The sequence below is a fragment of the Spermophilus citellus genome (genome assembly GCF_964194105.1).
Source record: "Spermophilus citellus genome assembly, chromosome: 3".
In the NCBI taxonomy this organism is placed as follows: domain Eukaryota; kingdom Metazoa; phylum Chordata; class Mammalia; order Rodentia; family Sciuridae; genus Spermophilus; species Spermophilus citellus.
The window spans coordinates 224,751,137-224,866,436 of record NC_138184.1 but is presented as its reverse complement, the minus strand read 5'-3'; the positions used below and the strand labels follow the sequence as shown (position 1 = coordinate 224,866,436).

The following is a 115,300-nucleotide window of genomic DNA, read 5'->3' as shown; positions in this document are numbered from 1 at the left end:
TATATTGGGCATCCCAGGAGAAAATGGTGCCTTCTGAAATTTTTACTGAAACGTTTACTGAACACCTACTATGCTCCAGGTACTCTTAGGCAGAGGGTGCAGCTTCACAGTTATAGACACCTGAGTTTAAATTCCAAATCGCCACTTGCTAGCTGTGACTTTGAGCAATTTAACTTCTCCGAGCCTCACGTTTTCCTCCCATATATATATATTTTTATTTACTTTATATTTTTTTTTCTTTTTCCCCCCCTCCCATATAAATGAAGAAAATAATGCCTACCTTGGTCTGTTTTAATGCTGTGAAATTAAATGAGATTTCTGCCTGGCATATAGTGGGCACTCAGGGAAGACAGTTACCCCTCACCCAAGAAGTCCTTGTAATTATCAGCAATATAGTGTCTACCTGGTCTCCCTAAAGGACGAGTGCTTATCTTAAGAACAGAGATCTCCAAGTCTTATCACCCCCTGAGAGACAGACCTACTGGTGCCTGAGTTCCATTGCACTTAGTAAAATAAAGAACATTATGGGCCCTTGGGAGACACGTGTTTACAGTTCTATATTCAGAAGGGCCATTATCAAGTACATACTTTCTCTGTTAGGCACACTTCCAGGATAGAGAAAGGAGTATTTCATGGAGTTAGTATTATCCTCAGGGAGATTAGGACTTATAAAGGTTATGCTCCCAGAACTCAGCGATTTCCCTTCTTTCCTGGCCTCAAGCTGCCTCCCTCTGTTGTAAATATAATGTCAATATTATTAGGGGAACCAGGCTAATTCATTTCTGCCAGCAAGCCACACCTCAGAGCACACATTCTGACCCACAGAGCATCAACTATCTCCCCTCTTTCCTAGAGATAGGGAATGGAGGACTAGGTCAGTCCCAAGCATGCAAGTATCTTTTTAGGATAAAATTGTTAAGATTACTTCCCTTCCTTTTAAATAAGTTATAGCTACAACTCTTTTTATACAAAAGATGGTGCATTTATACACTTTCTCCTTTGCAGAGGTTGGATTTTCACCTGGCCATCCACATCTTCACCACTTGTGACCAGAGTGGCTGCTCAGAGCTAGAGATACAGTTCACTGTTGTATATGAACAAAGCTACACAACTTCAACAGAATTAAGTGCACAGGCTTCAGTTGATGGCATTATTTTATAACCACTGAGCCTAGAAACAACACACCATAAAAACCCATAATGGATACAAGCAGAAGGGTAGACATTTGGGGTGTTTAAGGAGTACTTCCCTAAAGGAAAAAACAAAGGGCACAAGGAGGGAGCTACTAAAGCCACACAGGTCATGGACCCTACTATTGGTACTGCAGTGACAAAGGGCTAATGAGGCTGAGACATCCGATGGTGGAAACCCATCCTGCCCTTGGAGATGTCCTTGAGTTATCCTTGAGGAAAATGTCAAGTATCATGGTTACAATAGATTTCTTGGAAGGCCCCAGGCCTGGCCCCTTGACCTGTCAGGTTGGCCTTGATGCCCTCCTTCTCTCCACCTGGAAATTCTATAGCTACTGCAATGGATAGGGCATTTGAAGTAGTAGATGCTCAACTAATGGATGCCAGAGAGGCCAAAAGAGAGGGGATTCGTAAAACTGGAACATTTATTTATCTACCATTTTCTAAAGATTTCTGGTGCTGTGTTCTTTCAACAACTCCCGAGATTTATTTGAGGGAAACCTCTGGACTTACTCTTGGCTAAGGGAAGAAGATAACCAGATCTGTGCTTTTGACTTAGTTTCACCCACCTCTCATTTAACAAGCAGATCAAGAACTACCAAGGTGGCCCATGGGAAAGGGAGATGAGGACAACCTCAGAGCCTCGGGCTCCCTTCCCACTGGCATGTCTGTGTTCACAGGTTCCCATCTTCACTTTCACTTCACACTGTGCCTATGGGCTTGAGTGTAGTTCAGTGGTAGAGCACTTGCCTGGACATGTAAGGCACCCTAAGTAGTGCATAAAAATAAATATAATAAAGGTATGTGTCCAACTGCAACTAAAAAACAAGATCTAAAAAAATAAAAGACAGGGCTGGGGTTGTGGCTCAGAGGCAGGGCACTCACCTAGCATGTGTGAGGCACTGGGTTCCATCCTCAGCACCATATGGAAATAACATAAAGATATTACGTTCACCTATAACTAGAAAATAAATATTAAAAAATAAAAATGAATAAATAAAGACAGTGTGCCTAGTTAGACCCACCTCCGTGGGAGGTCAATGCTTTAGGCTACAATGTCATTGACCTCCTCACCTCTAGAGGCAGAGCATTCTGAGGGGATGGGTGTTCAGAGTAAAGTGACAGAGCTCCAAGACCACTGTACTGAAAGGAGGGTTGATGTGGGGCCACAGCCAAATGTTTTGAGTAACTTTACAAAAGTTTTAAGGGCAATTTGCTCTTGCCAAAGAGTTTTCAGCATCCTTTTTACAGACCCACCTTTTGCCAACATTTTAACTCAACACCCATCTCTCTTCCAAAAATGTTTGCTTTAAGCCTATGCAAAGTTTGGGAATATACTTTTTCCCTTCTTGAGTTTATTCTTAGGCTGCTTCACTTAAGCATTTCATCTCCTTTCCAAGTTTGACCCTATAGACAAGTGACCTTCATTGGCTTCTCTTAGTTTTGTTTCGGTAGTGGGCATTGAACCCAGGGGCACCAGCTTATCACCAAGCTACATCTCCAGCCCTTTTAATTTTGAGACAAGTTCCCACGCAGTTGCTGAGGTGGACCTTGAGTTTTTGATTGTCCTGGCCCAGCCTCCAGAGTCACTGGGATTACATGCTTCTCTTTGGTTCTTAATGACTTTGTGATACTACAGAAGTAATGTTCAATCATTGAAACTGTTCTATCTCAGTGAGCACCCAAGGCTTAGGAATCCTTTATGCAGAAGATATGCTATATGTAATCGCAGTGTGTCCTTTCAAAGGCAGCCCTCCAACTTTTAAGTGCTTGTTTAATTACTAAAATGGTCAAGATTCATCCAAAATAGAGTCTAGTGCTCATGACAAAATGTACCAGTGTTTCCAAATGCAAAAGTAAGGTATGATTGTTAATTCAAGTTGGTAATAATGTCACCAAAGTCCCTTGTTTTTCTGCAAACTCCTCTTACAAGAAGGTGCAGGCCTCAGGAGGTCAGGAAAGTCCGCAGCACGGGTGCTGGCATCCCTCTCATCTGTGCACATCCTGCCCAGTCCTGCCAGCGTGTGGTCTTTGGACATGGCACACAGAAGGTGCAGCAGAAATGAATACTGCTTTCCCCACTGCCTCTAGCTTGCCTAACTACGGAGAGAAGTCAGAACTTTTAAAAATACTATTTCCATATCCTATTTCCATAAGTCCTGCCTCCACTGTCGAGTTACAGCTTCCCACTGTGGATTCCAAGACCTTTATTCGTCTCTGATCCATAGCTCACTGCTCTAGTAAGGCTCACTGACCAATGCCTGGCTTTCTCTTCCTAGGATCTTTGCCATCCCACAGGCACATTAGAATCACTTAGGGGAACTCGGAAACACACAGGCTCCATCACAGACAATGGAGCCAGGCCAGGGTCGGCCCTGACACAAATGTCTTCTTCTGAACCCTGAGTCATTCTCAGGTGCAGTCAGGAACTGACTAGTGCAACAGCACTAGTCCTTGTCTTGGCCCAAAAGATCATCAGGGGAAATGAAAATCCCAGATTATTACTTAATATCTAATAACATAAATATGATTGGTTTAATTATTCTTATTCATACTTTTTATCTTGTTGTTTACTCACTAAGGTTGGTTAGCAGTTATTGTCTTTATAACACCATTTTAAAAAATTATAAACTCAAGGCCAAGAACCGATTTACCTATGTAGTATCATTTGCATCCATAATTTCAAATTGTTTAACCCTTTTTTTTATAATTAGGATTGTACTCTTTATTCTGTAATAAATGCAAGTGTTTATTCTTCTGTGTTAAAAACAATCACTAATAGAATCTGGAGTAAAAACAGAAAAGAGAACCCAGAAGTAAAAATCTTAAGTTCTGTAATCTTAGATTCAGAAGGGACCATATTTTACCATCTTCTTCAATCTTCACATTAGAATTGGGAAAACAAAGATCTTCATAAATTAGTTTGCCCCACATCAAGTACAGAATGTTATGCTGGGACAAAAATCTAGTTTTTAACCACTCTTGTGGTCTTCCCACAATAAAATTACTGAGTATCCCGATGCCCAACACCATGAGGGAAACAAAATGAGACATAGTCTGTGTTTGGGGTAGTTTTGTTTTGCTTTATAGTACTGGAGATGGAACCAGGCCTCACACATGCTAAGCAAGTGTTCTAGCACTGAGCTATACCTTAGCCCTTGGGTAGCTTAATTTTTAGGCCAGTCTCAAGATTTTAAAGCAAATAATGGCTTTACTAATAAAGACAAAGCCACATACTTCAGCAAGGTTTTATCGGACATTTTATTTGAAATGAAACCTGGCTATCTTGGGGAGATTTGCTGCACGATGCTTTTATGGCTTCTCTGGTTTGGCTGCATCATTCTGCTTTGATGGGTAGTTAGTCTTAGAGGTGATATTTTTGGAAGAGGCGATTTATTTGACCAAGCTGACAAGAGTCATTTGTGTGATTGTGGCCAGTTATTCATTTAAAAAGAAACTGGAGCAGGGCCAGAAAGGGATGAGTAACACCGTCCCTTGACTCCTAATGACATTTATTTTACAAGACAAGCAGCACCTTCCAGTTCCTTTATGCAAGTGACAATATGCTCTGGCCTAAGAATAGATTCTCTAGTACTAGAAATGCCATACAGTCACTGCCCATTCCCAAGTGAATCCACCAGCCCACAGATCTTGGTGCAGGAGCTGTAGGGTTTCCACTACTGACTCCAGCCATCTGAACCAGGATAAGCTCGTAACCACAAGGGTTGGCTAGAAACTTCTGGGTCCTCACATAAGACTCCTTATTAAAGAATCTAGGAAATATCAAAGAGAATCAGCCTCATGAGGTCATGGCACACAGAAACTTATTGGAGCTGGGAGATACAGGAAAAAATAGGCCAGCCTAAATAGAAGCAAAAGATGATCTTAGGCAAAAGGCTGAGCTCCCAGCCACCCTGTGCCCCGCAGGGCAGCTCAGTTTTTGACACTTGCACCTCCAATTCAACCTGGCTCTGTGACCTCCTTGTGTCACAGGCTTTGTGCTAAATACTTCACATGGGTTTCCATGCATACCCTAACACCTCTGAGAATAGGTCTCAAATCCCTACTTTACTGATAGTGAAACTAAGGTTCAAGATGGTTAAATAACAGACCTATTACTTAGCAGGACCTGAATCTAGATCTGACCAGAGTTCCTGCCTTTGGCACTGCTCTAACCCACACTGTGCACCCTTACATCAAGGCCCTATGCTCTCCTGATCCCATCCCATCATCACACCAACCTGACCTAACTCAAGTATCTTTTGCCTGTAGGACCCTGAAACTTACCAAAACACACAACAGCCTCTCACAGACATGTGAGAAATAAATTCTCCTTTGCTACAGATAGGGAACCAGAATTAATGCAACAGGGCCAGAAGTGTCCCTCAAAACCACAGGAAAAAAAACCTATCTGCTAACATCAGAGGTCTTGTCTATAACAACCTTTTGAGAAGACTAGCTACTTACAACCCTCAGACAGCTGCTGAAGGGGCATTTTGATGTTGTAGAAGCCAAGACCTGGGGGGTGGGGAGGTCCTACCCTTGCCTCAGAGGAAATATGAGCAGAAATTTAGGACTTCCATCCTAAATTTGAAAGAAAAAAAGGGATTCAGACCCTTTATCAACAAGATTTTGGGGGGACTGTGCATGTTAATGCCTAGTAAGCCACAGGGTTTGGCTGAGAGAAGCCCAGCAGGGATCCCCACCAGTGGTGGAATTGTGGTGGGGGAATTGTGTAGAACATGGATCTAGCCAGAGTCCACCTAAGGTGTCTTCAGTACCAGGTGTCCAGCAGAAGAGGCTCAGAGTCACCTTTCACTTTCTAGACAATCAACCAACTTCCATTTATTCTCACATTTGAGGCTGCACTAGGGGCACATCCAATGGTAACCATGGAAACGTAGTAAGCAGAGTGATTGGTTAGTCAACATCTGGATCCACTCCAGAGGAGAGGGTGCTTGTGTGCCAGTCAGAAGGACAGGCGAGGAGCACAGTTCTGGGGTTTCCTCTTCCCTATTGTGTCCCCAGGCCTCAGGTGCTTCTCTCAGCATGGTTTCTCTCAGGAGCACTTGATGGAACATGAATTTCTCCTCCACATGCTGAAAACTTCATTGAACTCTATCTCATCTTTCCCACTGATCCATTTCTGAATCATTAGCAGAAAAACCCTTTAGAGGGGGCCTGGAGTTCTACCTGATGGGGCCTGATGAAGGGAAAGAACAGAACCCACAATAGTTGAACTCCCTGCCTTGTGTCAAGGCTGAGGATTAGGTTTCCACATGCTTGTCTTTCTGGGATGGCCTGCACATTCCCTTTCATAAAGCTTTATGACTCTTGCTCCAGTGGCATTTGGATTATGTTCACTTTTTGCCAAAATTAGGTCCCTGTTGGCTACAGTTCTTAGCAGAAAGGGCTGTGGTATCTATCTGCCGCATTTTAATGCACAGGTCTCTCTTGTTATTAGTTGTATTCTCAGTGAATCTTTTCAGTCAAATGAATTTTAGATGTTATCTGGTCCCATATCACATCTAATGTAGGAATCCCTCCTCCAGCATACTCTGGCAGATGCTTGAATCCATTCCAAAGAGAGCTCACCTCCTAAAGATGGTGCCTTGACTCTTTTCCCTTTTAACTGGGGGAATCAAGGTGCAAACCAGAACTGAATCTCACACTCAAGTTCTTAGTGCCTCAACGAAGGTAGAACCCTGATTTGGGGATTCCCAGAACTCCTCCAAGTTTTCCTGGTGTGGGCCAGAGACTGTGGTTAGAAAGCTCTTGATCCCAACATACCAGGGTTCTGCCCATCATTCGTCTTGTTCTATTTCCTTGGATTTTTTTCATTGTCTATAGACTGAAAGTTAAGACAGCAGCCCAGGTCTCACACACATTTCTTATGTCTCCCATAGTCCCTGGTATTGTGAATGTCACAAAACAGTGTTTTATAAATGTGACTATCCTGAAGAGCAGCCTTTTCAGACAGAGACTTCCCAGGAGCACAGCCAGCTAGACTAACATCCTCTCCTAGCAGGGCTATACAGAACGAGGCAGAGTAAAAGTGGATTCAGTGATAAGGTAAAAACATGTCCCTTCCTTATCACTTATCAAGAAAGTGTCCTGTCAAAATATTCCCAGACCTTGTTCCAGGCATCAGAGAAGAATCAGAGGAAACAAGAGGGTATGGGAATAAACAACTTTTCTGCCCAAGACATAGGGCTTTTGCATTCTCTCTTCTACCTCAGGTTCTAAGCATGAGCAAAACAATAAATCAAATCAATTTCAGTCAAGTTTCTGCAAGAACCTTTGCTTTGATTTTTGCTGTCATATTTAGCTTCACCTGGACAGAGGCCAAAGACAGAAACAGGATTTTGGCAGGAGAAGGAATGTATCACAGGATTTTTTTTTTTTTTTTTTATTTCTAGAGGCTAAGTTTCCCACTTTTACCAGTCTCAATTTGCAGTTGAAATTTGAGAGCTATAAAGAAAAAAGGGCTTTTAACTAGTTGCAAAGACACTGAGGAGCAGAACTAAGTTCAGATCTGCCCAGGTAACAGTGACCCCAAGGAAAAAACCATGGTAGCTGAGTTACCTAAAAGCGTAACAGGCAAGACAGGTCATCCTTGTCTGCATGTGGTGTTCAGCTCTAAGTGACCTAGGAGGTGCTAATAGAGTAGGGCAGGTGGGGGGGGGGGGGCAGACAGCCTCCCTGCTGAATGGGAGAATGAGAATGCCACATAACAACACTGTGACTGGCTAGAGGAAACAAAAGCCCAGAGCTCAGCAGCACTTTCTGAAACTCCTTAATGTTTCAGGAAAGTGCTGTGATCTTTGCTGCTGATCATCATCAAGACGAGCAGATACCAGGAATGGAAAAGCCAGCTTACTGGCTTGGAAAAGATAAGGGAGAATGTGACATAAAACACTCTAAAATTGTGTTTCAGGCACAGGTTTTAAGCAGTTCAAGCAGTTCTATGATTGTTACACCAGCTACTTCTTGGGATCTCTAGCTTTTAAAGCTGGGCTGAGAACTCTGCTTCCAATTTTCTAACCAGGACCTTGGCAAAGATTTCTGACAGTTTAAATACCAATACAACAGCTTGAATGCTTCGAACCAAGCCAGCAAAAGTTAAGAACTGTTCTCCTAAATAAGCTATTTAAGTCGGGTTTTTGTTCGCAGGTATTGACAGAATGTATTAAAAGACAAGGTGGGAAAGCTAGGAAGGCAGTCTCAGTCCTCCTGTTTCAGGGACAGGCGGCTGCGCAGCTGTGTGAACAGAGCCCGGCTGGTGTCCAGGAGGCAGCAATATAAACAGTGGCTAAAGCCCATTCTTCCAAAGTTACCTCACCTAGAGGAATTAATGAAAGGCCTGGCACATTCTCATGCCTGATGACCTGCTTCATGCTTGGGGGCTCTTTCCATGCACTTATCTCTACCTAGACGCAGTCCGTTCTCATTTTGCTTTCCTGGAACAGGATAACCTGAGGTTGACTCTTGCTTCCCAACCTCTCTGTAATATTTTTGACTTCTGTTTTTGTGGTACCTTTGAAAAGAAGGGGCTGTGAGGCTCCTTTCCAGGTCTTTCTGTATTTTAAAATGTGGTACTGTACTTTTGTTAAGTTCCAAAACATAAGCATGTCTCCAGTGGAGTATAGAGGACACCAAATCTCTTATGCGTCAGATAATAATTACTGCGAGTGGTGGAGGGCTTGGAAGCTTCATATAGACTTTCTGTCCTGTCGTGAGCGTAGCTAAACCAGACTTACAACCCACCCCCTCCACTCCCTTCCCCATACCACTGATTGGTCTCTAGACTTTCCGTGCTAACACCCAGGCCAGAGGTTTCGAGGCCAGCTAGGAGTGGACCCGGTGGGTCGGGGGGCCGTGTGGCAGGGTCGCTTTCGCCCACACAGCCTCCATTGTGGCCTGAACGCAGGTGGTCCTTGAGTGTCTGCTTGTAGCGAAAGCTCCTGCCACAGAGGGCACAGGGGTAGGGCCTCTCGCCGGTGTGGATGCGCTGGTGCTTCATGAGGTGATGCTTGCGGATGAAGCTCTTGCCGCAGTGCGCACACTGGAAGGGCCGCTCACCCGTGTGCAGCCGCCGGTGGTTGAGCAGATGCTCCTTGCGCATGAAGCTCTTGCTGCAGTCAGTGCAGGGGTATGGCCGCTCGCCCGTGTGGATCATCTGGTGGCGGATCAGGGCCGAGTGGCCATTGAAGTCGATGCCACACTGAGGGCAGGAGAATGGGCGCTCCTGTGCATGCCCACGCTGATGCAGCAGGAGGCTGATCTTCAGGCTGAAGCTCCTGCCACACTGCGTGCAGCGGAAGGGCCTCTCACTGGCGTGAGCCCGCCTATGACTCGTGAGTCGCGCCTGGTCAGCAAAGCGCTTGGGGCAATCCGGACAGGGGAAAGGGCGCTCAGTGCTGTTATGGACCCGAAGGTGGTAGGTGAGTCTTGAGGGGTGAGTGAAAGTCCGGGCGCAATGTGGGCAGGTTGGGGGTGGCTCACTGGCATGGTCCTGGGAGGTGCTGCCAAGGTCGGTCTGCGGGGCAAAGTGCTTGGGGCACTGGGCACAGGGTAAGGGATGCTCGCTAGTGTGGCCACATTGGTGAGTCAGCAACATGTCCTGGTTTAGACTCTTGCCACAGTGGTGGCACGAGAACAGCTGCTCCCCAACTGGAGGTGGGAGAGGGTAGCTACCCAATTGAGTAAAAGTCACTTGTCCCTCTGAGGCTTCAGGCAAGTCAGTGGCTGCACGTCCAAAAGGTGTCATGGGAGTGGACTGCTGGTGTTTGAAAGCCACATCTGAAAAAGCATCCTTTGCTGCTGGTGGTGCTGGAGCAGAGAACGCAACAGGAACTTCAGGGCACAAGGAGGCTCTAGCAAGGCCCTCGGCTTTGATGACGAGCTCTTCATCTGAAAGAAAGGACTCAAGAGTTACGCCCCTCAGGAGCTGTCTCACCTGCAACCCTCACAAGTTCCTACCCAGCTCCAACAGGTTTGCTCTCAGCTCTGAGCTGCTAAGATAAACAACACAGCAGAGGGCTGCTGTGATATTAATCAAGGTGTAGCAGTCCCTGTGGCAAATCAGAATTAAGGCTATACTCTTTGATGCTCCCTGTTGAAAAAGGAATACTCTTGGCATCAGTCTTCTCCACATTACTGTATGTTTCACCTCTGCTCAAGAACTTTATTGCCTGTTGGGACAAAGCCTAAAATCACCTATTTATCTATTCTTATTCTTCTCTGTTCCACTTTCCTTGAAAATAGGGTAAGCATTTTACTTCTGCATCTGTTCTCCCTTCTGTAGAGTACCTCCCTCCTTTCCCCATCTTACCAAATTATATCCAGCCATCTCAAACCAATCACCCTTCTAGGCCCACTTCTGGCTTCATGTCCTTCTTTATACCTTATTTAATTATCAGAAATATTCTTATTTCTGTTATGCTTATATAGCCCTTGCCACAAAACAACATATGTGTTCCCAGGGTCAGTTTCTTGAAGGACAGAAACTGTCTTATTTTTCATTTGTACTTTACTGAATCTAAAGGAATACAGGGCTTGGAAGATATTTTTAAAAGAGTGCATTTAGTTATATAAACAGTTGGATCACTTCTGACCTTGAGATTCTCTTTAATAATTCCAGTGGCAAAATACAGATGGTGCTAAATATCTTAGAAGGAAGCCATTTCTATTTCTTCTCCCATCATCGCTTTTCCTTTCATTGAATGAGGTGATTAACATTCCCACTTGCATCTCTTCAACAACATTCCTGTCTCTATCACCTGTCTCCCCACCCCACTCCCTATTTTTGTTTTATACTTTTTACATGATCTTCAAATGTTTTTCTGTCTTTTCCCATCTTCATGGTCCATCTGAATGCACTTGTTTTTCTTCCTTTGATAATTCCAATTTGTTTTTTATTGTAGTGTTTGGGATTAAGCCCAAGGACATGTGCATGCTAAGAACATATTTTACCACTGAGCTCCACCCCCAGCTCTAACCATTCCAATTTGTCTTTCACTTGAGTGTGTTTTCTCACTTGGAATTCATCGTAGTGCCTTTTATGGCTTAATTCGACCAGGTCTTTTTTTCTCCCACTACTTTGCCTTTAAAACCCCATTCCTGCTGCGACTTCTCTGGTCACTCCTAGCATAAACTGGATTTGGACAAAGCATCTGTCTAGGCTGTTACTCACCTGCATGGGTGCCTTTGTAGATATCACTCTCCTTGGACTCCTGTGGGGCCCCAACCTGAGGCTCTTCCTCTTGTTTAATCCAAGACAGAATATCTGATGTTGAAAGACCAGGCTCTATTTGTGAGGGAAAAGAGAATGAACTTCAGGGACTTGAATCAGAAGACAAAATTAATCACATTGGTTTGTAGAACACTGCATTTTGCCCAAATTTTATTTCTAACTAACTGTAACAAGATAGGCAGCTTATAAGAAAATGCATAAAACTCTAGAGAATCATTTCAAAATGAAATCAAATTGATGTATTTTTATATGATATTCTCGGCTTGATTTTCTTGTTTCAGTGAGCCTATTAAAAAACAAATTACAATCTTTATTTTGGAGACGATATTCTGAAATAATCTAGAAAAAACAGTACTTTTAATTTCAGTAGCATTCTTTAATATTTATTTTTAGTTGGATTCATTATCTTTTTATTTATTTTTATGTGGTGCTGAGGATCGAACCCAGGGCCTCACAAGTACTCTACCACTGAACCACAACCCTAGCCCAGTAGCATTCTTATTTATCTATCTATCTATTTATTTATTTTACTTGTAGATGGACACAATACCTTTATTTTATTTATTTATTTTTATGTGATGCTGAGGATCAAACCCAGTACCTCACACATAGTAGGCAAGCACTCTACCACTGAACTACAGCCCCAGCCCCGGTAACACTCTTATACTCAACATATTTTCACTTTTCTCTCACAGTTTGTGAAACAGCAGAGCAGGCAATATTTTCTCCTTTTAAGTAGAAGGGCCTATAGATTAACTAAATTCCCAATAAGGAAGTATTTACAGTGAAGTGCCATATTATCAAAGATTTGCACACAAAAAGAAAATAAGAATGAGGCTGACCAAAATGGCTTTTTAAACGTTAATTAAAAGAGAAATATACTTCCAGAATTACAAAATCAAATCGGTTTAAACACAGAATTTGACTCCTCAAAAATATACTTTCAAAAACATATATATATATACTTTCAGATTTCCAATTCTGGACTTTTCCTCAGAGATCATATTATCTTTGCTTATTAAATGATACAGACCATTGGGTCCTGAGCCCTGGTCCTTCAGGTCTTGGGATTCTTTTAGAATGAAAACAGCATTGCCTCTGAAGGCCTCATTTGGTCAGTGCAGATGCTTGCTATTCCAACCTGGATCTGGGTGGCCTTTTTTTGGCCTAAAAGGACAAGCTGGCAAGACCCAGAGAGTAAACTCAAGCTCTCTACAGTTATTTCTCAAAAAAGCCTTGTAGGCAGGGTATGGTTTTATTTCTAGCAAATGAACAGCACTCATTCTTCTGCCCAGGGCTTTTAAGTCAGTTGGAGATGGCTGGAATCTAATATGTGCCGAGATCAAAAAGAAGCAGTGGGTATAGCCAGGGCCAAACACTGTCCGTTATGTGGAGAGCCGGGAGTGCAGGTTTGCACACAGGCGGCAGGCTGCCTTCCCACTTACTACGTGGGCTGCAGGCATGGCTGTATGTCTCACACAGTGCAGCTTTATCTTTGTTCCCACCCAGATCTTATACAAACACATAGACCTAAAGAAAAAGGGGCAGTGGGTGTGAGGAAGAGGAGCTCCTAAGAAACACTTCAGCCATCAAAAACATGGCTTCATTAAGGCTTACCTGTTTCTCTTTCACAATTTTCTCTCGCAAATAATGAGTTAGTGCTCTAGAAACCTCCAAATGCCATTCAAGCAGATTTGACTTTATATTATTGTTGATCATTACAAATTAATAGAATGTTATATATTTGATTAGCATCAATCTACTGTAGTCATTATTCTTTTTAAGACTTAAATTTTCTCTTCTTTGGCCAATGGAATAGGCCTGATGTGCTTCTCACATGACCGCAGATGCTTGATTTCCCTCATTTCTGGCATGACAAACTATATAGCAGGCTCAGCTGGTAAGTACATTTCTTTTTCTTTTAAATATTTTTGTTCTTTTATTTTTTAGTCATAGATGCACACAATATCTTTATTTTGTTTATTTTTATGTGGTGCTGAGGATTGAACCCAGTGCCTCACAAGCGCTCTGCCACTGAGCCACAACCCAGCCCTGGGGTTTTTGTTCTTTTTTTACTTACATACAACAGTAGAATCTATTTTGACATATTGTACATTGAGTATAACTTCCCATTTTTGTGGTTGTACATGATGTGGTGTTACACTGATCATGTATTCATATATGAACGTAGGAAAGTTATGTCTGATTCATTCTACTGTCTTTCCTATTCCCATCCTCCCTCCCTTCCCTTCATTCCCCTTTGTCTAATCTAATGAACTTCTATCCCCGCTGCTCCCCATTGTGTATTAGCATCTGCACATCAGAGAGAACATTTGGCCTTTGATTTTGGGGATTGGCTTACTTAGCACAAGAATCTCCAGTTCCATCTATTTACCAGCAAATGCCACAATTTCATAGTCCTTTATGGCTAATAATATTCCATTGTGTATATATACCACATTTTCTTTATCCATTCGTCTATTGATACCTAGCTTGGTTCCATTGTGAATTGAGCTGCTATAAACATTGATGTGTCTGTATCACTATAGTATGCCGATTTTAAGTCCTTTGGGTATAAGCCAAGGAGTGGAATAACTAGGTAAAATGGTGGTTCCATTCAGAGTTTTCTGAGAAATCTCCAGACTGCTTTCCAGAGTGGTTGCACCATTTTGCAGTTCCAACAGCAATTTATAAGTGTTCCTTTTCCTCCATATCCTCACCAAGATTTATTGTTACTTATATTCTTGATAACTGCCATTCTGACTGGAGTGAGATGGAATCTCAGGGTATTAGAGAATTTGCATTCTCTAATTGCTAGTTATAGTGAACATTTTTTCATATATTTTTTAACTATTCATATTTCTTCATCTGTGAAGTGCATGTTCAGTTCCTTTGCCCATTTATTGATTGGGTTTTTGGGTTTTTTTTTTTTTTTTTTGTGTGTGTGTGTGTGTGTGTGTGTGTGTTGAGTTCTTTATATATCCTGGAGATTAATGTTCTGAGGTGCAGGTGGCAAAGATTTTCTCCTATTCTATAGGCATTCTCTTCACATTCTTGATTATTTCCTTTGCTGTGAAGAAACATTTTAGTTTGATACCATCGCATTTATTGATTCTTGATTTTACTTCTTGTGCTTTAGGACTCTTGTTGAAGAAGTCAGTTCTTAAGCTGACGTGATGAAGATTTAGGCCTATTTTTTTTTCTAGTGAGTTTTGTGCAGGGTGAAAGCAGGGGTCTAATTTCATTTTGTTACATACAGATTTATAGTTTCCCCAGCCTCATTTGTTGAAGAGGCTATCTTTTTTCCAACCTATGTTTATGGTACCTTTGTCTAGTATGAGATAACTATATTTATGTGGGTTTGTCTCTGTATCTTCTATTCTGTACCATTGGTTTTCATTTCTGTTTTGGTTCTAATTTGGTTTCATTTCTGTTTTGGTTCTGTTTTGGTTCTAATGCCATTTTTGTTACTACAGCTCTGTAATATAATTTAAGATCTGGTATTGTGAAGCCTCCTGCTTCACTTTTCTTGCTGAGGATAGCTTTGACTATTCTGGGCCTCTTATTTTTCCACTTGAATTTCATGACTGTTTTTTATATTTCTATGAAGAATATTATCAGAATCTTAATAGGAGTTGCATCAAATCTATATAGCACTTTTGGTAGTATGGCCATTTTGACAATATTAATTCTGCCTATCTAAGAACATGGCAGATCTTACCACTTCTTCAATTTCTTTCGTTAGTGTGCTGTAGTTTTCATTGTAGAGGTCTTTCACCTCTTTTGTTAGATTTATTTCCAATTTTTTTGAGGCTGTTATGAATGGGATAATTTTCCTACTTTGTCTTTCAGCCAATTCATCACTGATGTATAGGAATGCAATTGATTTATGTGTGTTGTTTGAGTTCTTTTCTTATTGTATCCCTTTAATTTCTTTCTTCTAATTTATGTGGGTTTCCAGGACTAGGTTGAATAGAAATAGTGAAAGAGGGCAGCCTGGGCTAGGGATATAGCTTAGTTGGTAGAGTGTTTGCCTTGCATGCATAAGGCTCTGGGTTCAATCCCCAGCACCACTGAAAGAGTAAAAGAGTGCATTCTTGTTTTGTTCCAGTTTTTAGAGGGAATGCTTTCAAGTTTTCTCCATTTAAAATGATGCTGGCCTTGGGTTTAACATATATAGCTTATAAAATGTTGAGGTACATTTCGACTATCCCTAGTTTTCCTAGTATTCTGAACATGAATGGATGATGAATTTTGTCAAATGCTTTTTCTGTATCTATTGAGATAATCATATGATTCTTGTCTTTAAGTCTATTGATGTGATGAATTTTGTCTATTGATTTCCTTATGTTAAACCAACCTTGCATCCCTGTAGTAAAAAAATACATTTCTTGTCCCAGGCTCAAAAATCAATGATCACTCTGAGAAATGGGACTTAAGATAAGGCTGCTAATTACAAATCAAGTGTTTTAGTCAGGTTTTTGATGCTGTAACTAAAAGTTCTGACCAGAACAATTTTAGGGGAGGAAAAATTTATTTAGGGGCTCACAGTTTCAGAGATCTCAATCCATAGACAGCAGACTCCATTCCTCAGGGCTCACAGTGAGGCTGAACATCATGGTAGAAGAGTGTGGTAGAAGGAAACAGCTCACATGATTATTATGAAGCAGAGAGACCTCCACATGCCAAATACAAATATGTACCCCAAAGGTACACCCTACCCACCTTCAGCCATTATACAATTAATCCCATCAGGTGATTGATTCACTAATTGGGTTAAGGCTTTCATAACCCAATCATTTCTTACCTGAACCTTCTTTTTTGGGGGGAGGTGGGGGGTTCCAGGGATTGAACTCAGGAACACTCAGCCATTGAGCCATATCCCAGCCCTATTTTGTATTTTATTTAAAGACAGGGTCACTGACTTGCTTAGTGCCTCGCTTTTTGCTGAGGCTGGTTTTGAACTCGTGATCTTCCTGCCTCAGTCTCCCAAGCTGCTGGGATTACAGGTGTGCACCACCACACCTGGCTTCCCTGAACCTTCTTGTATTGTCTTACACGTGAGCTTTGGGGGATATCTTACATCCAAACCATAATATCAGGTATCATTGTTTCTAGATCTTTTCAATGGACAAAGTTATAAAAGACATACTTCTTAGAGAAAGAAAAGTGTTATGAGTCCATATTAATATTTTTGATTCATATGTAAGATTACTGGGTTTAAATTAAATCCTTTTGTTTTATACTAGTATTTTTCCTCTCTTACCCTGAAAAAGCTTAATTTCTAATGACATTAACGTGGTCTTTGCTTCATCTAAATATATTCCAAAATGATACCAATATACTAATAAAATATGAATGCAAAGTTGTTGTTTTGTGGTTCTTTTAGTCTTTGGGATGTGTCTTTCCATGGACATACAGTTAAAACATTAAATTTTAAAGTCACTTGAAATAAATCTGTGTGTTCATGTCACCTAACATACCATTAGGTTTGGATATCTTATTATGTATTTGATTTTCAAAATTTTAAAAAATATTTACAGCATTCTAAAATCAAAGCTATAAAATAAGGTATATTTAGAGAAGTCTAGGTTCTATCTCTATGGTTCCATCTCTATACAGAAAAAGTCATTCTGGTTTGTTTTTGTTTTAATGTTCCATCGTTTCTTTGTGAATATATAAGCAAAAATGTATACATTCATACCTTCCCTCTCTGACCCAGTATGGCATGCCACATAAAATACACAAACTACACCTTGGATTTTTCACTTCATAATATATTTTGGAGATCTCTCTATAGTAGTAAGACCTTTCTCACTCCTTTTTATAGTCGTACTATGTAGCTGCACCATTGTTTATTCAAGAATCCCTGATTGATAAGCATTTGGATTCTTTCCAGTCTTTTCCCTATAATATTAGTTAGAAGCCAACCATAAAAGCTATGAACAGCTAAACAACAAGCCCGTTCTCTAGAAATTTAAGTGGCTGGCACTGCTAGAATCTCCTTGCTAAATGTCTTCCCTGGTCTTGGGACATACCAAGAAACTAAATTTCTTTTCTTTCTTTCTTTCTTTCTTTTTAATATTTATTTTTTATTTTAAGGGAACACAATATCTTCATTTTATTCTTATGTGATGCTGAGGATTGAACCCACTGCCTCACATATGCTAGGCAAGCACTCTACCACTGAGCTATAACCCTAGCCCCTAAATTTCTTTTTCCCTTTTTTTTTTCCCTCCCTTTTTTGAGATGGGGTCTATGTTGTCCAGGCTGGTCTCAAACTCCTGAGCTCAAGTGATCTCCCCACCTCAGCTTCCCAAGTAGCTGGGACTAGAGGCCCACATTACCACGTGCAGCTCCCTTCTTTCTGAATGACGCCAAACGTCTAAAAGTTCCTCTGGCCATTTAACTAGCTGGATCAAAACATGTATTTTATCAGATTACTGTTTCTCAGCACTCTTATCACAGAACACACAGAACACTGCAGTGTCAACCACAATCTAGGAAGAGCAGTGCGAGTATATAAGGAGGGCCTTGAGAAAGTGAAAGAGAATTGGAGAGCCTGGAGCCAGGATGGCCTGGTGCAGACACCTGCTCTGAGACAGCACAACAGACACTGGTCAGGTCAGCACAGTGGCACTACAAGCATATTCCTCACAGGCCCAATGCTGAATACACAAAAAGAAAGCCATGTCATTGGACCATGCAAGTAGCAGGCCACGGGGAAAGCAAGAGAGTAGAGAAAAACTGGATACCAATCAAGTGAGAAAAACTAGATAAATGCTGAGATTTTATGTTTGAGAGTGGTTAAAAATAAAAAGGCTAATCACAGTAAATACAAATTTAATGTCTATATTGATTGAATGCTATTTTAAGTGTGAATCTGATTGAGTTAATTTGTTTTTGCGTGTTTTAAACTTATATATACCATGCTTTCTGAAAGGGGGCTAGAAACTCGAGGTTCTGGGATTGTGCAAAGGACTAGAAAAGTAGCTAAGATAAAACGTGTTGAGATCTGGCTTCTAAGAAAGTTATCAAAATACTTGAGATGGGCAACAACTATTGGTTAAAAGTACAGACACTTAAAAAAAAAAAAACTTCATAAAACAGGTGTATGTCTATAACCTAGCCAGGTGAATGTGCTAAATATTTGTGCAATAAGTTAAAATCCCTATATTTTGATGATTCTTGTTCACAAATAAATTAAGCTAATGTAGTCCTGAAGCAAAAATACAGGATTATTATAAATTAGGATATGACTTAATCATTGATTTTCTTTAAGAAAAATGACTTTAGGGGCTGGGGTTGTGGATCAGTGGTAGAGTGCTTGCCTTGAATGTGTGAGGCACTGGGTTTGATTCTCAGCACCACATATAAATTAAAAATAAAGGTTCATCAACAACTAAAATGAATAAAAATTAAAAAATAAAATGATTTTACTGAATTAAAGTAACCAAAGATAAAGATAGGATAACAGCAATGAACTTTGATGGTCAAAAACATCTCCCTGGGACTGTAAGTTTTAGAACTGAGTTAATTTTGGGTCATTCTAGAATCTTGGCCTGAGTCCAAGGCTTCTAATTTCTTTACCCCTTTTTGGTACTGGGGTTTGAACCCAGGGCACTTTACCACTGAGCCACATTCCCAGTCCTTTTTATTTTTTATATCGAGACAGGGTTTCACTAAGTTGCTTAAGGCCTCACTAAGTTGCTGATGTTGGCTTTGAACTTGACATCCTCCTGCCTCCAAAAAGATATTTTTTAAATCCTGTCACAAAAGTAACCTAACGTTAGTACCCTCCACTTAATATTTGTGTGGAACAGTCTTTTAATGACTATGACTAGACAGTGGTTAAATACTATTCTTCAGTGAAAGGAGAAGATTCAAAATAGGCCTCAGACTTAGAAGGGCTTGCTTGCAGGGCCCATCCCTGACTAGCAAACCATTCTCTACACTGATATAAAACTTTCCCTAAATGCTAAAAGTAACTCATTCTGCCTAAACTATTTGTCAAGCAGCGTGGCTTATACTGGCTGCCTACTTTTCTTCTGGGAGTCTGGAATTTGGGTATGGGAAGAGGGTATCTGTGTGACAGCCTCTAACTGAAGACCCTGGTACTGAGTATCTGGTGAGATGCTCTGGTTGACAACACTCTGTATGTGTTGCTGTAATTCATCGTGGGGTAAAGTAAGTGTGTTCTTCAAAGTCCCTGGGAGAGGCTTAGGGAGGCTTGTCTCTCCTTTCCTCGGTACCTTTTCCCTTTGTTGCTTTGTGTCCTTTTGCCATAACAAATCTTAGCTATGAGTACTACTAAATGTCCAGTTCTGTGAGGTGGTATTTTTTTTTTTAATGTAACATATTGATTGGCCCAAGTCACATGAGTCCTATTCTCGAGTTTGGATAAATATCTATAGTTTGAGAATCATGAATGGAAGCTAAAACTATAAAGAATAAAATCAGAGTGTTAAATAAATCAAACACATTGTTCATTTTCAATAAAAAATGTATTAAGGTATGCAGGTTGACTACCCAGAAACGGAGTCTTAAAAACCAAGGCTTTTAAAATAAATTCACAACAGCTAAATGAAACTTTGATACATCATTATCAAACCAAATTACTTGTATCTTTTTCACCCATCCCCCCAAAATAAAATGATACACTTAATCTAGCTGAGAACCATCAGGCACTTAACAATATGGACTAAAGAGATACATCGGATAATGAATCTTTCTATAATCAAATCACCCATCTGGTGATGTTATTTTAGACATATTCTTTATCATGATACAGATTAATCAGATTAAACCTATTTCAATACCTATATGCAATCATCCACACATTCTTAAAAAATATGTATAGCAGATATATGTATTGCTCAAAACCCAGAGAAGATACACTTAAGATTTGAACATTTTGTAAAATTTACCTCAAAAGGAAAAAAAAATATTGAATCCTAGGTTAATAATATTGATGCTGAACTATTTAGAAGGAAATGTACTGATGTCTGTACTGATTTTACATATGTCAAAAACAGAACAGGTTGATGGATGAATGGCCAGATAGAGGGGTACAGAGATAGATATATGTGAATTAAGAAGGCTGAGAAACTGTTAGTGGTAGAATCCTGTGCTGGATAGCTAGGTGTTTACTATAAAATTGCTTCAATTTTTCTGTTTGAAAATTTTCAAAATAAAAAGATATTTTAAAAAATGCCAGTGTAGGGGATAGTGATCAAAGTTCATCTGATAAAGGTATCTGGAGGGTAAACTTTCTGTGAGTAACTTCTACTCAGCAAAGAAAAAAGATGTATGAGGATTTTCTGACAGCCAAGGTAGGACATGAGATGGTACAATAGGACCACAGCTTTCTCTGCTAGCTCTCCAGGCAGGTGAAATCAGGGGTCCACTGGTTAAGGGTACTCTGGAGGGACTGTATGGACTGCTAGGCCTCTGTACCTCTCAGGCACACCTTCCCAGAGCCTCTGCACGCCACACCAGCATGATTCCTTGTCATGTAAGCATGTTTATTTTAGTAAATAACTAGAATTTAGTACTTTCATCAAGGACCCTTAGATGTGTGGTAATGATCAGTGATGGCAATATACAAGGTGATCTCCAAGCTCTTCTATATTTACCAAGATAGAAATACCCATTCAAAGTCTAGCTGATTTACCAATGAATGGCTCAGGAAGCCCTGAAATCCTGCTTACTTAGTTCTGACCAGGAAAGGGAGATGAAGAGTGGATAATCTCTACTCCCATTTACCTTCACTGGGGTCTGCAGGAATTTCACTTGCCTCTGGTGCTGTCTGGTTCTCTGTATTATGTTCTCCTTCTGGTTGAATCTGAGATAAGACATCAGGTTGGTTCATGGCATAATCTACGAGAGGAAAAAGGGAGAGCGGGTATGACAGAGCTAAATGAAGTATGACAACCAACAGCCATTAAGGCTGAGTACAATCTTTAAGGTCCCCAGGAATTTCTTTTAGATTGAATATGGCTTCTCTACATCAATTCACTTCCAACAATAGATGATAACTACTCAAGAAAGCAGGTACGAGCAGATGTACTATGAGGAAAAGCAAACGTGCCAGGTGAGCTCTGCCCACTGCTCCTTTCATGGGGATGAGAATGACAGCAGGCCTCAAGGGAGAGTGGTTAAGCTCCTTTAAATGTGAAGGACACCCAGGGAAACCCCCAGTTCACAAGACTCACAGCCCTGAATGTCATTCTTCCCTAGGATTTGGCAAAAGGAGGGATTATGATTTCCTACTTAGCAAGTGTGAATTGGCCTTTTTAGCTTGGAAACTAAGCTAAAACTCTGCAGTAAAGACACAATGAAAATGAGGACAGTAAAGGAAAAGAGTCTGTCTCCGCCCTCTCTGGGGCTGCTGTCACCTCATTCAGAAGATGCCAACTCAGCCTCACCCATGGAGATAAGAGATTCGTAGTTTCCCTTCATGATATTCTTGTAAAGCTCCTTTTGCCATTCTTCCAACTTTTCCCACTCTGGAGTGGAGAAGTAGATGGAGACATCATCAAATGCCACAGGCACCTAAAATTACAATCACATGGGTTAGTCCCACCCATTGCAATTCAGTCATTCAGTAACTGCCCCCATTAGTTCCTTTTATTATTATTATTATTTTACATTCTCAAAGGATTGGCAATGAGTATTCTAAATAGCTCAGAAGTTGTTAATGCTCCACTTGTTATTAGTACAATCCTAAAATCTCAACACATAACATGCAGCTGGCACATTTCTTGAGGCATATTTAAGTGTTTGGCAAGCAGTAAGAAAGCATCTCAATGCCACACAGTAAACTTCAAGTTTTTCTGGACTAGGGTTGTGGGCTCATTGGTACAGCACTCACCTAGCATGTGTGAGGCACTGGGTCCAATCCTCAGAACCACATACAAAATAAATAAATAAAATAAAGGTATTGTGTCCAACTACAATTAAAAAAATTTTTTTAAAATATTTTTTACTTGTTGTTGTACCTTTATTGTTTATTTATTTATATGTGGTGCTGAGGATCGAACTCAATGCCTCACACATGCTAAGCGAGCCACTCTGCTGCTGAACCACAACCCCAGTCCCCCAAAAAATATTTAAACAAAACAAAAATTCAAGTTTTCCTGCATCTCTCATTTCATCTATTTGATCTGCCTTTCTTCAGGAACAGTTTTCCTCAGGAGAGTTGATTCCTCTAGCACTTCCTCTTCTACTTCTAATCTCCTGCCAAGCAGAGGTCCATCCTCTGATACTGTTCCTCAAATCTATGAGGAGGAAAGGAAGTTCCATGCCCAGTGACTGAAAGCTAACAGGACTGACACCAAGAGCATGTAAGAGAACAAAATTCGACTACAAAATTCATTATGGCTTCTCTGTATAGCCTTTAGTCTTTTTTGAAGTCTTTCATATTCTTTTTGTTTTTATCCTTCTTACATTTACTTTCCTTCAAATTTATTGTGCTTTTCTGTAATGATGTAAAAAGTATTCCTTTTCCCATACATTGAGGTGTTCAAAATTCTAGGTCCTAATCTTGGACTAATCTATATCTCTCTGCTATCTTATGTGTTTATTCAATTTATATAAATTAAATATGTGCTTATTTAGTATATAATAATATATATTATCTTACACAGATATACATGAGCTTTTTATCTCATCATTTGACAATACAATTTTATATTTTACACAGCTATTTCTTATTCAAGTCATTTGCAAAGGCAAGATGGTTTCTGAAGAAATCTTGTTTGGTGGGTAAAGGATCCATAGAAGGATTCTCATTATTGTCTGAATTCTGATCCACTGAACCTGGAAATGGGAAAACTTTGATGTTACCACCACCCCCAAGGACCACAGAAATCCTAATTGTGTTCATTTTTAAAGTGCTTGCAGAAGTTACACCAAAGGCCCCTGTCACATCTTGCCCAGGGTGATATTGGAAGATACTGGTGACTGGAAGACATTATTCACATTCTCTTTCTTCCTTTGGACAGAATCTGCTGATGTCCTCTAATTCTATCAAGAGGTCTTTCTTCCCTTTTGGAACCTCCACGGAGGCACAAGGTCCAGATTGCCTTGCAGTCTTACCTTCCATGTTCTTTGAATGACAGAATTTGTTTCAAATTCTTCTCTACAGGCCTCTAAAACTTCTGCCTTCTCCTTCAATTTCTTCAGCTTGTTTGTGAAGGGATTCCCTGTCTTTAGGCAACTGTAGTCCACTGCAGTTTCCTTCCCGCTCAACTGGATGCCTATGCTTTTCTTCAACCACCATGTCTATTCTTTCTTTTCCTCTTCCACTATCTTTTCAACTCATAGCTGAACTTTTTCGGCTCAGCTTCTTAAATTTTGGCATTCCTATTTCAGCTTTTCACTGTTCCCTTTAGCATTTGGTTTGAATTCGTCAAATCCACTCTGACTGTGCAAGGGAGATCTTGCATCTGCAAACTACTCCTTTGTTGTTTCAGGTCAGAATTTTCATTTTTCCTTTCTCTGCATTTTTGGTGTTCACAGTTTGTCGACATTTCAGCCTAATACCATGAAGACCCTTCTGGCCGACTCTCTTGCCATGTATGGAGCAGATTTCTCCTCGCACAGATCCTTTTCAGAGGGCTTCCAGACGTCCAGTTCCGCTTTTCATTTTCTCTAGATCTGCTAACTTGTTCTTGAACTCCAGCTTTTCATTTTGTTGTATATTAATTTTTTTATAACCTCATTCCCCGGCAGCTTGTATTTTTTATATATTAATTTGTAACCATTTTTTTCTTTCAGAGACATGGTCTTGCTATTTTCCCCAGGCTGGCCTCCACTTCTGGGGCTCAAGCAATCCTGATGTCATCTCCCCCTGCTCCAAAAAAAGCTAGACTGTAGACACATGCTACTGTGCTGTGCTCCTTTCCTATCAAGAGCACCTGGTGCTCAGTGGCTGACATTCAAGTGACTCAGTTATGTTCACCCAAGTCTTATTCCTTTCTTAGCTTACTCCTAGAGCTTGCTGCTTCACTTTTATTTGTTTTAAATTCTTGGGGCACTTTACCACTAAGCTACAACCCCAGCCCTTTTCTTTTTCTTTCTTTTCTTTTTTTTAAAATATCTTTATTTTTATTTATTTATTTTATGTGGTGCTAAGGATCAAACCCAGGGCCTCACACATGCGAGGCAAGCACTCTACCACTGAGCTACAGCCCCAGCCCATAGCCATTTTCCTTTTGAGACATAATCTCATTAAGTGGCTGAGGACCTCACTAAGTTTCTCAGACTGGCCTCAAACTTGGGATCTTCCTGCCTCAGCCTCCCAAATTGCTGGAATTACAGGTATGCACCACCATGCGTGACCTACCTTTAGTTTTATCTATTATGTTTAGTCACCTATTTTGAATATTTAAGTTATTTATTGGTCAGTGTATTTCTTTCTTGTTCAATTTTATATTATTTACTGATTAAGAGATACTTTGTTGCTTGACTATAGTGGCTGCCAGCCCCCCCAGTTGGGCTTCTAGTCCAGTAGGCAAGTATTCAACCACTGAGTTCCACCCCCACCCATTTGCAGCTTTCTTTCCAAGAATTTGTAGAGAAAACTAAAGACTTAGGAGAAATCAAGCTGCACAGAGCCCAGCCTCTAGGAGGTCAGAAGCTCCCAAGGAGTGAGGTGATAAATTCTAGGGCTGTTTTTGGGAGGGTGAGACAATTACTTGTAAACAGTCACTCAGAGTTAGGAACAACTGCAAAGCAGTATTTAACTCACACAAGAAAAAATATGAGTATTTTCTATGTACAAGGTTTTCCCCTAAACTCCAAGATTATTAATATATGGTTTCTTCCCAAAATGAGCATGTAAATTAGTGATATGAATAAGAAATTTCAGAAACAGTTATAGTAGGGCTGGGATGACCCTATGAGATGAGACTTTGGCTAGTCCTAAGGAGAATGGGGAAAACATGTATGCAAGAAAACTGAGGAGTACATTTGAAGGACAATAATAAATTCTACCTACCTGTGGGTCAAAGTCAAAAGCAGACAGAATCCCTACCTCCCAGGCAGAATGGACTAAAGTTAGGCAATTCTCCTGCAGTAAAAATGGGGAGGCTCTGGGAAACTGAGCTACCTGAACATTAGTATCTGGAGTAATATCCATCATAGTGGCTGGCTCTTCTGGCCATGCAGCAGCTGTCTAGCTTTATTCTTAAATATGAATTTTTTTTTATTGGTTGTTCAAAACATTACAAAGCTCTTGACATATCATGTTTCATACATTAGATTCAAGTGGGTTATGAACTCCCATATTTACCCCAAATACAGATTGCAGAATCACATCGGTTACACATCCACATTTTTACATAATGCCATATTAGTAACTGTTGTATTCTGCTACCTTTCCTATCCTCTACTATCCCCCCTCCACTCCCCTCCCATCTTCTCTCTCTACCCCATCTACTGTAATTCATTTCTCTCCTTGTTTATTTTCCCATTCCTCTCACAACCTCTTATATGTAATTTTGTATAACAATGGGGGTCTCCCTCCATTTTCATGCAATTTCCCTTTTCTCTCCCTTTCCCTCCCACCTCATGTCTCTGTTTAATGTTAATCTTTTCTTCCTGCTCTTCCTCCCTGCTCTGTTCTTAGTTGCTCTCATTATATCAAAGAAGACATTTGGTATTTGTTTTTTAGGGATTGGCTAGCTTCACTAAGCATAATCTGCTCTAGTGCCATCCATTTCCCTTCAAATTCCATGATTCTTAAATACGAATTAACTATTAAGTATCTTAGAGAAAGCCTGTGATACGAACAAGAAAAAATAAAAAAGGAGAAATGTTCCATGGAAAAAGCACCAGTTAATTCAGCTCACAACTTAAACAACTGCCCAAATTCTTTACTTAAAGACAACTACTTGTTGTTCTGGGTATGAAACAGAAATGTATTATGTGTATTTCCTATCTCATCACACAGTAAATTAAAAAGATAATATTCAAGGGCCAAAATGTAATAAAACTAACATATTTACTGCTCAACAGGACATTCTTAAGTGAGTTTTTTTTTAATTTGCTATAAGTACACCAGTGGTAAAGGAATTCCAGTAAACCTGTTGCTCCTGCCTTGATTTGTGCTGTCAGCAGTTTTACCCACCACTGCTTTTGGACTGTTGGTGTAAACATTGATGGTAAAAGAGGTAAATTATGTCCTGATATTATTATGAAAAAAAAAATTTGCCCTCTTTGACCACCTAGGATCTATAGATCACACTTTAAGAACTGTTTGATAGGGACTGGAGTTGTAGCTCAGTGGTAGAGTGCTTACCTAGCATGTGTGAGATACTGGGTTTGATTCTCAGTACCACATAAAATAAATAAATAAATAAAGGTACTATGTCCACCTACAGCTAAAAATATTTTTTTAAAAAAAGAACTGTTTTGATAGGAAAAAATATTTGAGTAGCTACCACATACACAATCCAAAAGAGAGGCAGGCACAAGGCTAAATCAGAGAGATCTTGAGCTGATAGGCTATTAAGGGAACCTAACACAAGGTAGAAAATTATGTGTCCTAAGTGGAGTCAAAGGGACATGCAAATCTGAAGAACAATTATTTTAGATGTAGGATACAAAGGAAGGCTTTAAGTGACTTTTTTTAAAAAAATCTTTGAGTTATAGTTGGATGCAATACCTTTATTTATTTATTTTGATGTGGTGCTGAGGATCGAACTGAGGGCCCTGCATGTGCTAGGCGAGTGTACTACCTACCACTGAGCCACAACCCCAACCCAAGAGAGGCAACTTTTGAATTGGGCCTTAAAGGATGGCAAGAAGGACTTCTAAATGGAGGGGACATGATCAAAGCAGGAGGCAACACAGGACATGTTCAAACAGCAGTTCAGCCTATTGGCTGGAGGGCAGGGTATGAGAAGTGAAGTAGTGGGAGGTTGGGCTGGGGACTTTGGATCTTATTGATAAAGGAGAGCTGAGGAATGCTGAGCAAAAGACTGACCTGATTCCAGTTATGATTTGAGAACATTAGTTTGAGTGGCATCATGCTGTTTTGGGAGAGTAGCAAGTGGAATATATTAGGAGGGTTTTGAGAAAGACCAAGCAGGAGCCAGGGAGGACATGATTGAGTACAGCTGCTGTGGGGAGAGAGGAGACACAGTTACCTAAGTAGAATCAACAGACATGATGCTTGTTTTTTGGTTTTTTTTTGTAGCAGGGATTGAACCCAGATGCACTTAATCACTGAGCTACAAACCCTAGTCCCTGCCCTCCCGCCCCCCTTTTTTTTTAAATTTTGAGACAGGGTCTCCCTAAGTTACTTAAGGCCTTTTTTAATTGCTGAGGCTAGCTTTGAACTTGTAATCACCACCTATTATAGGTGTATGGCCAGATTCAATCAAATGTGACTCTTTGGAAGACAGGGACCACGTCTGAATCGGATTCCATACAAGGTGCTCACCAAACATTTGTTGAATGAACAAACACAGTGGGCACCAGTGTTGCCTGCCCTGAGGAAGGCTTCTGGAGGAAGGGGGACTTGCTTATGCTTCCAGTCTCCCTCTGCTAATGTTTCCCCTCCTAATGTCTTTGTCATTCTTTGACCACTTCTTGACTGCAGTGACATGCCTGGACTATATATTGAGAAGGCCCTTGAGAATTATCTCTGAGCTGCCCCTACCTCTTGGTGGGACAATAGCATTAAGCATCCTGACCCCACATTGATCTTAGGAGTGACTCTTGTGGCTCTCAGCCCCTAATGACTGTACCTCCTACAGCAGAGGCTGATGGCTAACTGTTTTAGAGTTACTTGTACCTTGCTGGTGTAAGTGTTAGATAGAGTTCAGGGTCTCCCCACTTTAGAAATCCCTGTTAAAGTTCAGAGTCTCCCACTTTAGAAATCCAATCCTAGCCAAGCATAGTAGCACATGCCTGTAGTCCCAGCTACTCAGGAAGCTGAAGCAGAAGGAATGCTTGAACCCAAGAGTTCAAGGGTAGCTTGGGGGCAATACAGTAAGACCCCATCTCAGAAAGAACGAACGAACAAAACAAACAAAATTGTGTCCAATGGTACCAGATCACCCAGAGATACTCAGGCCCTATTGATATGATTTAAAAACAAACAAACAAACAACAACAACAAAAAACACTCAACTCTCAACTCCATAAGGGTAGATAAATTAAGAATGAATGTAATTTTAATTTATATTAGAACTATATCTGACTTGACACTCAGGCTGGCCTGCTCAGAAGTAAAGGATCATTTCATGTTTATAGACAGAGCAGGTAAGCTGGCTGTTCCTAGCAACAGCCATGCCTTGCTGCAGATGATAGACAAGCTGCCATTTACTCTAGAGAAACCATCCTGACAAGCCAAGACACTTCAACAGAGCTGAATACATACTTTCTCCTCCAAGCCACTATCCAGACTCTGTATACTTGTAATCACTGGAAAGTAACTTATCAAAATCACAATTCACTGGTATTTTATAGGTCTTAACACTCTTTTCATAAATTTAATAAATCCTTTAAGATCCCAAGGTCTTGGGATATGATATTAAGATATTATAGCTATTATTTAACTTTTATTAATACATTTTTCCATAAATGCTTCATTTCTGTCAACATTTTCTCCTCACTAGAAATTTTGTTCCTTGGGGGCTAGAATAATAAACCACTTATCTTTACATCCTGCTCAGCAATAAATGGGACTGATAGTATAGATTTGTAAATTCGATAGTTTGTTTTTATTTAACTTATCTACAAAAAAAGACCTGCTTCACCTTACAGCAGAAAGTACATAAAATAATGGCAAAAATAAAGAATCAAGATGAGCTCATTGTTCCAAATTTTTAACTAAACATATTTTTTCCCCTTTCTTACCAGAATTCCATTGAAATGACAATAAATGAGGTCATGAGGGATTAGATCCACAGTCATACAAAGAATGAAATGGAGAGGCCATCAGATCATTTTTTTTTTTTTTTTTTATGATTCTCACTGAGAGAGAGGCTCACTGTTAGGTCTCACTGGTACCTCTAACTATGCATAAGAGAAGCCAAGGAATTCAGAAAATTCTGAACCCCAAACTAGCAGATACTCTGAATATGAGTAAACCTGGTTATAAAATGTTGTTTAAAGGCCTATCTTTATCACAGGTGCCTCTCCTTTGCCACATCAGCCCTGCCCAAGAGGGGTAACAGTATTTCCCCAAAGCTGGAACCAGAGCCCTCATCTCTAAAGAAATTTAACCACCTGCCTGGAGACAGTGTGGAATCAAGATAAGGGTAGCAATAACTCCTTCTGGTGGGCCCCTCTTGCCTCTCTGTGAAGCCCACTTATACCAAGCACCTGTAGAGAGTGCCCTCTTTTGCAAAGGGCAGATCCTTTGGATAAACAGACCTGCATGATGGCAGAGCATGTATGCCTACTTCCTATTTCTAACTATCAATCAATCTAATTCTTTTACTGTGATTATGAATAAAGAACCAAGGATTACCCAATATTCAGAAATGCCTAACTGCACACCAAGATGTACAAATGCTATAAATGATATCATAGGAAAAATAAACCAAAACAAACCTCTGATACACATGCTCAGAGAAATTCAAACACACCTTGCATCCATAAAAAAAAAAAAGACTGCTTTTAAAAAGGAGTAGAAAACAAACATTTTTTTAAATTAAATATATAATTGATAACATAAAAATTAGAAAGGGCAGAGTTAGGGTTGTGGCTCAGTGGTAGAGCACTTCCTAGCACACATGAGGCACTGGATTCAATCCTCAGCAACACATAAAAATAAAAAAATAAGGTATATTTTTTAAAAAAGGTTTAGTTTTAAAATATTAGAAAGGGTAAAAGGAAAGGTCAAGGAACTCTAGCTAAAAAGCTGAAAAAGATAAAGTTAAGGGATAAAGATAATAATCCATTATCAAATAATAGTTTCAGAAAGAAAGAAAAGGGAGAAAGAAAGAAGAACAGTGAGATAAAATATTATAAAAATAAATCACAAAAGAAAACTCTCAAAGCTGAAAGCCACCAAGCCATCAATTGTCCAACTGGACTGAACGATCTCATTAAGAGTCCAAAATAAAATTTAAAAGACCTACATCCACATATATCCTCAATACATTTAGAAAAGCAACTATAAACACTTCCAGAGAGAAAATACAAACAAATGAGAATAGATTTGGCATTAAACTCTTCATCAATGGCATCTGATGTGTCATGAGACAAAAGCCCCAAAGACTTTAAAATTCTGAGGGAAGTGAACTATTACTCAGCCTTAAAAAGGCAGGCCCTCTGGCACATGTTGCACCACGCATCATCATGCCAACTGAAGTAAACCAGCACAAAAGGACAAACGCTGCCCAAGTCCCATTATATTAGATTCCTAGAGTCCTCAAAGTCGTAGGCACAGCAGAATGATGGCTGCCAAAAGCTGGGGACACAGGGAAAGGGGAGTTAGTGTTTAATGAGTACTGAGTTTCAGTTTGGGTAGATGAAAAAGATCTGGAAATAAATGGGAGTCATGATTACCTCCATGTGAATATACTTAATGTTAACTGAAATGATTTCAAGTGACAAATGGTTAAAATGATAAATTTATGCTACATAAATTTTACCACATTAAAAAAAATAAAATAGGTATAGGGGTGCCAGGCAAGATGGTTTACACCTATAATCCCGGCAACACAAGAGGCTGAGGCAGAAGATCACAAGTTTGAGGCCAGTCTCAGCAACTTATTCAGGCCCTAAGCAACTTAGCAAGACCCTGTCTCAAAATAAAAATGAAAAGGACTGGGGATGTGACTCCATGGTAAAGCAACCTTAGGTTTAATCCTCATATCAAAAACAAAACAAAACAAAACAAAACAAAAAAAACAAATGGCCAGGCAGTGTACTATAAGCATGAGCAAGGCCCTAGGTTCAATCCCCAGCACCAAGAAATAAATAAAAGGGCTGGGGATGTGGCTCAAGCGGTAGGGCGCTCGCCTGGCATGAGTGCGGCCCGGGTTCGATCCTCAGCACCACATACAAACAAAGATGTTGTGTCTGCCGAAAACTAAAAAAAATAAATATTAAAAAAATTCTCTCTCTCTCTCTCTCTCTCTCTCTCTCTCTCTCCACTCTCTCTTTAAAAAAAGAAAGAAAGAAAGAAAAATTTAAAAAAAAAACTAATGAAATTGATAACTTTGTCCAAATAGGTATTTTGCCTGTTAGGTTGGGAAATAGGAGTAATATGCCCTTTGGCTGACTTTAAATTTGTGGACAACTTAGAAGATCCATTAAAAGCTAGAAGAAATAAAAAAATTAAAATAAAAAATAAGAATTAAGAAAGAAATTTTTGAGGGAAATTGATTTTGGATCTAGAACTCAGCACTCAAACATAAGAACAGAATAAGGTCATTTTCAACAAAGCATGGAAACAAAGGTTTATTTCTTATATTTCTATCTAGTAAATCTTCAGTACATTTGACTAGAATTAAATGCATTTAATTTCATCAAGAAATTTTTAAATTACTTTATTTTACATATGATTTTGGAGTTTAAGATGGGCAATTTTAATGTTATCCACTTACCCAGATAAGAAAATAACTCATCCACTTTTACTTTTCTATTTTAAAACACTTAATTTTAAGTAACTCCCAACAACCTTTGGAGGGGCTCTTGAGACACAAATAAGACACGTTGAGAGCTTCCCACCAGCAAGGGACTCTAACATCCCTCCCAGCCATTCCTCTTCCTCTGCCCCTGCACAGATGACCCAAGATGCTCTCTGTCATGCCTCCGTGTCCTCTTCCCACTCCCTCTCAACTGCTCCATTCAACCTCCTAGCCCTACTTCTCCAGTCAAACAGTCTTGACAAGGCCACTGTCCTCATCTCTCTGGACTTCCTAGGAACACATTCAACCTAGAGGACAACTTTGTCCTGGAAATGCATTTTCCTCCTTGGCCTGTGATACCACCCACCTTCGTGTGTGTGTGTGTGTGTGTGTGTGTGTGTGTGTGTGTGTATGTATGTGTATGTGTTGTTTTCCCTGCCTTCCTGGCCTCTCCTGCTGAGTCTCCTCTACTGGCTTCTCCTATCCTTGGAACTTGGTTCCCAGACTCTCTTTTGCTTATCCATTCTCTTTCCTGAGATAATCCCTTCCAGTTTCATAACTCACAATACCATCTATCAATGACTCCCAAATATTTCTCTCTCTCTTGAGCTTCAGAGCCCACTTAACATCTCTCTGGTATCACAGGCATCTCAAACCTCATACTGCCCAAAGAGAACTCCTAATTCCTTCCCACTCCAAGGCCACACCTCCCAAAGGTATTCCTCTTAAGAAAAGGCCAACACCATCTATCCAGTTATTCAAGACTAGAGCCTAAGACTCAGTAAATTCATGGTGGTTAAACGTATACTCTCTGGGCTAGGGCTGGGGCTCAGCAGCAGTACACTGGCCTGGCATGTATGAAGCACTTGGTTTGATTCTCAGCACTGCATATAAATAAATAAAATACAGGTCTATCAACAACTAAAAAAAAAAGTATACTCTCTGGAGTCACCTCAGTTAAAATACAACTCTATTATTTATAGTTAGTAACCAAATGACCTTGGGCAAATTAGGGCTCTTGTGAGAATTATATAAATAAATACTTAGAACACCAAATTCTAAGTATATTACCCCCCAGTGAGTGTACCATTGTTGTTTTTTTTTTTTTTTTAAAGAGGAGGGAGGGAGGGAGGGAGGGAGACAGAGAGAGAAAGAGAGAGAGAGAGAGAACGAGAACTTTTTATTTTTCAGTTTTTGGAGGACACAACATCTTTGTTTGTATGTGGTGCTGAGGATCAAACCTGGGCCACACGCATGCCAGGCGAGCGCGCTACCGATTGAGCCACATCTCCAGCCCCATTGTTGTTCTTAACTCCTCCTCTCTAATTTCCATCAGTAGGTGCTACTTTGAGTTCTACTATCATAACATCCAGCTTCTGTCTACTCCTCCATTTCTATCACTATCACATTCAGGTGGCTCTCACTCTACTACAGTTGCCTCACTTTCCCCTCCCTCTTCTATTCTTGCCCTCACCATCCATTCTCTACAAAGCAGCCAGTGATTCTTCAAACCTCCAGTTTCTTCTCATTACACTGAAGTTTAAAAATCCCAATTCCTTGCTTTGTCTTAAATGCCTTCAATTAGTCATTCACAATCCCACTCACACATTAGAATTTCTGTGGGGCTCTGAAAATTACTCATGCTTGGGCTCCATCTAGGTATGACACCAGTCAAAATTTAAAAGGCCACCAGCTGCTAGGGTTGTGGCTCAGCAGTAGCATGTGTGAGGCACTGGGTTTGATTCTCAGCATCAATGTAAATAAATAAAGGTCCACTAACAACTAAGAAATATTTTAAATAAATAAATAAAAGGCCACCAGCTAATTCTTAGGTACAGCTAGGGCAGAACAACTTTGCTCTAAATGATTTGACTCTACCCACATCTCAAAGTCATGCTCCTATTCAAGCATGCATACCAGCTCACTGGTCTTTTTTCCTTTTCCTGTGTTTTAGATCTGTGTGTGTTTTCAGGAGTTTGCACCAACTATTCTTTCTGCCTGGAAAGCTCTTCTCACACTTCTCACAGTTGGGCCTTTCAGCCTCAGCTTAAACATTGCTCCCTAATGAGAACTTCTGACATCCATTTGAAAATAGATCACCAGATAGCACTTTGCTTTACTTTTGATCAAAGCAAATAAATGTGCTTTGATACAAATGTATTTACAAATACAAACACATTTGTAGTACCTTCCTTTCCCCAGGAAAATATAAGTTCCAGGAGAGCTTAAGTGAACCATTCTCTGCTATGTCCTTCATAGGATGTAAATCAAGCAAACTGTAAGAATTCAATAAATATTTATTAAACAAACGAATGAATAGATAGGCATGTTTGGAAACTAGTTGCCTCAATGTCATCTTCCACTGCTTTAGAATAATATTTATTTCCTTATGTTTTATGGGCTATTTCCTCCAGAAGGGCCATGGGGCCCTAGCATCTCAACATGCTTCTTCTGTGAAGATGCTAAAGGACAGGAGTTATATCAATCCTAGACCTGTGGATAATCCTCAGCCCTTACATTAACCATAGGACTGTACATCGCTTACCATGTCCCCTCTGGTTTTTTGCCAGAAATGAGAACAAATTCAAATTGATTGGTTTATATGATACTGGATTTAGTTTCCTCATCAAGATTCTCATCAAGGACAGGAGAGAAGTGACACATAAGGACAGGAGAAAACAAGACACCCAACTTTGGCTAGGAAAGTTTTCCCATCTGAAGCTTGACACTGTAAAAGGGCACTAAATTGAATACAGAATACTTCTCAAATAAACACAAAACAGCTTCATGGTTCCTTCAACCTAAAACATTTTCAGAAATTGTAAAAGGAAATAAGAATATCTAAGTAACTGACCAAGACCATCGTTCACTGCCATGTGAGGTCTAGTAGTACTATCTTACCCCTAGAAGAGGAGGTATTACCTTTGGGACATCGCCTTTAATACCTGGGGGCAGCCGCAGGAGCCAGAAGTTCCTGTTTCTTAATAAGTTCTCCAAGTTTTCCAGGCGCCGCTGCAGCAGCCCATACTCCTGCAGCAGAGTCCCCAGCACGGCCCACTTGCCCTCCAGCTGGCTCCCAAGATCGGTCACTGTCTTTTCACAGCTGGCTAGCTTCTTCTCTGCTGTCCCTGTCCTGCCTTCTAGGTGTAGGAGACGCCGGCTGTGGACCTCCACCTTCCTCTCTATGGCCTGCACGGCGGCCACCACTGTCCACAGGGAGATGGCTGCAGTCTGTAGGTGTGCCTCATTTGCTGCTGGGGGTGTAGGAAGAGGAAGGGGCTGCAAGGATGTAAGGCACTCGGAATCCCATTCAGAAGTCTGTGTGCAGTGGAGAGATGGGACAAGACATTGAGTGTTAGACGGAACTCTTGATTGCAAAGTACAATCTGATAAGAATTGCTTAATTGTCCATCTGAGATTAATCTAAATACAGTTTTAGTGTGCTGGCATCAGTCTCATTGTTCTGGAGCTCATTGACATAAAAAACCGGGAGGCCTTTTTGGTGGTTCAGGAATGGAATTAGAAAGACTGTGAATCAAACTGGCTTTTAAGACCAAGTCTGGCACATTTCTTCTAATATATGACCTGGAGGCTCAGGTGGCTGCTGCTTTAGCTATCTCTGGAAAAGGCAAAACTGCACAAGGATTCTTCCAGGTTTCACTGAACATAATGTCCTGGAACAAATCCCTTATAAACTTATACTCTCGCCCTGTCCACCACCCTGTTTACACATCACAACCATACCATTCAGGAAGAAGTATAAAAGGTGGGGATGTTGAGCCTAGAGAAAATATGATGACTGTTTTCAAATATTTGAGGATTATAAAACGGAAGGCAGAATGGACTTGTTTAATCTTATATTGTGTTACTCAAAAGGGCAGATTAGAGCCAACATGTGGAAATTTTCAGGCAAACTCTGACCTATAATAAATAATTTTTGAACTAGATCTTTTCACAAAAATAGCAGGCTGCCCTATCACTGAATATATTTTGAAAAAAGAGTGGTATAAAAGGAAGAAATTCCTACAACAAATAGGAGGTTGGACTAGGATAACCTCTGCAAAGCCTTCTAATTCCATGAATCTGAACCCTCTTTCTGGTTCACATACTACCGTATTCTCATTTCACCTGTCCTGTGAACTACTAACAGGCTAGTCTAGTTCAGTAGGGCAACACTGCCTGGTGCTCTCCAGGCATCTTTTCACATTCCACAAAGCCACCACAAACTTTTAAGCTAATGGCTAAAAATAATTTGTAGTTAAAACGCATGTTGATTCAGTAGGTCTGGGAGGAAAATGGAGATTCTGCATTTTAAAAAAGCTCCCAGACATGCTGCCTGATTTCAGGGCACACAGCAGTAGATGGAAAGACTTGCTGGCATGCAGACTGAGGGCACTGCAGTTCCCTCAGTCTCAGGAGATGACATGGCTTCCTACTTTGAGAAACCAATTTGAATAATTGGACCTAAACTCTCTCAACTTTATCTTTTTCTTCATATCACTTCCCACTTACTCATCAGTAATTCCCTCCCAAGGAGAAAAGTTTCATCCTATTTAAAACCAGTCTCTCCACTTACACTCGCAATGTCAGCCAATCCCTTTCACCTTTTTAGGTACATTTGTTTCTTTTATCATCAACATGCCAATCTCTACAGATTCTTCTCCATTAGATAGATCCTGTTCAATACCAGTCACTGGCTACTTGTGGCCACTGAGCACTTGCAGTGTGCTCAGTTCCACTGATTTGTGCTGTGAGTATAAAATACTCATGAGATTTTGAAGACTTGATAGAGAAAAAGCTGTTAAAAATCTCATGAGTGATTTTTGTAATACTGATTATTGTTGAAATAATATTTTTCATACATTGGATTATTATTTTTTTTTTGATAAAAGGAAAAACAGGCCCAAGAGTAAAGATGGCATTCCCCTCTGCTCTATTCTCCACCCCATTGCTGCTACTCCCTCTTTTTATCTCTTCCTTTTTTCACTTTCAAGCCACTTCTCCGTGGACCAGTCTGGCTCCAGTACACTGCTGCCCTTGAGGGCGCCAAAGGCTTCTTTAGGTGGCAAATCCAAGGAATACTTTCCAATCCTTCTGCTACTGACCATTCCCTCCTCTTTCTAAATGGCTGTGTGCGGGAGCTGTCCCGGCTGCCTCTGTGCCCTGGCAGTTGGTAGAGTGCCGGGCCCACTGCAGGCCCGCAGTGAAGCGGCGCTCGCGCGGCTAATGCCACGCTCCGACAGCCGCAGCCCTTCACCGCGAAGCCTCCCGCAGGGCCTCAGCGCGTGCTGGGGCCGTCGTCACGCAGTCTGCGGAGGGCACACCTGGCTCCACCCTCCCCGCCGCGCAGGTGGCTGCACTGGGGGGACTTGGTGACGACAGCTCCTGCAGTTGGGAGAATGGCAGGCGGACCACAAAAAACACCCAAACCCAAGCGCACTCCCCGTTTCTGCAGGCTGACACCCAGCGGGGCAGCCTCTCCCGGCTCCAGATCTCCCACCGGGGGATGCCTGGGCCTCCGCCCCGAGGACGCGGGACCTGCGGACCCCAGGGAGAGCCTCGGACCCGCGCTCGAGCCCGGCTTCCCGGCGGCGGCCCCCGAGCGGGTTGCGGCCGCAGAGCCGGGCGCGGGCGACGTGGCGGCGGGCCGAGGAGGAGCCTGCGCGGCCTCTGCCCTCCCGCCTCCCCTCCAGCCTGGGCCCTCCACGCTCGCAGCCCTCGCGCGCCGGCCTTACCGGAGCCGCGGCCGCCTCGGCCATGGCCCTGCGCTGCCCGGCCCGGCCCGGAGTCGACGCCGCTGCCGTCCCACGAAGTCCCCGCCGCCCGGTCCTCTCCGAAGGAAGCGCCGGCCCCGCCCTGCCTTTCCCCACACACAGGCTCGCGCGGACGCGGAGCTGGTCGCGAGGCAGCTTCCCGCAGCGGTCCGCAGCGGCGCTTTGTGGGCAGCGAGTGCGCTGGGAGCCCGCCGGCCTAGACGAGCCGCAGGCTAGAGCCGCCCGACCGCCGCAGCCAGCGCGCCCCCTGGCGGCCCCCGCGGCCAGCACCCCCCTCCCGCGGGTCCGCCTCTGCGCGGGTTGATGGGCAGTGCCCAGCCCGTGTGCGGGCGATCTCGGCATGTCCAACAGTTGGTAGCTTAGGGCTCAGTTGCAAACCAGGGATCGTCCTGGGGAGTGTTTTTCATGATGAAGTTCCAGCTGAGAAACAGAGCTTCTGCTGGATGACCTTCCGATTTAGCAAGGTTTGAAAACGGGAAGAGTGTGAGAGTCAGGTGGGGATAAAGCTGGAGTGAGTTTGTGGGTAGAACAATGACGAAGACGTGTCTTTTGCAGAAATTACAGATGTGGCTGCCAACGTGAAGCGGTTCACATCTTACGTGACCCGAGTTGGCACCAAATTTATCCTATCTGAATTATTGACTCTCTGGGGCTTGGTCTGGAAGGGAAATTCTTGAGGTTCGCAGAAATAAAGCTTGTGGTTATGGTTTGTTGGGTCTGTGCAAAGGAACTGGTGAAAAGAAAGTTGTTAACCATGGAGGTTGTGTGTTTAGCAGTGTGTTATAGTTACATAGCCACATAAACCTGAGTTTCCAGCACATTTCTTCTTTCAAACTGGCATGACTCAAAATCCTCTCAAACCTGTATTGCAACAAAAGAAATCAAGTCAATGCCAGTAGCAGTAAATGTATCTGTAATTCATGGAAGTTATGAAAACCTCCTGTTAGGACACCTGCTCTTGTATTAAATTTAGACCATAGCTACTTATGCAGTATGCAATTTGAGGTCTACCTAAGTATACATCTTGGTCAAATGGAGAATATTTGACAGGTAATATTACCATTCTCTGAATCTGAATATCACCCTAGAATGAACTTCTAAGATTCAAGAAAAAAATCTGAAATTTCTTTCCAAGAAAATTGTTTTTATTTTTATTATTAAAAATGTAATAGTTAGGGCTGGGGATGTGGCTCAAGCGGTAGCGCGCTCGCCTGGCATGCGTGTGGCCCGGGTTCGATCCTCAGCACTACATACCAACAAAGATGTTGTGTCCGCCGAAAACTAAAAAATAAATATTAAAATCTCTCTCTCTCTCTCCCCTCTCTCTTAAAAAAAAAATTAAAAAAATGTAATAGTTATAATTTAAAGGTCCAACCTTTAAGAGCAAGAGCAGTAATTTCAAAGCCCTGTTAACTGTTAGATGCTCCTATGATTATTAAGCAGGAATATTTGCATCACTAACAAGACACTTTCAGCTGAACTTGATGGGGAAGCAAAACTAGCTCTGCCTATCTGATATGATAGTATTACCACTAACTTATTAAATATTTCTTCCTCTAAAAGGAATTTATGGCAAAGACTTTCTTCCTACTTTACTCTTTTTTTAATATTTATTTTTTAATTGTAGTTGGACACAATACCTTTATTTTATTTATTTTTAGGTGGTGTTGAGGATGGAACCCAGGGCCCGCAATGTGAGCACTTTACCCCTGAGCCACAGCCTTAGTCCCCTAGTTTACTCTTGGTCTTCATTTCTGCATTTCATTAAGCAGTTTCGTGAACTAAAGTTTCGTATATTGTTTGAAGAAAATACATGACATTTTTGGAAGCAGATTTAAGATTGTTGTACTCTTATTTTTAATTTCTAATATTTTTGCTGCTATGCCCAGTTACTAGAGAAAAATTTGTCCTTAAAGTTGGGATCTAGAAATGTGACAATGGAACAATTTAACTGGTCAATTAATGAAATAAATCAGTTTCTACCTGCAACTTGGTTTTCGTTGCTTGCACACCAACTACAGCATCGTCCCTGAAGCAGAGTCAACGGAGACCTTTTCAACAGGAATTGTGGAAAATATATGTGAACTTTTTAAGTATCAATTTATCCAACAAATTCATACAAACTTCTTTCTCTGTAGCAATCATTGGTTATTAGTAAATCTTAGTACAATGCTAATCTTTGCTGGAAAATACAAAGTAAAAACTTTCATCTTATCAGCCTTTGAAACCTGTAATAACTGCTATTCCATCTTATCAAATATCTTGCAAATGTATGTAACAAGACAACTTCAAAATCTTTTGTGTATCACAGCATTTCTTATAAGATAAAGAAAAACTATGGAAATGTTTCTACTTATAGGCAGTAATTTTCTATTAAAACCAATGTAAGCTAAAAACATTTTCTTAATATAAAACTGAAGATATGAGCAAACTATAGTGCATGTGTGCTCATACCCTTTCTCATGTTTACTGAGTGGACAATGAGAATTGTGTGCATTTCTCCTTATTGAAGAGAAAATATTCCACAAATATTTTTTGAGGTCAGATTTATTACATGTTTGATAGCCAGGACAGTTGAATTTGTCATTAATATTCAATGTAGTCAAATCTTTGATTCTTCATATTCAACTGTGCTATATGCTAGATGCTGTGGTAGCAAATTTTTTTTTAAAATCCTTTCCCAACACTATTTTCTAATTCTCTTAGAAACAGTGTTTCACTCTTTTCTTTTTTAATACCTTTATTTTATTTACTTATATGTGGTGCTGTGGATTGAACCCAGGGCCTCACACGTGCTAGGCGAACACTCTACCACTGTGCTACAACCCCAGCTCCTGTGGTACAAATTTAATAATTAAAATTTTCGGAGGCTGGGGATGTGGCTCAAGCGGTAGCACGCTAGCCTGGCATGCGTGTGCCCAGGTTCCATCCTCAGCACCACATACAAACAAAGATATGTCCGCCCAGAACTAAAAAAAATAAATAAATATTAAAATTCTCTCTCTCTCTCTCTCTAAAAAAAATTTCATGCATAAAGAATATAAATAAAAAATTTTTAGAAATATTTTCAAAAAGAAGTCAATATGTAAAATTAAAAACTTGGGGGAAATCTCAAAAAATTTGTTCTCTTTGCTAGAAAATGGTTATCAATATATAGTAACTATTTCCACAAGCTTTAAAATACATGAATGTTTACAGACACCAAAAGGTGAGTAACTCATATTAAAAACACCCTGTAAATCCATTGTTTAGAGAACAAAATAGGTTTGGGGTGCCTTATTTTTATCAACACTTTCTACTGTTCTTCAACTCTCCATATTTTTAATCATGTCATATCTCAAACATGACTTATCATGTATATATTTCATGTGTTTTTTCTACTTGTGAAATTTGAAGTAGCCAAGTTAATATTCTGCTTTTATTTTCCTAACTTGTGAAAAATTACCAAATAGTTATTTTAAAAAATTCATAGACTAAATGGAATTGAATAATTAAACATTAGTTTCTAAAGATTATTTGTTTCCTGGGGCTGGGGTTGTGGTTCATGGTATAGCACTTGCCTGGCACATGTGAGGCACTGGGTTCAATCCTCAGCACCACATAAAAATAAATAAATAAAATAAAGATATTATATCCATTTACAACTAAAAATTATTTTTATTTTATTTTATTTTTCAGAGAAGAGAGGGGGAGAGAGAGAGAGAGAGAGAGAGAGAGAGAGAGGGAGGATTTATTTATTTATTTAAGTTCTCGGCGGACACAACATCTTTGTTGGTATGTGGTGCTGAGGATCGCACACATGCCGGGCGAGCGCGCTACCGCTTGAGCCACATCCCCAGCCCTAAAAATTATTTTTAAAAGATGTTTCCTGTTATTAATAAATTGCACCAAATAATTTTATAGTAATTACAATTATGATGTCTGCTCTTTATTATATAACATTGTGGTAGATTTTTTTTTTTTTTTTTTGGTGGTGGTGGTACTGGGAATTGAATCCCAGAGGTGCTTTACCACTGAGCTACATCCTCAGCCCTTTTTAGTTTTTATTTTCAGGCAGGATTTCATTAAGTTGCCCAGGTTGGCCTCAAATACACAACCCTCCTGCCTCAGCCTTCCAAGTCACTAGTACTATATGAGTGCACCACCACACCTACCCTGTGGTGGCATTTATATTTTTATAAATATCTGTAGGCTAAGAGGGGCTGGGGATGTGGCTCAAGTGGTAGTGTGTTCACCTAGCATGCGTGAGGCACTGGGTTCAGGTCTCAGCACCACATAAAAATAAAATAAAGATGTTGTGTCCACCTAAAACTAAAAAGTAAATATTTTTTAAAAATATCGTAGGCTCAGAAAAGATGTTCTTTCTAAAATTATTCAAATATCACATTCTTAATATTCATATTGTCAATGTATTTTAATTGCAAGTTCTTGCTTATTACATAACATACCTTTCATAATCTTTAATACTTATTATAGCAATACTTGTAATGTGTGTAAATATGTATATATACACACATTCATATGTATTTCAACTGTTAGAATTTCAATATATAAAGCACATCATCAGATTTTGCACTTCAAATTACATATGGAATTTAGAATACCTAAATTTAATAGTAGATATTCAGTGGTACAGGCCTGTAATCCCAGCAACTCAGGAGGCTGAAGCAGGAGAAATACAGGTTCAAAGCCAGCCTCAGCAACTTATCAAGAAATTCAAATAAATAAATAAAGGGTAGGGTTGTGGCTCAGTGGTTGAGTGCCCCTGGATACCACAAATAAATAAATACACTCAGCTATTAACAACAAATCTTCATATTCTCTCCATCTGAACGAACATGTGAATAGCATGCATGTTCATGTCACTTAAGATTGTTGCACTAAAGAGATGTGATGGTGATCTACACATTCACATGTCATTATTCACAGACAGGCTGAAGGATGCCGTAAATGGCATTTAGTTATTCCACCTTTCAATGGCCAAGGCTGAAGCAAACGCTGAAGATCAAGATCTGGCCAAACACTGATCCCAAAGTCCAGTGACAGTGCATCCCTACTACATGTGTGGGTACCTCTAATCTACGAGTACTTGAAAGACCTAATAATTTTAACAGTGATCAGTACTACTGTGGATAAACATTTCTAAGTGATTATTTTCCATCTAGACTGAAACTATGGATGTTACTTTAAAAGTGTTTACTTTTTTTTGTTTATATGATGTGAGTGGGTTGAAATTGCATTTGTATTTTTATTACCAATGTTCATCAAAATTCTAACAGTGACACCTTTTTGTCTTTTGCATTACATTTATTATTCTTTTTCAGTTATTTACAGAATATTTAAATATACAGGGACATATAAAGAAGACAAAGCCCACATCTAGTTATAATATCCAAAGATATTACCATTAGCATTTTGGTCCTATACCCTTAGGCTTCTTTTTTTTCTATGTATAGTATTTTTTAAAAATATAGTTGGAACTATGAATACTGTTTTTAGCATACCTTTATTATTTAATGTACTTGAGTATCTTCCACAGCATTAAATACTCTTCTAAAGCATGAATTTAATGTCCACATAATATTTCATAAAGTGTCATTATTTATACATTTAGATTCTAGTTTTCCACCACAAAATAAATCTAAGTTGTGTTTGTCCATAAACTTAGAAAAACTATTTCACAAAGCAAACATCCACTCACAATAAAAACTCTCAGAAAACTTAGAAATTACCTCAACCTGATAAAAAGTATCTTCAAAATCTACAGTTAACGTTACCCTTGATAGTGAAAGATCAAATGCTTTCCCCAGAAATTGAGAGAAATAAAGAATATCCACTCTTACTCATGTGTAGCTACAGTAATCAAGATAATGTTGTACTGCAAAGATCAATGATCAATGAAACAAAATAAGAGTCCAAAAATATATCCACACAAAGTTGGACAACTGACTTTTTACAAAGGTGTAAAGGCAATTCAATGAAGAAAATATTTTCAACAAATTTTATTTCAACTGTTTAATTTCCATATGCAAAAAAACTTTAAACAAAAGTAAATAGGCCATAAATATAAATTTAAAACAAACAAAAACTATGAGACCCCAGAAGAAAACATACAAAAAAAATCTTAATTTCACCTGGAGTTAGGAAAAGAGTTTTTACTATGACACCAAAAGCACAATAAAAAAAAAGGAATTATAAATTGTACTTCACCAAAATTAATTAGCTTCAAAGTACACCATTAGGAGAACGAAAACACAAGGTACAGACCTGGAGAAAATATTTGCAAATCACGTATCTCATAATACTTGCATCTGGAATATATTAAGAACTCTCAATACTCAACAATAAGAAAATATCTAAATCTGAACACAGGGCAAAAGAAAAAACAAATGCTTCACCAAGGGATGGCAATTTAGCACACTAGAAAGTGTCACTGGGTGTGGAGGTACATGCTTTAATTCCAGCGATTGGGAGGCTGAAGCAGGAGTATTACAAGTTCGAGGCCAGCCTCAGCAACGTAGTAAGGCCTTAAACAATTTAGCAAGTCTCAAAAGAAAAAAAAAAATAGAAAAGACTAAAAGACTGGGGGTGTAGCTTGGTGATAAAGCACTCCTGGTACCTAATGATAATGATGGTGATTATATTAATTATTATTGTTGGGGCTGGGGATGTGGCTCAGGCGGTAGCATGCTCGCCTGGCATGCATGCGGCCCGGGTTCAACACTCAGTACCACATACAAAGATGTTGTGTCCGCCGATAACTAAGAAATGAATATCGAAAAAATTCTCTCACTCTCTCTCTCTCTCTTTAAAAAATAAAATAAAATAAATAAAACTACTGTACCATGTTTAAAAAAATAATTATTATTGTTATTCAACATCATAGCATTTAGGAAAATGCCAGTGAAAACTATGGTGAGATCTGATTACACACTGATTAGAGTGTCTAGAAATGTTTAAATACTGACAATACCAAGTGCTTGACAAGGATGTGAAGCCATTGGAATGCTCCTTTGTTCATGAGAAGAACAGATAAGAGCACAGCCACTCCTAAAAATGGTTTGCCACTTGGCTGGGGGTTTAGCTCAGTGGTAGAAGACTTGCCTAGTATGTGCCAGAAGCTGGGTTCAATCCCCATCACTGAAAAAAGGGGAAAAAAGTTCGGCACTTCCTTGTAAAATTAAAATACACTTACTACATGATTCAACAGTCCCACTCCTGGGTATAGGTATTTACCCTAAAGAAATGTTTATGTTCACACAAACAATCCTTCATTAATGTTGACAGCAGATCTATTCAGAATTGGGAAAAATGAATATCCTTTAATGAGTAAATACACTTCAGTACATCCATCCTATGGAATAATATGCATTAATTTAAATAAACAAGTATCACAACTGTGGAAAAATTACAAAGCATCATACTTTTCAGAATCCAGTTGTCAAAGGTTACACACTGCATGATTCCATTTGTATGCCGTTCTCAGAAAGCTATAGGACGCAGAAAGAATAGGCCCTTGGCAGAGGGTGTGTATGTGGTGTGTGCGGGGCTGGAAACTATACAGAGAGAGCTCGGAGGGATTTGGGAAGTGACCAGAACTCCTCTGTCTTCTGATCATAGTGGTAATTTCATGTATCCACACACGTTAAAATTCATAGAACTTCACACCGAAAGAGGAAAGTTAATTTATCTTATGGTAATATTTAAATAATAAAAATTTTAATGGCATAAGTGTACATTTCATTGTTCCATAACACACGGATATCCGCACACACGTATCCCACATACACAAGAAGTTCTCTCACATGCACCCTTCCACACACACCATCTGCACACTTTCCTTTTCCCTAGCCTGACACCTAGCTCATTACACGGGTAGAATCTGAGGTTGATGTCTTCCTCTCAGTTTCTCCCTGTCTTACCCCCATCCCGTGTCACTCCATCTACCCCCCTCCCCATTTTAACTTGTCGATGGACCTTGATCGATTTATTTGTTTCTATGCGGTGCTGAGAACCGAACCCAATGCCTCACACTGGCTAGGCAGGTGCTCTGCCACGGAGCCACACACCCAGACTTACGCCCTGTGGTGCTGGGGTCTGAACCCAGGGCCTCGTGCCCGCGAGGCGAGCCCTCTACCGACTGAGCCACATCCCAGCACCCCCCCCCTATTTTTTTAGTCTCTGTTTCTCATTCCCTGTTTCCTTCCCTTTCCGTCTCTGTCCATCGGTCTCACCGAAGATGCAGTGCGGGCCCCTCCCTCATCCCGCGGACAGCTCCCTGAGGCCCTGGGTGGCGGCGCTCATCTATCTCCCCTACGGCTTTCTCGGGCCTGCGCCGGGTCGCCCAAAGCCCTCCACCACGAGGGACAGGACCTGTGCGCGAGCACCCAGTCCCTCGCCCTGCCTGGGACCTGCCTGGGACCCGCCTGCGTGCGCGCGCCCCAGCGTCCTGGCAGGTGGACCCCTGGCGCAGGGCCGGCCCCTTCCCGGCCGCCTCCTCCCGGGCCTGTCCCCGCAGCTCCCCCGCTTGATTTACAGGCGTCCCCGGAGCCCAGGGCTTGGCTGCAGACCGCTATGGGAGCAGCCGCGGCGGGCGCCCCTCTGCGGGCGGCGTCTCCGTCTGTCTCTGGGAAGCGTCCCGCGGTCCCTGCCTTCTCTCTCTCCATTTCCACCTTCCCTCCAGTCCTGCCGGCAGGTCTGCGACTGTTTCTCTCCCTGGGAGACCCCGGGAGAGTCTGGGGCGCACCTGGGAACCGGCTTTCTGCGGCCGCGGGTCCCGGAGCCTGGGGCGGGGACCGACGGCGGGTTGCGCCGGCTCCTCCGGCCGCAGGGGGCGCTGCGGGGCGGTGCCGAGGCCCAGCGTGCACCGCGCGGCCGGGCCCGCGGGGCGGGGAGAACCGGCGGAGGGCGAGGACTGTCAGCGCCGGGGGCCGTCGCCCTGGCTGGGCGAGATGGCGAGAGCTACGGGCGAGCCGGCTCCGGTAAGGGGCTGCGGCGCGCGGGCGCGGGTTTCGGGCTCCGGGCTCATGTGAGTGGCGCCCGCCGATGGCGAGGACGGCGAGCGGCCGGCCTGGGTGCCGGACCTCAAAACCGCAGAGCGCGGGCTGCGGGGAGCGGGCTGAGGGTCTGGGCCGACCTGGGTGCTGCCTCGGCCGCCCTTCACGTCGGGGCACCGAATGCAGACCTGGTGTTTCCAAGGATGCCAGCTCCTGAATGGTTCAGACGACGTTTGGCGGCCGAGGATGTCAAACTGTGACTGCGTTTGTGTTGACTCCAGGAGCTCCGAGAACTGGGGAGCTCTTCAGCATTCTGTTGAAGTCAGGGTTGGGGGCGGGAGCTAATTTTTTGTTATCTTTTTCTAACTTTTCTATTGAGTATTCTTGCTAATAGTTAAATGAACTGAGATCATCGTAAAACAATTTTTTTCTAGGGTTTATAGAGAGAATTTTAAATAAGTGTCAGATATGTCATTTTCATAGTTGAAAAACTAAGTATAATACAGATTTATTTATAAAATCGCTGCAGTTTTATCAAATGACAGTAACATTTGCAAATGTAGATAAAGTTCAATTTGATAAACAACAGTACACATACATTCTACCACCCCCAGTGGATGCCTGGTTATATCAAACTCAGTGTTCAATGACTTTGCTATCTTAACTAAGCACTTATCACACTGTGACTGTAACTTTTGCAGTTTAAGCTGTGACAACAAAACTAGCTTAAATTTCTTTTTCCCTTACAAATTCAGGGATTCAAAAATGGTTCTTTCTATGAATTTTAGCAGTCTCAGCACAGGATTTGTTTTGTTTTTATGTGGGGACTTTTACTTTTTTTTTTTTTTGGTACCACGAATTGAACCCAGGGGGCGCTTAACCACTGAGCCACATCTCCAGTCCTTTTTTATTATTTATTTATTTATTAAATATATTGTAGATGGGCACAATACCTTTATTTATTTATTTTTATGTGGTCCTGAGGATCCAACCCAGGGCCTCACATGTGCTAGGCAAGCGCTCTACCACTGAGCCACAGCCCCAGCCCCTTTTATTTTTTATTTAGACTAGATAGGGTCTCGCTAAGTTTCTGAGGCTAGTTTTGAAATTGTTATCCTCCTGCCTCAGCCTCTTGAGCTGCTAGAATCACAGGAGTACATCCCGGCAACCAGCTTTTTTTTTTTTTTCTTTACATGAAGCCCATTACAGCTTTTCTTGGACATATCTGAATTGCCTGTCAATACTCTTAGCACTTTGGAGCCAATATTAAGTAAAGTTAGAGTTACTTGAACACAAAAACTTTGATACTGGGACAGTCCGTTGATAACAGAAATGGGACTAACCAGCACATAGCATGGATTTGCTGGACAAAAGGGTGATGGTGTCCTGGGTGGAGATTTCAGCAGGCTGTTCAGAATAATAGTTTACAATTTAAGACTTATTAATTGTTTATTTCTGGAATTTTCCATTTAATATTTTCAAACTGGAAAGCAAATCCTCATATAAGGGAAAACAGCTATAAAGTTAAAAAATATGATTTATATGATTCTGAAAAAAGGAGCAAATATGGGAGAATTTCCCTTTCAGATGACACTACTAATCTGTAGAATTAATACAGTGTTGTTATTGTTGTTGTTTTAAAGAGAGAGAGAGAGAGAGAGAGAGAGATTTTTTTAATATTTATTTTTTAGTTTTCGGTGGACACAACGTTTTATTTTATTTTTATGTGGTGTTGAGGATCGAACCCAGAGCCCTGCACATGCCAGACGAGCGCATACAGCTTGAGCCACCTCCTCAGCCCAATACAGTGTTGTTTTGTGCAGATTTGACAGCAGTAGAAACAGAACAGTGAACCCAGAAGCTGATTACACGCTAAGTGGATAGTGTTCCCCCACCCAAATTAACGTCGTTCTTGGAACCTCAGACTGTGACCTTCTTTGTAAATACTAGTGGTTGTAGATGTAATTGACTAATATGAAGTCCTGCTAGAGTAGAGTAGGCCCTTAGTCCAATACGAACAGCGACCATATAAAAAGAGACAAGCACAGCCATGTGGCCTTGCAGGCAGAGTGGGCTATGAACCTGCAAACCAGGAACACCAAGGGTGAAGAGCTACCAGGGGATGCTGAAAGGAAGGCAGGAACTAATTCTCCCTTAGAGGCTTGGAGAGGGCATGGCATTGCTGACACCCTGATTTCAGACCTCTAGCCTCCAGAAATGTAAGAGAATAAATTTTTGTTGTTTTAAGCCACACAGTTTGTGGTACTTTGTTTCAATAGGAACAAATACACAGACCTTCAAAAGTAGTAGTGTGACAATTGACTTTTTCATTTGGGGAAAAAAAATATTGTTAGCTTACTGCCTCATACCTCACAAAACTTAAATTCTAGGTACATTAAAAATCCAGAGCTCACTTGAATCTAATGTATGAAATATGATATGTCAAGAGCTTTGTAATGTTTTGAACAACCAATTAAAAAAAAAAAAATCCAGAGCTGGGGGCTGGGGCTGTGGCTCAGCTGTAGAGCGCTCCCCTAGCACATGCGAAGCTCTGGGTTCAATCCTCAGCACCACATAAAAATAAATAAATAAAATAAAGGTATTGTTTCCAACTACAACTAAAAAATAAATATTAAAAAAAGAAAAATCCAGGGGCTGGGGTTGTGGCTCATCAGTAGAGCACTCACCTAGCTTGTGCAAGGCCCTGGGTTCGATCCTCAGCACTACATAAAAATAAATAAATAAAATAAAGGTATTGTGTACAACTAAAAAATAAATATTAAAAAAAAATCCAGAGCTGGGTGAGGTAGCCATGGTCCTAGCACTTGGGAGTCTGAGGAGGATCACTTCAGCCCAGGGGTCCAAGACCACCTCTGGCAACATAGTGAGACCCCATCTCAAAAAAAATCTAGACAAAAAGCAAAACTTGAGCTTTTGGGAAGTAAATGTGGTGTGTATCTTTATGAATTCAGTGTAGAAAAAAATTTCTTGAACAAGACACAAAGAGACCTAGGGAAAAAATTGCATATATGCATTAAAGTTGAAAATTTTATACAACATAAAAGAGCATAAACAAGTTAAGAGATGAACCAAAGACTAGTGGAAATTATTTGTAACCTAAAATTATTTGTAATTAATTCAGTTAATACATAAATTGTATAAAGAATACTAGAGGGGCTGGGGTTGTAGCTCAGCAGTAGAGGGCTTGCCTTTACTAGAAATGAAACTATAAATGAGCAATTCTTATATTCAATAAAAATGTGAGCAAAGAATATGACCAGGCAATTCACAGAACTGAATAGAAATGATCAGTAGGTAAAAGAATGGTTTAAAAACTGTGACATATTCCGATACTACACAAAATTAAAATAAATCAACTACATATATACATACATATACACAAATCTCAAAATGTTGAATGGAAATGCAAGTTGCATTATAAAGCATTTATGTATAAAATATACAAAGAAATACTATATATTATTTGTGGATATATATTATATTAACTTTGAAATATGAACTGAAAACTTCCACATTCATAATAATGTTTGTCTCCTCAAAGGGAGAACTGGAGTGAGCATAAGAACAATATGGAAGAATAATATTGGCTAGATCATATTGTTATATTGTGTGTATGTACAAATATGTAAAGCCACTCCATCATCATTATGTACAACTATAATGCACCAATATAAAATATGTGGGTAAAAAAGAACAATAATGAAGATAGAAATCAAGAGAACTTGAATGTCATCTGTCATGTTCTGTTTATTTCATTAAAAGAAAAGATGAAGAAAAATGGTTAATTTGTCATGTCATTGGTGACTACTAACATAATGGTTATAAACTGAAAATTTAAAAAGTAACAAGCAATGAAGGATTTTGAGACTTTTTAGAAAACATTTTTAAAGTAAGGAATTTAATCAGATGAGAATAAGTGTATTTAACAAAAATAAAAACATACTTTCAGTTATGCTGTGTAATGCATTTCTAAAAATTCTAGTGCTATGTGAAATTGTGTAGTAAAATCACAGCTGGCTGTCTCTCCCTCCGGAGGTGGCCTTCGTTCTCCCTTGAATGTGTGTTCTTTGTTTACCCTCAAAGGCATCTCTCTCTCTTGAGATTGCCCCCATTCTCCCTTAAATATATATCTATTCTCCTAGATAAACCTTTGTCTATGCAAAAGAAAAAAAATCAGAACTTGCAGGAGGTATGTCAAGCATGTGACACTGAAAAAATGTCATCAGTGCCATGTTAAGAAAGAAAGATTGAAACCTAATAAAATGGCAGCTTTGTGCATGTTAAATGATTAAGAAAGAAATTTAATTACCTTAAAAACTACTGGAAAGTTGCTTGTGGAAGTAAGTTTAACAAGGGTAGCATTACCTTGAAGTAGTAAAAGGAAGAATATCTGAAATGATGTGGACGTTTTTGATACCTGGTATAGATGGGCTCATAGCACAAGGCAGTCTGAGGTAGCTGGTAGATGTGCAAAGGATGTTTGTGGGAATTTGCTTGTTTGCACAGCCCTGTACTCTATTCACATGTGCAAGTTTCCTCACCCTTGCCACTGTTGACATTTTGTACTGGATGATTTTTTATGTGAAGACTGTCTTGTGCATTGTGGGGTGTTTGGGAGCATCCGTGGCCCATACCCTGTAAGTGCCAGTAGCACCCCTCCTTATGACAATCCAAAATGTCTGCAAACTTTGCCCAGTAGTTCCTGGGGGACAAATTTGTCCTGATTGAGAACCTCTGACCTTGTATTTCTCACAGAGAAAATTGGACATAAGCAAATTCTCTAACAGTCATGATGGAACAAATTCATGTTTCAAAATAGTGTTGTAGCAGAAATTTTTCTCATTAATCTAAAATAATGAATCTTATTTAAATGTAAAGAAACATTAGTTTCAGAAACTATTATATTGAATATAATAAGATGAACATAAATTAAAAATGGAAACAAGTATACCTTAATATCCATAGGAAATAAACCCATGACAATAACAATTGAGGTTAAACTGGGTGTAAAGGAAATGGTTCAATAAAATGTGGGATGTATAGTTACATAATGAGACCATTTTAAACCAACAAAATTTGTAGTTCTAATAATAACCATCGGATTTTCAAGTCAACTATAATAAACGTAACTATTAATTTTAAACTGGGGCTGTAGTTCAGTAGTAGAGTGCTTACCTAGCTTGTGCAAGGCCCTGAGTTCGATCCCTAGAACCACCAAAAAAAGTTTTAAAACTTAAGATGTTAAGCAAAGCTATAGCTCAGCAGTACAGCGCTTGCCTAGTATCCATGAGGCCCTGAGTTTGATCCTCAGTACCACGAATAAATAAATAAATAAATAAATAGAACTAAAGATGTATATATTTTTTAACTTGGTAATTCTCATTTTTAGACTTTATCCTACAAAGCTGAAAGCACTAATAGGAGAGGAAGTACATGAGGGCATTGTTTTTAAGAGGATGGAAACTGTGGGGGTTTATCCCATCATTGGGAGATGCATACTCATAGAATACAATGCAGTTTCTTCAAACTGAGTTTGCCTCTTCCTATTGACCTAGGAAGATGGCCATGACATACTAAGTGAATGAAGCTGAACTGTGTTTGTTCCCATTCCATGCCATATGTTTCCATATCTAGCTTGAATAGGCATGAAGAAGCTTGTGCAGGGGGCTGTGGTGGTAAACCGCAGAGCCACTTGCCTGGGTAGGGGAAGGAGTAGTCCCCAAGGGAGAGGCTGCTGGCCGACAAAACAGTTGTCTACTGCACAAGTCTTTTAATTTAATGATGAGAAGGAGCTGCAGTCATCTTGAAGCACTCAACTGTGTCTTGTGTGTTATTTCAGTTTCCTCTGACCTTTGAGGATGTCGCCATTTATTTTTCGGCGCAGGAATGGTGGAATCTAGAGGCATGGCAGAAGGAGCTCTACAAGCATGTCATGATCACCAATTATGAGACTCTCCTCTCACTAGGTAAGGAGCATTCAGCTTTGGGGGCAAGTTTTGGAACCGGGTCCTAAAAGAGGTCTCTCTTGGTGTTCCTCTTTGTCAGGAAGGGAAAGTCCTCAGAAAGGCTTTTTACCCCATAGTGTTTTGTTACTTCTGTAAGCATTACCATTCTTCACTAAGGGGTAGACATTGCTGTGTAAGAATATTTGAGACAACACATATAGGTAGCCAGAGGTAATTAAATACATGTCAACACTTTTCCCATTATGATTTAGTTTTGGGTTGCCATGGTGTTCTACCTAGGAACATACTGGCTCATGCCCATAAATACCTGGATATCCTTATCCTAGGAATGGCCTCCTCATAGCTTTCCCATAGAGTTAAACCCTTCGGGAAGCTGATGGTCTTCTTCCCTGCAGTGAGATTTTTGGTAGGATGCACATTGAGGTGTTTAAGATTCTGTGCAGTTTCAGTAATGAATATTCTTTTCTTTATTAAATACTTATTTTTTAGTTGCAGTTGAACACAATACCTTTATTTATTTATTTTTATTCTAATTTGTTATATATGACTGCAGAATGCATTACAATTCATATTATACGTGTAGATTTTTCATATCTCTGATTGTACACAAAATAGAGTCACATTCGTGGCTTCATACATGTACTTAGGGTAATGATGTCCATCTCATTCCAGCCTCTTTCCTACCCCCATGTCCCCTCCCTTCCCCTCCTTCCCTTTTGCTCTATCTAGAGTTTGTCTAATCCTCTCATTCTCCTCCCCCAATCCCATATGAATCAGCCTCCTTATATCAGATAAAACATTCGGCATTTGGTTTTTTGGGATTGGCTAACTTCACTTAACATTATATTCTCCACCTCCATCCATTTACCTGCAAATGCCATGATTTTATTCTTTTTAAAAATATTTTTAGTTGTATATGGACACAAAACTTTTATTTTGTTTATTTAGTTTTATGTGGTGCTGGAGATTGATCCCAGGGCCTAACACATGCTAGGCAAGTGCTCTACCACTGAGTCACAACCCTAGCCCCTATTTTATTCTCTTTTAATGCTGTGTAGTATTCCATTGTGTATATATACCACATTTTCTTTATCCATTCATCAACTGATGGGCATTTAGGATGGTTCCACAGTTTAGCTATTGTGAATTGTGCTGCTATAAACAATGACATGGCTGTGTCCCTGTAGTATGCTGTTTTTAAGTCCTTTGGGTATAGACGAAGGAGTGGGATTGCTGGGTCAAATGGTGGTTCCATTCTGAGTTTTCCAAGGAATCTTCATACTGCTTTCCATATTGGTTACACCGATTTGCAGTCCCACCAGCAATGTATGAGTGCCTTTCCCCCCACTTTCTCACCAACACTTATTGTTGTTTGTATTCTTAATAGCTGCCATTCTGACTGGAGTAGGATGAAATCTTAGAGTAGTTTTGATTTGCATTTCTCTGATTGCTAGAGATGATGAACATTTTTTCATATATTTGTTGATTGACATTTGTTGATTGGCAGGATGCACATTGAGGTGTTTAAGATTCTGTGCAGTTTCAGTAATGAATATTCTTTTTTTATTATTAAATAATTAATTTTTAGCTGCAGGTGGACACAATACCTTTACTTATTTATTTTTATGTGGTACTGAGGATAGAACCCAGGGCCTCGAATGCACTAGGCAGGTGCTCCACCGCTGACCCACAACTCCAGCCCCAATAATGAATATTCTTTTTGGTCTCTTTCCTTATTTGGTCTTTATATTTCCTCTTTACTTTTTGGGGGGGATGGTGGTGGGAATTAAACCCAAGGCCTTGCACATGCTAGGCAAGTGTGCTACCAGAGCTACAACCTAAGCCTCCTTGTATTTCTTCTTAATTTATCAAGTAAGAGTTTTTAAAAATCAGTCTATTATCAGGGCTGGGGTTGTAGCTCAGTAGTAGAGCACATGCTGAGCACATGTAAGGCACAGGGTTTGATTCTCAGCATCACATATAAATTAATAATTAAAATAAAGGTTCATCAGCATCTAAAAAAAAAAAAAATCAGTCTGTACAGAGAAGCATCAAATGAAGGGTGAGACTCCTTTCCCCACACTCAGTTAACTCTCCTAAGGCAATCACTTTTACCTGTTTGTTTTAGTTCATGAAGCTGTTTCTTCCAATCTAAATGTCACAATAATACCTATTGTCTTGATTTATTGAATTTACCTAAAATTTATCATTTACTATGAAAAGTGACACATTAGGTCACATATGTTATCCTTCTTATACCTCTCTTTTTACCTTCTCCTCCCCCATTTTTGGTAGTCTTTTTTTCCTCTTTTGGTTAATTTTAAAATTTAAAGTAGTATATTTAAACTTCTAGATCTTGTACCATCAGCTCTGTATCTCCATACCACCCGTGTATGAAGATCCTCAGCTTTCCTGCACCCCACTACTGCCAGCTCATGACAGCACACTGCCCCCTCCATACACAAGCTTTCTAAAACTTATTCTGTCCTGTTGCCATAGTTAAGTTATCCAGGCTCCATCTGTGGATTGCTTCTAAAACATGTAATCCAAGATATTTCATTTTCATTGTTACTAAAGAATCAGTTAAAGTAATCGAATTTGCAGAGAAATGTAATTTTATGTCAGGAACCCTGTGCCACCCCCAAAATGTTGTGAGCATCAAGATCAAATGGATTAGGGCTGGGGTTGTGGCTCAGAGGTACAGCGCTAGTCTAGCATGTGTGAGGCACTGGGTTCAATCCTCAGCACCACATAAAAATAAGTAAAATAAAGGCATTGTGTCCAACTACAACTAAAAAAAATATTTTTTTAAAAAAAAAGATCAAATGGATTATCTGTTTCATATTCATCAGTTGTTCACAATCATACTGAAGGGGCTGGGGACTTAGCTCAATAGCAGAGTGTTTAACTAGCACATGTAAAACCCTGGGTTCAGTCCTCAGCCCTAAGAAAGAGAAAAGAAAACTAAGAGGGAAAAAAAAGATAACAAAATCATGCTGAATTTTAATTTTCTTCACTGTTAAGTCATAACGTTTTTAGACTTGGATCTTTAGTTAATTTCTTCTTCTTCTTTTTTTTTTTTTTTTTAAAGAGAGAGTGAGAGAGGAGAGAGAGAGAATTTTCAATATTTATTTTTTAGTTCTCGGCGGACACAACATCTTTGTTGGTATGTGGTGCTGAGGATCGAACCCGGGCCGCACGCATACCAGGCGAGCGCGCTACCGCTTGAGCCACATCCCCAGCCCAGTTAATTTCTTCTTTACTCTGCTTGCATCCATATCTCTGATTGTCCAACCTCTTAACCATACAGTTCATTGCATGAACCTTTCTGCCTTCTGTCAGTTCTCCTCAAAATGCAATATTGGATGCAAAATTGCATCCAAAGCAATTCCAACCTAGATCCCAATAGGGTTTTTTTTGGTCCTGTAAACTTATCCTAAAGAACACAGTGGAACAAAGGACAAAGAACAAGCAAGATAATTTTTTTGGAACAAGATGGAAGGTGATTTTTCTATCAGTGAGATTTACCTGTGGTACTGTGGTGGAGGAAAACATCGGATAGTGCCCATGTTCTCAAGATTTGAAGCAAACGAGGCTGTAAATTAGCACAGCCACTTTATAGAGCAATCTGGTGACATAAGGTAAAGTCAAAGATGTGCTCTGATAATGCAGTTCACACAGAGGAATGTAAATGCCTGTGATGTTCTCTTGGAGACTGCTTGTGAGCAGGAGAGACATGACAGGTGGAGATGCATTCAGATACTCAGGGGCTATCAAGGGAGTGTTGAAAATATTTAAGGGAAAAGAAAGCAAGTTACAGAATGATATGGTAGTTTGTAGAATGTTTATAATCAGCAATTATTATATTTTATTTATGTACCTGTACATATTTAAAAAATAAAAACATCATAGTTCAGTGGTGGGATGCCTACTTACATACAAGGCTCTGGGTCCAACCACACAATACCTTTCTTTATTTATCTTTATGTGGTGCTGAGGATGGAACCCAGTGTCTCACATGTGCTATGCAAGTGCTCTACCACTGAGCCACAACCCCAGCTTAAAACACTTTCTGATGAAATTTTTGCCTCAGCCAACTTGCTTTAAAATTGAGCCCCTAGCCGTGTGCAGTACCCACACCTGTAATCCCAGCAACTGGGGAAGCAAATGCAGGAGGATGGTAGCCTCAGCAACTTAGTGAGATCCTATCTCAAAAAATAAAAAGGGCCCAAAGCAGTGGCACACGCCTATAATCCCAGCAGCTTGGGAAGTCGAGAGAGGAAGATCAAAAATCCAAAGCCAGCCTCAGCAACATCGAGGCACTAAGCAACTCAGTGAGACCCTGTCTCTAAATAAAATACAAAATAGGGTTGGAGATGTGCTCAGTGGTCAAGTGCCCTGAGTTCAATCCCTGGTACCCCCACAAAATAAATAAATTAATAAATTAAATAAAAGGGCTAGGCTTACTGGTTGGTAGAGTACCCAGCACCCAGTGTATAAATATTTATTAAAATTGAACCCCTGAGATTGGCTATTACAAATAAGGTAGGACTGGGGTTGTGGCTCAGTGACAGAGTGCTTGCTTCATACATGTGAGGCACTGGGTTCGAACCTTAGCACCACATAAAAATAAATAAACAAAATAAAGATTTTGTCCATCTATAACTAAAAAATAAAAACTATATATTAAAAAAAGAATATTGTAGGGAAGTGATATTGGCCAGATTATATTATTAAATTGTGTGCATGTACAAAGATATAACAACAAATTTCATCATTATGTACAACTATAACATACCAATAAACATGGAAAGAAAAAATTTTTAAAAAGAATATTGAAGCATTTGCCATTTGTTTTTTTAAATATTTATTCACAATACCTTTATTTCACTCATTTATTTTTTTAATATTTATTTTTTAGTTTTTAGGTGGACACACAATATCTTTATTTTATTTTTATGTGGTGCTGAGAATCGAACCCAGTCTAGTGCCTCTCGCATGCTAGGCGAGTGCACTACCACTGGAGCCACATCCCCAGCCCCTCATTTATTTTTTAAGTGGTGCTGAGGATCAAACCCAGGGTCCTGCGCGTGTGAGAGGAGCGCTCTACTGCTGAGCCACAACCCCAGCCCCTGCCATTTTTTTTTTTAACCAAATACAGCATTGTTACATACATGGCGACCATGACAAAATTAAAACAACATAACTGGTCTAATAGGTCTGGAAAGACTAGGACACACATTAGGTGGGTGGGTAGTTTTACTTCTTTTCATGTAACCCTGTACTCTATATCTGTTGACATCTCATACATTGTCCCAGAGGTGAATTTTGAGAAATCTAGAAACAATGTGTTTTAAATATAGTGAGTGCTTAAGGAAACCAAACTGCCTTGTCTGACTTCTCTGTGCAGATGATAGACTTTCCAAGCCAGAATTAATATCCTGGATTGAACAAGAAAAGGAGCCCTTTAAGAGCTGGGGAGAATCACAGAAACCCAGAAACATGATTCACTCTGCTGATATGTATTTTGACCCACATATTGAGGGAGAGTTGTTTGGGGGTGAGTATTAAGAAATCAGCATGCTGACCTTAAGATATCATATTCAGATTTCTTAGTTTTGCTTCTCTAATCTTGCCTTCCTGTTTGGTTGAGCTTGATATCTCATATGTTCTATAGAAAGGCAGTAAAACATAGTGGTTAATGGTGTGGGTTTTGGAGCCTGAGTGTGCTTCTTGCCTTTACTGGGTAACCTTGAGTAGGTTATTGAGTAATTCAATATTTCAGTTCCTGATCTACAATATTTCAATTCATGATCTACCTTCATTGCTGCAACACGTGACTAAATCATTCAGGGTCACCCCAGGTAAATTTGGGTTATCACAAAATAATTACACAGACACAGAAAATACCTGTTTCTTACGGTCTGTTGACAGCTCTTAGGGGTCCGTTTGAAAGAGAGCACCACCTGAATTCTTTATTTATATAGGGGGCACACAAGGGGAGGTTCAATGGAACATTCCATCCAAAAAAGATAAGGAAGGGGTAGTATTACAACAGAACAAGAATACAGCCCACTTCTTTGGGTAACACCCACTCCCAAAGTTTTGCTCTTCTGCTGAGCAGAGCCCTAGTGTTAGGAGTCTGTTAGGAACTCGCTGTCATCATCACCTTGTGGCTCCAGGCAGGTTTGTACATAAAATGGGTTAAGTCTGGTGTTCCCAAAGTGGTTAGCATGGTCAGCAGAGGCCATGACGTGCTGGGCACCATGCTTATCAAGCCTCATGCATGCTCCCTGATCACATTCATAATGCTCTTATGTACGTATTATCATTCCTCTGTTTTTACAGGATAAGGAGCAAAGCCATGAGAGTGTAGTTTCAGCAGACTGTCACCAAACTCATTTTGGTCATGAAATAGAACCACATGACATGGCTGAGGAGTTTAGTGAAAGCTGGGTTCTCAGACCACCCAGGTCACTATTATGGATCACTTTACAGTCTTAGTCATGCTGTGGATGAGAAAACTGACTGAATTTTTGTTTTCAATTTCAGGAAGCCAGGAAACTGTAAAATCAGGAGAAACTAAATGTCATTTCCAGTTCAGTCCTCTTCAGAACCAGTATTCCCATGGACGGAGTTTAGGGGAAAGGGAAGATGTTTCCTTCCTGCCTGACCACAGCATTACCCTCATGAATCCAAAGACACACAACACACAGGCTCTAGCTACAGTGGTCCACAGCTCCAGCAAGTCTGCATATAGAGAAGAAATCCCAAGTCACAGAGCTGTGGGTCACCCTGGCTTGAAGGAAGGCCCCTCCTGGCAAAGCACCCAGCACTCTTGCCCTGTCTGTGGAGAAGGGTTTTGGAAAAAGAACCACTTGGTGAAGCACCAGAGGAGCCACTCCAAGGATGCATCATGTAGGGCCTGGAAGAAGTTCAACCAACAAGCTGATGCGCAGGAGCAGTGGGATATCTCCAGGACACAGAGGCACTTCCGATGTCCTGAGTGTGGGAAGAGCTTCCATCTGAAGCAGTACTTGCTGAGACATATGGCTGTCCATACAAAGAAGAGCCCATTCCAGTGCGCTGAATGCAAAATGTGCTTCTGCCAGGAACAGACCCTTCTCAGCCACCATCTCGGGCACAAGGGGGAGAAGCCTTCCCAGTACCACAGATGCAACAAGAGCGGCTTCTCCATGGACAGTGCACAGGCTCCCCAGTGCCAGCACAGAGGGGAGAGGCCAGCCTCCTGGAGAAGTGGCATTGGTGGGCACTCAGGGCAAGAGCCAGGACTCGGCCTGGACTGTGAGGAGCACTGCCCGTGGGGGGACGCAGAGGCTCTGCAGTGGGGCCACAGCCACAGTGGGGAGAGGCCCTTCCCCTGCCTGGAATGTGGCAGGCGCTTCCTCTCAAGGTCCAAGCTGGCCAGCCACTTCAGAGTGCACGCGGGAGAAAAGCCCTTCCAGTGTTCGGAGTGCAACAAGCGCTTCCGTCTGAGCGGACTGCTAAGGGTCCACCAGCGTGTGCACAGTAGGGAGGGACCATTCTCCTGCAAGAAGTGTGGCAAGGGCTTCACCAAGCGGTGCAAGCTCACTGAGCACGCCCGAGTCCACAGCGGCGAGAAGCCTTTCTGGTGTGCAGAGTGCAGCAGGGCCTTCCACCAGAGGGGCCAGCTGCTGAGGCACCAGCGGCTGCACACAGATGAGAAGCCCTTCCAGTGCCCGGAGTGCGAGCTGAGCTTCCGCCTGAAGAGCACGCTGAGAGCCCACCAGCTGCGGCACGGCGGGGAGCGGCCCTTCGCCTGCAGTGAGTGTGGCCGCGGCTTCACGCACCAGTGCAAGCTCCGCGAGCACCTGAGAGTGCACAGCGGGGAGAGGCCCTTCCAGTGCCCCGAGTGCAGCAAGAGCTTCCGCCTGAAGGGCATCCTGAAGGCGCACCAGCGCACCCACAGCAAGGAGAGGCCCTTCTCGTGCGCCGAGTGCGGCAAGGGCTTCACCAGGCAGACCAAACTCACCGAGCACTTCCGTGTGCACAGCGGCGAGCGGCCCTTCCAGTGCCCAGAGTGCGACAGGAGCTTCCGCCTGAAGGGGCAGCTGCTTAGCCACCAGCGCCTGCACACGGGAGAGAGACCCTTCCAGTGCCCTGAGTGCGACAAGTGCTATCGCGTGAAGGCTGACCTGAAGGCGCACCGGCTGCTGCACAGCGGGGAGATGCCCTTCTCTTGTGAGTGTGGCAAGGGCTTCGCCAAGCAGTCGAAGCTCGTGGAACACATCAGGACACACACCGGGGAGAAGCCTTTCCAGTGTCCCAAATGTGACAAGAGTTTCCGCTTGAAGGCACAGCTGCTCAGCCACCAAGGCCTGCACACAGGGGAGAGACCCTTCCACTGCCCTGAGTGTGATAAGAACTTCCGGGAAAGGGGACACATGCTCCGGCATCAGCGCATCCACAGGCCGGAGAGGCCCTTTGCCTGTGGCGACTGTGGGAAGGGCTTCATTTATAGGTCCAAGCTGGCGGAGCACATCAGGGTGCACACAAAATCCTGCCGCGCTCCGAGTGAGCCCGACATTAAGAAAAGGCTTAGCCAACTGTTTGCCATGATAGAGGCTGACTGGAGTTGAGGCAGGGGGGCCCGGGAGCAGTAAGCAGAGCTGATGTTGCCCCGATCCTCAGCAATGCAGTAAGCACACCAATAGACAAATTTTAGGAACAGGGGTCCTAGTTTGAGCAAGAATGTAATAAAAATTAGGAATATAGGAGACCATAAAAGATTTTCTCTTCCAAAACATCAATACGCTGACAATGTATCAGTGGTAGTACTTGCCTAACACATGTGAGGCCCTGGGTCCAATCCCTGGGACCTCAAGCCAAGAAAAAAAGGAAACTATCAATTATATTTTCTATCCATTGATAAAAAGAGGTATTTCTGGGCTGGGGATGTGGCTCAAGCGGTAGCGCGCTCGCCTCGCATGCGTGCGGCCCGGGTTCGATCCTCAGCACCTCATACCAACAAAGATGTTGTGTCCGCCGAGAACTAAAAAATAAATAAATACAAAAAAATAAAAATAAAAAAAAAGAGGTATTTCTTCTTGCCTTCTTAGGTGGTAATTTTTGCCCAAATGCTAAGCTAGCTCCATAAAATCCCAGCTTGAATAAGATCTAAGGAAATCCCTCTAGTACATTCTCTGAAAGGATGGGGTATCTATTAAATGCCATTTCTACTTTTTTTTTTTTTTCAGAATATGATTCTGTGGGTTAAGTCCAGTGAATTCTATTGCTGGCTTGATATGCCCTTGGATTTGATTTTGGCTTATTTATTTTGAAACTGATAGCCGTAAGATGAATTCTCTGAATCTCCCCTCTGTTTATGTGAATGCTGAAGGGCTCATAGTGATTATACATAGTTCCTCCTAAGGAAATGCTGATGGTTTCAGCAAAATGTGGCTAATCTGAGAAGAAACAAAAAACTACAGGTGCTGAGAGGATGAGTCAGGAGGTAGATCCTTGGGAGTTCCAGAAGAGAGATGCTACTTGAAGCTGAGTGAGTGAGTGAACCTCTCAAGAGTGAACATGTGAGCAGTTGATTAAAGGCTAATTTATGACAAAGTAATGGAGCTAAACAGGTGAACTAGGATGCATTATAGGCAACAAGAGTTTAGGGAATTTCCAAGCAAATATTGGCAGTAATACAAATAAGTCTAGGAAACAGGTGAGGGCTACCCCGTTTGCCATGTTAGATGAAAGTTGTGTACATACTTAGGGTCAGAGTCATACTCTATACAAAGAATTCCTAATTTTCAGAGGGCTGACCTGAAATTCTGAGGGACGATAGAAAATTAGATTTATCAGTAGACTGTAGTCTAAAACAATGTTTCACAAATGATTTTTCTCTGGAACACTAGCTTGAAAGATATTTTGCAGAGAAGTATTGCATGGTCAATTATACAAAGATCCTAATTAAATTGACTGTTGCTACCTTCTAAATATGAATGAATACACAAAGATTATCAAACTTATTTATTTGTTTATTTATTTTTATGCTGGGGATTGAACCCAGCTCCTCTACCAATGAGACACATTCCCATTCCCAGTCCTTTTTTTTTTTTTTTTAGGCAGGGGGTGGGGTGGGAGGGGTAAAGTCTCACTAAGTTGCTGAGGCTGGCTTCAAACTTACAATCCTGCCTCAGTCTCCCATGTCACTATGATTATAGGCATGCACTACAATGCCCAGCAGATTATCCAACATTTGAAGAAATAAATTTTACCTGAAAAAGAAAGACTAAGATAAAAGGGTAAAAAATGTCCTAGACAAATCATTTACTTCAGGAACAAAAGCTAATTAAATTTTATTTATTTATATTTTTAATTTATTTTTTGGTGGTACTGGGGATTGAACCCAGGGCCTAGCATATACTAGGCAAACACTCTAGCACTGAGCTACACCCCAACTCCTTTTTAGATTTTATTTTGAAATGGTCTTGCTAAATTGCTGAGGCTGGCCTCCAACTTGCAATCCTTCTGCCTCAGCCTCCTGTGTTAGGCATGTGCTACCATAGTTGGTCAAAAGTTAAAAAACACATATTCAGAAAACCTGGAGAAGCTATCTTTGTCATAAAACAAAAATATAGTTTTATGGAAAAGGAAACATCTAGAAATAAAAATAAGTACTAAGAAGTTTTTAAAACTATGATTGTTGAAATCTTAAAAATCTCAGTAGAATTAGTTGGATCCCAGAAAGTAGGACAGAAGATCCAACATGTAGAAAACAAGAGAGTAAGTAGAAGGTGAATTGTGCAAACACTAGTTTTACCTTTTTTTTTTTTAACTGAGAGTTTGATCCTCTTTTCTGTTCAGTTTTTATGATTGCATCATAGATGTGCATATGTGATGAAAGGGGGAAGTGGATGAAGTAAACAAAACAGTGAAAAAACCCAGGTGTGATTACCTTTATGCAAAAAAAAAAAAATTGTGTGGGCTGGGGTTGTGGCTCAGCCTCACATGCCTCACATGCGTTAGGCACTTGGTTCAATCCTCAGCACCACATAAAAATAAATAAATAAAAGAGATACTGTGTCCATCTACAACTAAAAAAAAATATTTTTTATATTTATTTTTTAGTTTTAAGTGGAATAACATCTTTATTTTACATTTATGTGGTGCTGAGGATTGAACTCAGTGCCTCAAGCATGCTAGGTGAGCATGCTACTCGTCAGCCACAACCCCAACCCCTAAAAAAATATTTAAAAAAAATTTATATAGGGGCTGAGGTTGTGGCTCAGTAGTAGAGTGCTTGCCTCACATGTATGAAGCACTGGGTTTGATTCTCAGCACAGCATGTAAATAAATGAATAAAATAAAGGTCCATCAAATATATATAGTAATAACAAAATTTTGAAATTTTAAAGCATAACAGAAAAATGAAATTTAAAATTCACTATCCCACAGGGGTCCTGAAGACTCCCTAATAAAATAATATATACAAAATATATAGAAAAAATATAATTCTAAATCCTTTTAGAATTCTAAAATACAAGGAGGAATTTTTATCATACTCTAATGTTACAGAGAGCAACAAAATCACAATAAATGTCTAACCCACAGTCTCAAACCTGGTTAGTGACCATGCTGATGCTCTCTGCAGATCTGATTTCAGAGAAGGGATTCCTTTCGCTGCATGTAATTTGGAAATCCAGGAAATGCACAGGGCTAAGAAACGGCAGGTGCTTAGACACCAAAGACCAACACAGTTACCTAAGCTAGTTTGTTGCAGAAGTGGAGGGTGGGGCAAGGGGGGTTCAAATATGAAAGAAAAGCACAAGGCAGGGAAAACCAAGTGTTCAGTTTAAAGATCACATAGGCCCAGCATCATCTTGAAGAGACAAAACACTAATGATAAGGGATTCTTTGTTTAAATAGGGACGAAAAGCAATCCAAGAACTAATGGGAACCATTTATGATTTGGGGACAAAGGGATTATTTAGGGCTGAAATGGAAACTTCTTGTAGATGGGATGCAACTCATTGTCTCATTCTACCAAGACAGTTTTTTAGGGAGGTTACTGTCACCCTAAATTAGGCAGATTGGAATTATTAAAACATAAAAATGCAAAAACTCTTAGGTGTAATTGACAAAAGGCAGTTTGTATATGTTTTAAAATGAAATGGGAACAAACCACTGCAATGGAAGCTGTAGACATTCTTAACTGTGAGCTCACTCTATAAGAATAGCTCCAGGGGAAACCATTGCTTGGTGAGAATCTGCCAGTAGAGTGTGCAGAAAGGGCAGACTCACAAAATAGGTAAGCAAGAGGTTGCTGAGGGCAAGGCAACAATTTCTGATTGAAAAGTGCATTTTTGGTGTATTGAAAGGATAGAAGGGTAGTTTCTCACCATGACAATTTGGATGTCTCTCAGATCTCAAATTCAACATTTCTAAAACCAAATTCTCATTTTTTCCTCCCTTGTCCTGTTTCTTCTATCATCAGTGAAAGGAAACTCTACCTTCTAGCTTCTCAGGTCAAAAATCTTGGTATTGTCTTTGACTTCTCTTTTGAGAAATTTTGAAAATTTGCATAGTTTTTCTCAAAATTCTTACCCGTTCTATCAAATCCTGGTATATTCACCTTCAAAATATATCTAGAGTTAATCTCTTCTCACCACTTTCTCCAAGACCACCTTGTTCCAAATCAGCAACATACATATGAGGCTCAAGCAGCACTCATAGAAGTTGTGGGCTTGACCTCAAACAGTAAATCATATTTTAAGCAGCTGCTTGGGTCTGGAGTACCAAAGGATGGCCACAGTGGTCTCAGAAAATCTTACAAGGTGAGATTCATTACATTAGTCTTTGACATCCATCCATCCCATTTGAAATATCGAATGGAATGCTTCCACAAGTCTAGACAGTGAGTGGTTTGATAGCCCTTTGGAGGACAGTGAAGGTTCCTGGTTCATACTTGAGAATCCTGACAATGAGATAGCAGGGAACCAAGGCAGCAGTATGGATGCCCCTGGTGTGACCCTTCAGAATAAATCTGGGATAAAGTAGTCAGAGGAAAACAAATACATGATGTCAAGACAGAGCAGCGTTTAAGAATTAGGTAATGGTCACGGGGATCAGGACCAAGAAAGCACCCAGCAGGCCAGTCGGTAATCACTGGCTCCATGAAAGCCTGATCCACTGCGATCTGCTGTGTCCAGTGGACTATGGAGGTCCTCAAGACACCATCTTTTGAAGGATACAGAACCTTACCATCACTCCCCACACCCCCAGGTCCTCAGGGGAAAGCTGGAGGAGCCCAAATCTTTCCGGAACCTTGAAAACCACCATCGTGAATAGGTGAGTGAGGAAGGTGGATGAAGGAGTGAATTGGCTGTGTGATGACAATTTCTTTTTGAAGGAAGGACGTGCAAAGTAGCAAAAATCGAGACACAAAAAGGGGCCAACCATGACCCAATCTCCTTAGCTGCGTAACCCAAAGAGGAAGAGGTCAGAACTGTAATGATTTCCACTGTTCTGCGCCGGGAAGACCCATCGAGATTCCAACGCGGGTCTGGGCAGCGTGAGCTCTTTTCGCATCCTGCCAGTAGGCGGCGCTATGGGAGCCAAGCTCACTCTGCAGCTACGCGCGGGAGAGGCAGTGTTCCCAGGAAGCCCCGCGTGTCTCCACGGCAACGGCGCCAGGGGCGGGTCCAGGGGAGTAGGCCCCGCCCACAACGCGGTCTCCGCTTTCAGAACTTCTCGGCTGCGGTTTGAGTGACTCAGAGTTCCCAGACTCCACACCGGTCTTGGGCCCTCGATGGACCCTCGCAGGAGGGCTCAGGCAATGCAGAGTCTTCAGGTGCTACCAGGTGCCGGGGCGGGGTCATTGACATCAGCGGGGGAAGGACTGAGAATTGAGCAGAGAAATGCGAATTACAGTTTGATCTTATTAAATTAAGCCCTGGACTGATCAGCTAGGTAAGCCAAGACACTTCATGATCCCTAGTCACCTGTCCAATAGTGGATCTGTCTGTTGCAAGTGAATCTTGTGGTCTAATTGTATTAGCGATGTTACTGGAAGCTGCCGGTTTTATTTTTAATTTTTTAATGTATATATATTTTAGGTGTAGACGGACTCAGTACCTTTATTTTATTTATTTGTTTTTACGCGGTGTTGAGGACCGAGCCCAGGGTCTCTCGCGCCAGAGGCGAGCGCTGTTCCGCCGAGCCACAATTCTAGCCCAAGGCTGCCGTTTTTTAAGGGAAAAAAAAGTTCTTGTGGAAAACTAGATATTTTACAATGGCCAAGGTCACCGTCACTGGTTCACTTTGGGGTTCACGTTAGAGTTATTCTTTAATCTGGTTAACAATCAGTCATGAATAACTGGATACTTCTTTTAAGTTCCAGGGAAGCAAGACAACAGTAAGCCCAAATGAGGAGGGCTGCCATTTGGGTGGTTATCAAAGACAGGGCTGCTCTAGAAAGTTCATAGAAAAAGGATATGCGGTATTTTCAACGACTACCCAAAGAGCTGATGTGAAGGACCTGCACTGCCAAGAGCCTCAAACTCCTTTCTAAAGCACACAGCCTCAGGGCTCTGCCCATCTCCTGGCTCTTCAGTGTGGGGACCCTACTCCTGCTCTGTGAAGCAAGTTCCTGGGTGAAGAGCCAACCAATGGAACAGCAGGAAAGCCACTCTGTGAGTATCCAGAGGGCTATCAGAAGCCCAGGGAGCCCTCAGATCTCCAGGGCCTTGAGCCCTGGAGGAGGGAAAGCTCTTCCCCTGTAGCTGCTGTAGGCAGGACTTTAGCTCTGGTTATCTTTGGAATCGTTGGCTCATGACTCCTGGTCAAGTGTGACAGCAGCTTCCCCAGAAAAGAAGTCTAGCTAACCCCCAGTCTGCCTATAGACAGAAGCCCTTCAGAACCCTGAATGTGACAAAAGCTGTCTGAGGAGTGCCAATGTGGACACTGGGGAGAGAGCCATTCCCCCACTGAGGGAGTCAAAACTTAGGACCCACATGCATCTGCACAGTGGGGTGGAGCTGTTCACATGCTCTGAATGCAAGAGGAACTCCATACTTATTCAGTCACCAGCATGGGCACAGAGGGAGAAGACCTTTCCCATGTCCAGAATGTGGCCACTTTGCTTCCAGGCTTCCTCCACACCTACACAGTGAAGAGAGAGTGTTCTCCTGCAGTGACTTTGAGAAAACCCCCCGAGATCTCAGCCTGTCACCCACTTCCCTCTTTACACAGGTTCCCAGAACATGATAAGAGTTTACTGCAAGCTGACATCAAAGTCCATGTATCCATATCCCCAAGAGGTCTTTTTCTTACCCACAGTCTGAGCTCCCTGAGCCCCTCAGAGCACAGTGAAGTGAGGCCTTCCAGTGCCTAAGAGTAAAGAAGGAAGCTTCCCCAGCCCGAAGGAGGACCCACTTGTCCACCAGGGTCTACACAGAGGGCAGAGACCCTTATAGTGTCCCAGTGTGGCCAGGCACACCACCCAAGCTACCATGTTGTTTTCTCCCACTGCTCTCTGTTCTTTACAGAGAGTCCTCCTGGTCACTGTTGTGGTTTTACTCTTTTTTGCTGGGTGGGGCGGGGTGGTGTACCAGGGATTAAACTCGGGGGCAGTTGGCCACTGAGCCACATTCCCAGCCGTATTTATTTAGAGACAGGGTCTCACTGAATTGCTTAGCACCTCACTTTTGCTGATGCTGGTTTTGAACTTGTGATCCTCCTGCCTCAGCCTCCCAAGCCTTTGGGATTACAGGTGTGTTTCACCGTGCCCAGCTTGATTTTACTCTTACTAGGCTTCTTGTAACTAGTTTTGACTGACCCATACCTTGGCATTTGAAGTGTATACTGGATTTTGGCAATAATGTTATGCATGGTTGTTGTCAGTAATAATCTGGAGATCAAATTAAACCTTCCCTGAAACTCAGGGAGCAGACTCTTGTGTACTGTAAGGAAAAGCCCATGATTTACTTAATACTAAAATGATGGTCCCTAAAATCTCATTGTTCCCTAAAGTTTCATACTCCTCCTCCTAATTCAGCACATTTTCCATGAGTTATTTTGCTAACAACATTCCACTGGCAATTCATACAGTGCTGACTGCAAATTCAGCTCCTGGCTACATATTTCTCCAGAGCTCCAAACCCACATTTCCACCTGCCTACTATATATTTACCTGGATGCCTCACAGGCCCAAACTGAAATCCTTCCTGCCTCACTCCTCCTGGTCTCTGCCTGCCAATAACGTATGTCTGCATTCTCTGTCTCACTGAATGGACAGCACTCTCTGCTTCCTGACTCTTCATGGTCCTGCCCCACACATCTTTGTCCATCACCAATTTTCACATTTATTTCAACTCCTTACTGTCATTTCAGTCTGTCTAGTTTTCTTCATCCCCTCTCACCACCATGTGTCATCAGGATTAACATGAGACCACCCTTTAGCTAGTCCTCCTAACTCCAGCTGCTTCTAACTCCGCACAGCCCCAAATTGATCTGTATAAAATGCAGACATGATCTAGTCACTTCCTGGCTGCCTTCAGGGTATAGCTCTTCATTACCTGGCCCCATCTTCTCCAGTTGTGTTCCTTACTTCACCTCTTCTCACGCTTTCTCAGCTGTCCTAAATAACCTGCCTTCCTCCAAATTCTCCATGTTCCAGTTTGTCACAGATTCCTAGGTGAGAAGCAGGAATTGGGAGTATTATTGTTTTTGTTCTTAGGGGGCAGGTACCAGGGATTGAACCTGGGGGAACTCGGCCACTATGCCACATCTCCAGCCTTATTTTGTATTTTATTTAGAGACAGAGTTTCACTGAATTGCTGAGCACCTCACTTTTGCTGAGGCTGGCTTTGAACTCACAATCCTCCTGCCTCAGCCTCCTGATCTGCTGGGATTACAGGAGTTTGCCACCACACTTGGCAGGATTGGGAGTTTTATAGCACAAAATGCCTATATCATAGAAGAAGGGCCACATGTCAGTGAAGAAACTAAGAGAGAGAGGGAATATGAAGCCTAAAGTAAGCAGAAGAATTGGTTAGAGCTAAAAATCAATGAAATGAACAGCAGAAAAACTAAGTGAAATCAATGAAAATAACAGCTGGTTGTTTGAGAAGATCAATATAATTTACAAAGCCACAGCCATACTAAACATTAAAAAAGAGAAAAGAAATTATATCAGCAATAAGAGAGGTAACCTAACTACAGATTCTAGTTATTTAAAGTATGAGAAAAGACTATTGTCTTATTGTTCTTGTTGTCATGACAAAATACCTTAGACTGGGTAATTTACAAAGAACTTTTTTTTTAACTTAAAGGAGGCAGAAATTTATTTATTACAATTCTGGAGGCTGGGAAGTCGAAGACCAAGATGCCTGGTGAGTATAAATAAAAAGAACAAAAAATATATATTCTTTTTTTTTTTTTTAGTTGTAGCTGGACACAATATCTTTATTTTATTTATTTATTTTTATGAAGTGCTAAGGATCGAACCCAGGGCCTCACGCGTGCTAGAAGAGCGCTCTTCCGCCGAGCCACAATCCCAGCCCCCCAAAATATATATTCTTAACAAAGTGCCAAAAAAAAAAAAAATGCCTGGTGAGGACCTTCTTGAGGCATCCTCACCTGGTAGAAACAGAAATGCAAAAAGATATGAACACTGTGTCCTTGCATGGCAGAAGAATGAACCCACTCTCTCAGTCCCTGACTATAAGGTTCCTGCTCCCTCCTGATCCATGAGGGTTCTGCTCTCATGACTTAATTGCCTCTCAATATTATCACATTGGTGATTAAGTTCCAACATAAAAATATTGGGGGACATATTCAGACCATAGCAAATATTCCTTTATGCCAATAAATTTTTTTTTAGATTTTTTTTTTAAAGAGAGAGTGAGAGAGGAGAGAGAGAGAATTTTTAATATTTATTTTTTAGTTCTCGGCAGACACAACATCTTTGTTGGTATGTGGTGCTGAGGATCGAACCCGGGCCGCACGCATGCCAGCGAGCGCGCTACTGCTTGAGCCACATCCCCAGCCCCTATGCCAATAAATTTGACAACTTACATGAAATGGGCAAATTTCCACTAACTTCCAAAGTTCACTCAAGAAGAAAAAGATACTCTGAATAGCTCTGAATCTATTAAAGAAATCAAACTTATAATTAAGATCTTTCCTACAAAGAAAATTTCACTAGAGAATTGTGCCAAACATTTAAGGAAGAAAAATGTGCAAATTCTACACAAACTCTTCCAGGAAATTGAAAATGAGAAAACACTTCCTAATTATGAGGCCAGCATTAATGTCTTTTGTGAATGTGAACATAGATGCAAAAACTCTCAATAAAATTTTTGTAAGTCAAGTCCAACAATATATAAAAATAATAATACATCATAACCAAGTGAGGTCTCAGGAATACAAAGGTCAAGCTTTTCAAAACCAATTAACATAATCCATATTAATGAACTAAAAAGGAAAAACATATGATCCATTTCTGTTTTAAAGAAAACTCTCAACAAAAAAAAAAAAAAAAGAAAAGAAAACTCTCTGTCCAGGCTGGGTGGCACATGCCTGGGGCTGGGGAAGCTGGAGCAGGAGGAGTTCAAAAAGCAAGGCTCTAAGCAACTCAATGAGACCCTGTCTCTAAAATACAAAAATAGGGCTGGGGATGTGGCTCAGTGGTCAAGTGCCCTTGAGAGTTCAATCCCTAAGACCCCCACCAAAAAAAAAAAAGAAAAAAGAAACTCTTAGGAAACCAGGACTAGAAATTAATCTGATAAAAAGCATCTACTAAAAATGTACAGTCAGTATCATGTATAGTGGGAAAGGCTGAACAAGGCAAAATATAGCCACTCTCATCAATACTCTTCAACAACATTATACTACAGGTTTGGGACAGGAAATAAGGAAAGAAAAATAAAGGAATTCACAATGAAGAAGAAATAAACTATGTTTACAGATGACATGATTGATAGAGAACTAGAATCTACCAGTCAAATCTTCAGCAAAGCTACTGAAACCAATTGAGTTTAGCAATGCTTCATACAAAGTCAGTGTACAAAAATCAATGGCACTTCTGTTTTTTTTTTTAATTTAATTTTTTTTTTTAGTTGTAGATAGACACAATATCTTTATTTTATTTTTATGTGGTGCTGAGGATCGAACTCAGGGCGAGCACTCTATCGCTGAGCCACAACCCCAGCCCCGGCACTTCTGTTAACTTGCAATGAGTAATTAAAATTTGACATTTAAAAAATTTTCCTTAAAATAGCACAAAATATTGCAAGTTGTATGTAGAACCATGCTTTGAAAACTTCTTGGCACATAGTTGGTGCTTAATAAACAGTGAACAAATAAATAAAGTGTAAGTCAAGCCCAACAATATATAAAAATAATAATTTAGTAAGTGACTTACTAAATTCAAATCCATGCAACCTGACTCTAGAGCAGCTACTCTATCCATTCACAACAAATACAATAAATATTTTTTGTTTCTAATATGAGGTTATGTTTTTTATTTGTTTTACTGCTTAATTTGTTTAAATCCCAATAGCATTAGTAATGATACCAACTGTCTGGAATATTCTAGCATTTGGTGACAGTGCAACTTTGAGTTCCAAAAGAATAATTTTATTTATTTATAAATTTTTTTAAAAAAATATTTTTTAGTTGTTGATGAACTTTTATTTATTTATATGTGGTGGTAAGAATTGAACCTAGTGCCTTACTCTTGCCAGGCAACCACTCTTCCACTGAGCTACAATCCCAGCCTGAATAATTTTATTTTCAATGTTAAAATATGGGTTGGGGATATAGCTCCATTGGTAAAGTGCTTCCCTTGCATGCATAAGGCCCTGGGTTCAATCCCCAGCACCCCCTCCCCGCCCCCCCCCCAAAATCTCCTTAAGGTACTAAGGATGTGGTTCAGTGGTAGGGCATTTGCCTAGCATGAGTAAGGTTCTGGGTTTGATCAACCAGCACCATTATAAAAAATAAAAATCTTAAGAAATACTTGTGGGAAGCCTTTCTTGCACGTCATTGGGCACCTCCCTGACTGGGTGTGAGGCCTTCCAGCCAAGCTGTGTCAGAACTAATCCCCACCCTTTTTAGGTGCGACAGCCCATCTGTGTGGAGGTGTGACTGACCATTGACCCTGAGACCAATCACTGACCCTGACCTTGGAATGCTGTCTCCCTCGACCTTCATTGGATGGAATTTTCCCCTGATTTTCTTGTTCCCCAATAAAAGGCCACTCCCTGGCGTGCCCTTCCTCTCTCCTGCTAGTCTCTTGTGTATCTACTCCACCAGGTGGCTCCAGGCAGGAGCCAGAGGGGGCTGACTCTGACCTGGTCAAGAAAAAGGTAAATTGAGTTTATGTGTGTTTATTTTGATCTCACTAGTTAACTTCTATGCTCTAGTGTGAAGCTAGCATGCTGGTCGCGCGGCAGAATTACTTTACCTCAAAATAAGAGAAATAGTGACTAAGACCATTGGTATAACAACAACAGCAAAAGACTGGGCTGGTTACCCATTTCCTCAAACTTTTGGAAATAAGTTCTCATCACAGGCAACCCCCTGCAAAAGTGTCAGGTTGTGGACTGGGGCTGGGGCTCAGTGGCAGCGGACTTGCCTGGTATGTGTGAGGCACTGAGTTCAATTCTCAGCACCACATATGAACAAATAAAGGTCTATCAACAACTAAAATAAATAAATAAAAAACGTCAGGTTGTCCAACCCTGTATGTGTGAATATTGCCCTTATGGAAGGGTTATTGGAAGATGCAGTAGCTAAAATACCAGTATATTCTAAAACATGGTAATAGAATCTGAATATAGTGTTTATGCACCTTAACTCTAGAATGGAGTTAATCGTTATACATCCTCAGGTAGATGCTTGGGAAGCTGGAGCGTGGGTATGGGACCTCATTTCAGTCTGCAATCATGAATCAAGATGAATCCTTCTGGGGAGAGTGATGTTCTCTCTCAGAAGACAATGTAACAGCATGGTAAAATAATCATGATGTGATATTAAGTTTAAGATGTAGGATATAAAATTACACAGAGATTGTGTGCTTCAGTTACATGGTTTTGTTTTTTGAGGCTGGGTTTCCTCTGTTGCCCAGGCTGGCCTTTAACTCCTGGGCTCAAGCACAGTCCTTCTGCCTCAACCTTCCCAGTAGAGGGGACGAGAGGCATGCACTACCATGCCAGCTAAAAGCAGAGATTTCACTTTTCCCCTTTCTATTGAAAAGGAACTGTATCATAATCAAAGGAAGGTAGGACCAACCATTCCTAAGATCTCCAGCACATACAAGAAATTGTTTCAGCCCAGGTGGTTTAATTCTTCCATAGGATGGATTAGAAACCCCATGGCTGCAGGTTGTACATCTGTCTGGTCTCAGTTTAGTTTTCCAACCATATAAACTCAGCTTGTTATGGCAGACATTGGTGTCATAGATCTATCTAGAGATAATCTGGAAGGGGAAGATTAATTCCCCATAGGCCATTCCCTAAAGGCTATGCAGGAGTAAAGGAAAACACATGTTCAAATTGACCTCTAAACCAAGCCTAACAGTGTTAAGTGGTAGCTCAGGGGACAAGCCAGGGGCTAGTTCATTTATATGAATGAAGTTTCCAAACTAGATTCCAGTTGTATTAACAATCAACCTTTATATATAATTACAATGGTTATGGAGATTTTTTTGAAATTATTTTTAATTTTTTTTTTAGTTGTAGATGAACACAATACCTTTGCTTTATTTATTTTTATGTGGTGCTGAGGATAGAACCAAGTGCCTCATGCTTGCCAGGCAAGTGCTCTACCACTGAGCTGCAACCCCAACCCCTAGTTATGGAGAAATCCTCTCTCTCTGCTGTGGATCACCTCACAGTGGTCTCCCAGCCTGATGTACCCATAACCAAATTGGATGAGGTTTAGAGATGAAGAACAAGGAGATCTGCAACTTGATAAAGTCATATTTTGTTTTTCAATGAACTTCCACTGTTCTAATCTAAATGATTTAATATTTTTCTTTTCTGCTACTGGGGATTGAACCCAAGGGTACTTTACCACCAAGCTATATCCCAGCCCTTTTTATTTTGAGGCTCACTAAGTGGCTGAGGTTGGTCTTGAATTTGCAATCTTCCTGACTCAGGGCTTCCAAGTAACTGAGATTATAAGTGTGTGCCACCCAAATGCTTTTATTTATTATTTTATTATTTTTAATTTTTATTTATTTATTTATTTATTTATTTTAATTTATTGTTGGTCGTTCAAAACATTACAAAGTTCTTAATATATCATATTTCACAATTTGATTCAAGTGGGTTATGATCTCCCATTTTTACCCCATATACCGATTGCTGTATCACATCAGTTACACTTCCATTGATTTACATATTGCCATTCTAGTGACTGATGTATTCTGCTGTTTATCCTATTCTCTACTATCCCCCTTCCCCTCCCCTCCCCTCCCCTCCCCTTTTCTCTCTCTACCCCCTCTACTGTAAATCATTTCTTCACTTGTATTATTTTTCTCTTACCCCTCCTTTCCTCTTATATGTAATTGTGTATGACCCTGAGGCTCACCTTCCAATTCCATGCGATTTCCCTTCTCTCTCCCTTTCCCTCCCACCTATCATCCCTGTTAAGAACATTATCGCTTTAATTTCACAAGGGGTGTGTGTGTGTGTGTGTGCGCACACACACACACATAGGTTGCACTTTGACAGGTTTCCTGTCATACCCGTTATCAACAAAGGGCCTTACTGCAATTGGTTGCCCTTCATTCTTCTCAGTTTAGTGAAAATTCATAAAAAAACTATGGAGAAAGACAAAAATTCTGATTGGACTCAATCTTTTTTCTTTAGAGTTCTTTAAAATAATATTAAATTGTTAGTCTACATTTATCACACTGTAACAAATCACTTCATGCATACTCTGGTGTTACAGTTAGGTGCAGCATGTCTTTGTCCTTTACAAAATTAATGAGGAACCATTGGATTCATAATAAAAACTAACTAAAATTTCCTAATTTCTAACATCTGTGAATGACCTCCTTCCTTTCTTTCTCACTTAATAATCTATATACACAAGAAACCACTACTGGACTCTTGGACTTTATTGTTTTTTGTTTGTTTTTCCCTATTTGTCTTCCATAATTCAGGCATACTAATGCCCAGGGGTTAAAAAAAAATGAATGAAACTCTAATACACACCACAGATTTCTTTTCTGACATACAAACCTAGTTTTCTTCTCCAAAACAGTCAAGAGAGAAAACCTCAGGGCTGCATCTAGATTTCTGTAAACCACTAGATTGCCTATCTGGTATTACTTATGTTTTGAAGTAAATCAGGGAAGGAATAAATAACGAGGCAAAGTTTAGACAAGAATCTGAAGGCTTGCTCATAAATGAAATCCTGGATTCACTTTACTATATGGTCATTCCAGGAGGATCCCCTAACCCTGTGCCCAGGAAAGACATGCACTTTTCTTCTTCTTTTTTTGTACAGGGGATTAAACCCAGGGGTGCTTAACCACTGAGCCACATCCCCAGCTCCCCTCCTATTGAAAAACTTTTGAGACAGGGCCTCTCTAAATTGCCCAGAGCCTCGCTAAAATGCTGAGGCTAGCTTTGAACTTGTGATCCTCCTGCCTCAGCCTCCCCAGCCACTGGGATTACAGGTGTGTCATCACACCCAGTTGCAAACTTGACATGTGGGAAAACTCTTAAGAGAAACCAAGAAGCCCATGACCAGGTTGCAGACTCGGGAGCCCGTCTCTCTCCTTCTTCCAACAACAGACTGGCTCATGCTCGTCCCCTTTGGTTCCCGCTTCTCTAGGACTCGGCGGGCAGGGCACCACAGCACCCCTAAGGCCACGTGTTCTTCCTGCCACGCCAGGCGGGAAGCCCAGCCCGCACAGCCCACCGCTCCCAGGCCCCGCCCCCACGCCCACTGCGCTGCTAGCCAATCGCACCCTGATACGCTGCAAGGCCCCGCCCCCCTTGAGCTCCGCCGGCCGCTTTTGTTCTACCCTGCTGGGTCTCTCGGCCTGTGCGCTCCGCGCAAACCGAGTGGCAGCCGTTGATTGGTGGCCGCCGCGCAGCCAATCAGAAGGGGGCACCTCACGTTAGGGCTCGGAGTTTTAAACGCGCTTCCAGGGGCGCGCCGGCGCGGCCTGAGCCTGGGCGGGGGAGAAGGTAGGACGCAGCGAGGCGCCCGGCCTGCGCGTCCGTCCGCGCGCGGGGATTGGCCTACCGACGGCTTCCCCGCCCCCGGTCATTTGCCTGGGAGGACTTCCTGGAGTGTTTTCTGCGCGCCTCTGTCGTTGGGCTAGTCTGGGAGTGCTCCGCGGCTGCCGGCGCCTGGAGGCCGCGCTCCGCTGCTGCCGCCATGAGGCTCCGAAAAGCCTGCCTGCTCGTCTTGCTCTTGGCGCTGGCGCAGCTGCTGGCCGCGGCCAGCGCCGAGGGAACGGACGAAGGTGAGCGGCGGCCTGGCTGGGGAGGGCGTCGTGCGTCCGCGAGGCTGGAAGCCGTGGGAGCCCGGGTTGTAAGACTGGTGGCCCGCCGGGCTTCGCGCAGGTTCCTGCAGATCGAGGGACGGCCGTCGCTCGCGGTGCGGACTTGCTGGGATTTCAGGGGAAGGAAAGGGGTGCTGGACGGCTTTGGGGATCTCTTAGTGGAGACGACCAAGAGGCCGAGGCTCAGGGCCCACGAGCTCCGACTCGCTGGAAGTCCCTGCCACCCGAGTCTGGGACGCAGAACGGGGTACAGACAGGCTTCTTTGCAAGGCTCCTTCGTTTTCATTCTCTGATTTTCTTAGGTCCAAGCTGATTGTCTTCTGCCCTGAAAGGAGGATCGTGGAACTTATTAAAACTTCCAGACGCACACGCCCAGAGATTGTGAGGGAAGAAGGGGGTCCACAGTGTCCAAACAGGTTTTAGAGAAGATGCGAGGGCGGGAGGACACTCGTGGGAGCTCGCAGGGGCAGCCGCGGGCAGCAGGCATCTTCTTTAAAAATGTTCTCTGTAGATTTGGAAATAATTAATGCACGGGTTCTGGTTTGAAGGTGAAAGGGAGGTTTGCGTCTTCCGTATAAAGAGGAGACCTCATCTCTCTTCTCAGCATTTATTCAGCACCCAGTATGTGCCGGTCTGTGGTGGAGGAGTCAAGCCTGGGTTGTGTGGTCCCCACCCTGGAAACCCGCACTCTGCTAGGGACAGGGTACAGAGCCTCATCATGTTCCTGCATTTTTCTTTGAAATCAGCTACCTGCAAACATAAGAGAACTTTGAAAATTAAGAAGTACTCGTTACAATTCCTAGAGAGCTGGGCATTTAGTATTGGTCTTAACCTTCTTCCTTTGTGTCCTTTTTCCTTACCACTAGCTTTTTACCTGCTAAGTTTATTCCAATATAAATAACCCCGCTTTTCCAATGTTAGTGTGTTGGGGAAACGTGAACTTTAGACTTTTTCAAATAAATTGAGTAACTTCTGTGTGGGTCAGATTCAAAAGTCTTTGCCCAGTAGAAAAGGAAGTAAAACCCAGACTCAGTGGAAAAAAAACACCTGCTGAAAGGAATCAGTACTGCCTACAGGTGTGTCTTGGCAACTTTATCCAAATCACTTGGGTGCTTATTTAAATACATAGTGGGGTTAGGCCCTTGAGTCTGTATTTTAAACAAGTTTTTCACTTTTCATAGGCAGAGTAAATTTTGCATTTGGATACTTTTGGGAACCTAGCTGGAAAGTACAGTAGCATTGTCCACTGAATTTGGGGGGATTCTTGAGAGGCCCAGGAGAGTGGCACATTTGGGTGGACTTCAAGGACTTTGGGGACCATCAAGTTTATACTATGGGTTGTAAATCACTAGTGCTGTATTGTCCCTGGGAAGCAGTTGCTTCTGGGGTGAGCCAGGGTATCTCTGGGGTATCCTGATCAAGGGCATATCCTTCTGGCTTTCTCCTTTACTCCCTCTTATCCTTGAGGGCATCACTAGCCCTTAATTTTCATAGCCTTTCGCATATGACTTGGTCAACAGATCTCCAATGTTCCAACTGACAGAATCTCACTAAATTGCTGAGGCTGGCCTTGAATTTGTGATCCTCCTGTCGCAGCCTTCCAGATCACTGCAATTATAGCCATGCAACACTATGCCAGGCTCTAAATCTTTAGGCCTTTCTTTGGTTTCTCTCACATTTTAGATTCATCAGCACAGTGATATCTGGGCACCTAAATGTCCCATCCCCCAGTGTGGTTGCTAAATAGACTTAAGCCATCTGGTCTAAGCCTCAGGTGCCAGGGCTTTCCATGTTTTGGATTAGAAGTTGCCTGCACTCTTCCAGCTAAAATAATGGTGCATGCCTGTAATCACAACGACTCGGAGGCTGAGTTGGAGGATTAAAAGTTTGAGGCAAACCTCAGCAATTTAGCAAGACTGTCCCAAAATGAGGAATAAAAAGAACTAAGGATATATGTAGTTCAGTGGTGTTATGGTTTGGATGTGAGGTGTCTCCCAAGAGCTCAAGTGTGAGACAATGCAAGAAGGTTCAGAGGAGAAATGATTGGGTTGTAAGAATCTGAACCCAGTAATTCAGTGACTTAATCCCCTGATAGGGATTAGCTGAGAGGTAACTTGGAGGTGGGTAGGGTGTGGCTGTGGGGTATATATTTGTATCTGGGGAGTGGATTTTCTCTCTGCTTCCTGATCACCTTGATGTGAGCTGCTTCCCTCCACCACACTCCATTATGTCCTGCTTCACCTCGAGTCCTGAGGAATGGAGCTGTCCTGTGGATTGAGACCTCTAAAACCGTGACCCCACAAAAAAGTGGAAGACCAGAATGGTCTCATCTTAAACTTTGTGTATTGGGAAGAAACTTTTAAAGAGTTTGGCACAGAGCCTGGCACGTAGTTAATATCAGTGATAATGATTTGATCCCTATTCCGATAACAACTTTGTCCTTTTCTTGTTCACCATAAACCGTTAAGTGTTGGCTTAATGGTCATTTGTGCAACTATTACAGGTGTGCCCCTGGTGGAAACTGGAATTGGCCAGCTGAGGAGGTAGAGGGAGGGCATCCTTGTGGTTGCTGCCTACATCTGGGCTGGACAGAGGAGGGGTGCAAAGTTGTCCGTGGGTGTGTTTGGTAGGAGTCAAAGGGCATTTCAGCCACCTGGTTGGATCCCCCTGTTTCAGGAGTGGCTTTCTCCTGTAGGGTGAGCGAGGTGGAGATGAATGTAGGAGGCTTCATTTACCTCATGCTAGGAGACTACTTCAGGTGGTGCTGGAATGTTTCAATGGGTGTTCTATCTGAGAATGCCCAAATTTAAAAGTGAAGTCCAGTGAAAAGTCGTGTCCCCATTAGGATAAGATGTGTCTAGCTTGCAGGGATATGTAGATTTCTAGTAGACAGGTGTTTTAGTCAACTTATTTGTTGCTGTAACTAAAAGACCCCATAAGAACAATTTTAGAAGAAAAGTTTATTTGGGGGCTCACTGTTTCAGAGGTCTCAGGCCATAGACAGCAGGCTCCATTCCTCGGGGCTGGAGGTGAGGCGGAACATCATGGAGGAAGAGGATGGCAAAGGAAAGCAGCTCACATGATGATCAGGAAATGGAGGTTTCACTCACCAGATATGGGTACACAAGATATGCTGGACCCTGTGACTTACCTCTTCCAGCCACACCCTACCTGCCTTCAGTTAACCACTTAGTTAATTCCGTTAGGGGATCAGTTCACTGATTGGGTTAAGACTCACAACCTCCATACATTGTCTCACATGTGAGCTTTTGGGGGACCCTTCACATCCAAACCATAGCATTCCACGCCTGGCCCCCAAAATCTCATGCCCATCTCACAATGCAGAATAATTTAGTTCCGAGTCTGAAGACTCTCTGAGACTTGGGGCAAACTCACATTATGAGCTCCTGTAAAGATCAAAGAAAGTGTACAAATATCCAATATATAAAGGTACAGAGTAAACATTTCCATTCAGAAAAATAGTACAGATAGAGCCAAAGCAAGACCGAAGTCCAGCTGGGCAAACAAGTTCTGTAGTTCCATGTCCGGCATCTGGAGCACATGGCAGTGTGATGTTTTCTCCAAAGGGCTTGTGTGGCTCCTCCCCTGTGGATGTACTGGTTGCTGTCCACATCCCTCTCTGTTGGCTTGCTTCTGCTGGATTCCTGCAGCTTTCCTTGACATACATTACTGGCATTTCTTAATCTTGGGGTCTCCACTGGAGCTTCAGCTTCTTCCTCACATCTCCACACTTTGACTTCTCAGGGGATGTCCGTAGGGACTCTGACCCTGCTGCTCTTTGCCTGGCCTCCCAGACATTCCTTTGAAATCTTGGTGGAAGCCTCCGTGACCCCCTAACTCTAGTATCCTGCGTTCCTGAAGCACCACGATTGATGCCGAGGTCTGCTGCCATCTGGAGCAGTGGTAAAGCCTTCGGGGACACTGGCTGCAGCATCCTCTGGGTGGCTGAGCACATGAAAAAAACTTCCTTGTGGGCTGGGGATGTGGTTCAAGCGGTAGCGCGCTCGCCTGGCATGCGTGCGGCCCGGGTTCGATCCTCAGCACCACATACCAACAAAGATGTTGTGTCCGTCGAAAACTAAAAAATAAATATTAAAAAAAAAAATTCTCTTTAAAAAAAAAAAAAACTTCCTTGCCCCACTTGTGCAAATAAGGTGCCCCACTCATCTCGATAGAATTTTTACTTAATATTCGCTTAAATCTGAGATGGATGTGGTCTTGCCAATTCCTGAGATGCCCTCAAACCATCTTTCTTATGGTCTCTGGGCAAAGTCTCTAGCATTTCTTTAGTCGCAGTAATGTCTTTATTAACTGCAACTTTCTTAGCCCCAGTTTTACTCCCACCTTTCAAATCCAAGTTTTAAAATTTCTGCTCTGCTTTCTGCTCCTTAATATCATAATAAACTTGGGTAAAAGCCACCAGCAATATCCATGCCACCATTTGAATGCTATGCTGTCTAGAAACTTCTTCCTCCACATTAAGAAGTCTGTTGCTTTTAAAATCGGCCTCACAGAACAAAATGTGGACAACTTCTTAGCCAGAACATAATAGGAATGTCCTCTAGTTCAAGTTCCAATAGAGTCCTTTTTCTCTGAAACCTCATGAACCCACTCTTTAGTGTCCACAGTCAGATTGGCATTCTGGTCCTCTGCGGTCTCACCAGAATTGCCCATTAAGATCTACTTACAGGCTGGGGATGTGGCTCAAGTGGTAGCGTGCTTGCCTGGCATGCGTGCGGCCCGGGTTTGATCCTCAGCACCACATGCAAACAAAGATGTTGTGTCCGCCGGAAAAAAAACTAAAAAATAAATATTAAAATTCTCTCTTAAAAAAAAAAAAGAGTTTGACTAAAATTGAAACGGGTTCGCTTGATGCTTTGAAATTTACATGTTTTTAAAAAAAAAGACCCACTTACAACATTCTAAAGCTTTGCTAGCTTGCATGGCTAACCTTTCCAAAATTCCTCCCGCGAATTACAAAAATCTCCAAAAGCTTCTAAACCACAAGGTCAGGTTATATGACCCCACTTTGGGTACCAATTTTTGTTTTAGTCAGCTTTTTTGTTGCTATAACTAAAGGAACCTATAAGAACAATTTTACAGGAAGAAAAGTATTTGGGGGCTCAGAGTTTCGGAGGTCTTAGTCCATGGACAGTAGGCTCCATTCCTTGGGCTTGAGGTAAGACAAAATATCATGGAGGAAGATTGTGGCGAAGGGAAGCAGCTCACATGTTGACCAGAAAGCAGAAAGAGAGGTCTTCACTTGCAAGATACAAATATATACCCCAAAGCTAAGCCCTCAATGCCCACCTCCTCCAGCTATACCCTACCATTTCAGTTACCACTCATTTAATCCCTATCAGGGGACTTTTCACTGCTTGGGTTAAGTCTCTCACAACTCAGTCATTTCTCCTCTAAACCTTCATGCATTGTCTCACACATGAGCTTTTGGGGGACATTTCACATCCGAACCATAACAATGGGATCGTAGAGCCAGGGACTGGTGGTGTAGCTCAGTGGTAGAGCACCTGTATGGGACACCCTGGGTTCTCTGTTTCTAGCCCTTTCTCAATTTGCAGAGAAATCAACTCTGGGGTTTTGTGGAAGGAACGGAAAGAAGTTCATGTCTTAATGCAGTGGAGAGTGCTTAATTATGTAGGGAATGTTCTATCACTTTGTTTGTTCTCCTTTAAAAGGAAAATACAGTTCATTTTTTTGAATGTTAAACAGGTTGCCTCCTGGGAACGGGCTGACCCATTTAATCAGGAGCCTCTCATTAGGAGTGCTGAGTCTACTTCAGGCTTTTCTTGCTTTCTTCAGAGCATAGCCAGAAAACACCTTTGCACATCCTTTTTGTAAAATCACCCTGAAAAGATCAGCCTTTGTGGTTGTGTTTTAGGTGCCCTCGCCATACACTTGAATCTTCCCTTCCACCTGTGTAACTGAGCAGACTCTGCAGTTCTGCTTCCTGTCCTCTGAGGCTCCTAGCCTGAGGAGGAGGAAGTTCCCTAATGCCTTCTCTCCAGTCTTCTCTTCTGCAAGCTAGTAAGTTCCATTCTGTGACTGGGCTGAGCAGCCAGGCAGTGGGACTGGGATGGTGCCCACTGGGCAGAGAAGCTCCAGAACATCCCTGCAGATTGGTAGTTTTGTTTGTTTTTTAAACCCAGGGATGCTTTACCACAAGCGATATCCCTAGTCTGTCTGCCTTTCTTTTAGACAGGGTCTCATCCTGCTCAACCTCCTGAGTAGCTGGGATTACACCATGTACCAGCTAGATTATAGATTTTAATAATGATGAGAGCTATACCCCCATTCTCCAGAACATCTGAGTATGCTGGGAAGCAAGGTATTATGGGCCATGTGGGAGCAGCAAGTGCATGGCCCCACTGTCCCAGCTGCAGATCCAACACTGGCTTAGCAGAGGCCACAGGCCCCAGGAGTCCCAGTCCCTTGACGGTTTTCAGGCCCTGAGTGCACCCTCAGCCCCAAGTAGCTAGCAGTGTTGATTGAGCTCCTGAGAAGTAACTCCAGAAAAGCACTGGCCTCTAGAAATATTATGGCCTTGGAGTTAGTGAAATTATTGTGCTTGTTGCACTCAGTTCCATTTGCTGCTATGAAAAGCTGGTCAATTAGAACTGGGGGAACTGGGGTTGTAGCTCAGGGGCAGAGCACTTGCCTAGATGTGTAAGGTACTGGGTTCAACCCTTAGCACTGCATAAAAATAAATAAACAACTGGAGTTTCACAAACACTTGGATCTCTTCTATAGTTTGGCAAAAAATCAAACTTGACAGGTTCTACTCAGTTTCCTGCATTCCAAGAAGAAAACTTTGCTTCTAAGCAGAGGTGTAATTTGTTGTCTGACTGAGGTAAAATGTCACCCTTTTCAGAAGCAGAACTAATCCTCCAGGGTGAAAAGTCAAGAAAGAGTCCCTATTTCCCATTTCTACTATTTTGGGGGCCAGGCAGGTAACTCGTTCATGGGAGGTTACATCAAGGCCCTGTTGGTGGAAAGCAGAGCAAGGAAGAGGGCTTTGCATTTGGAGGGGGCTCATCCTGCCCCCACGCCTTTCTGAGGCATTTGCTCTTTAAATAATAATAATAAAAGCCTTATTATTATTATTATTGGCATCTAAAGTGGCCATATAGTGTGCAGACCCAGAGCAGAATTGCTGGGGTGAGGAGGTTTGGCTGCACAGGACTCATAACACATTTGGAGGCTTTGGGGTTCTAAGAAAGTTTTGAAAAAAAGAGTCATCAGTTTCTTCACCAGTATTTTCCACTCAGATGCTTCTGAAAGAGAAGATGCTATTGAGGATGAAGAGGAGGAGGAAGATGAGGAGGAGGAAGAAGACTTGGAAGTTAAGGAAGAAAATGGTGTCTTGGTCCTGAATGATGCGAATTTTGATAACTTTGTGGCTGATAAAGACACAGTGCTGCTGGAATTCTACGCGCCATGGTAAGGACCTGTGTTCCGGTTCCCACGGCTAGTCGGCCTCAGTGCAGAAGGCCCTCCCCTCAGTGCTGTCCAGACCCCGGGTTCCGTTCTGCCAGTTGGCATTGAGCAGCCTCATGGCAGCTTCAGGGAAGGCAGGCTCTGCGGGGTTCTGGTGGCTGCCCTAAGTTTGGGCTGTTGGCCTGTAGGACTCGTCGTTTATTTTTTAACGTACACAGGCACCCCGTTTCCTTTCTTGTCTCCCCTCCTAGTGCTGTACCTGCTGGCTCTCGTCTTCCTTCTGTAAGTCAGGTAGCCTCTGGAAAACCCTACCTTATTCTCAGTGTGTCTTCAGGGATTCTGACTTCACAGACCGCCTGAAAGGGATCACTGGCCCAAACTTTGAGAGACTTTTACAGTTGTCCTTTGGACTCCAAGGGGACTAATCTAGCCTCCACCGTACCTCACAGACACCAAAATACACAGATGCTCTGGTTCCTTATATGAAGTGGCGTGACTGCATGTGATTCTGCATGTCCTCTTGTATTTCGGGGTTGTTTTGTGTGTGGTACTGGGGATGGAACCCAGGGCCTCACACATTGGTAACCAAGTATTCTACCACTGAGCTACACCCGGCCTTTTTGATTTTATTTTCGAGAGTCTAAGATGCCTAGGCTGGCCTTCGACCTTTGATCCTGCTTCACCTCTTGAGTAGCTGGGATCACAAGTGTGTACATCATCTGAAGATTATTTATAATACTTACAATACGTAACACAAAATAAGTGCTACATCAGTAGTTGTTCCGCTGCATTGTTCAGGGAATAGTGACAAGAAGACAAGTCTGTGTGTTCAGTACAGATGCAGGGGTTTTTGTTGTTGTTGATCCACAGTTGTCTGAATTCATGGGTGTGCACCATGTGGATGTGGAGGGCTGACTGTAAACAGAAGGGATCATTTGGGTTGAGAGTACTTGCCAAGGCAGAGCTGGAATTCAAACCTAGATCTGCTTGACTTAAAACCTCTTTTGCCTCTCTATGGTGTTATATGGAGTCATTCCTCTTAACTGCAGATATTTCCTTAGCCCCCATTTGTGTGTGTGTGTGTGTGTGTGTGTGTGTGTGTGACGTTGGATTGCATCTGCATGGTGCAGTAACCTGCTTCTCCTTCCCTCAATCTAATCCTTAGGTGTGGGCATTGCAAGCAGTTTGCTCCGGAGTATGAAAAGATTGCTAGTACCTTGAAGAGTAATGATCCTCCCATTGCAGTTGCTAAGATCGACGCCACCTCAGCATCCATGCTGGCTAGCAGGTTTGATGTGAGTGGTTATCCGACCATCAAGATTCTGAAGAAGGGCCAGGCTGTGGACTATGATGGCTCCCGGACCCACGAAGGTGAGCTAGTACTAAGCACAGTGAGGGGAGCAGACACTTGGTTGGTCACAAGGGAGGAAGGGCAAGTGTCCTGGGACTGGCTCCCCCAGGAGCACCAGCCTGCTGGAGTGTTTGGGGTAAGTGAGGTTAGTGGGAGAGGTGTTTTCACATTCCAAACCATGGCAGCCAAGATCTGGAGCAGGAACATTAGAAATGACACCAGAGGCCCTAATCCCAATGGTATTTCAGAGCAGTGTCCTTGGTATGTAGCATGCCTCTGGAGGGCTGGCTCAGACAGGTGGCTGGCCCCAGCCTGAGTTTCTGATTTGGTAAGGCTCAAGGTAGGCCAAGTAACTGGCACTTCTTAGGAGTGTCCAGGGAGGGCTTCACAGGCTGTGGTGCAAAGCCATGCACAGAGAGTGCAGTTCCGGGAGTCTCCAACAGCATCTGCATTCAGACCTGTTGGGTACCTGCTTGCTCACATGAGGCACTACAGAAGTTTTATTAAATGAATAAACAGATAAAAAATGTGGTTTCCTTAGCAGGGGCATACTACTTTTTTTCTTTTTTTGTGATGGTGGTAGTACTAAAAATTGAACCCAGAAACATTCTTCCTCTGAATTACATCCTTAGCCCTTTTCAGCCAAATTGTTGTGATTACATTTGTGCCACCATACCCAGTGGCATATCTCTCTTGTAATCAGTTTTTTAAAACAGTATACTGCTTCATTTTCCATTCTGCATGTAGAATGGTGGAGAGAACATTGAAGAAGGTTCAGAGGTTTTTGATTTTTGTGATACAGGGGATGGAACCCAAGACTTTGCAAATGCTAGACCCTCTAGACCCTCTGTTCTGCTCCTGGGCTACCTCCCCAGCCCTGGCAAGTTTTTTGTCAGGACATAGTCTTGTGACCAGCTATAGCTGTTGACTACATTTCTGAGGAATGAAGCCACAAACAGCATTTTTTAAAAAGCCTTCTCAGGTGATGCCAGTATACCCTGAGCAGACAGGGGGTATTGCTCCTTTTATATTTTTCTTGATTCTTGCAAACATTTTGGCATGCATGTAATATACTAGTGCTAGATATGTATGATTAAATACATATACAGCCTGTACATGTTAAGGGGATTTCCCAGAATTCTATTAATAAGCATATTTGACCAAAACCAGTTGGTACACAGTCCAGGAGAAAATGAGACCATACATCAAGTAGGTCTCCTGCCTTCTAGAGAAGGCTCGGGTCCGGTTGTGGCAGTGGAAATGTCCCAGGTGGTTGTTGGGATACAGACCCGCTGACTCAACTGCATTCTCAAAACTGTGAAAGTGGCTCTGGCTAGAGATGCCATCAGAGTTCAGGAAGTCACAATTCCTGCTCCCCTTGCCACTTACTCCTTCTCTACCTGCTTCTGGAGGGAGGTGAAGTAAGAACCTGCAGCTTGGGCCTCCGTGTGCTCAGTCTTTTTCTTTTTGTTCCCCTTATTTCAGAAATTGTTGCCAAGGTCAGAGAAGTCTCCCAGCCCAACTGGACACCTCCCCCAGAAGTCACACTTGTGTTGACCAAAGAGAACTTCGATGAAGTCGTGAATGATGCAGACATAATTCTGGTGGAGTTTTATGCCCCATGGTGAGATGGGGGTCTTCAGTTTCATGCTACTAAGATGCTGATTATTCAACACCCTGCTGGGCTTAGGTGGAGGGTGCAGTGCAGGTGGAGGCCAAGGTACCAGGTATTCTGGAAGAGGGGAGTTCATAAACGGTGCCACTGGAGGAGTGGGTGTGGAAGGAAACAGGTAATCAAGGAAAGAGATACCAGAAAGAAAGTGGGGGAGAGTTCAGGCAGCAGATCAGTGAGGTTCCCAAAAGCTTGTGGACCAAAGTGGCTGCTGTCATCAGGCTTCATGGGGGTGGGGAAAGGGCATGACCAATTATAAGGATATCCCAGGAGATAGGATGGGGTGACAAAGTGGACAGAGCAAATCAGAAGGAAGACTTTTCAAAGGTGAATGAGTGTTCCTGCAAGAGGGCCATTGGCCTTCTCAGGAGGTGACCTGAGGCACTTGGTGAGTTTATCATGGGTCAATCAGTGCTTCTGATTCTCGAGCAGTTCTAACAGTTGTCAGGATATGTCCTGTGGATCAGGGTAGAGGCCAATAAATGGCAAATCAGGAAAGTGACTGTCAGGCCAAGAAGAGTGGCCTCAAGTGGCTGTTCTGTGGATGAGTTCCAGGGAGTTGATGGGGAGAGGAAGTGTGTGTGCCTAGAATCAGCAGGTGGAGGCTGTGCCTGGTGCACAGTGAAGGGCCAGGGCTCCCAAGCTCTAAATTGAGGCTTTCTGGGTTCTGTAGGAAAAATCACTGCACCTAGTCATGGGATGTGCAAATGAAGTGAGAATACAGAGGAAAACAAATTGGGAAGAAGGGAAGAAATGCCTTGGTTGGTGAGCAGGCAGGCTGTGACCCCCCCTTAACTCTCCAGTGATGCTGGGAGATGCTGGCCCTTGTCCTGCTACAGAAGCGGCCCTGGCTTGGTGGTTGGGGAGTGGGAAGAGGAAGAGCAACAGGACATTGCACCTATGGGTTGTTTTAGGGATTCTGATTTGCAGCCATTCAGGAGCCAGTGCAGCAGACCGTTGCCTGTGCTGGGTGTATGTGGTGCGGTTTGTTTGGTTTTTGATACCTTGGAGGACATTTATCCTTCTACTTGCAAATAGTTTCCATGTTGCAGGGGCAATCCTTCAGGTTTTTTGGGTGTCCTAAAGGCCAGGGCAAGACAGTGTTTAACTGAGGATTGAGAGCCTGTGACACATGAGGCCCTGGCCACGCAGGTTTTGGCAGGTCATGTGGTGTAGACGGGCTGAGTTTCGCACAGCCGCCTGAGTTCCTCTGACTCATGCCTGTCTTCTCCTGCCCTGGTTTGCTTGTGCAAGCGCAGGCTGGTCACACTCTTCATCCTTTCCATGTCTCTGTGATGTTGTTACCTTGTCCCGCGTGCACACTCTGGTTCACAGATGCCATGCAGGAAGCTCACATCTTCACCTCCTAGTTTCTCCCACCTCCTGGTTTCTCCTGGCTCAGTGCCCACACCTAGGAGACATTCTAAGGTTTACTGGATGCACCTGAGTTGCTTGGGTACACTGGATTAGTTTCTGCACCTCATTTAGCTGGGAGATGAGTCCACACTGGGACAGGCCCCTGACAGAACTGGCTTCCCCTTGGCAGGTGTGGACACTGCAAGAAACTTGCCCCTGAGTACGAGAAGGCCGCCAAGGAGCTCAGCAAGCGCTCCCCGCCAATTCCACTGGCAAAAGTTGATGCCACTGCAGAGACAGACCTGGCTAAGAGGTTTGATGTCTCTGGCTACCCTACCTTGAAAATTTTCCGCAAGGGAAGGCCTTTTGAGTACAATGGACCACGAGAGAAATATGGTACGGCCACATCCTTTCACCACCCCCTGGTGGGGCGAGCCCCATGATAGAGGAGTAGTGTGGGCCACTCCAAAAGCCCCTCCTCAGGTGTGTGCTTTCTCCCCAGGGATTGTTGACTACATGATTGAGCAGTCCGGGCCTCCCTCCAAGGAGGTTCCAACCCTGAAGCAGGTCCAGGAGTTCTTGAAGGATGGGGACGATGTTGTCATCATTGGGGTCTTTCAGGGAGAAAGTGACCCAGCCTACCAGCAATATCAGGATGCTGGTAAGTACTGGCCCGCTGTGCTGAACAGCATGCATAAGCCCTTCCAGGAGATCGGGACTATCAAAATGGGCAAAGTGTGTTTTGTACAAAACTCAAGGGTCATCACAAAGGAAATGGCTGGATGGTTGACTGGGGTAGCATATGTGGGAATGAGCCTTCCACCTGGGGCTGGGGCTGGGTTGGTTGGCCTTCCTTGCACATGGATGGTAGGATCACATACTAAATGGGGGAAACTAGTTGCGCCATCATCCCCTTGGCCTCTGAGCAGAGGGGAGGGCACGTCATACTCATCCAAGTGTCTGCCTTCCCTCTTCCTTACCCCTCTGTAGGAGGGAAGGCTCTGACCATAAAGCGAGGGCCTCAGACCTGGGTTCAAGTTACTAACACTGTGGCCACAGGTCCAAGGCTGTCATCTTTACTACTCCCCCAGAAGTTGTCAGATCAATTGGAAAAATGTAGATGAAGTACTTTACAGAGTGCCTGGCAATACGAAGTGTGCTCCAGATGGCACCACAGGACAGTCTTGCTGTCCTGAGAAGTGAAGTGATGGTGGACAGCTGTCAGCAGCCATGTTCTATGAGGGTGGGGACAGGTGGCATCACCCCATCTTGAAATCCATTCTGCCGAGGCCCGGCTCCTAGTGCCTGGGGACCACATACAGGCCTTCCTCTCCATCCTTACTACTTTCCTGAGGCCTTCTCCCCTCCATATCCCAGGCAGCTTGGTTTTCTACTTTCAAGTGCTTATTATCATCTTTTTTAAATTCACAACTCACCATGGCACAATAACAAGTATGCATACATTGAATGGATTAATGTTGTAATAAAACTTACAGTAGAACTAAATTTGATTCATGTTTCCTCAGTCTTTATTGGTTAGGTAACCTTGCCATCCATTCTAGACTTGTCAGTTAGGAAGAAACTTGCAGGGGGAACTCCAGCCTCCCCAGGGCTTTTGCTGAGTGCTAATGAACCGCATTCAGGCTGCAGCTCCCCATTTAGGAGGTTAGGGTGAAACCCCCACCAAGAACCCCAGGTGGAAACTCAGTGTAAAGTCCTAGGCATGTGTGATGCTGCACTGTACACAGATGTGACATGCTGTTGGCCTCAGTGCCTCTATGCTGCTCCTTGTCACGGATGGTGGGGTTTAAGCTCGGGTATTGTCCACACAGAATTTTTTGGTTTAGTCACGTTGTTTTTAGGGTGTTTGCTTTGGCTGGTATAGGTAACGAATTAAACTTCATTCATTTTAGCAGTTTTGTAATTGCATTTTATTGTATTGTTAATTTGTCAGCCAACAACCTGAGAGAAGATTACAAATTTCACCACACTTTCAGCACTGAAATAGCTAAGTTCTTGAAAGTTTCCCTGGGGAAGTTGGTCGTAATGCAGCCTGAGAAATTCCAGTCCAAGTATGAGCCCAGGAGCCACGTGATGGATGTGCAGGTGAGCAGGGGCTCTGCCTGGGCACCCAGCAGGCATGAGCATCTGGGGTTGGAAGCATGGCAGGAGTTTTGCCCTGTTCGCTGCATCTGGAGTGCCTTTCCCAGCCCTCTCTTCCCACCCCACTGTTGGCCTGAAGGCACTGGTGGGAAGCTCAGCCAGGTGGCTCAGGGACCAAGTTTGCAGGAGGTGTGGGGCTGGGGCACCACATACCTGGCAGGTCATAAGACCTAAGGCCCCAGTGAGGCTCCCTCTGCTTTTGCCAAAGCAGTTGTTCTCTCTATACCTCCTGGCAGGTAGGCTCTTATCTCCTTTGGTGCCCATGCTATGGTGGGTTTGGTCTGGATGTGCTGGGGCAGAATTGAGCCTCATTTGCTGGGAGGTGGTTTGGGTACCGAGGCTGTAATGCCCAGTGGGCCCTTCCCCTTCCCTGGGTGGAGCTGGTCAACTTGGCACATATATTACCTCTTTGCATGCTAATCTAACTAAAAAGTTTTTTATCATATAGTTCTGGGTGGCTTACCAGCTCAGGGTGAGCCTGGGTCCAGCTCGGCATTCCCCAGGTTTCTGCAGATAGATCTGGTTTGGAGAGGATGGCAGCTCTGAAGCTTTTAATTAGCAGAAACTGGCGAGCAGAGCACGTGCTCCTCTCCAGGGCCCACAGCAGCTGAAGTGCAGGTGGAGTGCAGGTGTCCTGGGCTGAGCTGGCCCCATGCACCTTTCTCATTAGGCTCTAGGCTCTCAGGTCCTGGAGGAGGAGAGAGCGAGGCGAGGTGAGCGAGCATATAGGGAGCAGCCACAGAGACTGGGGTATGACGGAGCCCAGAGAGGCTGCGACTGTCCTGAGTCTGTCTGGTTCCTCGTACTCCCCTGTCCTCGGATCCCTTGGTCCCTTTCTTAGACTGCATGCTCACCCCATCCATTTCTCAACCCACATGAGGCTCAGGACCCTCTTCCCTGAACTTGGGACAGCTGCTGTGACCCTTCCCTCTCACTTCTCTTCCTTTCATCCAGAGACCTGCATCCCATGGAAAGAGGGACCCTTTAGGCGGGTGTGGACCCCAGGAATCAGGCATATAGCCCTGTGTGGTCGTGCATGTTCCCAGGAAAGGGTCTTTAGCATTTAGTACATTCTTTAAAGGGTTCTTGACCCCAGAGAGCTTCATCAGTGTGATTAGTCTGCTAAGCCTGTCCCTGCTGCTCTGCTCCTGGATCCCCTCCAGAGCACTCCTTTCCTGCTTTTCCAGCACATTTCACCCATCCAGTACATCAGACCAGATCCTCTGGGCACCTCACCCTGTCTCTGCCCTTTCCCACCCTGCAAGGCCCTCCTGTCCTTCAGCGCCACTAAGGACCCCTCCCTGGCCACCCCATCCAGGTGGGAATTGTGGGCCCATGGGGTTCACCCACCACTTCCTATCTGTACAACCTTGGGCAAACTGGTTGTGCCTCAGCTTCTCCAGCTATAAAGTAGACATGGCAGTGCCCACCTCTGTTTGTTGTGAGGGTGATGTCTATGAAGGGCCCAGTAAAAAGGTAAAGTCCTCACTGAGAACCTGGAGACACCCAGTCTGAGCTGTGTCTTCATTGCAACTGCCACTGTGCCCAGCCAGTCACAGATAGCATGTAAATGTCATCAAGACATTCCACCTGGGAAACTTCACAAGCCATCCTTAAAGGCCACAGTGCTGAGACTTCAAGAGCAGTCATCTGAGCCCATATGTGCTGAGCTGTCTGCAGGCACAATGTCCCAGAGAATAGGGGTAGTCTCAGCCGCTGAGCACCTCACCCCCACACAGCTTTGACTCCACATTCTAATCTGAGGTTACATCTTGCCAAATATAAGATGAATCTCATAGGCTCTTGTGAAGATAGTTGAGCTGAAGATGGAAAGTTCTGTACTATCAGATCATGTTGGTGGCTGTTGTCATTGGAGAGCCACGCCTTTCTTGAAAAGTTCCTCACTGGGCCTGGCCTTGCCTGAGAAGTGCACTAGCATTGACAAGCAGGCAGTTACTGGGGTATGCTTGAATGGGGACAAACCCAGAGTGTTTGATCCAAGGACCACTGCCCCTCCCCCATGCAGAAGCTCTTTAAGACAAACATCTGTTAGCAGTGACAGTAAAAGATATGCTAGCTAATCCCTTTTTTGTTGGGCCATTCTTACCTGTGGCCTCTTCAAAACAGGGTTCCACCGAGGTGTCAGCCATCCAGGACCATGTGGTGAAGCACGCTTTGCCCTTGGTGGGCCATCGCAAGACCTCCAACGATGCTAAGCGGTACACCAAGCGCCCCCTGGTGGTTGTCTACTACAGCGTGGACTTCAGCTTTGATTATAGAGCTGGTGAGGGACCCGCCAGACCCATCCGGAGCCATAGGGCTCACTCAGAATCCTGCCTTGGCCTAGGCCTCACAGGTTAATGGTGCACATGTAGTTTTTAGTAAGGGCTTCAGTGTCTTCAGGGTCACTTTCCTTTGCCCTTCTCTTTCTAGCAAGAAGGGAGCATAGTCGATTGGGGCCAGCACCCTCTTGGAGGTGAGGCTACAGTCAGGACTGGGCCACCTTGGCTCCAGACACTGCTGTGTCATCTGGGCACGGGTCTTCTGGGGCTTGCTGGGCTTGCAGCCCCCGACCACCTGCCCACAGTGGGGCTCTTTCAGGTTTGCCTTTGTCTCCAGTTGAGGTGTATCTGGGGCTTGTGTGTTGTCAGAGAGTGTTAGTGACAGTCTTACACGTTACCTCAGGCTCTAAGCTAGATATAGGTGCCCAGCCAGCCAATCAGCTCACAGCCTGGTCCATTTCAGCTACTCAGTTTTGGCGAAACAAAGTCCTGGAAGTGGCTAAGGACTTCCCTGAGTACACCTTTGCCATCGCTGATGAGGAGGACTACGCCACAGAGGTGAAGGACCTGGGGCTCAGCGAGAGTGGGGAGGACGTCAATGTGGCCATCCTCGATGAGAATGGGAAGAAGTTTGCCATGGAGCCAGAGGAGTTTGATTCTGACACCCTGCGGGAGTTTATCACAGCTTTTAAAAAAGGTGAGTTGGGGCTGAGCTGTCCCCTCAGGTGGAACACAGAACCTGGGCAGCCGTGGGGTGTCCGATGCTGCACATGTGCAAGAGGCCAGGAGAGTCCACGGGCAGCCTCTGCCCACTCCGCTTCCCATTCCCATTCCCGCTCGCTCGCTCCCTGACTTCCTTGTCTGGGGAAGGACCAGCTGTGACCTAAACACCAGGACACCAAGAACACATAGAAGTTTTAGAACATTTGGGAGGGTTTGTTTTTGTTTTTGATTTTTTCTTTTAAACTGGGGATTGTACCCAGGGGCTCATACCACTGAGCTATATCCCCAGCCCTTTTTGTTTTGAGACAGGGCCTAGTAGCTGAGGCCGACCTCAAACTTGGGATCCTCCTGCCTCAGGCTTCCAAGCAGCTGGGATAACAAGAGTGTGTCACCATGCCTGGCAGCAAGAGAACTTTATTTATTTGGCTGTACTGGCGGTGGAACCCAGGGCCTCATTCAGGCTAGGCAGGTGTTCTACCACTGAGACACATCCCCAGCCCTCTTCTATTGTTTGCTTTAGAAGCAAAAGCAAGATTTGGGAGACCATCTTAGGGCTTACTTAGCATCAGCCTCCAGAAGCTAAAAGTCAGGTTTTGAGCAGGGGTACGCAGAGGCAGCCTGGAAAGATGAATTCAGGTAATGCCTCTGGGGGCTTCAGAGCCTCTTTGTTGTCAGCCACTTGTTCTAATGAGCCTGACCTTGGTTTTCCCTCCTGGATCTGGAGATGAGAGGCTAGAAACATCCGAATTGGGTGGGCCTTGGAAATTTTAAGAAGCCTTTTCTAGAAAATCTTTTTTTTTTTAAGAGAGAGAGAGAGAGAATTATTTTATTTTTCCGCAGACACAACATCTTTGTATGTGGTGCCGAGGATCGAACCGGGGCCGCACGAATCCCAGGCGAGCGCGCTACGGCTTAAGCCACATCCCCAGCCCTCTTTTTTTTTTTTTTTTTTTATATTTATTTTTTAGTTATAGTTGGACACAATATTTTTATTGAATTTATTTATTTATATGTGGTGCTGAGGATCGAACCCAGGGCCTCGCATGTGCTAGGTGAGCGCTCTACCACTGAGCCACAACCCCAGCCCCTCTTTAAAATAAGCTTTTGGATTTAGGAATAAGTTTCATGTGTGTGGAAAACCTAATTTGAAGTCTAAATGATGTTCTTGATTGATATGTTGAGTGAGTTGCCCAATCCCAGCCACAGGATGGTGGTTCACCAGGGAACCTGTCCACTTTCTTCATACTGCTCCCTGTGTGGCTTTCAGGTCCTCAGTGCCAGTGCTCTGTAGCTCCTCTGCACTGGGCAGCATCTCTGGATACTCTTAATGGATAAGGCCTGGTGGCCCATTAGGCCTGGGGTAGGGTGGACATGCACCTTCACTGGCTTGTTCTGGGACTAGGAGAATAAGAGATACGTGTTAACTATAGCAGTGCCCATTGCTGGGGTCAGGTTTGGGGGTTAGGTCCTCCTGTCCCTAGTAGTGTGACTTACCACCAGCAGTATTCACCCTTTCCTGCTCACTGAGCTGCCTGGCTGCTGGGTCCAGGGTCCTTCAGCACTGACGCCTTCTCCCGGGCTTGGCTTTCCTTGGCAGGGAAACTAAAGCCAGTCATCAAATCCCAGCCGGTGCCCAAGAACAACAAGGGGCCTGTCAGGGTGGTTGTTGGGAAGACCTTTGACAGCATCGTGATGGACCCCTCGAAGGACGTGCTCATCGAGTTCTACGCACCCTGGTGTGGGCATTGCAAGCAGCTGGAGCCTGTCTACACTAGCCTGGCCAAGAAGTACAAGAACCAGAAGAACCTGGTCATCGCCAAAATGGATGCCACCTCCAATGACATCACCAGTGACCGCTACAAGGTGGATGGCTTCCCCACCATCTACTTTGCTCCTGGAAAGGACAAAAAGAACCCAATTAAATTTGAGGGTGGAAACCGAGACCTGGAACATTTAAGCAAATTTATAGACAAACATACCACAAAATGGAGCAGGACCAAGGAAGACCTTTGAAGGCTGGAAGTCTGCAGAGGGTGGGAGGAGCCAGACACTGTAGTGGCCAGTGGCCACCGAGTAAGCCTTGAGGCCAAGGCCATCAATGTAATGGTGGTATCTCAACTTTTTTCTTTTTTTTTTATTTTTTATACTTTGATATGTCACCTCGTGCTCAGAATACTGAATAGCCATGAATGCAGTAGCTTAGGCCAGATTTCTATGGAGGATACATCTATTTTTATCATTTGGTCTGATTTTTTTTTTCTTTTAACATTTTCTCAAAGCAGATAAGTTGAATCTCTGTGAGAATGTTTTCTTTTTTAATTTAAAGATTCAAAAAACTGCCAAATCATGTTGAGCTTGCCTTTTATCATGTTTGAGGAATTGTTAGTTTAAGATGTGACTGTTGGTATGTTTTAGTTTTCTTCCTGTGTTGGCACAGAAGTGAGTGCTGTCACCAAGCACTTGCCCAGAACGATGTTCCAGCCTGAACTCCGAGCAGCCTGCAGTCCAGCAAGGGGCACCTCGGACTGTACAGACATCGCCGTCCTACTGTCCCACCTCCTGTCACAGCCTGGGCCACGGTTGGAGGATCATGGCCCCATCCCCAGCTCAGACCCTCTGATGGAGCAGAAGTGTTCCCGGACACAAGACACTTTGAGGTCGTAGAAAAAGTAGGATATAGTCAGGTGGCACACACCTGTGATCCCAGCAACTCAGGAGGCTGAGGCAGTAGGATGGCAAGTTTAAGGCCAGTCTGGGTAACTCCGTGAGACTGTGTTTCAAAACAGAAAATTTTAAAAGGCCGGGGGCAGAGGTGCTGGGGATATAGTGCAGTGTAAAGCACCTCTGGGTCCAGTCCGCCAGGATCAAAAGAGAAATGGAGTTGGGTTGCATAATGGGATTAAAAAGTCACTAAAAATTAACTTGAATAACTATGTTAGAAAATATCTTCTCTGTTCTGCAAGCTTTAGGGTTGAATGGTTTGATGGAGCCTGCACCTGGTGGATGGGCTGTCCAGCCGAGTACATGTTATCTCACCTGACCCTCAAACCCCAAGGGGGCCACCCTGACCTAGGGCAAGAGGGTTCATTGCTTAAAATAGGTGAGCAGTGGCAGATTGTCATGCTGGGGAGGGGCAGGCAAGGAGGTGGCCCTGCATAGCTGAGTGGGGGCTGGGAAGGAGAGGGTGCTCTCAGGCCTGGGGAGACTCTCCGTCTCCCCACTCTCTCCCCTCCACCCTGGTGCTTACCTTCTGACTGACGGAAACTAGAGAGGCACCTCTCTGAGCAGTGACTGGGCTGATGGCAGGTGGAGGGCGGGGGCAGGAGGCAGGTCTCACAGGAAGCCGGGCTTTTTCAAGTTGTCTGTTGCTCAGTTGTTTGGCTGAGGTAGACTGAGCGTGTGGATGGGTGCAGAGACTGTCCAGGTCTCCAGAGCCATGAGCCTGCTGCCCTGCTTTGCTCTGGGCTGGGCCTCCTCAGGGTTGTAGGACTGGCACAGAAGTGAGTGCCCAGAGACCTGTCCTTGGAGGGAAAGTCACTCGGCACTGTCCCAGGGGAGCAGAGTGGCTCCTGCCCTTGCAGGGCCCCCAACTTGTGCCAGCAGGAGGTTCTGCTCAGCTGAGGTCCGGGGGCCTTTCTGACATGGCTTAATCTGAAACTCAGCAATGATTGGCTGGAGCCAGGCAGAAAACAGGGCTAGGTCCTCCACTTCAGATGGCTGGTTGGTTTTCAGAAATGCAGCATTTCAGGCCAGCTGGTCCTACTGAACCAGTCTGTAGAAGATCCCAGGAGAGTCACATACGCACTATATTCTAGAAACAGGAGTAAATCAGTGTTGTAGGCGTAGGCAGACTCCTCTTCCAGGGCCCAGGGGGCAGGATCTCTAGGATTCTGAGGCTGATCAGATACTGAGGTTAGGTGAGTGGATCTGATAAGCCTGGCTTGAATTGAGGTGGTTTGTTATTTAATTATGAAACTTTCAACATGAATCAGTTGGGTGCCTACTGGATATGAGGGACTGGGCATCTATTGTTTACCAAAGCCTTAATCCCAGCTGGTTGTACTATTGAACTATGTGAATTTAGGCAGGTTACTTAGCTTTTCTGAGTTTATTTTCCCATCTGTGAAATAAAGCTACAACCTTCACAGAGTATTTGTAAAGCTGAAGTAGATACATGTGCATGGGGCTTAGTGTGGTCCTGGTTATGTGGTACCCATGGGTGGAGCTGGCTCACGGTCACATGGAAGCTGCTGGGTCCCAGACTTGGAGTTCCAGTCAAAGAAGGCACGATTCCTCTTGTAAATGGTCGTATTCTAACCTAGTATGTGCTGAGTTAGTGAAGTGAATCCCTTGCTTGGAGAGCACTGAGGCACAGAACATCAGACCGCAACCTGAAGCCCCACAGAGCCCTGCACTGCCGCGTTTGAAGGCTTCCCCCTGCTACAGCTGCTCACTGCCGTCTCCTGCCTGCTCTGAGGGGCCAGCCTTGGCCACTGATCTAGCACTGCAGACACAAGGTACACAGAGGTGTATAAAAGGCAGATTCCTGATGCCAGCCCTGGCCTACTGAGTCAGCCCACAGCCTCGGTTCGGGGCCCACTCCCAGATGCCCCCACATGTGGCCCCTGAAATGCAGGCAAACAGGTCTTGCTACCTTCACCCTGGAGAAATGGAAGAGGGCAGAAAAATTGACTCCCCCCAAACCACTGGTCTGTAAATTGGGAAGTCAGAACCAGAATTCTTTCCCCAGGACCGCATCTCCCTAAATGTGTGGCAGATATTGTGGTGTAAATGTCCTCAGCAAAGCTCAAGTTGAAATTTCATCCTCGGGGCATACTAAGAGAGGGATCTGTAAGAAGTAAGTGATTGGGTCTTACTTCAAAGAGGAACTCTGAATCCGTTTTAAGGGAGTAAGGTAGAGCAGCTGCACTCACATTGTGCTAACTGCACCAGACAGAACTGGGAAGAAAGGGGAGAGGCAGGAGGACCCCTTGTGCTGGGCACATGGTCACTGAACACCTTTAAATGGATCACTGCCAAGACTCCAGGTCCTTGGGGAGTCCGGACTCGTCCTCTCCTCCCCACTGGCTGTGCACAAAACAATGAGCTTGGCTCCCAGTTCAGGGTATTCAGGTCTTAGGTTACCAAGAGGCTGGAGTGGGGGAGGAACAGGTCCGAGGAAGTGGCGGCTGGGCCTGGAGAAGGGATCAAGTGGGACTCCAGCTCGCCTCAGAGTTTTCTCATATATAAAAATATAAAAACACTGTGGGCTCCTCTTAGGTAGAAAATGGAGGCCTTTGAATTCTCCCTCTCCCCTCTTGCTGCAGAAGCCTCCGACTTGGAGAGCAGAGATAGTTGAGGCTGCCTCAAGACTTAAGAGACCTTCAAGGCCAGAGTAACAGACAAGGTAACAAGGAAAAACAAAAGGAAGTGCTGGTGACCAGGGGGCACCTGAGGTCCCACGTGGCCCCTAGAGGAGGCAGTGCTGCCTGTGGGAATCTGGGCCTGTGGTCACGTCCGATTTTTCAAGAAAAATCAGGCATTTTTATGGATGTCAACCAGATTACAAACACCAGATCAATTCAAATTGCTTTATCAACACTATGTGGTCCAGGGCTGGGGATGTAGCTCAGTTGGTAGAGTGCTTGTCCCATGGACAAGGCCACGGGTTCAATCCCCAGCACCACCAAAAAAACAAAACACACTATGGTCTAGAGAGAGGGCATTTAAGGACTGCATTCAGCTGGAAACTTCTGAGCTCAGCCAAATCCACACTCCCCCCCTCCCCCCCCCCCCCCCCCCCCCCCCCCCCCGCTTTGATCACAAGGAACAAACCAAGGAGAGGATGCCCTTAAGCAGTTGAGGCCTTCCCTTAGAGAGCTGGAGAGTTCTGTCTGGCTTTGGAATTTGGTGACTGTCAGGTCATTTGATTGGCTTCCTGAGGACCTGGGCTGCTTCAATCACATCTGAACACAGGAATGGCTGCCTGGTCAGGCAGAGAGGCTCCATCTCTTGGTCACCTCAACACCGTGCCCAGTGGACCTGTCCTGGTCAAGCCCTTTCTGTTCCCTAGGCACACCCCACAGAGACCCCTGTGCCTCCTCTTAGGTGGCCATTTTCTTTGTAATTGCCTTTTGTTCACCACAAGACTGAATTAAATAGGAGTCTCCTGGGGCAGAGTCAGCTGCCCACACTCCCCTGGATCTCCTGTACCTTCTAAAGCCTTGATGCTTCCAACTCTCCTTTTAAAGATAGTCCTGGAGGATAGATGGGCTTGTCCGAAGCACAGGACTTCCAACTCTGGCAGCTCCCCCTCATCCTTGTGGGACATGTTCTAACCCCCAGTGGATGCCTGAAACTGGATAGTAATGAGCCCTAGAGTGTACTGTGTTTTTTTCCTACACGTACATGACTATTAATAAAATTTACAAATTACACACACTAAAAGAAATTGAACAATTATAACAACATACTATAACCTATATGAATGTAGTCTTTCAAAATATAGTATATTTATCCTTCTTGATGACATGAGATGGTAAAATGCCTATGTGATAGGGTGAGGTGAAATGGGGGTTACTTGAACCTAGCACTGTGATAACCATGCCAGTCAACAGGGCAACTGAGTGACCAATGGGCAAGTAGTGTATCAGTGTGGATACGCCATGACCTGGGTGAGGCCGGAGTAGGACAGCATGAGATTTTATGCTGCTCAAAATAGCATGCAAGTTAAAATTGTTTATTTCTGGAATTTTCCATTTGATATTTTCAGATTTCAGTTGATTAGAGGTGACTGAAACTGCAGATAAGGGAGAAACTACTGAATTCAAAACTGCAAAGAGGGCTGGAGTGTAGCTCAATGGCAGAGCTCTTGCCTCGTATGCAAAAGGCCCTGTGTTCAATCCCCAGCACTGAAAATAAATAACCTACAAAGGGATAGAAATCTTGAGATTCTGAGGCTTTCCCTTTTATTGCTGAATTAGTTTAGGGTATAGACTCTGCTTGACCCCTTGCTACCTCCAGTTCAAGCTCCTGATGCTACCAGCTCATGGCTACCAGGTTCTCTAAAGGCAGTTTAGAAAAAAGATGCCCAACCAGGGCCAGGCTGGGGATGAGAGTAATACCCCTTAGACCTCTCCAGGGGCCCAGCTGGCACCTGTGATCCTTCTCTTTGGTCCCATGAGGCTCTGTCTGTGAGGAAAACAGAGGTGGGCTCCTTAAAAGGGAGGGTGAAATCTGTGTGGGAGATATCCCAGAAGCCAGGGCCATAGCATGAGGTGACCAGGACAGGCTAACTCCATTCCAAGTCCAGAGAAGTTGGAGCAGGGCTGTTTAACACGTTTTAAGTTCTCCCTTGTGACTTCGCAAGTGGTTGAAATGAAGTGGTGGACTGTATCCAGGGAACATCGGAAAGGTACCTTGAGAACGCCATTAGCACACTTGCCAAGGCCACCAGAGTGGCCGGCAGCACCTTGGTGGGGCAGCGGGGAAGGAGTGCCAGGACCCTATGTGTACTGAGGGATTAAAAAGAAGGCTACCAAGCCATGGCCTGAGCTCTTCAGGGAGGGATGGGGTGCAGGCTTCTGTGTCCCTGGGCAGGAGGATCGAGAGTTCAAAGCCAGCCTCAGCAAAAAATTAGGCACTAAGCAACTCAGTGAGACCCTGTCTCTAAATAAAATATAAAATAAAGCTGGGGATGTGGCTCAGTGGTCAGGTGCCCCCGAGTTCAATTCCCCGTACCAAAAAAAAAAAAAACAAAAAACCACAACCAAGCAGGTGCCAGCATCTCGATTCTGATGGTACAGGACAGAGTTTCAGCAAGAGTGGCCCCATGCAGTGGGCCACTCAGACCCCAGGGCTCCTGACAGACTGGTGCAAAGGTGAGAGATCCCTCACTTCCTTGATGGAACTGTGGAAGCCCTGGGAGTCTTTTTATTTTAGTATCTTTTATTAATTAGTTTTATTTTTGCAATTCAAAGGCATGAGGAGCTTAAACAGAAGCAGTTCACTGGATTTCCCTCCAAATCTCCAGATGGATGTTCAAGTGCATCATGGGAAAAACCCTGACTTACTTGGACCTGTTTTTGCGGATTTGTTTTATTTGTTTATTTTTTGTAATCATAGAATTTTTAAATGCCATCTTCCCAGGTTTTTGTGCTCTTTGGCCCTCTATTTCCTATGATCCAGGGCAGTAAAATATGAATGAGGAGGTTGAGCAATCCAAGACACTGGAGGGGCCAGAGCTGGGTCACTCTTGTACTTCCAAACCTTCCCAGTCTGCTTGCACCCTGACTTTGTCGAACCAGGTGACTTGAGACACCAGCCAGACTCCAGAGGACGCTGGGAAAGTGTATAGTGGTTTTCAACAAAGCACCTCCATTGTCATCTTAAGATAACAGTAAAAAGCAAATCTGTGTCACTCGCCGGGCTCTGCCCTCTGCAGGGATCCTACCTGGGCCACACCTGGAAAGGATCAGTCCAGTCTTGCAGCACCACAGGGCTCACTGTGGCTCAAGGGAGGAGGACCTCTGCAGATGACCTCAAAGTCCCCTTGGCCTCCTCTGCCTGGCTGTCCACAGAGCCACAGTATCTCCTGAGGAGGGCACTGAGCCAGCAGGACAGGGCAAAGGAATGCCAGATGGTTGTGAGAAACTAGGCTGGTCCGGGAATCGGGGACCTGTTGTTTGAGACCAAGAGACCTTAGTGTGATCTGAGGTGCCACCACTTAGCTTCTCAACTGGGCAAATCTGCAGCCTCATTTTTCTCAACCATAAACCTAGAAAAAAAAAATTGCCAATCCTACTCCCTCCACAGGATTTCCATGAAGACCAAATCAACAGATAGTGATAGCATTTTCGAAAAAGAAATTAGGGTGGTCTTTGCCAATTTTTTAAAATTAACCATTTTGGTGTACAATTCAGAGGCATTTAGTACATTTTCAAGGTTGTGCACCCACCACTTCTAAAACATTTTATTACCTCTGAAGGAAGCCCATACACATAAGCAACCACCCCCTCTAGGCCCTTTCAATCACCAACCTTTGCTCTATTTCTATGGATTGTCCTATTTTGACATTTCCCATAAATTGAATCATTTAATATATAACTTTTGTGCCTGGCTTCTTTCACTTACCATAACGTTTTCAAGGGTCAACCACACAGTTGCATGTATCAGACCTTCATTCCTTTTTATGATGAATAATCTTCCATTGTACATCTGTATCATGATTTTACAATCCATGTATTGATGGACACCCTGAGGAGATGTAAGCAATTTAGTACAATCAAGCTGTACTATTAAAAACAAAAGAAATTAACTTATTTTTTGGTGTGCAACTTTTTCATTAATTTCAAAGGTAGCTCCAACGTTTGTCTGTTTCATTCTTAATCCATTCTGGAATTTTGCTAGACAGCAACTTCAGTTTAGTGGTTGTAATTTGTGAAACGCTGACTCTCATTTTCCCTCTCTTTTGACAACCAGGACACTTATCTATGTCCAGTTTTCTGGGGATTCGTTCCCTCAGTCCCTCAGTCTCATGCTTCCTTCTCTGCAGATGTTTGTTGAGCGCCCGCCGTGCACCAGGTACGGTCCCAGGCCTCAGGAGGAGTCGGACAGTCTGCGATTCTGCTTTCCCGCCATCTGGGAGCGGGGGGACCTGGGGCATTCTGTCGGGGCCTGAAGATTCTAGCCCCCCAGGGGCACTGCCCGCCTTCGCTGCACCCCTGCAGTAGGAGCTACGCACGGGAGGAAGGGCCTTCGTTCGCCAGGAGCGAATGGAAGCCGAGCACCCAGCTGCCCAAGGACCGCCCTGTCCATTTCCTATTCTTTGCATCGGGTGGGCTTTGGGTCTCTCAGAGCTTTGCCTCTCTGGCACTAGAGATGTCTCCCCTGCGCTCCTGGACTCTGGCTGCTGAGCCACTGGACCAGAGAGACTCCCTGGTGACGTGTGCTAAATTTGCATGTCTCTTTCCCAGGATGCTCAGCGAGAATGAGCACCTTCTTCTTGCTGTTAAATACATTCATCTCACCTATGGATAACTAGGAACTCTGGGGAATGCCTGAAGAGCAAGGAGCATAAATACTGTAAATACAGACTAAGACACACTATTATTTGGAATGTCACCATAAGCTAAAAACGTAAAAATGTTTGGGCTTTAATTAGTTTCAGCAGCGGCCTACTTACTCGGCTGGTCCGAAGGTAGTGAGTTATCTCAATTGATTGTTCACAGTCAGTTACAGATTGAACTCCTTGTTCTACTCTTTCCCCCCTTCTCACTACTGCACTTGACTAGTCTTTTGCCAGCCTCCCCCCTCCAGGCATTCTCCTTTTTATTCTTAATTTGAACATTTAAAAACTCAGTGCCATCAAGTATCAGTACTGTTTCTATTATCAGATTAAGAAGTGGAAGTAAGGAAACCACTCTACCCCCCTCTTTCCTCCTCCTAGGAGCTAGCAACAAATTTGGGGAAACCCATCACAGGCCAAAATAAAGACATGGTAATAGATACTGAAGAGCCTTGACTGGTAAAGATAGTCGTTCTAAGAGATCAAAGAAAAGAAATGGGTTGGGATGAATAGGGGTGTTTCTTTTCTTCACTTATTAATACAGTAAGGGTTTTTATTTAATTTCTATCTTGAAATCATTTGCAAAAAGGAACAAACAAAGCAAAAGTTTTGCAGTTACATAAAGACTTTAAACTTTTAATTTAGCAGGATAAAAGACAAAATTAGGAGACATTTCAAAGTTGATAATGTCGGCATGTTTTTAAGATAGAGAGGTGAACACTTTCAGAGAGAAAGGATTTTGGAGGAAGGAAAATCCAGTCTGAAAAGGGAGAAGGGGCAGAGTACACTGTGGGATGCTCAGGCGAGGCATCAGAGTGGCTTTCTGATCCTGGCTCTCCTAGTACCTTGGAGACACCATTTGGCTGCCTCCCATGACACTAGCATCATGCTGGTCTTCCTTCCCCTTTGTTACATTCAGGTAGGTGGAACTTCCTACCCTCACAGACAAGGCTTTGTGTGATAAGATGGCGGAGGAATCTCAGGGCACTGTGGCTGCCACAAGTTTGTCTATGACAGAAAACAATTGTTGATTTGTCCTTAAAGGTGCACATAACCCCACGTGCCTTGAGAGCATGTTTGGGTTACCCAAGTGCTTCCATGAGTGTCCACTTATTTCCATCTTAAATGATGCCACAAGAGGGGTCATAAGGGCATTGCCCTCAGGAAGCCAAGACTTGGAGCACACAAGAGCTCCCCATGGGTCTTCTTGGCCTGAACCATGAGCCCTTTCCTGAACAGTACACTTTTTCCTCTGCAATGGACTGAGAAGATGACCACCTTATTACAGTGTATTGTTCAAGTCAGTTGATGCTGCTTCACCAGCAATTAACACAAGACTGTCATTGTAATCGAGGAATAATGGTAATAAATGATGCACAAGAGAATAATAGTCATTGGCCAGTCAATATTTGCCAAAGTAAACCTTACAGTTGTATTATTTTTTATAAGGTGTAAAGTATTTTCATATTGTTTTATATAGACATATATTATTTTGCCATAATGGGAATGGGAACCCAGGGTTTTGCAAACGCTGTACCACTAAGCTACACCCCCAGCCCATTTTATTTAAAAGTTGTTTTGGTAGGGTGGCACTAGAGATTGAACCTAAGGACACTAAACCACATCTCCAGCTCCCCCACCCATTTTTTTTTTTTTTTTTTTTTTGTATTTTATTTAGAGACAGGGTCTCTCCAAGTTGCTTATGGCCTCACTAAATTGTTGCGGCTGGATTTGAACTTGCATATCCTCCTGTCTCAGCCTCCCAAGCCACTGGAATTACAGATACGTGTGCCTAGCTTTAAAGTTTTGTTGTTGTTGTTGTTGTTGTTTAAATATGTATGTTTTTTAGTTGTAGGTGGACATGATACCTTTATTTTATTTTTATGTGGTGCTGAGGATCAAACCCAGTGCCTCACATGTACTAGGCAAGTGCTCTACCACTGAGCCACAACCCCAGCCCTAGAAAAATTTTTGAGAGAGGGTCTAGCCCGGACTGGCTTGGAACTTGCCATTTCCTGCCTCAACCTCTCAAGTAGCTGGAATTACAGGCATGCAGCAGCACCCTGGCTCATCTAATACTCTTCAAACCTTGTTAGATTAGAAGGAACAATATTCCATTTCACAAATGGAGAAAATGAGTTTCTGAGAGATCACATGGGCAGCTCAAGTCCAGCCATGGAATTCATTACTTGTACAGCTGCAATGACTTCTCTGCTTCAATAGTATTCTCTGTTCCCCACAGCAAGAACCCAGCAACAAACCATGGCAACAAAGCCATGAAATCAATTGCTGAGGTGTCCCAGGCAATAGAAGCAAGACAAGAAAACTAAGCTAGGAATAGATACATGAAACACACACACACACACACACATACACACACACACAAACACAAACATTTGTATGCACTGCGGAGACAGAGACACAGAGAGAGAAAAAAGAAAATTAATCATGGCATAAACCATTAGTGTGAATGCTAAGGAACTATGAAAGCAGCATGTTTCTATGATTTTAGGAAAATCTCATGTCCCAGGTCATGGGACTGCACAATTTCATGTCTTGATTCCTAACCGACAATTGTATCTGCAAAGTAATAATGAATGGCTGGTGCCGGGTTTCTGTTCTCGAGACTAAAAGGCTCAGGGGTCACTCTAGTTAAACTGGGCTAACTGGGCTGCACGAAATAACCACACAAGAGACACAAATACCTTTTTCTTTGGGGTCGCTGTGACGGCTCCTCTGACCTTAAGGGTCTGCAGAAAGAGAGAGAGTGAGAGCACTTGATGACCCCTTTTATTGAGGAGAAGCTATTCAAATGAGGCAAGGGGTCAGGTTTCAGGGGGCTGAGTCTATCTTCATGATGTCCACTGTCAGCAGGTTGACTGACCCCTGGGTAGGCCACACCCAAGGGCACAGTAAGAGGAAGGGACACACACAAGGCACTTCCATGGAAGATTCTATCCTAAACAGGGCAAGGGGTTATATTACAAAGGAACAGGTGAACAAAGCTTCACCCATGGGGCTGTAGGAAGACACACCCATTTCTGTGACTGAGGGCCTCAGCACCCAGCTGGGGAGTGTAACTCAGTCACCTGTAAGGTTGGCCTCCCACAGGCTGGTGCAACAGTGGAGGCCAGAGAATACAGTTACTCTAGAAAGAGGAGTTTGGGATAGTCCTAGCATCTGACTATGATGGGGTTACCCCATAAACTGAAGGATGCCTAAGTGTCTTGGTCTTTTTTGTTCTCCTATAACAGAGTACCTTAGACTGGGTAGCTTATAAAGAACAGAAATGTTAGGGTCTGTAAACAAGTCAGGATGGTGCCTGGCATTTTGCCAGAGGGAGTGGTTTGTGAGGTGGCGCCAGCAAGCCATTAAGTGTGGAGATTTCTTATTGGTTGACTGCTGTATCTAGTTTATGTTAATTAAGATAAGCTGTGTGGAATGTATATATACCCCTCCTGTCCTACAGTAAACGGCTCCCACTCCTGCTGTATCAATGTACACAAGTTGCTCCTCACCCCTGCGGTTATTTTGCTGTGGCCAGACTGCAGCACAGAAGTTTATTTTCTCACAGTGAAAGTCCAAGGTCAAGGCACCAACATCTGATCAGGACTTTGTTTCTGCATCTTCATGTGGCAGAATGCAGAAGAAAAAAAAAATAGCGGGTGAAGGCTATGTCCCACATGGCCAAGGAGTAGAATGGAGAATCCATTCCTGGAAGTCCTTTCTGTAGCAATCTCACTCCATCCATGAGGGCAGAACCCTCTTGACCTAAACACCTCCCCCTTAGGCCTCAGCTCCCAATACTGTTGCACTGAAGATTAAATTTTCAATACATGAATTTAAAGGGACACATTCAGACCACAGCACGAGTCAAATCTGAATTTCAGATAACCATTTAGTGTTATGGTCCAAATGTTGCTTGGTATACCTTACTATTATTGCACATACAACTTGAAGTTAAAATAATTTTTATCTGCAAAAGCCAGGCATTTAAACAGAGAAAGGTTTTTGTTGTTATTGTTTTTTGTTTTTTCAGTACTAAAACTTTTACAGTTTACACCAAGAGCAGAACTTGGTGAAGCCAGGTCTTAGAGTCAGTAAGTACCATGAAACCACAAAGTCTGAGGAACACATGAGGATTTGTGACCAGGTGGGTCACCACTCAGAATGGGGGAGAGCAATACTCTGCTAACATTGACAGACAAGCTTATGCACACACATCACATGCACACATACACACAGTGTTTTGCTGTGTGGAGTGAAAGAATCATGCTACACAAAAAACTCTGCAGCATGCAAAATTTGCTTTCTTTCCACTGCACTGTGCTGGCCGTTGCTCTCTCATACCTTTCACCATGCACAATGAGATGCTTCCAGGATCTGTTGGGAGATAGCTAGGGAACTTCAGTTTTCAACACTGTTCATGAAGGATCCTAACTAGTCCACCTCGCTGGCGGGTAGCGGTGCATCATGTCATGGCAGGACTTAGTACTTGATTGTCCCAAAGGAGAAAGAAAACAAAAGTGTTCTTCCCACCAACAAAAGGCTAGTCAAGTGAAGCAGTGGGAGTGGAGAAGGAACAAAGAAATCTGTAACTGGTTGTGATCAATTAGTTGTAAACACCACTGCACTCGGACCAGCCAGTGTAAGAGGTGCCGCTACTACCTATATAAGCCTCAAAAATTTCGCTTCTTTATAATTATGGTGATTATTTGTAGTGGTAAGTTTACTTCTAATGTATAAATCTATATTTTAAAGAAAATCATATGCTTTAAAATAAAGACATTCATTGCATGGACTCTTAGAGAAAAACCCCTTTCTTGCATAGAATTAAAGAAACTCTGTGTACCCCCGCCCAGAGCATTCTGGGTGATTTGCATGCAAAACGGCAGCGCCTGGTGCGCCAAAGACTCCCAGAGGTGGGTCGCGGCCGTTTTCTAAAGTGAGACGGAGGCACCTGGTTTGTTTTAGGTCTGAAAGGGTCCGGGTGTCGTTTCCTTAAAAAGGCAGAGGCCGCTCGCAGCGCCGGCTGGGGAGCCCCTTCTGGCCGTGCCACCAAGGCCGCCCCCGTGTCCCCGCCCTCTGCTGGGGAGGTGAATCCCAGACCCCGACGTCCCGCGGCGCTCGGGGGACCTCTCCTGCGCCCCAAGCGTGGAGGCGCCGGGGACCCCAATCTACGCCGAAAAGGACGCGGTGCGTTCTGCCCCGGGAGGTCCGAATTAAAGCCCCGAGTGGGCGGAGTCGTGTTTAGAAACGAGCTCAGGGCGGCCGCGAGCCCCGGCTCCCCCTGCAGCGGCCCGGGGCGTCGCCGTCTCCCTCGCGCACAAACCCGGCCCCGCCGTTAGGAGTCCGGAGCTCTCAGGGGGGCGGGGACAGTGGCCCCGGGAAGCCACCTCCGCCCGCCCTCTCATTTGCAAGTTTAACGGCGGGGACCTGTGCCCCGAGCCCCTCGCGGTTTTCTCCATCCATTTCTTTGATTTTAAAATAAGCAATTAACACTTTTTTAAAAAGACTTCACTTTTTTTTTTCAAATTCAGGAAAAGATTTCACAGATGAAGGAAAATTCGCATAGACCAAATAATAATGTCACGTGTTTTCAGTGTCCTCTACCTCCCTATTTCAAAGACTTTTAAAATTTTTCAATTAAATTTAAATGTTAAATTTGTTTAAATCTGTTTAAAACTATAGATTTATTTAAATAAATTCATTTACTTTTAAATTCAACAAACAAAAATTCCAAGGGGCGACATAAAATGACAGAAACAAAGGAGCTCAAAAGTTCGTTTTTTTGTGTGTGCACAACTGTTCTATGGAGATTTTTTCTTTTTTATCAACTGTTTTTTGTTGTTGTTGTTGTTGTTGTTGTTTTTTAAGCAGTTTTAGATTCACAGCAAAAATTGAGCTGAAGCTGTACAGACCACCCACGGATCCTCTGCACCATACACCTGGGATGCCCAGTGAATTCTCCTTTTGCGTCTGGCTTATTTCACGTAATTCCACGGGGTTCATCCCTGTTGTAGAAAGTGTATTTCCTTCCTTTATAAAGCAGAATAAGATCCTGTCCTATGCACACGGCACGTTTTCTTCATTCTTTTGTTATGGAAAGTGTGACTTGAATCATGGTCTCTAATTGCATGTGGCTGCTTTTGCCCTGGGAACTTTCTGTGCAAAAGTTCAGTTCAAGATGACCCAGTTGCTATGGTGATGATGGTCCCAGGAATCTCCATGCAAAGGAACAGAGCTGTATCAGTGGGGACCTTGAGCTCCTATTATCAGTGTGACCTTGGGCTCAGGCACCAACTCCCAGGGGTAGAGAATTCTGAGCATAACACGATAACCCTGATGTCTCCCAAGTTTCACTGCAACTTTCAACTCTGTATGTTTTGCTGAGACTTTCCCACAAATAACATTTGGATGACAAAACATAATAAATGTGCAGAATTAGCTCTGGGTCATTATACCTTAATCAGAGGGCAATACCCCACTTGGCCTTAGCTTTTTCTTCTAAGTGTATCTGTTTGTCTTTTCTTCATCTCCCATTGCCCATCTCCAGTTTTCTGAATTAAGGCTGTGATGGTAAGCAAACACTTGGTTGCTTGTGCCTTTTGGCCGTTATGAATCATATTGCTATGAACATGGGTGTTCCAGTTGGATTTTTTTAGGTGTACACCTGGAAATGGGTTTCGGGACTACCTGGTAATTCTGGTTTCATTCTTAGGGGAGACACCATATTGCTTTCCATAGAAGCTGTCCTTTTTACACTCCCATTAGTGAAACTCAGGGTTCCACTTTCTCCACACCGATGGATTGACTTTAACCATCTCTGCTCTTCCCAGTGTCAGTCCTCTCACTGTGTTGGCATAAATCAGATCAGGTGGGGTTAAAGGCTTCCTAAAACACCTCAAAACAAGTGCAATCCAGCAAGCAGTGATCAACTCAAGGATCTCTATCACCTTTTGTGGCAAGGTATGTCTGATGTTCTTCCAAAGAAATAGGGATGCAAGATCTTCATTAGAGATGAACTCCTTAGAAAAGAGGACAGGGGCATACTTCATATGGGGGCGGGGGGAGTTGAACTATACACAGATATATAGTATGCACCTCACTAAATTGCTAAGGCTGACTTTGAACTCACGATCCTCCTGCCTTGACCTAAAAGTTGCTGAGATTACAGGCGTGTGCCACCTCACCCAGCCTTGTTTGTTTATTTTTAACCATGATTTTTTTGTTTGTTTGTTTTTGTACCAGGGATTGAACCCTGAGATGCTTAACCACTGTGTCACATCTCCAGCCCTTTTATTTTATTTTATTTTATTTATTTATTTTTTGTACTGCAGATTTAACCCAGGGGCTCTGAGCTAAATCCCAGCCCTTTTTTATTTTTATTTTTTTATTTTAAGACAGAGCTTCACTAAATTGCTTATTGCCTGCTCCCTAGTCGCTGGGATTACAGGCGAGCACAACCAGGCCTGGCTCCCCAGCCCTTTTTTATATTTTATTTTGGAAACAGGTTCTCCCTAGGTTGCTTAGGGCCTCGATAAATTGCTGAGTCTGGATTTGAACTCACAATCCTCCTGCCTTAGCCTGCCAGGCTGCTGGGATTACAGGCGTGCACCACCAACCCAGCCTGACCATATTTTTTAAAAAGAGGGGGAAAAAAAAGGTAAAGAAACGTGTGATGAATTAGGCTCTGGGACTGGTTTGGCTAGGACTCTAGCTCAGTCTGCCTCAGTGCTGCTTTCTCTCTGGGCCTTGTCCTTATTTGGTCTTTCCTTTCCACAGCTGGGACAACAGGCTTACTTGTGCACACCAAGCAGGAGAGGTGCCTCCCCCAGCCATGGAACAAAAACCTTTCCCATCAATCAGGTGGGACTGGAGCTGGAGTTGTGGCTCAGTGGTAGAGCACTTGCCTAGCATGAGTGGGGCACTGGGTTCGATTCTCAGCCCCATATATAAATAACTGAACAAAATGAAACTCCATCGACATCTAAAAAAATAAAATAAGATGGGACCAAGTCCTCAGCTCACCAACAATAGCAGATGCCAGATCAAGGCCATGCCCTGATGGGCTGAATTCCTGCACCAGATTCCTGGCAATGTTGTTGGGATGATCTGCACAGGACCATCCCCCTCTTTCTAACACTGGGAATGGGGTGCTCCTCTTGGGCCAGTAGATTCTGTGAATGAGGTGAAGAGAGCTGAATGAGGGCCCCTGTTAGAGGGGTAGTTGATAAGACTTTTTTCAGTGCTGGGGATGGAACCCAGAGCCCCACACATACTGGACAAACACTTTACCACGAGCCACATCCCCAGCCCCCAACTTCACCTTCCCTAGCAACTTCTCTTTCCCAGCCCCACCCTTATGCCAGTCTTTCATATAGTCACATACTTTGGAATCAGTGTAATTAATGAAACATAGTTGACCCACAGCATGTGCCCAGGTTAGGCTTCTTGCTTATTTGGCTCAAATTTCATGCCTTTGAAGAAACAAGATTTAGGAGAAATATCCAGTTTGGCTGTTTGTCTAAATTAAGTAGATAACTCCCAAATCTCTACATTAGAAAATTTCAGTTTTAATCTTTTAGTCTTTAACAAATCAGCACAATCAACCTTGACAGAGTGCAAACCTAAGTCTATACTCTTGCTGCCAGGTGTTTTTTTTTTAACATTCCTAATCATTCCCTATGAAATCAGAATGATCGAATGGCAAATCAACCATATTGACTACACACCAAAAAAACAAATAACCCAATTAATAAATGGGCAAATGAATTAAACAGACACTTCTCAAAAGAAGAAATACAAATGGTTCACAAATATTATGAAAAAATGTTCAACGTCATTAGTCATTAGGAAAATGCAAATCAAAACTACACTAAGATTTCCTATCACACCAATCAGAATTGCAGTCATCAAGAATATAAACAAGGGGCTGGGGTTGTGGCTCAGTGGTAGAGTACTCCCCTAGCACGTGGGAGGTCCTGGGTTCGATCCTCAGCATCACATAAAAATAAATTAATAAAAAATTAGGTATTGGGCTGGGGATGTGGCTCAAGCGGTAGCGCGCTCGACTGGCATGCGTGCGGCCCGGGTTCGATCCTCAGCGCCACATACCAACAAAGATGTTGTGTCCGCCGAGAACTAAAAAATAAATATTAAAAATTCTCTCTCTCTCTCTCTCTCTCCCTCCCCTCTCTCACTCTCTCTTTAAAAAAAAAATTTAAAAAAATAGGTATTTACCCAACTACAACAAAAAATAAATATTAAAAAAGAATAATATATATTTATATATTATTTTATATATTTATAAAAAAAATTTACATTTTTTATATTAAAAAAAAGTTTTTTTTTTCTCTAAATCCTCTCTAAGTCCTGGAGAGGATGTAGAGAAAAAAGAACAACTCTAACTGTTGGTTGGATTGTAAATTAGTACAACCACCATGGAAATTAGTATGGAATTTCCTCAAAAGATTGGGCATGGAAGCACCACATGACTCAACTATACCACTCCTCAGTATTTATCCTGAATAATTAAAGTCATCTTACTACTGTAATAATAATTAAAGTCATTTTACTACTTACTACTGTTTATAGCAGCACAATTCACAATAGCCAAACTGTGGAACCAGCTTAGGTGTCCCTCAATGAATGAATGAATAAAGAAAATGTGGAATACGTACACAATAGAGTTTTATTTAACCTTTAAGGAAAATGATATCATGTCATTTGCAGGAAAATGGATGGAACTTGAGAACTTAATTTTAAGCAAAATAAGTCAAACTCAGAAAGTCAAGGATTGTATGTTTTCTCTCATATGTGAAAGCCAGAGAGGAAAAAGAAAAATAAAGGTGGGGGCAGATCTCATGATAATTGAAGGAGATCAGTAGAATAGAAGAAAGGGACCAGGGGAGGGAGGAAGGAAAGGAAATGGGAAATATTGGGAAGTGATATAGGCCAAATTACATTGTTACATTCTGTGCATGTACAAATATGTAATAACGAATCCCATCATTATGTACAATTATTATGCGCCTATTTACAAAAGTCAAAAACAGTGACAAATTTAATCCATCACAGAGAGTTTATGTAGGACAGAGCTTTATTAAATCTAGGCATTCACCCAGGCCAGTGGTACACGCTTATAGCTCCAGCAACTCAGGAAGCTAAGGCAGGAAGATCACAAGTTCAAGGCCAACCTCAGCAATTTAACGAGATCCTATCTCAAAATAAAAAACAAAAAGGAACGGGAGTTTACCTCAGTGGTAAAATGCCCCAGGGCTCAATTTTCAGTACAAAACAAAACAAAACGAAACAAAAACAGGCATTCAAAAGGAGTCAGAATGGTTGCCTAACAAGTCTGTAGCATGGGAGCAGCACAATTTAGTCCATCTCTTCTCATCTCTCCATGGGTCCTGAGGAAGTTCTGTTTTCATCTAACCCATAGCAAGTTTTCTTAACTGAAGTGTTGGTTTGCTCTTTGCTTCCACTATCAAGATTCTGGATGAAAGGAATTTTAGAACTGAAGAGACCTTGGAGAACCCTGAGTCTGGGGTCAACAAAGTCAGCACCATGTTATCTGGAAGGGAATTCCCTCAGTCAGTCCCAGTTTCCCATGTTAATTGCCTCGTAATTTCTCTGGCATTTACTCAACATCTTGTTCTCTGGCAGCCACAGTGTTCACCAAAGGTGTAGGTCCTGGCCCTGGGTCTGCAGATGGGCTTTGTTCAAGGAGGCCTTGGGCCAGCCCTGGCAGGGCTGTGCGAGGGACAGGAAAGGAGGGGATCCTTAACTGTCTGTCCTTCAGTGGCAGCAGAGGAGGAAAGCAATGTGGAGTGTCCGGAGATGCTGTGTCTCCTTCCCATCACTAGTGTCCCTCCTTGTCATTTCCT

The 115,300-nt window shown here is 43.1% G+C and overlaps 3 protein-coding genes and 1 long non-coding RNA gene across 7 annotated transcripts; 3 read left to right on the top strand and 1 right to left on the bottom strand.

The window, feature by feature from the left end:
• Nucleotides 1–3,930: 3,930 nt before the first annotated feature.
• ZNF398 (zinc finger protein 398) lies at nucleotides 3,931–38,030 on the bottom strand. 3 transcript variants are annotated; one of them, XM_081283045.1, is made up of 6 exons: nucleotides 34,965–35,106; nucleotides 27,437–27,572; nucleotides 21,873–21,999; nucleotides 21,211–21,324; nucleotides 11,386–11,499; nucleotides 3,931–10,103 (listed from the first exon to the last, which is right to left on the bottom strand). In XM_081283045.1, the coding sequence occupies exons 1-6, from the start codon at nucleotides 34,973–34,975 to the stop codon at nucleotides 8,947–8,949; spliced, it is 1,659 nt and encodes a 552-aa protein (XP_081139171.1). In that variant the 5' UTR covers nucleotides 34,976–35,106; the 3' UTR covers nucleotides 3,931–8,946. The 3 variants fall into 3 exon arrangements, with proteins under 3 accessions (XP_081139171.1, XP_081139169.1, XP_081139170.1); XM_081283043.1 differs by lacking the exon at nucleotides 27,437–27,572 and adding an exon at nucleotides 37,778–38,030 and having other exon boundaries at nucleotides 3,933–10,103; nucleotides 34,944–35,360; XM_081283044.1 differs by lacking the exon at nucleotides 27,437–27,572 and adding an exon at nucleotides 37,778–38,030 and having other exon boundaries at nucleotides 3,933–10,103; nucleotides 34,965–35,360.
• An 8,649-nt stretch (nucleotides 38,031–46,679) lies between these two features.
• ZNF786 (zinc finger protein 786) lies at nucleotides 46,680–62,903 on the top strand. Of its 2 annotated transcripts, XM_081287696.1 has the most exons (5): nucleotides 46,680–46,797; nucleotides 52,673–52,799; nucleotides 58,210–58,359; nucleotides 59,352–61,719; nucleotides 61,879–62,903. In XM_081287696.1, exons 1-4 carry the CDS (start codon nucleotides 46,768–46,770, stop codon nucleotides 61,418–61,420), a joined length of 2,376 nt encoding a protein of 791 aa, XP_081143822.1. In that variant the 5' UTR covers nucleotides 46,680–46,767; the 3' UTR covers nucleotides 61,421–61,719; nucleotides 61,879–62,903. The 2 variants fall into 2 exon arrangements, with proteins under 2 accessions (XP_081143822.1, XP_081143823.1); XM_081287697.1 differs by lacking the exon at nucleotides 58,210–58,359.
• Nucleotides 62,904–66,501: 3,598 nt separating this feature from the next.
• Nucleotides 66,502–73,066, top strand: LOC308644053. The gene is made up of 4 exons (XR_014020888.1): nucleotides 66,502–66,758; nucleotides 67,183–67,480; nucleotides 70,121–70,180; nucleotides 72,909–73,066. It is a non-coding gene; the product is annotated as an uncharacterized lncRNA (long non-coding RNA).
• A 3,894-nt stretch (nucleotides 73,067–76,960) lies between these two features.
• Nucleotides 76,961–98,492, top strand: PDIA4 (protein disulfide isomerase family A member 4). The gene is made up of 10 exons (XM_081286341.1): nucleotides 76,961–77,280; nucleotides 84,627–84,798; nucleotides 85,961–86,166; nucleotides 87,632–87,770; nucleotides 89,365–89,570; nucleotides 89,677–89,835; nucleotides 91,129–91,280; nucleotides 93,465–93,621; nucleotides 94,083–94,316; nucleotides 95,940–98,492. Exons 1-10 carry the CDS (start codon nucleotides 77,193–77,195, stop codon nucleotides 96,353–96,355), a joined length of 1,929 nt encoding a protein of 642 aa, XP_081142467.1. The 5' UTR covers nucleotides 76,961–77,192; the 3' UTR covers nucleotides 96,356–98,492.
• Nucleotides 98,493–115,300: the final 16,808 nt, after the last annotated feature.

Coding starts and splice junctions, on each gene's coding strand:
- PDIA4 (XM_081286341.1), top strand. CDS start 77,193: ATGAGGCTCCGAAAAGCCTGCCTGCTCGTCTTGCTCTTGGCGCTGGCG. Junction 84,799..85,960: donor CTGGAATTCTACGCGCCATG/GTAAGGACCTGT, acceptor TCTAATCCTTAG/GTGTGGGCATTGCAAGCAGT. Junction 86,167..87,631: donor TGGCTCCCGGACCCACGAAG/GTGAGCTAGTAC, acceptor CCCTTATTTCAG/AAATTGTTGCCAAGGTCAGA.
- ZNF398 (XM_081283043.1), bottom strand. CDS start 37,801: ATGGCCGAGGCGGCCGCGGCTCCG. Junction 22,000..34,943: donor TAATACCTCCTCTTCTAGGG/GTAAGATAGTAC, acceptor TTGTAATTTTAG/GTGCCTGTGGCATTTGATGA. Junction 11,500..21,210: donor TCCTGCAGACCCCAGTGAAG/GTAAATGGGAGT, acceptor CCTCACAAATAG/AGCCTGGTCTTTCAACATCA.
- ZNF786 (XM_081287696.1), top strand. CDS start 46,768: ATGGCGAGAGCTACGGGCGAGCCGGCTCCG. Junction 52,800..58,209: donor TGAGACTCTCCTCTCACTAG/GTAAGGAGCATT, acceptor TTCTCTGTGCAG/ATGATAGACTTTCCAAGCCA. Junction 58,360..59,351: donor TGAGGGAGAGTTGTTTGGGG/GTGAGTATTAAG, acceptor TTTCAATTTCAG/GAAGCCAGGAAACTGTAAAA.